The sequence below is a fragment of the Doryrhamphus excisus genome, chromosome 20 (assembly GCF_030265055.1).
Source record: "Doryrhamphus excisus isolate RoL2022-K1 chromosome 20, RoL_Dexc_1.0, whole genome shotgun sequence".
Classification (NCBI taxonomy): domain Eukaryota; kingdom Metazoa; phylum Chordata; class Actinopteri; order Syngnathiformes; family Syngnathidae; genus Doryrhamphus; species Doryrhamphus excisus.
In genome coordinates this window covers 4,067,537-4,195,000 of record NC_080485.1, presented here as the reverse complement: position 1 = coordinate 4,195,000, position 127,464 = coordinate 4,067,537, and the positions used below count along the sequence as shown (strand labels likewise).

General features: G+C 41.8%; 12 protein-coding genes across 28 annotated transcripts in view; 5 read left to right on the top strand and 7 right to left on the bottom strand.

Annotated features, from left to right (window-relative positions):
• Window positions 1-5,817: 5,817 nt before the first annotated feature.
• On the bottom strand, window positions 5,818-10,127 carry dact2 (dishevelled-binding antagonist of beta-catenin 2). Its single transcript, XM_058058513.1, has 4 exons — window positions 9,709-10,127; window positions 8,657-8,789; window positions 8,295-8,585; window positions 5,818-7,885 (listed from the first exon to the last, which is right to left on the bottom strand). The coding sequence occupies exons 1-4, from the start codon at window positions 9,979-9,981 to the stop codon at window positions 6,078-6,080; spliced, it is 2,505 nt and encodes an 834-aa protein (XP_057914496.1). The 5' UTR covers window positions 9,982-10,127; the 3' UTR covers window positions 5,818-6,077.
• Window positions 10,128-14,353: 4,226 nt separating this feature from the next.
• Window positions 14,354-28,914, top strand: adam8a (ADAM metallopeptidase domain 8a). 3 transcript variants are annotated; one of them, XM_058059041.1, is made up of 25 exons: window positions 14,354-14,466; window positions 14,548-14,648; window positions 14,751-14,824; window positions 14,904-14,982; window positions 16,150-16,226; window positions 20,146-20,377; window positions 21,243-21,320; window positions 21,433-21,501; window positions 21,949-22,118; window positions 22,198-22,279; window positions 22,917-23,059; window positions 23,138-23,315; window positions 23,417-23,506; window positions 23,622-23,817; window positions 23,895-23,976; window positions 24,067-24,244; window positions 24,321-24,407; window positions 24,502-24,586; window positions 25,490-25,598; window positions 25,679-25,802; window positions 27,278-27,316; window positions 27,413-27,469; window positions 27,705-27,755; window positions 27,844-27,924; window positions 28,144-28,914. In XM_058059041.1, the coding sequence occupies exons 1-25, from the start codon at window positions 14,421-14,423 to the stop codon at window positions 28,186-28,188; spliced, it is 2,553 nt and encodes an 850-aa protein (XP_057915024.1). In that variant the 5' UTR covers window positions 14,354-14,420; the 3' UTR covers window positions 28,189-28,914. The 3 variants fall into 3 exon arrangements, with proteins under 3 accessions (XP_057915024.1, XP_057915023.1, XP_057915022.1); XM_058059040.1 differs by having other exon boundaries at window positions 25,679-25,829; XM_058059039.1 differs by having other exon boundaries at window positions 25,679-25,877.
• A 925-nt stretch (window positions 28,915-29,839) lies between these two features.
• On the top strand, window positions 29,840-36,074 carry spef1 (sperm flagellar 1). Of its 3 annotated transcripts, none has more exons than XM_058059043.1 (7): window positions 29,840-30,035; window positions 30,241-30,352; window positions 31,640-31,787; window positions 31,858-31,903; window positions 34,140-34,215; window positions 34,294-34,396; window positions 34,691-36,074. In XM_058059043.1, exons 1-7 carry the CDS (start codon window positions 29,927-29,929, stop codon window positions 34,826-34,828), a joined length of 732 nt encoding a protein of 243 aa, XP_057915026.1. In that variant the 5' UTR covers window positions 29,840-29,926; the 3' UTR covers window positions 34,829-36,074. The 3 variants fall into 3 exon arrangements, with proteins under 3 accessions (XP_057915026.1, XP_057915025.1, XP_057915027.1); XM_058059042.1 differs by having other exon boundaries at window positions 34,291-34,396; XM_058059044.1 differs by having other exon boundaries at window positions 30,021-30,103; window positions 34,291-34,396.
• Window positions 36,075-39,822: 3,748 nt separating this feature from the next.
• erlin1 (ER lipid raft associated 1) lies at window positions 39,823-49,383 on the bottom strand. Of its 2 annotated transcripts, none has more exons than XM_058058652.1 (12): window positions 49,258-49,383; window positions 46,893-47,021; window positions 46,636-46,717; window positions 46,384-46,430; window positions 45,586-45,647; window positions 45,362-45,487; window positions 45,212-45,285; window positions 43,058-43,116; window positions 42,841-42,932; window positions 42,642-42,731; window positions 42,488-42,567; window positions 39,823-41,444 (listed from the first exon to the last, which is right to left on the bottom strand). In XM_058058652.1, exons 2-12 carry the CDS (start codon window positions 47,003-47,005, stop codon window positions 41,280-41,282), a joined length of 990 nt encoding a protein of 329 aa, XP_057914635.1. In that variant the 5' UTR covers window positions 47,006-47,021; window positions 49,258-49,383; the 3' UTR covers window positions 39,823-41,279. The 2 variants fall into 2 exon arrangements, with proteins under 2 accessions (XP_057914635.1, XP_057914636.1); XM_058058653.1 differs by lacking the exon at window positions 49,258-49,383 and adding an exon at window positions 48,725-48,889.
• Window positions 49,384-49,946: 563 nt separating this feature from the next.
• LOC131108018 (inhibitor of nuclear factor kappa-B kinase subunit alpha-like) lies at window positions 49,947-57,979 on the bottom strand. 3 transcript variants are annotated; one of them, XM_058058650.1, is made up of 22 exons: window positions 57,932-57,979; window positions 57,186-57,322; window positions 57,006-57,100; window positions 56,826-56,943; window positions 56,679-56,748; window positions 55,399-55,487; window positions 55,236-55,325; window positions 55,046-55,170; window positions 54,100-54,207; window positions 53,883-54,018; window positions 53,316-53,516; window positions 53,035-53,137; window positions 52,797-52,920; window positions 52,491-52,642; window positions 52,352-52,413; window positions 51,654-51,763; window positions 51,531-51,580; window positions 51,198-51,306; window positions 50,991-51,138; window positions 50,869-50,918; window positions 50,684-50,783; window positions 49,947-50,218 (listed from the first exon to the last, which is right to left on the bottom strand). In XM_058058650.1, exons 2-22 carry the CDS (start codon window positions 57,288-57,290, stop codon window positions 50,156-50,158), a joined length of 2,208 nt encoding a protein of 735 aa, XP_057914633.1. In that variant the 5' UTR covers window positions 57,291-57,322; window positions 57,932-57,979; the 3' UTR covers window positions 49,947-50,155. The 3 variants fall into 3 exon arrangements, with proteins under 3 accessions (XP_057914633.1, XP_057914632.1, XP_057914631.1); XM_058058649.1 differs by lacking the exon at window positions 57,932-57,979 and adding an exon at window positions 57,557-57,884 and having other exon boundaries at window positions 57,186-57,319; XM_058058648.1 differs by lacking the exon at window positions 57,932-57,979 and adding an exon at window positions 57,557-57,883.
• A 2,806-nt stretch (window positions 57,980-60,785) lies between these two features.
• LOC131108019 (tissue-type plasminogen activator-like) lies at window positions 60,786-65,501 on the top strand. Its single transcript, XM_058058651.1, has 11 exons — window positions 60,786-60,868; window positions 61,243-61,319; window positions 61,419-61,473; window positions 61,553-61,703; window positions 62,988-63,070; window positions 63,153-63,188; window positions 63,270-63,450; window positions 63,529-63,674; window positions 63,754-63,894; window positions 64,082-64,230; window positions 64,923-65,501. Exons 2-11 carry the CDS (start codon window positions 61,269-61,271, stop codon window positions 65,115-65,117), a joined length of 1,188 nt encoding a protein of 395 aa, XP_057914634.1. The 5' UTR covers window positions 60,786-60,868; window positions 61,243-61,268; the 3' UTR covers window positions 65,118-65,501.
• A 5,491-nt stretch (window positions 65,502-70,992) lies between these two features.
• LOC131108125 (vinculin-like) lies at window positions 70,993-100,485 on the top strand. 6 transcript variants are annotated; one of them, XM_058058926.1, is made up of 25 exons: window positions 70,993-71,181; window positions 71,259-71,448; window positions 75,376-75,446; window positions 77,470-77,620; window positions 78,059-78,167; window positions 81,049-81,171; window positions 83,951-84,111; window positions 86,563-86,653; window positions 86,728-86,875; window positions 86,959-87,112; window positions 87,180-87,355; window positions 87,424-87,522; window positions 89,138-89,328; window positions 89,524-89,550; window positions 90,616-90,815; window positions 91,037-91,165; window positions 91,240-91,389; window positions 91,498-91,606; window positions 92,892-93,194; window positions 93,254-93,378; window positions 94,332-94,517; window positions 95,410-95,565; window positions 96,517-96,720; window positions 96,941-97,045; window positions 98,262-100,485. In XM_058058926.1, exons 2-25 carry the CDS (start codon window positions 71,281-71,283, stop codon window positions 98,406-98,408), a joined length of 3,483 nt encoding a protein of 1,160 aa, XP_057914909.1. In that variant the 5' UTR covers window positions 70,993-71,181; window positions 71,259-71,280; the 3' UTR covers window positions 98,409-100,485. The 6 variants fall into 6 exon arrangements, with proteins under 6 accessions (XP_057914909.1, XP_057914908.1, XP_057914911.1 ...); XM_058058925.1 differs by having other exon boundaries at window positions 70,993-71,448; XM_058058928.1 differs by lacking the exon at window positions 87,424-87,522 and having other exon boundaries at window positions 70,994-71,448.
• A 637-nt stretch (window positions 100,486-101,122) lies between these two features.
• Window positions 101,123-107,721, bottom strand: ap3m1 (adaptor related protein complex 3 subunit mu 1). Of its 4 annotated transcripts, none has more exons than XM_058058531.1 (9): window positions 107,448-107,721; window positions 104,509-104,786; window positions 104,271-104,442; window positions 104,058-104,195; window positions 103,531-103,616; window positions 103,312-103,445; window positions 102,213-102,420; window positions 101,971-102,115; window positions 101,123-101,878 (listed from the first exon to the last, which is right to left on the bottom strand). In XM_058058531.1, exons 2-9 carry the CDS (start codon window positions 104,779-104,781, stop codon window positions 101,778-101,780), a joined length of 1,257 nt encoding a protein of 418 aa, XP_057914514.1. In that variant the 5' UTR covers window positions 104,782-104,786; window positions 107,448-107,721; the 3' UTR covers window positions 101,123-101,777. The 4 variants fall into 4 exon arrangements, with proteins under 4 accessions (XP_057914514.1, XP_057914515.1, XP_057914513.1 ...); XM_058058532.1 differs by lacking the exon at window positions 107,448-107,721 and adding an exon at window positions 106,491-106,639; XM_058058530.1 differs by lacking the exon at window positions 107,448-107,721 and adding an exon at window positions 105,121-105,485.
• On the top strand, window positions 105,951-114,535 carry LOC131107981 (adenosine kinase-like). Of its 2 annotated transcripts, none has more exons than XM_058058533.1 (11): window positions 105,951-106,134; window positions 107,493-107,567; window positions 108,087-108,140; window positions 110,661-110,739; window positions 110,834-111,006; window positions 111,080-111,188; window positions 112,271-112,441; window positions 112,997-113,032; window positions 113,107-113,221; window positions 113,300-113,386; window positions 113,470-114,535. In XM_058058533.1, exons 1-11 carry the CDS (start codon window positions 106,043-106,045, stop codon window positions 113,592-113,594), a joined length of 1,116 nt encoding a protein of 371 aa, XP_057914516.1. In that variant the 5' UTR covers window positions 105,951-106,042; the 3' UTR covers window positions 113,595-114,535. The 2 variants fall into 2 exon arrangements, with proteins under 2 accessions (XP_057914516.1, XP_057914517.1); XM_058058534.1 differs by lacking the exon at window positions 105,951-106,134 and adding an exon at window positions 106,635-106,850.
• Window positions 114,536-116,344: 1,809 nt separating this feature from the next.
• LOC131108295 (dual specificity phosphatase 29) lies at window positions 116,345-119,817 on the bottom strand. The gene is made up of 4 exons (XM_058059261.1): window positions 119,596-119,817; window positions 118,761-118,947; window positions 116,630-116,853; window positions 116,345-116,568 (listed from the first exon to the last, which is right to left on the bottom strand). Exons 2-4 carry the CDS (start codon window positions 118,937-118,939, stop codon window positions 116,345-116,347), a joined length of 627 nt encoding a protein of 208 aa, XP_057915244.1. The 5' UTR covers window positions 118,940-118,947; window positions 119,596-119,817.
• Window positions 119,818-122,547: 2,730 nt separating this feature from the next.
• On the bottom strand, window positions 122,548-125,698 carry LOC131108005 (dual specificity protein phosphatase 13-like). The gene is made up of 3 exons (XM_058058587.1): window positions 125,555-125,698; window positions 125,104-125,321; window positions 122,548-125,035 (listed from the first exon to the last, which is right to left on the bottom strand). The coding sequence occupies exons 1-3, from the start codon at window positions 125,680-125,682 to the stop codon at window positions 124,824-124,826; spliced, it is 558 nt and encodes a 185-aa protein (XP_057914570.1). The 5' UTR covers window positions 125,683-125,698; the 3' UTR covers window positions 122,548-124,823.
• A 642-nt stretch (window positions 125,699-126,340) lies between these two features.
• LOC131108042 (dual specificity protein phosphatase 13-like) overlaps window positions 126,341-127,464 on the bottom strand; it is a 1,279-nt gene continuing 155 nt past the window's right edge. Inside the window, exons 1-3 of the mRNA XM_058058728.1 lie at window positions 127,438-127,464; window positions 126,607-126,821; window positions 126,341-126,534 (exon numbers count right to left, since the gene is read on the bottom strand). The exon at window positions 127,438-127,464 is cut by the window's right edge and continues 155 nt beyond it. Of these exons, the coding sequence (XP_057914711.1) occupies window positions 126,341-126,534; window positions 126,607-126,821; window positions 127,438-127,464 (436 nt within the window). The remainder of the gene's footprint in view (window positions 126,535-126,606; window positions 126,822-127,437) is intronic.

Sequence of the window (127,464 nt, the reverse complement as noted above, 5' to 3'; positions counted from 1 at the left end):
GCGGATGACTAGGTCATGTCTTGTGGCACAAATTTTGATTTTTAGACGGAAGATCATGTTTTTATGGCACACCGAGCAACCACAGTAGCCTCATTAGCAGCAAGGCAAAGCATTACTTTTTTAATGCAATGACTGCATTTCCTTGGTAAACAATGTTGTCATACTTGCAACTTATTGAGGTTGCATGTTGTATTTTTATTATTTCTTTTAAATCCTAAAGAGTCATGCCCAAAAGAGTACCTCAGGTTGGGGACAAACTAAGGAGTCCCTTTGCATGCATGCAGAAGGATTTTCTCTGCTAGACAATTGCTTGGCAGGGGCGAATGCACTCACTTTGCCCTCTGTTGCTGTGAGTGCGTGCTCGCCATACACTGCGAACTTTTGAACCACCCCTTGACCACAGCTTGAAGGGAGTTGAAACAATGGTTAGCAAACACAGCAGAGTGAATGAAGGGATTAGCTATTAAATGACAGGATGTGCTTAAAGAGGAGCAGGTGGTGGCAAAGGAAGGGCCTGCTAAGCCTTGCAGGAGCTGGACAGCATGCATCTCTTTTGACTTGCTCACCATTTGCCTTCATCCTTCATTCCTACACACAGTCCTCAGTCCTCTTTTATAGTACACTCCTGATCCAAATTTTAAGACAGAGTTGAAAATTCAGAAGAATTTACATTGTGCACCGTTGGTTCTTCAGGAGGCTCGAAGTAGCACTTCAAAATGCGAAAAGAAGAAACAGGAGTAGACTAAAAGTTTAAGACCACAGCCTTTAACCGCAACTTTTTTATGGAACAAAAAAGCCAAGTGATAGACCCAAAAAATATGTCACTGGCCCCGAGCCGCAGCATCTTATTGGCTGTCCTTCAAGACACAGGACAATCCTCGGTCCAAATGAAGATTGTTACTGGTGCTGAATGCAGTCCAACAACCATCAGATGGCATCTGTGAGAGAAGGACTTTAAGAACAAAAAACGTCTTCAAAAGCCTTCAAAACCAAACATGGGACATTGAAAGGTGGAAGGAAGTTCACATGACTGGCATGACAAGGAGATCCCATCTGAGATGGTTTCCATACGGCACAGTCGAGGGGTCGCCAACTTGATTTGGGGTGCCTTTTCCTTCAATAGAACAATGGAGATTCAGGTTGTGCAGGGGTGTCAAACAGCATCTGGCTATGTGGAGATGTTCCATGGGGCAACCCTCATCATTGAAGGTCCTTGTCTGTGTCAAGGTAACGCTGTAGTTCACAATGGCCGCCAGAAAATGTCATGTCATCCAGAGGAATAACATGACCCTTTGGACCATCCTGCATGTTCCCCTTATCTAAATCCAATTGAGAACATTTGGGAATGGATGGCGAGGGACGTTTGCAAAAATGGACATCAGTTCCAGACAGTTGATGTCCTTCATGAAGCTATAATTCCCACTCGCCTCCTGGAAACACGGGCATCAAGCATGCCCTAACCAATATTTGAGGGGATTAACAAAACTGGTGCAGCTATACATGACTGAATCATTTTGGAAAATTGCATTTCTATTTTGGGGAGAGTTCTGGGGTCTTTCTGCGCTTTGCCATAAATTGCTTGCTCACATCTCTTCTTTTTACATTATACATTCTACTTAGAACCTCCTGAAGATGCAACAGTGCAAAATGTAAATTCAGGAGTGTTCAAATCTTGCTGCTCCTTTCCCTCACGTTCTATATATTCATATCTATTCATACACTCGATCTATTCATATCTTCCCTTTATTGTCCACTTCTCCACAAGCCTGCTCCTTAACACAGACTGGAGGCAATTGACATTCATGAGGTTGGACATTCCGGTCCAGCCCCATTCATATGTACAGTCAGCTAAGAGACAAAAGATACTATAGAGCCCAGCCCCCATATGGAGGGTTGGAAAGAGGCTTGTTCCATTTGGGTTCCACTATATTGTGTGTATATTTAGACCCTTTCAAGGATCACTACATTTAATTTCAGCACCCCTGGTGATAATACTACCTGAGTGGTTCGGCCACAAAGCTAAGAGACCCGAGTTCGATTCCACACTCGGGCATCTCTGTGTGGAGTTTGCATGTTCTCCCCGTGCATGCGTGGGTTTTCTCCGGGTACTCCGGTTTCCTCCCACATTCCAAAAACATGCTAGGTTAATTGGCCACTCCAAATTGTCCGTAGGTATGAATGTGAGTGTGAATGGTTGTTTGTCTATATGTACCCTGTGATTGGCTGGCCACCAGTCCAGGGTGTACCCCGCCTCTCGCCCAAAGACAGCTGGGATAGGCTCCAGCCCCCCTGCAACCCTCGTGAGGATAAACAGCAGAAAATAAATGAAATCATTTAAACTAGCCAGTTAATGTATGATACAACAACACACCACTTGTACTACAAGTCACATTGTAATAGCTGGATTTCCATCATGTGGATGTTTGCTAGTGATTCCTTTGACTGACTCAAGTTCTTATGTGTTACTCATTGAAGTGAATCGGGTCCTCAAGTCGTTTGAGTGTGTGTCAGTTTCCCAGCCTATATTTATTCATTCTGTTTGGCTAGAAAAATGCCCCGCTCTGGCATCTGTGGAGCATTGCATGTTCTACCGTGTGAGCCACAGGTCGCAGGTTGGGCACCCCTGACTTAATGCATTCAGCAGAAATAGTTCTAGAAGGTGATTCATAATTCAAAATTGAACTAAGGTAAATATGACTACTGGAATTACTGTGGGAGCACAGAGAGCTTGAGGGCTTCTTTTATGTGTCCCAGAGACAGTCTCGGAAGGGCTGGCACAAATTAAGATTTGTGATTACCTCATCGTCACGTGAGAGGAGAACCCCTCCCCCAACTGTGACCCAAGTCAAAGTTTAATTAGCACCTGTCTGCGGCACACCCTTTGTTGTTCTTAGTCCTCTCCCTGTGCTCTCTGGCGTTTGTTTGTAATGTTGTTCTTGTTTCACAGTTGTCACATTGTCACAGAATTGTCAAAGCAATACACAATGTGATATTTTAGGTGCAGTCGTTTTGTTCCACTGCTAATAGAAATATGCTTTGAATGCCTTGTTAACTACACAAGTCAGTGACCTTCAGCGTAACATGTAATAAGATCACAGTCCAAAGCTGCTCAGTGACATGCGCTCTAATGACCTCAGTGATCATCTGTTCCAGCTCTATAAGAGCACTTAGTTGTAACACATTTACCTATTTTTATCTCAATAGCTGGTGACTATAATGAGCCACTGCAGATCGGGTTAGAGAACATCTTCATTGGGAACTCTATTAACAAACTAAGCAGTTGCTGGCCGGGAGTTATAGCGTTGCTTTTAATCAACCCTGTAGAACCAGGACTGCATCTGATGACTCTCACATGCTCCGTTGTCTGCAAAAAGCATCTTGGCTTGCCTTCGCTTTGGCAAGCAGCTGTGATGTTTCCACCAGCCGTTGTGGTGTCAGCAAAAAACAGTATGAGCTTGATGAGAACTGACATCTGCCCATGTGTTCTCTTGCATTTGATGTCAAAGTCAGAGCGCATGAACGACAATCTGTGTAATGAGATCCCGCACGATCTGTAGACCTTCATTATGACTTGACAGGCAACCACAGGGGAGTATTTTAGAAAGAAGGTAACACGTTGTGCATGAAAGGCATCTACGCTAAACTTCATGTAAATATCAGTCATGTAGGTCAGGAGTCCCACAAGTACTTTCAGGGAAGCTTTCAGGTGCAAAAAATACATTTGTAAATAAATACATGGAATTTGACATAAATGCATATCCTTTTTGGAAATATGTTCCATCATTTAGTTTCAAAAATAATATACAGTTCCAAATACCATAGTTTTGGCATGTACATGTTGTTTGTTGTCCAACTTTCTTCAACAGTCCTTGAACATATCATTGCTGGTACTACAGTATGTGGGAATGCATAAAGGTAATGCTGGTACTGGTGGATGGTGGGTCTGTATTCATTTTGTGCATTTCATTTCATGTTGTTACTGTCTTTGTTTTACACAATACATAACACATAAGACACATTACATCGCGATAATGTCGTTCCATTTCCATTTTAGTAATTCAATTACTTTAAAGCAGTAGTGTTCAGTAGTGTTCAAAGTGTGGCATGGGGGGCTTACCCGCCTATCCTCCCCCCCATTACTATTACAATCTGTTACAATGACATTTATTTATTCCTCCTGTATTCCAGATATGATTTTTTTAATACATAAAAAATTGTAAGGTAAGGTAACCATATAATGATGTAATGTTGATTTTTATGACAACAATAAATAATGATCATAAATATTACCATATCATCAAATTGGTGATATATAATAACAAGACTCTTCTTCCTAGTATTTTGCCAACTGCTTGTATTGTTTCCTGAATTGGCTCATCCTTTTGCCTTGTTTAAGTTCCTTGCTCAATCTGTTCTGTAGTTTAAATCGACATACTCAAATGCTGTGGCTTTTTAAACGTTGTTTTTGTATATAAGTGTTTCAAGTTTAGTTTAAAAGTTGGTCTGTTTTAAAGCAATAGTACATCCATGCCATTGCAAAATAGACTTTTTTCTCATTAAAGCCAGAAAGCAATACTGCAGTAGATCTTTGGGCTTATCACAAACAAAAGTGAAACAGACATGTTGAACATAAAAAGACGCCAAGGGTATAAAAAGGCCCCCCTGACCTCCCTTTTGTAGCTACCCTCGGAGATGAGCCAGCGCTACAGCTGCAGAGGTCAGTCAGCACACAAGGTCAAGCCGAGACGGTCCTGCTTGCCTCAACATCAAAGTTAAGTCCAGCAGCGGTCGTGATCCCTGTGAGCCTGCCTGAACACAGCAGCACTAATCCCACCAAGGTCCCGCTGTCGCTCTTAAAGAGAGGGAAAAAAGTTGCTTGCAGCTAAGAGCTGAATTGAAAATGCTACCTTTGATGTGTGAATTGCGGCTATTAGACGTATATTTTGTGGGGGAGCCCTTCCTTGAGCACTCTTACTCAAAGAGAGATCCATTTTCTTCATGGAGCGCAGTGCTTTCTGAATGAGAATGAAATACTGGTGTGAGCGACAGGGAACACATCTTCAAAGTCAATTTTGATGAAATGCTGACTATGTTATCTTAATTGGCAACTTTAGGGTTAGAAGTGACTATGTGATGGTAGAAATGTTATTATGTATGACCACAGGAGACAAAGCTGCTCTCTACACAATTTACCCTCGCTAATGGATTTTTGGCTTTGAGAAAATCTTTAATGATTTTAAAAGAAGTGCCACGCCACTTCCCACTGTGTAATCTCCTTATGGCAGATCAGAAACAAAGAATCTCTTATCATTTCTGCCCCCCCTCCCCCTTCCTTAAATCCCCTGTGCTCTCTGACATGTATGCCGAACGTTTTAAAAGGCAACGCCTAAGCTCTGACACCTGAGCTGTAACTCACTCACTGAATGTCATCTCAGTGCCCGTTCATGTGTTTTAGTGCTCCGGTGTTTGCTTTCATTTGAATGTCTGAGTGCTGATAAGTTTCACCCCTGCTAATTAAGCATGACTGTCTGGGTCCAATGTTGAATCTGCAAGTTATTAAGCCAACAGCTGGTCCGAATCAGGAAACCAGATAAGGAGCTGCTGGAGATATCTGTGCTAAATTGGTTTTCCTCAGCAGGATGTCTGTCAGGATCAAGAGTTTTGGGTGATAGTCATCAGGGGGGGAAAAAAGGTGACATGTTTTTCATTGCAAAACCATAGCTCGTAGTCGCATTCAAATAAAACGTCCAATTAAAAGCCAATGGGATTCAATGTATTCGTCAATTGACAATTTATTATAATGACAAACATGGATTATTAGACAGAAAAAATAAAGAATGAACTATGAATTGAAATAACTAATGTAAAAAGTTGGGTTTTGTACACATGATTACGAATTTCTCTTGAATAGCATACATGCATTGAGAAATGACGTAGAATAAGATAAGTATTTACAAATAAGTGTAAGTATAATGGTGTCATACATATGCATGCTTTTGGTTACAACAATATTGTTCTTCCAAATAGGAAGGGTGCCACAATGAAATTCTGTCAACGTTTCGCCTGAGGTCACGCCGCTACACCAGGGTCATGACCTTCAGAGAGGCAGGCTGGAAGCGACGAATCTTTTTCTTTAGGGCTCGGGAAGCTTTGATGCGGCAGGCTGAGGGCTCCGGTCGTGGGAGTTGCTGAAGGGTACGTCCGGCTGCAGTAGGCCCAAGCGAAGCTTCAGCCCATACGAGGTCTCCCTCCTCCTCAAGGCTGTCCAACTGGTCCCCCTCGTCCAGGGACAGGCTGCTGTCCGAGTCTGAGAAAGATTGGAAACTCTGGCTGGACTCGCTATCCCCGAAGCGATTGGTGGTGTTATCGCTCATCTCCCCATCGCTGCTTGCAGCAATGGTGGAATGAAAGAGTGACATGCACTCAGCTGAGTATTCAGACTCACATCTCGGTGGGTAGTGGCTGGATATGCCATAAGGTGCTGGGGGGTACCTTGCATTGAGACTAGTATGGAAGGAGTTAGCTGATATAGAGGTCATGAAGGAGCGAGGAGGTCCCATCCACTGGCCTGACCTGGCGCTCATACTGCGGACCAAATGCATACCTCCTGGTGCATGTGAATGGAGATCTTTGGACCTCAGTCGCTGAGCACACAAGGCTTGGAGCTTCTCCCCGTGCCTCTTCTTCCTCTGCTCCGGAGGCTGATCATACTCTCCACATTGTGATCTGCGGCTTTTGCTGGATTTGGTGGCAGATGGAAGAGGGTGTGGCTTGGACTGGACCTTGTGGGTGTACATTAGTCCAGGGCCACACTGGCTTGAGTCTGACCCTGAACCCTGTTTGTGCTCTTCAGTTGGACAGCTGGCATATTTCTGGATCTTGCCCTTGGCTGATCTTCTTGCTTCCGCCTTGGATCCACTAGATTCTCGTGTTCTTTCGCCAGATGAGTAGCCATGCTGCTGCCTCAGCGCTCGATGCTTCTCACTGCTCTTTCTTCTGAGTTTTACGGCTTTGGTTTTACGATCAGCCTGTCTCACCTTGACCCTCTGAGTCCCAGCTGGGACAAATTTGGCATGGACAAACTCGGAGGAGCCTATGTGGCCATTGTGTATCTCAAAGCCTTGACTGTCCTCTGCACTTGAGCTGTGTGACATGACTGGTCTTTGCCTATGACCCTTCTTCTCTTCCAGCCTTGTTTCTAAGTGGCCTCTTGACACAACATGTGTTTTGTCCTTCTTCCTCAGTGATGACATAGTCACCTCATCAGAGCTGTACTCCCTCATGACAGCAGGATACGGTGGCCCATATGAAACCTCCTGAGGTCTTGCTGACTGTTGGTGGCCAGCGTTATCAGTTGTTCCTGGATTGGAATGTGTCATGCGGTGTCTCCTCTGTTCGTTATCTTGTGGTATGATGTTTATGGCTTGAGTCGGGGGAGGTTGAGGAGGAGATACCGGTTTCTGAGGAAACACAGTTACGACTTCACTTGGTTTACTCTGATAGTTGCTGTGTGTCTGCACAGCCTCTGGGAACTTTTCAATGTGGTTTTTGCTGGAGCTGCGCTGGAGGAGCTTGTCAATATAGCCCAGCGTCTTAGTATCAAAGCCCATCTCAGTACCCTGAAGCGTGTCAGACTCCGTCACTGGGGTTCCTTCTGCAAGTCCAGGTATGGCTGCTTCCCCGACATGGAAAAAGATTGGGCTTTGGAGGGCCACAGCATGCAGTGGGCTAGGGTAGTGGTACAATTCAATTCCATTGCGGGACACCAAATTGCTCTGAAATTTAGGGTCCATTGTAGGGATCTTCAGGTTTGGGCACCCTGGTTGTTTCCTAGCGTCCACAGATTTATAGTTTAGCCCTTGAGTCATCATCCGGTCTAGGTCACCTGAAAGACACAGCAGGTAATATAAAATACTAGAATTTTATATACAGCTCTTGTCTTACACTTTATGCTGTTGTGTTTAATTCTTTTTTTTTAATGCAGAACAATGCTATTTAAAAATGTATTAAATTAATGTATTCATACACAGTAAATTTGCATGAAGTGGATCATTTCCATCTCTAGTCCCAGCAGTCAGATTGAAGTTAGGTATTTTTGTAAGACATTAGAAGTGAAGAAGAAAAACAGTAAACAGAGATAAACAAAAGTCATACAATTCAGTGCACTTGACAAAATTGTGAATTTGCTGAGTGCTCCGAAGTGAGTGTTAATGTGCTTGACTGTGTGAGGTGCCGGTGTTATTACATGTTTTGGCATATTTACCACACACAATCAGGTCAGAGAAAGTGTTCACCTGTTGACACGGGTCTCGGCCGTCCGTGTTCAGCAACAGCAGAGCTCGCTCTGATCCTGCTGCTTCCCAGATGAGTGATGATGCCGCGGGTCGTGTTAGGCTGAGTCGCGCTTTCATCGGCCGAGCGGCGACGGTAAACATCCGCTTGTGATTGTTGGGAAACTTGAGCGTTAGCAGGGCTCGTGGCTGGGAGGAGAAGACTCGTCTGGGAGGACGACAGGCACTCGCTGTACACAGAGGTGCAGGAGTTGGACAAGGAGCAAGAGCCACCATCGCTGAGCTCGTAGAAACCTAGAAAGAGAATGAATGATCATTTAACTGTGACACAATATTTTTGTGAAACGTCACGTGAGCGTACACACCTGAACTTGGCCTGCTGTCGCTCTCCAGTTGCTCTGAGGAGGCCTTGCTCACATCCAGCTTCAGCTCACTTATTTGTTGGTCCAGCTGCTGTAGATGAGTCTTCAGTCCGACATCCTGTTTCCGAAGACGAGACTGCAGAAATCACATATACCATGTTAGGTGTGTATGAAAAGAAAAGAAACTGTAAGAAACATATACATACAGAGTACATCTACTGTACAGCCAACAGAACAAGAGGTGATCCTCAGCTGCGGCTGATGATTAACCCCAGCAGGGCGTGGGGGAGCACGGAAAAAACAGTGGTGGGTAACTCATTCTCCCCCACAGCCAGGGCTAGCCATTGTGTAAACTGCTTAGAGGACCAACGCTTGGGGGTTGGGGTAGGGGACTGTTTGCTTTGCAGCCAGGGTATGGTCTCTACTGTTACAGTTGTTTTGGAGCCTTCAATACACACTTTTTATTTTATAGTCTCGCATTTGCTTCACCAAAGTTGCTCCGGGAAAAAGTTATGCATGTCAACATTCTGTATTGTAAACTGATATGGTTGACGAAATATACATAAGATGGGATGAGCCTTCCGGTTTTAATTCACAAGTACCCCACAATAAATCATTGTAACTCAAGCATGCACGATAATCCCCGCTCTTCCTGCAAATGGCTCCCACGGCAGCACACATGGCAAAGCTTGTCACGCTACTCTTCACCGCGCCAGTTGTCAGCAACACTCACAGCCAACACATAAAACAACACCATCCTTTATTTTATTATTTCCTGGCATTAGTGGACTGACCCCCCCCCCCACCCCCCTGCGGTCTACACATCACACACACAATACTTCGTTACAGCATTGAACCTGATTTATGACTCCAATCCTACTTCCTACCCCCAGCTGAGGGCTTGAAATTGTGTCTCCTAATAATTGGGGACTTGGGCATCAGCTGACCGCTTATGATGCACAAGCAGGGTAAGAATACATTAAACATATTAACATATCACATAAATGTGAGTGCATGTCTCTCTTGACTTATATGTTATTTAAACTACATCCTACCAGCTGCTGCTTCAGTGCTGTAAGTGTCGCCTCCAACCGCTGCTCCTCGGTCCCCATCGTCCTGGTGTCCTCCGGGCCAGGGCGCACGCAAGTGAACGGCTCCTCCCGGTCCACTTTCAGAGCCCAGCTCACCATGTCACTCTGCCGGTCCCGAAGCAGATGCAGCTCTTGCAGCCCGGCCAGGGCAGCCTGCAGCCTCTCTCCGACCCTGCTGCGGTCCGTACCCGCTGCAGCGCTCATCATTCCCACGCAGGAGCCTTTGGTGGTCAGCATGTTGGAGGGCAGACACGGTGCATATCCACAAACGTCATGCAATGATGTGAAAAGTCCTCGTCCGACCTCTCTGCCAACGACAATGTCTTGCTGTTGCTTTTGTTGACCTGCTTGGGTTTTTAACTACCTGGTGAAACTACCCTAGAAGAGAGGCAATTTAAGCTCCTCCCACAGACCAAATGGCCTCGCTCCCCATTGGCTGGCCCCCGGGCCCCACTCAACATCTGTTTCTAATCTTTCCCATTCAAGCTGCCAGTACATGTACCATCATCTGCATATCGGGGATTAAAAAAACAAAAACAGTGTTGGACGTGCATCGATCTACTGTATCTAACAAGCTATGCGGCCAACATAGCTAAAGTGCGCCCTCTTGTGGCCATCATGTCTGTTACTCTAACCCAGGGGTGTCAAACTCATTTCGCATCGTGGGCTACATACCGCCTAGGGCAGAGGTAGGGAACCTATGGCTCGGGAGCCAGGTAGGGCTCTTTTGATGACTGTATCTGGCTCTCAAACATTTCTTACCCCAATAAAAATGTATTTTTGCTAACATTTTAAAGTAAACCATCACAGAAATGACTGTTAAAAATAATATTCAAAATCAACAACTTTCTTATGCATTTTAATTCGTCCATCTATATTCTGCTGCAATACATCCGACCATATCCATCTTTCCTGATGATATTTTCCAGGTCAAACACCAAAACTCGATTATTACTGGGTAATGCGGTAGTCTACCTCGGTCATTGAGATGTCAACATGTAAATGTAAACTTTTCTCCTTTAGTCAAATAGTCACCTAGCTAAAGCTGCAGAACCAAGCCTTCTGGCAAAGATGGCCAAAAGAATGAAATATACTGAGTACGGTGCAAAACTATGCAGCAGCAGAAGTTGCATTAATGGCAGCAAGTATTTGATTTATTATTAGACACTGCGCTGCTCACGAAAGTATGCTGGCCACACCCCATTGGCGTGGGGTAGTGTGCCTGGTCTACGTAATTAGAGCCCATTATATCTAAAACTGTTGGTCTTACATAAAAATGCACACATTTTATTGCATTCAAAATGTATATGGCTCTCACAGATACACATTTTAAAATATCTGGCCTTCATGGCTCTCTTAGCCAAAAAGGTTCCCGACCCCTGGCCTAGGGAGATGTCAAGTGGGCCGGACCATTAAAATTATACCATACTCTGCTATAAATAACCAAAATATCATGTCTTTCCTTTGTTTTGGTGTAAAGAAGCACAAGAACATTCGGAAAATATTGAAATTTAATGAACTATCCTTTTACAAAACATTTAATGAAACACCTCATATTTCCATAGACAAATGTGCAATTTACTCTTATCATTCACAAATATGCATTGCAACTGATCCCACTGATTGTACAAAGGCACAAACTTGAATTGGTACTGAAAAATATAGTAATGCACTTTCACATTAAATAAGACTTTTAAAGAAAGGGATTTTTAAACCACTTACACATACGCATATAAAATCTAAATGTAATCCCTGCGTACACCTTACAAACTAAGGAGAGTGATTTTAAATGTGTAATGAAGAAAGTGTTCGCCTGTCCTGTAAATCTGTAAACTTCATACATGAAACATACATACACATACAATATATACTGAAAATTTATGGAGTTGTATGAACAGTAGAATTCCATCACACAACTTTTGTTTTGAAGCTGCTGACTAACATTAAAGTGCACATTTTTTAAATCACCACAGTAAGGATTCATCTTCACAGAGCTGTATTCTTTCAATGCAAACAGTATCCAAGGCAGCATTTTAAAGGTGTTAGTCTAGTCTGGACTTGTATTTGTTCCTGAAACTTGGCATCTTTTGGCCTGTACAAGTGCATCAACACCAGGTGTCATGTCCTGACTAGCTGTCACTTTCAGAATGTCATTTAAGTGCTTGTTTGTGAGCCTTGAACGCATTTTTGTTTTATTGATATTCATCACTGAGAAAATTTGTTCACAAAGGTAGGTTGTCCCAAACATGCACAAAATTTTAGCAGCCAGGGCTGTTAATTTGGGGTACCCTGGTAGTTTTTCGCTGTGATGAGTCTCGTAGTGGCGTCGAATATTATATTTCTTCAATACCGAAACTTGTTGCAAACACACCAAGCACAGAGGTTTTCCGTGCATCTCTGTAAATAAATAGGACGTGGTCCATTTTTCTTTGAAAATTCTACACTCCTTATCTACTTTTCTCCGTTTGGATAACGACATTTTGGCTAATGAGGATGTAGCGCAGAGGTAGAGACCAAGGTATTAACAACGTCGTAACAAGCAGCAGATGGCGCATTGATACCGTCTGCTGTTTTCAGTCTGTCTCAGTGATGCGGCTTGTCCTCTACTCTGATGGAAAGAGTGCGCCCCTTAGCGGATAATCCATGAATTGCAGCGAATTAAAAATATTAATTCCATGTCTTTTATGCATTTTTTCCACTTTCAAATTATCCTGCGGGCCTGATCGAACCTCCTTGGGGGCCGGTTCCGGCCCGCGGGCCGTATGTTTGACACCCCTGCTCTAACCAGTATTCGAGTGTGGGGGTCGTGTATGATAAAAACAAATGTGCGTGTATAAATATACTGCATCTCACTTCCATAGTACTTTATTGAGGAGCACGGTGCGTCTGTTCTGCTGGTCTGAGGTGTCACTTGGATGCAAATGAGATGCGTGTTTGACAACAGTGTTTTCATTTCTGTTTATAAAATACCAACAATGGGCATCAGGGTCGTGCCATCAATAAAATCCACCCGTGTTCAACGTCCATGACATACGCCTGCCCATACCTTAACCCCACCACCACCATCACTGACATCAGCAAAGCGCTCATCCACTTGACGCCATACATGCCATCTGCCATCTGCCCTGTACAACGAAAACCGGGACTCATCTGTGAAGGGGACACCTCTCCGAGGCGCCAGACGCCATCGAATGTGAGCATTTGCCCACTCAAGCCAGTTACGATGACAAACAGGATTCGGTGCCAGGCCCCGAAGAGGACGAGCCTGCAGATGAGCAGTCGCAAACCAACTGTTGCAGCAGCTGGTCTCAAGATGATTTTGGAGGCGAAAATGTTCAAAGTAGAGGTGCTGGGCTGGTGTGGTTACACGTCCTCTGCGGTTTGATGTCGATTGAATGTAATGTCAAATTATATTATTAATTCTTTAACACCTGTTGTGACATTCAATTTATGGGCGACAGTTGTGGTGGATATCCCTGCAGTCAGTGTGCCCATAGCACAATCCCTCAACAATTGTGACATCTGTGGAATGCCTCAGAGGGCTGTATGATAAAATTGCACATTTTGCAGTGACCTTTTATTGTGGCCAGTCTAAAGCACCCATGCAGTGACATCAATGACAAGGACAGTGATTACCAATATACATTTTGACAGATTTGTGAACAATATGACAGAAATAGTTATTCTAGGGCCCAGGAATTGATCCCCACAGTTAACGGGGACATTGCTAAACATGCGTTTGTGTACAATTGTCACCAATAGTTGCTTTGTTGTCCTTTACCTGTAAAGCTCTTGAAGTTACATCTGTCTTTCTATGTCTTCATCCTGCTGACAGACCACATTTCTCCTTATTTTTCTTGAAAAAGTCCCCTTTCTTGAAATGCAAATGTTGGCACGCCGTCAAACAATTAATGGGCCGAGTGCTTAAGTTAAAGGGGGCTTTCCACATTTTGGTTTCCATCGTTCTGTTTTCCCCCTAAAACATCCAGTCGTCGTCTTACTATAGTTGTGCAGTTGCTTGTGTCGTGGAATGATGACATCACACAAGCGTCAGGTTGTTAAATTGGGACATTGGCGCCATCCGTCGATTAAAATCAAGCTAGAAGTAACATGGGCTCACTGGAATTGTTTTTTTACGTGAGGCTGCGACAGGATATTGTGAATTTGTACTATGTAGAGTGCGTCATCAGACAGATACGCAATAATCAAATGTGTGGCAACCTTTTCCCGGTTCGCGCTTCTGAAATTAGGCAAGGCGGCCAGCAGATGGCAGCAAAAGACAACATGCCACTTAAAACCTTGGGCAATTAATTGACTGCTATCATTTATCGCAATTGCTCATAACACATCTGTATTCACGTGTTATCTAATCTATTTCCATCTTCTGTAGACCATTTAGATCTATAAAACATCGACTTTGGATTTTGAAAATTTTTGTTTTATAGCAAACTAGATAAGTTTTTTTCCGAAAATAATTTGTACATCCGAATTTTGGCACACTTAGAGAAGTACAAAATACATGCCAAAATGGGTCGGGCTGTTTTTATGTACTTTTGTGATTTGTAGACGTCAGAAGGTCAGTTTCAGGAAATTACAAAACAGGGGGCGGGGAGATTCAAGTCTTGGGTATATTCTCAGATTGTCAAGCTCACAATGAGTGAGTCCACCCGAGCAACATGACCCAGTTTGGATATTTGATATGGATTTTCTTCTCTTTGTGGGGTATTTCTATGACTTTTTCTTTCTAGCTTTCTTTTTTCTTTCTTTCGTGTATTCTCATTGGAATACTGATGGTATTTGCAGGGAATGTGTGGACTCTACCTCATGTGATGATGTATAAAACAGTGACTCCTCAGAAGCTGAACAATTCATCTCACATCATCAGTGATGCTGCCACCCATCAGGTAACCTACTGTACATATGTACTGTACACACTCTACAGTGCAACCTCCGCTTTGCCTTGAAACACCTACTTAAGTACTTTGTGTGTGTGTGTGTTGTGTTAGATATACCCTGATGTATTGCAGTACTCTCTGAGGATTGCAGGACAAAATTGCACATTACACCTGGAGAGAAACAAGTAAGAAAGGTGTAGTCCACTTGAGAACCCATTTTTATGATTTGCTAATATGCCCATATCTTGTATTTAATCATTTCAGGGAACTTATTGGAAAAACCTTCTTGGTGACACATTATTCCGAGCAAGGCGTCCAGCTAACAACAAAACCTGCTCTTGAGGTATGTGTGTGTGGCTTTAAGACATTTGCATTGTTAGTGAGCTATCTTTGCTGGCAATTCACACTTCAGAAAGACCCTACATGACATTTACTAGTGACAGCTCCTGAGCCAGTACAGTAGCTCACTCAATGAGTACACCCCTTCCAACTCATCAATTCAGCATTTGGGCATGCATAAGAATAGTCAGTGTCCAGCTTGTGTAGCAGTGTCATACAACAATTATAACAACAAAATATGTAACATCAGAAATGGCAGACTCATGAAAAAAACACTATAACCATCACACAGCAACTTAACACAAAACAGGTAGCTAACACATATACAGGGCAACTATTACTATTAGGAGGATAACACATAACATAATAAAAAATAACAACAACAATGTTAGCTCTAAACATGTACTTTGAGCAACTATTTGCGAAAAGATGCTGCAAGACATGCTGGGACGCTTGAAGCACTCCCTCTATGGCACTTATTCAGAAAAAGTTGCCAAATTTATATGTTTAAATTTAACATAATTGTTGTTTATTATTTATTATAGTAGTGTAGTTGCCCTACATGTGTTTTCTTACTTAGCTCACTGTGAGTTCACTGTTGGCTATTGGGCTGTGAGTTTGAGACCCCCACTCCATAGAGGCCATCAAGTGCAAAATGGAGGACTATGAATAAGGAAAATAATAATAGCATCCACTCTTGTGGGATAATGTTCTACAAAAATGAGTTTGATCTGATGGACCTTTCTCAAACTGTTCCGTCAAAGTTGCAAGCATAGAAATGCATGTCTTGGTAAACTACAGCCCGATAGGGTCCAGCCTTTTCCCTAATTAACCTAGAGGTGTGTCCCAACACTTTTGACCATATGGTGTATTTCCAAGGTACAGGTAGGGTTTTCAACACAGGAGGTTGTTGCATGTTCTGTATTAATCAAGTACAGGATGTCCTGTGGCATCACTGGTTTCGTCACATCTGTTCACTGTGGTTTGCTCATGGGCTGTGCCCTTTGCATTATCAATGACCAATTTCCTTCCTCTAACAGTGACATCTCATACAGGAAGTTGATTACTAACACAATGTATGTTCTTGATGTATCATTCCATCTGACTGTGACTCATGAGCTTGACCTCAGATTAGACTGATTTTAAATCACTTTTTTCCTGACATGGCCAGAATCACTGCTACTACCATGGACACATTGTGGGAGTGGAAGACTCTTCTGCCAGCGTGGAACTGTGCTCAGGAATAAAGTGAGTATACAGCCCCCCCCGCTCCATTCTGTAAAAAGGATCCTACAATGGTTATTGTTTCCAAAGTACGGCACAGGCAAATTCACTTATACCCATGATGACTTGGGACTGACCAGTGTGACTCATGTCCAACATGCAAAAATAGTGACTCTGCTGCAGCGGTTTCCTCTATTAGGATTAATTAGATCACATGTCTGAGATCCAGACGTCCCTGTCTGAAGCTGGTCTCGCTATAACAACATTATACGTCGAGTCAAACTGTCGCCATCATGAAACAGCTGTAACTGTACAGGCAATGTTATAAGTAACATTAAACATGATACGCTGTCATACATGTATAAGGAGACGTTAACCCCTTTAAAGGCCTAATATAAAGTAAAACATATCATTCTTTGAAGATGATGGAACAGAGGCTTCACTAGCTGTCTCAGGCAATGCCTGTTATGACGGAGTATTAAAATAATCTGTGATTTCAGTCCAGTCCAAGGTGGACCCCACCTCTCACCCTAAGACTGATGGGATAGGCTCCAGCATGCCCCTGAGACTCTAATGAGGATAAGCGGCATAGAAAATGGAGGGATGGATGATGAATTCTAGAATTAAATTGTTAATTTATCACAATGAAGACACAAGAAACAACATCATATTACAATATGAAAGTCATACGAAATGATGTTACAGGCTTTATGTTCCGGCGTTAGGACTTTATTCTCCAAATCTCTGAGTTTTTGTCAATATTTTTTAATATGGCCTTAATACAACATTGTTGTCTGCGTCATAACCACTCATCCAACGTGCAGCCCTCTTCAAAAGTATATTGATCCTAAATTAAGTATTTCCAAGCATAAAAATGAACTTAACAACAAATACAAGGCGTTCAGAAGATGAATTTAAAGACGCTGGGATGATAGGTAGTATTCTCCACTGGTCACAGTAATGTTACTGCACTGTTCGGTGAGACACACAAGCACCAGACTCGATCACCGAAACAACAGGCTTTCATCGCAGCTTTGTCTTATCTCACAACAGACACAATAGTCCCTAAAACCTAAGCCAAGCTGAAACTGACGCTTGAACTGAACCCTGACCTCACTTTTTATTGTATTCTTATTTTTTCATATACTACTACATTGGTTAAATCAAGTGTAAAGGTGACAATAACTGTGTTATTTCATGCCACGAGGGCTCTAATAATGCTAAAAACAGATTTAGAAGGTCATAAACAGGTTGTCAGTGCTCTAACTATGAAAATATTCCATTTTTATACTGTATAGTCAGGCTGACTTTGTCGAATTCACTTATTACGGTCGGGTCTAAAACCAGTTAACGGCTATAAACAAGGTTTACTGTACATTCAGTGATAGCTAATGTTAATCAAGTCACTATTATGAGCTGACAACAAACGGAACTAATGCTTCTGTGTGTGTTATGTGGGCTTACGCATTTGGAGAAAGATATCATGCTTGAAACATATTTGAAAGTTAGAGGCCTCTCGGCAGCCGTTTAACGCTTCCAAACAGTCCCTTGAAGAGCCCATATTTATCATCAAACCTGTATGGAAAAAAAGAGCACTGCATTGTCACAAAGTCAGCCAAGTGTACACCATTTTTAAATAACATGATATGGAGTTACTTGGTGGGTAGAAGTATCAAAATATGCCATCTGTTTTAAGGGTGGTAAATTGTCTCACTATGTTGTGAATCAGATGCTGAAGCATGTCTTTTTTGACTGAGATGACTACAGAAATGTTGAAGGCTGTTTTGACCCATTATTTGGCATCAGTACACCCTGAGAAATATTCCATCCATCCATTTTCCTCCGCTTATCCGGGTCCGGTTCACGGGGCAGCAGTTCCACCTTCCCTCACTCGTGAACAAGACCCTGAGATACTTAAAATTGTAAAATATTCCAACTTTGCATTAACAGCGACACGGTCCAGAGAGCTGTTGATTGCAAGACGCAGATATGAGCAGTAATATGCCTTTCAGAGCAACATGTACCATAAAAGTGACTGATGTTCCACATCCATTAGTTCCAGCTGCAACAAGGATGTTGCAGTTGCTATTGTTTCTTACCACACTGGAAGCTAAATACTTAAGGAAAAAGACGAAAGAAAACAAACAAACAAAAAAAGAGAGGGCTTTTGGTGGAGAATCGCAAGTCAGGTGTCAGCCCCCGTCAAAGAGTTATAAATCAAGCAAGACGGAGTCAGAAGGGCGTGCATATAATTCAGGTTTAATGGACCTTTCACATGAGCAGCTGCTTGCAAGCCTCTTGTATGGTCGCCTTCAGAGAGTGGAGTGGAGCATGTCTGAATCAAGGAGGTTGTCACAGACCCTTATCTATGGGTGAATATCCAGTCTCGGTTTTCTGTGCAAGAAAGTTTCTGGGCCCCAGAACTTCCTCAAACAATGGATTGGATACCAACCCACTGAAGAGGCTCTGTCTACCTTACACTATGGAGTGAAGGGTCACTTGGTCATGATGATTTGTGATCATCATGACTATTGACATGACATGATTATTTATTTCAACTCATATTCTGGCCACTCTATATTGAATGTATCTGTTATTTTTTGTAAATACAAAAAGGAAGGAAAATAATCTTAATGGCGCCACTGTGATTATCACTGTATTTTCAGAGCAACGGTCAACATTAAGTGAATTTCCTCAAAGTAGCATATTTCATTTTAAAATTGAATATTTTCATTGTTATAGCACAGGAAACCCCCTTTACCATCTTCTATATACGGTTTCCCTCAATATGAAATAACACCACTTTCGTCACCTTTACACTGACATTGGGATTTGTAGTGAGAGTAGGGAACAGGCGGAAGAGATGCTAGAAGAGTGGAGGTTTGCCCTGGAAAGGAGAGGAATGAAGAGCAGCAAGACGGGGTATATGTGTATGAATGAGAGGGGCCCAAGTGGAAGAGTGAGGTTACAGGGAGAAGAGATACAGAAGGTGGAGAATTTGAAGTACTTGGGGTCAACAGTCCACAACAATGGAGATTGTGAAAAGGAGATGAAGAAGCGTGTGCAGGCAGGATGGAACGGATGGAGAAAAGTGTCAGGCGTGATGTGTGATAGAAGAGTTTCAGCTAAAATGAAAGGAAAGGTATACAAAACTGTGGTGAGACCAGCCATGTTGTTTGGTCTAGAGACAGTGCCACTGAGGAAGAGTTAGGAAGCAGAACTGGAGGTAACAGAGATGAGGATGCTGAGGTTCTCGTTGGGAGTGACCAGGATGGATAGGATCAGGAACAAGTACATCAGAGGGACATTACATGTTAGAGGCCTTGGAGATAAAGTCAGTTATCGGCCAGACTGAGATGGTTGGGACATGTCCAGAGGAGAGATAGTGAATATATTGGTAGAAGGATGCTGCGTTTAGAGCTGCCAGGTAGGAGGCGTAGAGGAAGACCGAAGAGGAGGTTTATGGATGTCGTGATTTGCTGTGGTGACCCCTGAAGGAGAAAGCCCAAAGAGAAAGAAGAAGAAGTCACCTTTACACTCACGACTCAAAAAAAAGAAAGCGACGTTGGGGATTCCGAGTTGAGTTTTAGCATGCTGTTGGTTACGGCTGCAACAGTAGCCTGTGTTTTTATTAGGGATTGTTGTGCCTGTTGTGAGATACTTTATTTAATTGTATTGGTCATATTGGACTGAGCAGTCAGACCCTTACCGAGGTCACAATAACTTCCATGGTTGGTTCTATGGTTATCATTACACCTTTCCTCTTTGACACAGTGGTACCCTTCTGTAGTGGCATTGCAATAAAGTTGAAGAGAAATCACCACATACTTCAGTATGCAGTAAAAATAGGGAATATTAGATAATCTAAACAAAGGATATAATTTGACATTAGGGCAATACATTTCCCTCCACCCTCTCTTTAAGTTCCTTTTTTTCCCTGTAGGGGGTTTGTACGCCTGCAGGACCAAACGTACCTGATAGAACCCCTCGCCAGCACAGCAAGTGAACAGCAGACTGACAGCGGGGCTGCTAAAGTTTACAGCGACAAGGGGCTTCATGCTGTGTACAACTACAAACACCTGAGAAGGAAGAGGAGCTCCTGTTCCCATGGAAACACAACCATGTACTATGATCACGGAGCCCGTCCGTCTGGACTGTTCCAGCTCAGCAATCTGGTAAAGACACACTGCGTAGACAGATACACATTCTATATGTAAGCAGTCAATACCCCGTCTTGAAGCAACCTCTTTTCTTGAGAAACTTCAGACAGTCCAGTCTCTTCTTCCGGATCGGATTCCGCATCCAACACATATGGCTGTATGTTAAAAGCCAACGTTTTAAAAAGCTACATCACCGTTTATTATCAATGCTTATGCCGTTTGTCATCTCCCATAAAGTTGGGTTTGGCAGCTAGCAGCACCACACCGGACCAACCACAGCAGAGTGGGCGTGCCTGGAGACGGGCCGTGGGTGGAATAAATTAAATGGGAAGCACGAAATCTATAGAAATGCAGCTGAATAGGTGCAGATTCTGGAAGATATGGAACGCTTCTGTGATAGTTTTGTGTGTAGCTGCTCTTTAACTCAGAACAAAGGGCCGAAAAATGTGCATGATAGGTCCCCTTTAAAGTTCTCCTACAATGCGTAACACTACACTCCTCCATGGTCTTCCACATCCACAAATACAACTTTCATAATTTGCTATGAGTTATTTCTTGAATTCAATAGTGTTTCTCACATTCTCTCTGAAAATGCTGGGACTTGCAACTTTCTTTGGCTCCATTTTTGGCTTATTTTACAGCCATAATCAAAAGAAAAGCAGAGACGTGAGGTGAGAAACACTACTGAATCACTCATGCTAAATCACAAAGGCAGTGTTTGTGTTGCTCTCGCTGCCAGATCGTGTCTTTGCAAAAAAAATCATGTCTAGAGTCCGTTTCGCTTAGGGTCAAACCTTCTGCTTCAGCTACAGATTAATGATGCTAACCAAGGTTCCGCTGTATACTTTTATCTATGTTCTAAATTGTCTGTGTCCTTCAGAGAAGCAGAGCCCAAACCAAAGACAAAGAAAGAAAACCAAGAACAGTGGAGCTTGCTGTCGTGGTCGACTACAAGGAGGTTTGATTCTCCTGTTTAATGTCTGCACTTGAGGCTGATCATAAATGTGCAATTTGCAATGTACATTCCCTTCAAAAACTGATACTGATATCTGTAAATGTTTTCTTTCCAGTACAAGAAGTTTGGCAGTAAAAAGATTGTGGAGGCCAGAGTGCTTGAAATAGCAAACCACGTTGACAGGGTATGTGTCATAGTCATTACTACTATAAAGGAGGTTCATTCTCAAATTTATATGACTGTAGGTTTAATTTGTGTGGTAACTTTGGGTCTGAATACCAGAAATTCAGGGAAAAAGTGTGCTGATACGATGTGTTCTTCACAAGTGCTTAAAAGGAGAAGTTCTCTCACTTTGACTGTGAATCTTAACACATTAGCGGGGGATTTTCACACATATCACACGTTCCTGTTTGCATATTCTCTAAGAAATGGGCCAACGACAATGTGTCATCAGACACTAGACTTAACAGTGGTGGTCTGTGGCAGTATTATAGCTGCAGTACTGTATACCCTTGTTTCAGTGGATTCTAGCGTCATGTCTGACTCCTTTTTGAACTGTTCTTCACATAAGTCATCCATGTTATTTCCTCTCCATTTCAATGTCAAATTGTATTCCGCTGTTGTGTTGCAGCTCTATCGACCTGTAGGCATCCGTGTGATGTTGGTGAGTCTGGATATCTGGTCATACAAAGATCAAATAGAGGTCAGCACCAACCCGGAGCAAACCCTCAGCCGCTTTCTTGAGTGGCGCCAGCGGAGCCTCCTGCCTAGAACTAAACATGACAATGCACAATTCATCACGTAAGACGCAGACGTGTTTTTTGGCTCTCACCAAGAGAGGTTAACTGCTGTGTTAACATTTGTCTTTTTCTTCATTCAGAGGAGTGGATTTTGAAGGCACTACTGTTGGGTTGGCCAACACAAATGCAATGTGCACCTCTACCTCGGGGGCGGTCAATGAGGTAGGTGCATTCTTTTGTTGCATACAATCCATTCATCTCGGCATCATCCCTCATCATCATCATAAAACCAATCATTATGTATGGGGAATGTTTTAGGTAACATTTGAACAACTATCATACAAGTGCACAAAGAATTTAACCACTGTAAAGAACCCTACCTTTGATAACTAGTGCATTAGTAATACTAAAACACTACTGAGTTTAAACAGTATTAACCTAAGTAACAAATGACAATGGCAAAATGGGGTGGGGATCCATGTCACAGTCCTGCATATTCTCACGAGGGTCGCGGGTATGCTGGAGCCTATCCCGGCTGTCTTCGGGCGAGAGGCGGGTTACACCCTGGCCTGGTGGCCAGCCAATCACAGGGCACATATAGACAAACAACCATTCACACTCACATTCATACCTATGGACAATTTGGATTCACCAATTATCCTAGCATGTTTTTGGAATGTGGGAGAAAACCGGAGTACCCGGAGAAACCCACGCACGCACGGGGAGAACATGCAAACTCCACACAGGCCAAACTAAAAAAGCTGCATCCCACAAATGATCCCGGGCCACAATTTGGACAGCCATATCTTCACTATATTTGGGATTTTCTGTAATCGGTGTCCCTCGTTTGCGCACACAGGATCACAACAACAATGCAGTAGGAGTGTCTTCCACCATTGCCCACGAGATGGGTCACAACCTGGGCTTATCTCATGATACTGAAAACTGCATCTGTGGTTCTTTGACGTCAAAAAAAGGCTGCATCATGGCTGAGAGTGTTGGGTAAGCTTGTGGTGTTCACTTTAGGTTTAACTACTGTATAGTCAAACTTAATGGAAACATTCCTAAATGTTCCCTTAGTGTTGTGTATCCAGAGTTGTTTAGCAGCTGCAGCCAGCAGCAGCTCAGCAGGTTCTTGGCGGAGGTCAACCCAGCTTGTTTGCTGGATACGCCCTCTACTGATCGTATTTATGGGGGGCCGGTGTGTGGCAATGCCTTCCTGGAGCCTGGAGAGGAGTGTGATTGTGGGACTGTGGAGGTACAGTATGCTGCGCTCACGTGAACATTTACTGTATATGAATAAAGGACCCCACCAAGGAAGGCTGGAATGTAATGTTGTGTCCCTGTCATATCTCCAAGGAATGCAAGAATCCCTGCTGCAACGCTACTAACTGCAAACTTAACGCTGGAGCCCAGTGTGCTGAGGGTGAATGCTGCCACGACTGTCAAGTACGTAATAATCACTCTTCACGTGACGCTCATTGTGCAACCGTGTCTCTTGACAATGTTCAGTCTCACGGGTTCTATGTGATTAAGTGCATTTCCGGTGCATCACCATTTGCAGCTGAAAGCATCAGGCAGCGTCTGCCGGCCAAGGACAGGAAACTGTGACTTGGCAGAATACTGCACTGGACTGTCCGCCTCCTGTCCTCCTGACGCCTACGCCCAGAATGGTCTGCCGTGCAACCGTGGGAAAGGATACTGCTACAGTGGAAAGTGTCCATCACGACAGCAACACTGCAAGAGGCTATGGGGGCCAGGTAGTAGAGAAATTGAATTATTACACACTACCTATGTTTTGGAACATCAGGACATCTCACTTGCTTCCTTTCTCTAGATGCTGAAGTGGCTGCAGATGCTTGTTTCTTCCAACATGGAGGCTGCAGAAAGACCTTTTTTAGCCAAAGATGTTTGGGAAAGTATGTATATTTACACTGCATTATGGTTTCAGAAATGATTACCACATTCTCGGACTTCAGGGTTTATAACTTTGTGTTGTTTGGTTGCAGAGATCAATCATGCGGGGCACTTTTCTGCTCTGGAGGATGGGAATTCCCAGTGACATCGAGGAAGTCGTTCTACAGAGTAGGAAATGAGGAATGCAATGAGGCAACACTGAATCCTGAAGACAACTACCCTGCAGATTTGGGCATGGTGCCAACCGGAACCAAGTGTGGCAACAACATGGTAAAAGCCAATGATCCTTTTGTCAAAGCTTACATAAATCCCGATCAAACTCAACGAAACTTCACATGTCTCTCAGGTATGCTACAATCAAAAGTGTCAGGACATCAGAACCATTAAAGCGTATGGAACCAATGACTGTTCGGCCAAATGCAACAACCACGGGGTGAGAAATCCCAGACACACACACGCAATATGAGGATTTCAAGCATTTTCAAACAAGGAAATTGACTGATTGAAATTGAACTTACCTCAAACAGGTTTGCAACCATGAGAGCAAGTGTCACTGTGATCCTGGCTGGGCTCCACCTTTCTGTGATGTGCTGGAATCCGACCTTCCAGGAGGTATTCTTTACATTTAAATGATATATTTTAGGGGTGCCGGGGAAAAACCCATAAAGCGCCCAAAAACTTTATTAGCCACCTGAAATGCCAACCCGCTAAACCTTGCTGGGCAACTTCAGGTGCCCCCCCCCCCCCCCCCCCCCCCCCCCCCCCCCCCCGCACTATACTCTGGTTTCCCTGACCTCCATAGCGCCACACCTGCTGCTTGGAGCACATGTCCAAATATAGTGCACTTTGCTGGGTCACAGCAAGTGGCTCCTTCCACTGTTTACTCTGGTTCTACAGATAGTAGTGATGTAGTATAACTTCATGATATTTGATGAGGACAAATCAACAGGTACAGTTGAGTCCTTCTTACATCCAGGTGTAATAGATTGGTACCATACCGGTATCGAGAAGCAGAAGGTTTTCGGTATCGGTTTGAAAAAAAAAAGATATTGTGTATCTGTAATGTATTTGCCTGCCTGTCTTATTATTATTAGCTTGTTAACCATTTTTGTTACATTTAAAAGATAAAAGAACTAAGATGTGAAGTGAGATATGAAGATGAAAGATAAATGTTGGAGCGGAAAACAAAGAATACAGGTCATAAACAGTATGGCTCCAGTCTTATAATCATGCATGAAGTTGAACTATCACACAAACATAAAGTGACAGCCCGTAAATGAGCTACAACCTTGGTGAGCTTGTGCTTTACATGTGATTGTGTCCTGTTTGCTTCTCCAGCACTTACTTGGGATAGTTTATAGACAACTGTGTTCTGTTCTTGCAATCTAACAGCAGTGCTTATATCAGTGATTTCATGGAATTCCCAGATTAGTCGGCGTAAATACAGTAATGACATTTTCTGTCACATCCCCCCAAGCAGTGATTTAATCCTGATAATGTGATATGTGTTTACAGGAGGTGGACTGGTGCTTATTGTCTCGCTGGCTGTAGGCTTGCTCATTCTCTTAGTCCTGCTCATTGGAGGCTTCATGTGCTGCAGTCGGACCAGACAACCTGCAAAGAGGTGTGATATGAAGTTGCCTCAGCCTCAATGAATGAATGAATCCTTGTGTCCTTAAGTTTCGGAGTATGTTTCTGTCACAGATGCCTCCAGTCTACCTCAGGACAGACAAATCCATTGTTTCGCTCAGGTGTTGCACGGGGCAGCCCTCATCTTCGCACCACAGCTATCAGCCAGCCGACGTTCGTGGAATCTTCGGCAAACCGAGTCTGTACACCGCTGTCATGCACCACGGTTAGACCATCCTGTGTGGCGTTCAAGCCTTGTAGAACAGCCCCCGAGGTGTGTTGTTTGACTCATGCAGATTTTCTGCAATGGTAGTGTTGTGGTACATGATCATGGCTTTTGTGCATTTCATGCATGATCAATTCCTAGCCGTGCCTCACGTTGTCATTGGCTGGAGAGCCTCTAAACTAAAACTAAAAAATAGCATAATTAACAAATGCTCACTTTCTGATGTAATCTCAACCCTTTCTGTTATGACCACAGACGGGGGCTCAATAGCGCCCCCACAGTGTCTGACGCTCTTTTATAACTTTATTCTGACCTGAACACATCAACAGCAGTAAAATTCCGACACCATTATCCAACTCACAAAACACATCTCTAGTCCGCCCTGGAATGAAACTTCCTCATTGTCGCTCAAGGACAGCAGGGTGCATTCAGGGACACACTAAACTTCACAACAATGTGTTTATTATGAGTGTTTGTAAATAAAAACAAAGAAAAACAGTAAGTGGATAATACTATCACTCACTAGCGTCACTCTTACAAAAGGGGTACATATTGCTGCCTTTTAATGTATACAGTAATAAAGGGCATATTTCACACATAGTTGAAAATTGGTCATCATTTGAAAACTATGATTCATTTGATTTTAAAAAATCGACCAGTCCAGGACGTACTCCAGCAAACACACCAGTCCAGGCTGTGTATGTATGCTAGGTAGGCTCCAGCATATAAGCGACCCTAGTGAGGATAAGCGGCATAGAAAATGGATGGATGGATAAATGATTTTAAAATGTCATCATTTGACAGCACTAAGTAAAACATAACAAAAACATGAACCCACAAATTATGAAAATAGCCCTTTTTAGTTTTTAGCATTTTTAGCTTCATAAAAATTGCTGAATTTGCACATTTTCTGACCCTGAAGCTACCGCGAGCATGCCTGCCTACTGTCTCGCTAAGAGCTGGACCGTGGCAGCTGCCAGTTTGTTTGCTATTACACACTGTGACTTTCCCCAGCCCTTGTCATGTCTTTATTGGCAGTATGACATCATTATTCTTGCTAATCGCACAATAAAATACCGTACATAGAAATGTCATATAGGAGGCACTTACAGTGCCACTGAATCTTGAAGAGGTCATAAAGAGGTGCTTGTCACTGCCTACTGGCAGAAAATATATAATCATTCAATATAAACACTTAAGATGTTCTAACTTCTTCATCTGTTGCTATACCAGCCTGTATAGTCAGCCACGAGTCAGTTGCCATATGGCATGAGCATCCTGGTGGATAGTCTCATATTTGAGCCTCCAAACTGTTTTTCTTGCGTCCCCCAGACGGCCACCTTGACCCCATTACTTTCCAGGCACTAAGCCTAGTAGTCCTTTGAGTAGATCTCAAAATGTCAGCCAGAAAGAAAGAGTCATCATTCTCCTGTCTTTATCTCCTACAGCCCCCCAGAACTGTACCTCAGCCATCCAAGATCCAACCGGTAACACTAACCAGCCCCAACACGCTCCAAAGAGTCATTCTTATCACCCTCAATGTTTATGTTTCTACTTAAGTCACAAAATGTTGTTTTTTTTAGGACTTAAAGCCACTCTTGCAACCACCAGCTGTGCCAACCAAGCCAGTCTACTCTGAGGTAATAATGCAAACATGCTCTAATTATACTAAAAGTATATTTACACAACCCTCACAGAGGCATTCATTGGAAGAAGGCAATCGTTGGAAATATATTGTTTAGTGTATGACAACTTTTCAATGTGCAGCCAACCTTTTAAAGTGCATGTATAGTGGGAGATAAAAACCGATGAATACATCGGGGGGATGAAGGGGTTGAAAGACTAATAAGTGATTAGGAGTTGTGTTTCTTCCAGGCTCGGCCACTACCTCCATCCAGACCTCTACCGCCTCTTGCGTCAAAAACAGTAGGTCAACAGCTAGAGTAATCACGCTGATGTTCCTGACTTTGTTGTTTTTGTTGTTGTCCTAATGTAATCATTTACTTTCTCATAGGTCACAAAGACTAAACCTCAGACGCCTCCAGTGAAGCCAAAGCCCACGGTTGTCCCTGCCCCGCTTCCTCATACCCAGCTGGTACGTACGTATTTAAGGGAGACCACAGCTTTGCTAAATCCTCCACTTCTTATTGGTATTTGAGGAATGCACATTCATGATTGTGTTGCTTGTTGCTCGGTGTTAGTGTGGCATCCAAATCACATGAATGAACAGAGAGAGATGGCACGTACAGTAAATCGTTAATTTGTGGAGGAACCTGAAAAAAGCTCATTGTCTTTGGTGACTTTGTTTGTGTAGCTTGCAGGGAGAGCTGCCCTCATTCCACACAACAGGCCCAGATGACCGAGGGGAAAAACTCACAGTTCCTCCGACATTGATGATCTTATCTCACCTACAAGGACTTAAAACAGCTCTCAGGAGACCTCAGGTCTGGGGTTCACGTGGGTACGAGATGCAGTGGAGGATCAACAAGAAAGATACACAAACAGGACTTTTTTTCTCTGCACCATGAGGATTACCGCCGTCTGCCTTGCTTCTTTTTTTAAATGAAAACCTGAAAACTGTGATTGACACGTTCAACTCTTGTGTGCTACACGACAAATGGCTATGCCGCCATGATGATGATGTATTTGAAGGGAAACGTCTTTTCCTCGATCCTGAGATATGTGAACGCTTGATGACAAAAAAATGCACTGCTGATGCCATAACTCTTTTGATTTATTATCACAGCCACACATTGTTTTGGTACTGCCTTTCCAATAAGTTGTTTAGGGATTTTCAAATGTGGCACCAACGTGGGCACTTTAAAGACTTGATTATGAAAGGACAAGAACACAGAACATATCTGTTAAGGAACTGTATGGATTTGTGTATGATGGTTATTTTTTCTCATATTAATACACATGTCAAGGGATTTTTATATTGTGCAATCTATGCAGCAGTCATCATCACGCTGTCCCTTGTTTGACAATTCAAATATCCATCTGATAATCATTAATATTTATAATGACTTTGAGGATAATAAACTCTAGTGGACATGAATACATTCCCTTAATTATATTTTATTATATGTCATTTGGCTTCCTGCCACCTTGGCATCCTTTTTCATGGTCAAACGTTGTGTGGGTTTTTCACTTTTTATTTCCATCAGTATTGAAACATTTGTCTCACAAAGTTTGCTGATTGTCCGACGAGGTGAATGGTGTCTTCTAGAAATGTGAACAAGTGTACTGTGTCTCCTCGTGTGTTCCAGCAAAAGCCTTCAACCCAACCAGCGGGCATAATATAAAAATATATAAAACAAACAACAGAAATTCACAGAGCACGGGGAATGCACTGTAGTGAATGGGAACTTTCGGGTGGGGCTCCGCCTTCTTTCTTATTGAAATGGTAAATATGTAAATATTAGAGCAGTATCAAGATTAACATGTGTTCTGGTATCGTGAGCACTTCAAAATTTAGACATAATGGGTTTCAGTGTGTGGTAATGTCACAGCATGTACTGTACAGCCCCCTCGGCAGCGAGGCAAAGGGTCAGGGGGCCACAAGGGAGGAGGCCTTTGGTCTCAACTCTACCTCAGCAGATAACAGGTTCTTCATAAATATAGCAGCTGAGTTCCATTTTGGAGACTTTGAAACTCTTTAAAACTGAATATATAGAAATAAAGCATGTCAATCACGACCTACATAAGGTAGAAACAATTCTCCCTGTGATAGTCAACATAATTAACTAATTTACATTGGAAATCTGTTTAACAATAAACACCTCCAAATATGGTACATTTAATTCCAACACAGCCAAACTGATCAGAAAATCCGAATGGGCTAAAAACATGGATCATTTAATTCTAGAACAGTTAAATCCCGCAGTGCTTCATCCAGGAGAGAAACCCATCGAGCACACATCTGCTTACGTATCATTTCCATTCACAAGTGCTCCTATTTGCGCTCTTTCTGTAAAAAGACCCTTTACGCTGCGTTGCCTCGCAACCACCTTCAAACAGCGCAGAGAGTTGTCAGGCACCTGAACGGCAAACTGATATACTTTCTTTTAAGTAGCCAAAACCCCAGTTTGCGGCGAATGGAGCGAGAGTTAGACGAGGAAGAGCTGCAGGATTTGTACGCTTGGATAGACAAAATCCCTCTTTCAAGGCCCAAAAGAAACATCGCCAATGACTTCAGCGACGGAGGTACTTCAGCTAAAGCTAATGCTAAAGCTAAAGTTTAAGCTAGGAGATCAAACAAGCCGCATCACTAGGTACACCTTGGCTAATTAGATCCAATACAAAAACTGAACCAGAAATTCATCCTTTACATGATAATAATTACAATTTTTTTTATTAACGATCAGATATCGGTATATTTATATTGATTTATGATGTCTATTTTTTCCAGTAATGGCGGCAGAGGTTGTTAAACATTTCTTCCCAAGGCTTATTGACTTGCACAACTACACTCCTGCCAGCTCAACACAGCAGAAGCTCAGCAACTGGAACCTTCTCAACAGGCAAGAAAACAACACTGTAACTATTACTATAGACTTCTATCCATCTATCCATCCATCCATCCATCCATCCATGCATTATATTTTAATATCCATCATGCTGAAGGATGTTCCTAATATTTTGACTCTGTCATGTAGCTTTTTAGCAGTGGCCAGAAAAGCATTATTTTGCTATTTACATATTGGTGTGTGTGTGTGAGTTTTGACATGGTTTGCTGTCATTATTTACAAGAGGTGTGAAATAATTAGAAACAACTGTCAGTATGATGCAGTGCACACTACAACCACAAGGATGATATAACTACCACTACTGCATTGATTTACTATGCAGTGAAAACGAGCCAACACACACTGCTGTTGTTGTCTAAAAAGCTGGCTACACAAGTACATCTTTGTGTCTTGCCGACAGTTGAGCATGGTGTGACAGCGTGGTCTGGTCTAGGGCTACATGAGTGCTGCCGGTAAAAAATCATCCAACGTGTTTCTAAGCAGACACTGGGCCACATGACAACATGATAACAAGCCCAAACACACCTCTTGCTAAGGAAGCTGACCGTGTCGTATTGTATGTCCTCCACACCTGAACACAGTTGAACACCTGTGGGGCATCCTCAGGCCGAGGTCCGCTGATGTCTGATGTGATGGAAGATGGTTTCAGTAACAACCTGTGCAGTTCTGGTGAGCTGCATGTCCAAGAGGATTAAGGCAATAACAATGACGCTCACGCGAAATATTGACACGTTTGTTGTGAGGTTACTTAGACAATAGTAGCTGTCTAAGTAGTAGCATTTTCAGTGAATAGTCAATTTGTCCAAGCTTAATTTTTACAGTATTGTCGCTTGATATTAAAATGATTGCTGAAATGCAAGGCATGTACTCATTTTTGTGAGTACTGTAATATATCCCAATTCCATGTGACTCATATCTTGTCTCTTTGTTGGTTCATTTTTTCTTTTTACACTGATTCAGAATGCATTTTTAGAACCTATAAATGGCCAAAATGTGACTTAAGTATGTCTAGCGCTCTCCGACTCACCACTCCCAGTGGACCCAGCAACATATTCAGCAGCCTGAACTTAGCTCAACTCTCTTCATCTGGCCATGAGAACCAGTCCAAACACTGTCTTGGACCGTTTATATGGCAAACAGCCAACTATGAGGCTTCACTTGGGATCCCTGTGGTGTTTATCATCAAAATGCAACGTCAATTCATAATGTTTTCGCTCTGCTGCTCCTAATTGGAACCAGCTGTGTGTGTGTGTGTGTGTGTGTGTGTGTTTGCGTACACAGGAAGGTGTTTTCCAAGCTGAACTTCCATGTGCCCGAGAAGTCAGTGAAAAAGATTGTACTGAGGACAGCGGGAGTGATTGAAAGCGTGCTCAGCGCCCTCCGGGAGAAGATAGACAAGAAGCTAGAGCACAACACACACAACATACTAGTATGTAACCTATGCTAATGACAGAACATTCAAACACAAGCAGTCTTACATGGTGTTCTTTCAAATTCAGGATTTGGAATACTATGACACCAGAAACCCAGACAACACGGCCACAGGTAACAACATTCATTTTAAATTCAACAATTGAAAAAAAACTCTCAGAGGTCCCACAATGGTGAATTTGAAGTGTACTGGCCGAAAGCAAAACTTGTGTGTGTTTTTGTGTGTTTGTCCATACATGTCTTTGACAGCGTGGGTGGCTCTTTTACATATACACTATAACCAGTGTCGGGGATCAAAGCAATAAAAGCAATAAATGGGGCCCCAACCCCATCCGTGCACACTGAAAAAATTGTTTTTTTTGTACACAATTTCTGGGATAACTCCTCTTTATCATGTCTCTCACAAGTGGGGAACTCGGTGGCCTATAAACAAACAAACCTTGCAGGCACGTGCTGATTGATGCAGACAGCACTGAAGGCATACTGAGCCGTGCGGGGACCCTCAAGGGGGTTTGCGATGTCGTTGTTTCATGATTGCATGGTAAATGCCCATTGTTGTCGTTTCTGTGCAGTACATGGATTAGCACTGAGGGCACCTGGTCTCTCAAGCCTCGCTAGCAGGGGCGTGGGGGGGTCAAAAGCCGGGGCCCCAGGCAAATGCCTGGTTTGTCTGTTGGCACGCCTCTGACTATAACTAGGGATGCACCGAGCCACATTTTCCCACATTCCATCCAATTCTAATACCTGAATTTGGATACGATACCATTCTGAAACATTCTGAAACATTACATTAACAAATAGCGGAGGATAGTTGGTACAGGTTTGGGCTATTTTAAGATGTGTAGTGAAGCCTGTTTTTTTTGTTTGTTTTACAACGTTGTCCTCTGAAAAGGTGGGCATGTATTCGGGGTGAGTCAGAAGCTGTAGTGAGGTAAAGTGAAAATATGAGCTGGAAACCTAATATTACAAATATACAACATAAGGTGGCCAGAAATATTTCAGTATTGAACAAAGCAAAACTTGTTCTCAATCAGAAATCACTCCACACTCTTTATTGCTCTCTGGTTCTACCATATCTTACTTATGGGAAATATGGGCTAATAACTATAAAAGCAATCTTCACTCGCTAAATGTACTGCAAAAAACGTCAGTAAGGATAATTCATAATGCCGCCTACTAACTCCTTATTTCTAAAATCACAAATACTTAAACCTGCTGATATAGTTCAAACAGCTAAAATAATGCATAAGGCTAAAAACAACCAATTACCTAAAAATGTCATCCAATACTTTGCTACAAGAGAGGAGAAATATGATCTCAGGGAAGAACTACATTTGAAACACTTCTATGCTAGGACTACTTTAAAAAGCCATAGCATTTCAGCATGTGGAATCAAAACTATGGAATGGATTGAGTAAGGAAATCAAACAATGCACAACGATGAGCCAATTCAAGAAACAATACAAGCAGTTGATGTTGGATGAACATAAGCAAGGATGAAGAGTTGAACCAGTCATGTTGTGCTATATATATCACTATATTGACCGATTATACCGATTATGTCATTGTATGGTCATATCAACTTGTACTTCGGTACAAGGTACATTATTACAAAAAAAAACTTAAACTGTATTATGGAAAGCAGGAAGTGAACAAATGTAACAGTTACTGATTGAAAAAGTACCAGATGGAGGGGTAGGATTTAATAAGCTTTGCTTCTTCCTACTCCTTTTGGACATGTGGAACTGTGTACTGATTATGGGATGCACTCAATTGTAATCTGATGCATGTTCAAATGAAATTAAACCATTACCATTACCAAAGTGAGATAATTACATTATCTCATTACACAGTCAGTTGTCAGTTGTGTATAAAGGGATCTTTCAGTAGTTTTGAGACTTATGATCCTGTTCTTCCTGTCCTTTTATTACATGTGTTGCTATCATGACAACAGTGGCCACACACATACCTGATTAGCAAATGTCACAACCGTTCGCTGACCCCCTCCTCGTCCAATTCTCACACCTCATCTGTCCTCAAAAAAAAACTTGTGACTTATGACCTCAGACCAGCTCCTCTTCCCTATTTTCCTCCCCCACCCTACACGCTATCACACACACAGCACAGAATACAGGTCCTCCCATCAGCAGATGGCCTTATCACTGACCTAGGATCAGCATGGCAGAACATCAAGGCCTTTCCCTCCCTTGTTCTGCTTCTACTCACCCCCTCTTGTTGTGGTTTTAAGATTTACTGTCTCATCTTCTAAGAGTGTCCTCCAACAGCAAACTTCTAATCTCACACAGTCGAGGGGAAATGTCATTCTTTCTCGTTATTGTCTTTTCTTCAGATCATTGTCAGTCCGACGTGACTCAGACGACACGTGAAGGGCCGAAAAAGGATGAGAAGTTTAAATTGGAGAATAGGTAAGACCAAAACAGGTCATCATAATCAGCCTGCAGTGTGCGGTAAATAAAGAGTACATGTCTCTAATTGTGCAGCAGAATGCAAAACGCACCCCAGTTTTACTCCAACTTGGACCCAGCTCTCCGGCAGATTCTGAAGGAAAAAGAGCATGCGGCCATGGCTTTGCAGGAGACGGTGGAGGTATGCACACACTTCAATCTGGGAAACGCATCGCTTGGCTTGTTTTCCTATTTTCATTCTCTGCTGGGAAAAAAGCAGGTCAAATAGACATTTTGCAGGTGTGTGTGTGTGTGTCTGTGTGGGCACATAAATGGCACAAGCTGTGTCAGCACTGGTCAGTGAGTCAGTTTCACCCCAGCGGATGTAACGCTCAATGTGTGACAACATCTGCATGTGAGACCAGAGGCTACACAAGGACACACATGTGCAATACTTCCCTTCTTTTTCAACGTGTGTGTGTGTGTGTGTGTGCAGATCCTGCAGATGAAGGTGAGCAAGTTAGAGCGTCTGGTACAACTGAAGGACATGCGGATAGATGATCTGAGGCAGAATCTGGAGACGTGTAACTGTCGAAAAGGAAAACACAACGATTCAAACACCAGCGGCACATAACACTTCGAAAAACTAGAATAAATGTAATGCACACTTTTTAATGATTTACTTAGCTTCAAATAATCCTTAACAAAAAGATGTACAAAGAAGCAATGTGCAAGTGTGTTTCCACAAGTACATTGAAGGTAATCCATTCAGGGACATTCATTCCGGATTTTAAACCCTTGCCCCCGTAGGATATAATAGAATTTATATTAATCTGTTCCAATGTCAAACTATATGACACAAGTGTAAAAATAGCATGAATAATGTAACCTATGATAACACATGATGACGTGGGTTGGAGTCAAAGCCAAAAAAGGTGCAAGTGAATCATTCGATACTGGCTAAACAGAGCTGTCGTACGGTATGGTGACTTTTTTTGCAATGTATACGTGTGACGTCAGCCATAGTGATGGTTTATATGCCGCTGTATTCATTTAGTGTAGCAAGACACATACAAGCCCTGTGATTGGCTGGCGACCAGTCCAGGGTGTACCCCGCCGGGATAGGTTACAGCACCCCCTGCGACCATTGTGAGGATAAGTGGTAGAAAATGAATGAATACGCATACAAATAACAAACAAAGAAACAAATACAAAACGCATACAAAATATTGGAAGTGTACTTTTCAAACCCGTTTAATTTAGTAGGATTTTGTACAAAAAGTAATGCAGGAAAGGAAACTATTATAAATGATGTGAAAATGTTATGACTTCATATGAAATTCTCATGTGAACACCATGTCGAGTTGACAAATGCTCATGCTGCTTTTAACTGTTTAAAGGCAGTAAACCTGTTGTTTACACATTTATTCGTGGTATACTTCATTCCTGGGGTCATTTTGGTTGGCCGGCCATTTCCTGATAACTGGCCCAAGCTTTAGAAATGGCTTTCTAACCTTAGATCTCCGTAGATCTCCATGAAGTTATGTTTTAACAGACTCTACCATCCTCTCAGCCTTTTCCCATGCAGGCTGGCATAAGTCCAAAGAATATGTGTAATGTGTATCTTTATTTGTAAGACTTCTTTCAAATACACCAGCAGCTTCATGTGATTATGCATTTGTCAAGTGTGTCTGTGTTTTGTTCAAGACAGAGAATTAGTGTGTTTTGTCACTGCCTGGTACTGTATATTCAGGTCGTACCATAACACAAACGCCTCTGTTCTTTCTTAAAAGTTAGCATTTAAATATTTGTGTGCCTTTGTACAGCTGAAGCCGTCTGACCGCCATGTGCTCAATAAATAGACTACTATTGTGTTCCAGTATGACCTCTTCAATAACAGCTAGAACTGTTTTTTTTTTGGAAAAGTTGGTGCTAACACAATGAAATGCTGTGTTCGCTTTGCTCACAAGCACTGTCAGTTCCTTCCACATTTTATATTGCAACAGCTTATTTTGAAAGCAACTCCTGTTCCTTTCTGTTCAAGTGCGAATATTGCTTAAAGATAGACGCAAGCGGCGGCAGTGTGGAGTACAGTTCCACCCACATTTGAAGGTAAAAGAAGACGAGGCTGGCTGGAGGATGTAATCTTTGCTTATGTTTTTTTTCAAGTCGGTTGACAAAGCATTAGGTCATGTTCGTCACAGAAAGGGCTGACAGCATTGGGCTTATTTTAGAACATGAGCGCTTGTAACGTATACATCAGTGATGGCTGCACCTTCAGCGGGCTTAATAATATATTAATATAATAACAATGCATGGCGCCACCGAATTAGATATAATTAAAGACAAAAAACAGTTAATGTTTATCTACATCCATCATGAAAAGTCTGCCTTGAAAGTGGATTTTTCTTCGTTTTGCTCTGTTGATTTGTTGATTTCTATACGCCTGCTAGCTGGCCCTGTGAGGCAAGTCTGAAATCGGATTGCTCAGAGAAAAAGCCCCTTTGCTAATCGTTGAAGTGGTGCAGGGCCAGCACTCAACAATTAGCCTTGGGCAGATGACATTGATATGGCAACTCAAAGAAGCTGAAATCAAACATACACGCAACTGGAAGCGGTGCGGCCAAGAAACACGATGATAGACTGTTTGGATTAATATCAATTAATATCATCTAATGGACTCCGAATTGTCCACAGGTATGAATGTGAGTGTGAATGGTCGTTTGTCTACATGTGCCCTGTGATTGGCTGGCCACCAGTCCAGGGTGTACCCTGCCTCTCGACCGAAGACAGCTGGGATAGGCTCCATCATACCCCTGACCCAGGTGAAGATAAGCAGCATAGAAAATGGATGGCTGGAACAAATATAGTTGTAATAGGAATACGATTATATTTGTCAAGCGCCAACTGTGGGATTGGGTGCGTCAATAGGTTAGGTTCTCAAACGAGTAGAAGGGTGAAAGCACGTTCAGGGTCTATTGTTTAAAGACAAGGAGCTGAACAAGGAGGCAAAAGAGCGTGAAAGTGCAGTAAAAGGCGAAGGTAATGCTTTTAGTATGAGTGTGACGCTCCAGCACACGGGATTGGAATGTAAGACCAAAAGAGTCAAGCACTGACTGATGGTGAATCACGCTCGCTCTTCTGCTGCCATTTCGTATTTGGATTTGCACTCCTCAAAATGGAGCAGCCACACCCTGTCGCTGAGCTACGAGGGAGGATGGAGGGGCCGCCATAATGATGGTGAAGGAAGGAAACAGCAGACACGGACTTGACCTTACTTCCCCAAGGAGACAAAACTGCTGACATTGCCAGTCCACCCACTGAAATCAGCACTGACTACATGTTCCTATTCAAACAATATTACATTTATTTATACTCATTCTGATCAAATGAGGTCATACTCAAACAAAACACCCTTTCTATTTTTCTTCCAAATAGATGTATTTCATAAAGTGATCTTTTGGATATAAAATATGTTAACAGTATGACTTTAAGGAAGCCATCCTTCTTCTGCTGCATGACTTACACATGTTGAGTGCTTTCTGCAGGCTCATGTAAACAGCTAACCGGCCTCGCCAAGGCCAAGTACTCTCTGTAGATGAGCATTTCACAAGGATCTTAGTTTACGATATGTTTACTCATCAGTGCTTGACTCATGGGCTTTATTCATTTTGTCATCCATATTAGAACACAAATACAAATATAAACTCATATCAAATCAATTCTAGATTTTGAAGAATTTGCTTCAATTTGTTTGGAGGCCAAATTATTTCCGTATTTGCAGCCTTAGGGCTCCTCATGTTGGAAGCTATGGGAACTACATCACTGCCGCTCTGTTGTGAAGGTCTTCATACTTTTGGGTTACATTTTCCAAGCTCAGTGAACGACTTGGGAATTTTTCCTTTGGTGATGAAATAATGAATGAATAGAATGAATGAAACCCAGATATTACGCAAACAACACATTAAGAAATACCGAGGACAACACGAAAACGTAGTAAAATACGTCGTAAACGTACTCAAACAAAGTCAAATAGTGTAAAATATTGTTTTTGGATGAAAGAAGACAACAAGGACGTTTGAGTCTTGCCAAATGATGAAAGGCACCCGGTATTGTGTCAGACAGTTTTGTTGTCTATTAAGCAATATGGCGGACGACGATGTACATTGGGAAATAGCCAGAGACGCCGACAGTACCAGTGTTTACCACAAGGAGGTCGGTAAAGCCCACCAAAAAAAGCATTTATCAGAACACCTGGCAAGGCATTTGAACCAGAATCAGCTTTATTGCCCAAGTATGCTTACACAACAAGGGATTTGACTTCGGTTAAAAGATCTAAACTCTCGGTTAACAGGAGGTTTTGGTTCGCATACAAAAAACAAGACTGATTGTTGAAAAATGAATAGACGGGCAACGCCTCCAAGATGATGACACGCTCCAAGATCTGGATTTATCTGCTGTTGATGTACCAGCAGGAAGTAAAACGGGTTCATGTGATCTAAAAAGCACTGTTTTTATAGCTACCATATTCATTCTTGTAAAATCGGGACTTTCTTCTCTCAATATTTTGACTTTATTCCTGGAAAATTACAGCTGTTTTTTAAAAAACCCATTTCCATGTTATTAAATTTTCCAACTATGCCAAATGTCTTCTTGGAATTATGACTTTATTCTTGTTATAATTTCTTCCAAAACCAAATTTTTGTCATATTAATAATACTTCAGGGCGGCACGGCGGTCTCGTGGTTAGAGCGCAGACCTCACAGCTAGGAGACCAGGGTTCAATTCCACCCTCGGGCATCTCTGTGTGGAGTTTGCATGTTCTCCCCATGCATGCATGGGTTTTCTCTGGGTACTCCGGTTTCCTCCCACATTCCAAAAACATGCTAGGTTAATTGGTGACTCCAAATTGTCCATAGGAATGAATGTGAGTGTGAATGGTTGTTTGTCTATATGTGCCCTGTGGTTGGCTGGCGACCAGTCCAGGGTGTACCCCGCCTCTCGCCCGAAGACAGCTGGGATAGGCTCCAGCACCCCCCACGACCCTCGTGAGGAAAAAGCGGTAGAAAATGAATGAATGAATGAATAATACTACTTCAAAAGACTATTATGAACTATTCCCATAACATTATAACTTTTTTCCTTTAAATAGCTTGACAATATTCTTGTAAAATTACGAATGCTTTTTCCATTCCCCCCAAGTTTTGTTGTTAAATTCTATTTTGACAATGTGCCGAGGCCTGCACTAAAGCTTTAAGAATGCTACACTGATTGGACGAGCCGCATCTGAAACTTCAACTATAGACTGAAGAGTACAAGTTAAAGTTAACAAAAATCCATACTGGCATGGCAGAAATGCCCGCCACCCTCTTTAGAATAAGCCGTACAGAAAATGGATGGATGGATGAGAGCCAAGACAACATTTACTATGAAATGACTCTCCAGATGACTATATCATTATTGTCCATCATTGAAGACTGAGGATGTCAGGTGCATCTCTCATGTAAGTCAATCATTTACTCTAAAGCCAAAGATGTTTGGGTACTTGACCTAGCCTCTTTGACTTGACTTTGTGCAACACCCTGAATCACAGAGGACAGAATACAAAGACTAAATGTAGTCAATCAATATTTGGAGAAGACGGGTACCAAAATAGGTTTTATTTAAGAACATTGTCAAAACATTTTGCATATAAACCTTTTAAAACAAGGAGACAATTTCAGAGATTTTTTGTACAAAACAAAAAGAACTCATGTTCTTGAGTGATTTCAACCCCTCATTTGCATCGTTAATTGAACCTGCAGCCGGCAAGCAGCAGAGGAAGAGAGCAGCCATTCAGGGGTCACATTAACATCAGGACCTGTCTCTTTAGCACAAGTAGCATCTTCTCTCTCAGCTCCAGTCTACGGTTAAGGCAGGACACCGTGACACACCTGGCTTCCGCATTTTTCCAACTCAATCATATCCGTTTTCCATTTCACCAAAGCTGAGAGGGAAAGAAGTAGAAGTAGTAGCCCTCGCTTGCAAGTTATGTTTATATACAACTGCATCTTACCACAAAAGTAAAACAAATGATGATAATACAAGCTTTCATTTGTTTGGCTGAGAAACTTAGCAGGCCTCTGTGTGCAGTTTATCCACAAGTGTGTAACCATGTACTTTCCCCACAGACTGCCGTAAACCTGGCCACAATTCTTGGATGTCCAGGGTAACTTAAAAAGCAAAAGCTGTCCTTGTGATGGCATTATGATCCAGTATAAACAGCAGGAAGAACATGAAGCAAACTTTCAAAGTCCTTACAGACTTTTTTTTTTTTTTTTAAAGACAAGCACTCTTCAGATAAGTTCCTGAGAATGAATAGTTAACCACCGTGTGTGAATGAGCTCTAAAAGTTGGCAGACAATGGCAGGCACTACTTTTATCAGCTGAATCAGGCCACAGTAAACGTTCACATGCACGGCCCCGAAAACCCAATCCGGCAGACCAATAAGTCACAACCCCTTCCAGTGGATAGTTGTAAGTTTACAAGTTAACTTAAAATGAGCATTTCGAGGAGGAAGTCTGCTTTCTTTTAGCAGCACAAGATATTCATTTCTTTGGAGGAGAACGCCACAGTGCAATGTACCGTGTTTGACCCACTAGCAAACATGTGTGGAGCCACTGGTCACAAACATAGCTGGACAACATCCAGCAGCAGCGTGTGCTGATGTGTTGGGAGTCAAACACCAACTAATCCCTCCTCCCACGGTTGTAATTAGCGTCACTCGCTGCATTCCAGTCCAGATACGCCTCCCATGTCAACAATCATCATCATCATCTTAGCGCAAATCCAAAAGCAACGTGTAAATTAGGGTGACTCCTTGCCGTCACCTTGCAGGCAAAAGCTTTTCATTTTCAACGACTGACTATTTCTTTTGAAAATAAACTCTGTTCCCTGCCTCGATGACTGGATATTTATGAAAAAAAAAAAACATTCCCTTTCATTGTCTTCCAAAACATCACTTGAGTTTATGATCATGGAAAAAATGTAAGACTCGAGTAATCAATCCCACCAATCATCTCCAGTTGAACGCCGACGCCTCCACTTAAGCTTTCAAAAAGTCCGCCTCCAGTGGCTTGTTTTCAGCTTTGGGTGGACTGAGGCTTCCCTCCACGAACATATTGGGGATGTCCTGGCCGAAGTAGATCTTGCTGTTAGCTGCTATGGCTTGATACTTCATCAGCTCCAGATACTCGGGGGTTAACTTGAGCTGCAGAGAAGCACATGTGATGGTTAAGCTGTGTTTCTACCCGTTTCCTGCCCCGTATAGTTCAGTAGTTTGGAAAGGTTAGCGAGTAGTAGCTGCGTCATCTGCATGTGGAATCAGAGCTGTGTCGTCTGGAGCAGCCAATAAATGAAGAGAGAGATAACAACAGAGGGATGTCCCCATCGGATGGAAGTGTACAATTATTCTTATTATGATACAATTCTGTCATAATATTTATTTATTGTCTGTTTTAAGCAAGATTTAACATCCTTTACACAAGTAAAAATAATTGGATAGTAATGGTAGTATCTGCAGTGTCTTAAAAAAATAAAAAAACTTCAGGCCTCAAAATGTCTGAAATTTCCCCAAAAATCGATTTTGAAAGGGCTTTAAAATGTGTTAGTAACTTTAATTTAAAACAACATCATAAACCTCAGTCTTGGTTTTACGCGTTTGGATTTTTGTGGACAATGTATAATAATGACAAAATGTATCCAGCACAACCAGCTTGTGTGCTGTGTGAAATGGGTCCTAAAAAAGTTGAAGCCTGCTGACTCCCTGAACAAACATTTGTGGTTGTATGGTTATCAGGCTTTTCCTCTTTGTCATCACGAGCGTCATTCTGTGGTAGCGTGACAGCATCACAAAAAAGCCAAAGAATAAAGCAAACCTTGTCGAGCTAAAACCTTTGGATGATCACTCAGCTAAATTCTCACAAGACATCTCGTGAGACGTTGCGCATGATGGTGGTTTGACTTTTGAAGCATATTTATCTGGAAATATTTGCTTGACAAATAATATTTTTTGCTGCAAGGGTGTGTGTCCACATCCTTAACCTTACACTTCTAGTATTTCACACATGAAAGGGTTTAGAAGTTTGGTTTACTTGTGCTTAGTTTACTATCCAGCGTGCAACTTTTAGTTTGCATTGAAATTATTTTAGATCAACAGACTGCAACGTGTCCACCTCCACCCTAATGACGTTTGTAAAACAATAATATCGTGTGTATAAATTGTGTCAAATAAATGGGTGCCACATTTTGTACCCGATTTGCTTCAGCATATTTGGCAGCAGTGTAATACTCTGCATCCGCCCTGGCCTTTTCCCTCGCCAGGAAAGCAGCGTCTGAATGAGATAAGGAGACAACGTAAACATCTCTCAGATGAAGACGAGACACACGTTGAAGCAGTCAGACTGACCCTCTATTTCGGAGATCTTCTTCTCTGTCTCTTTCTCCATCACTTTCTGCTGGAACTGGATCTCGGCAACTTGAGCCACCTTCTGAGCCTCTGCACAAATATACAGATGAGGTTCAACAGGAAGGGGGAAGGACGGGAGATGAGAAGACTAGAGGAAATGAAATGCCAGCAAGCTGAGTTACAGTAAAAATACACTTACCAATGATAGCTTTCTTCCTCTCCGTCTCTGCCTCCTTTTCGACCACCTTCTGAGTCTGAGCGGTAATTAACAGACGGGTCTTCTCTGCTTCCCTACACGACACACACAGGCAGAGTTCTCACACACATTAGTCTTCCCGCTGACTTGGACTGCCTTGACCAGAGTAGGTCATTGGCAAGAAATTAAATGACACACAGCGACGTCAAGCCAAACTCACATGAGTTCAAAGTTCCGCCTGATAGCCTCGGGGATCTTTGGCTTGGTAACACGGACAGCCTGGATAAGGGTTGGATTAAAACAAAACATTTTACTCCAATTTCACCGATAGCTAATGAAAAGTGGTTGTATATAGTCTGAGGTAACATGTACACAAACGACAACAATGGTTAGAACAAGTGGAAATGGTATACAGGTGCAGGCTAGTAGTCTCTGGACTCTTTACCCTGCCTTTAAACATTGCAGGCAGGTACCGACGCAGGTTGGTGAAGATGGGACACCACCTATAAAAAGGTATCCCACAATGCTGCGACAGTTGCCAAATTTGCCATCGACCACTGACTCACTGTTGAAAGCACTTGTCACTGACAACTACTGTACCGCATGTGTACTACTGTACCGCATGTGTACTACTGTATCGCATGTGTACTACTGTACCGCATGTGTACTACTGTATCGCATGTGTACTACTGTACCGCATGTGTACTACTGTACCGCATGTGTACATTACTATAGACAGTGGAACAAACATCAGCATGAATTTAATTTTGTCACTGTCTGAAAGTGGACATAGCGTACCTCTGCTGGGTTGTATCAAAGGCAGCAACTCTTTAGAAAGGATTTAGTGAGCCGCAACAAAATGTCATGGTTAGGGATCGACCGATATGTTTTTTTTCCGGCCGATGCCGATACCGTTTTTTTTCTATCACCCTAAGCCGATGGCCGATTTGCTTGGGCCGATACTGCTTTTGCTCCCTCAATTTATATGATAAAATGACAATGATAACAAATATTCCAGGTCTCAAGTTTAAACAAATATTTATTGAAATGTAAACACTGAACACAGTAGGATTCAGCTTTCTTAAACAATCATTTAAACAGCATTATCAACTTTAAAAGGAATAAATATTCAACCATGTGCAAAACATTTCTAGTTTATTCTAGTTTTAACATTTCTACTAGTTCTAGTAGTCGTAGTTTACTTTTATCTAGCATGATGTGAGGACTGCTCCTCCGCAGTGTGACGCGCACCCCGCCCCCACCCCCCACCCGCCTCCACACACAAACACATCACACTGACACAATTTACTAAGATATATGAAACATTTATCTCATAATTAAAGTTTGTGTTGTGCACGCTAAAGACCTCTCATAAGCAGACATTTGCTTCAATTCCTTCTGTGTGTGTGTGTGTGTGTGTGTCTGTGTGTGCGTGCGTGCGTGCTCGGAGAGAGCGTGCATATAACACGACACGCATTTATCCACAGCCCGGCGTTGGCTGAATGAAAGTCCTACAAACACCATGGGACTGCATGGCCAAGGTTGCCATTAAAGCGGTGTTGGTAACAGCTGTACATATTAGCCTCCAACTACATCAACAGCTCTCTAATTCCAACGGTAGGCACTTTTAAAGATGAAGCATTCAGCAGCATTCCTGGTTTTCAGACCACAAACTAAACTATATTGTAGCGTCACTGGGAGCACTTCCTGGTTCCCAGCGTGCTTTGTGGCACCGTCGATGTAAATAGTTCGTCAGTTTGTAGTTAAAGTTGCATAGTTGTTCATTCTTGGTCTGCTCAACTAGTGAGAGTGATTTTATTCGTCTGTTGCGTTGGTATGTGATGTTTTTGGGAGTTCTTGTTGTCACGCCATGACTTAAACTGTTATGCCTAGCAATCACGCAGTGAAATGTGCAGGGCTATATATGTTGTAAAAAGCAAATTTATTCTTTCACTTGGCATTCATGTTCGATTTCAAAGCAGGTGGCAATATTTCAACCAAGCCTAACTGTTAGAGGCTAATTAAAAGTTGAAAACGTACCAGCGGGGTGCCGCGACTGCTGTGTTGCAGGGTCCTCCGGCAACAAAAAGCTGCCCAGCTGATGCCTGTCTGTAAATCATGCCCGGAAAAATATATCGGCGAACCCGCACGCGTATCGGCCGATACTGATTCAAGTCAAGAAAGCAAATATCGGCCCGATATATCGGCCGGCCGATGTATCGGTCGATCCTTAGTCATGGTCACCGTGTTCCATTTGTGTAATCCTACTAACACACAAAGCAATATAGCCTCCTCTGTCTGGATTTTAAAGTGCTAATTGTGACTGGCTGACTAAACAACCCATATCAAGTGATAGTTGTACTAAAAAAGGTACCTGTATTGTAAGTCCAGGGGCCATGGCATTAAGATCTTTCTGCAGTGCAGTCTTCAAATTTTCATCAATTATGTCTGCACAACAAATAAAAACACCATATTTTATTTCTTCAACTTCACATGACCCTCCCCCACTGCCCCACTGACGAACCAAACAGCTCTATGTAGACCTCCTGGAGAGTGTGCACACTGCAGAACTGGTTAAGTTCGTGGTGGATCTTGTTGAAAATGAGAGTTTTGTCATAGTCGGCTGTATAGTTCCTCACTATATCCACCACTACAAAGACATCAACAAGAGAAGTGTTAGGCTATTATGACGACAGGCGGGTGGCACAACAATTTAGGAAATATTGCAAATCATTTAACATTTTGTACCTGCTGAGGGGACGAGCATGTTGACAACCTCTATTCTGTCAAAATAGATCATCACCCCACCACTATGTAGGAGACAAAAATGTTGACACAAGCTGTTTTAGTTTTGCTGATAAATTTGTTTAAAAAAATCCACACTGCTTGGCAAAAAATATATCTGAAAAATGCTGAAATATGAGCTTTCTAAAGGTGGCTTAAGTACAGCCACCTCCAGTGTGTGTGTATATATATATATATATCCTCTCAGTAATTGTTCTCATTCTACAACTTTGTTTATGTAAATCCACGTCTTTGTTCTTGTGATATTACAAATGTATCCTTCAACATTTGATTGATTTTTTTTTCCTCATGAAATTACAGCTTGATTTCTGTAAACCCGTACTTCTGGCCCTTTTGATGCAATATTTTCCTTGTACCATGACAATGCTATTCTCACAAAATGACATTGTCCTATCGTCACAAGTTCAGTCTTACTAGAACTAAATTGTAATTTTACAATTCTATTACTTTATTATTATAAACTTACACATTTGTTCTTATGGTATTACGGCATTGCTTCTGAACAAATTGAAACTTTGATAATTTACAACTTCAAAGTTTACAACTATTTTGTGAAATTATGCATCTTTTCATTATATTTTATTTTGACTATTTTAATACTTAATAATCCCTCTAGGAAAAGTCAACAGTTATTCATATTTATTACTTTACTTTTTGCAGGGTTTTTTTCACCCGCCATGTGACCCTAATACTGTTTTGTATAGTAAATATTGAACATCACACAAAACAATATTTTGGTACCTAGTTCCACAAGGTACATTCTTGATCTCATCGGTCTGGAGTGTCGTCTGAAACAACAAAATGAAAGCATTACAAACCAAATGACCATGACGAGTCTCACAACATGTACACTAAAGCTGATATTGCCATATATGGAGAACTGTCATTTAGCTGAGGTTCCTGTTTTGTCTTGTGTGTACATGGGCATGTGTTGAAACACTTCCTCATGCTTGTGTCAAAAGGCCTAGTGGGCAGACTGCCAGAGGAGATTACCTGCACTGATCTGTAGGTGGTAATGAAAGGCAGCATAATATGATATCCCGGACCATTAGGGCCTGTCAGCAAAGCCCCACCCCTGAAAAGAGATTTGAAAACAACTTCAGGGACCATTTCCTAACATCTGACAATCTGCTGATTACACAGGAGGGTGTGGAAAGTAAAATTGCCTGGAACACACAAAGTAAACTAGCAACTTTGGATGTAGTATGTGGTAGATGATACAAAGCTAAACATGCCAAGGTGTGCATTACCTGTAGTAAACAGCAAGGTGTCCTTCCTCTATTTTGTGAATGGAGGAGTGCAACAGGATGGCCATCACTCCTGCTATGGCTGCAAACACAGCCCCTACATGCGGTATAGTCATCCTCACTGGCTCTCCCCTGCAGGCAAACACAACATTCATTCATTCATTCATTCATTCATTTTCGACAGCTTATCCTCAAGAGGGTCGTGGGGGTGCTGGAGCCTATCCCAGCTGTCTTCCGGCGAGAGGCGGGGTACACCCTGGACTGGTCGCCAACCAATCACAGGGCACATATAGACAAACAACCTCTGGATAATTTGGAGTCGCCAATTAACGAGCATGTTTTTGGAATCTGGGAGGAAGCCAGAGAAAACCCACACATGAGCGGAGAGAACATGCAAACTCCACAAGAGATGGCTGAGGGTGGAACTGAACTCGAGTCACCTAGCTGTGAGGCCTGCGTGCTAACCACTCGACACAGTGGTGCCACAAAAACAACACAATAATCCAAAATAAATAAAATTTAATACATTTTGCATGGGAACAAGATTTTAACATTCATACTGTACACTGTTACCTAAACATTTTGTTGTCTCGTTAACTCATTCATTACCAAAGATGTAGTTATTCCTTTTTATAAACCTGAGCGCCTAATCCCAACAATATATTTATGCGTCATTTATGTTGCGTTTCACTTCAGAGCAATTTTAAGTAATAAAAACGGCCAAAAGTGCATTTGACAGACGGATGGTAAAAAGGCACATGACAGGAAGGAAGGTGTGCATGACTGTGGAGGAGTGTAACGTGCAGAACATTCATTATTGTAGGTAAATTTTAACGCATGCAAGCGTGTGTACACAGATAGTTCAGTTCCAAATGTGAAAATTGTAAATGGTTCATGGTGTTATATACAGTACGTGTGAAACTCTGACACCTCCATTTTTCATATCCATCAGGTCTAGAGGGCCTATCTATTCAAAAACTATCTATTCAGATTTTGCAATAAATTCCCAGATTTTCCCCATTGAAAGTTCATGGGCCATTTTAAAAGCTCCAACATTCGTACATTTCTCAACCGATTCAAACCATTCCACCATTAAAACATTCCACACATCCATGTCTTCAATCAGTTTTCCACATTTAAAGAAATGTCAGTGGAATACCTGATTACTAAAATATTAGATATCTGCAGCCCTAGTTTCCACACAGTCTTTGCACGGCATTGTCTGTTCTGCTTCAATTCTCACAACGTTCATGCTTATTTATTTTTTTCCCCTTCGTCCGTTCATTCAGTTCACACAGTCTCATGGAATTTCACCAGGAATTGTAGATCCTAAAGTTGTAAATAAATTCTGATTATGTAAAAAGAACACTTTTTATGTTGTTTATGTTGGTATAGTTGTTTAGATGTTTGAGCTGGCACATTTTAGTCAAACTGAAAGTTAAGCTTGAACTCATCTTTTCACAAAAAGCTGGTGTTCTCCCTTTTCTAGTTAGGAACTGATATTTTCCTGAAACTTACCTATGTTCTACTGCTGATTGCAAAAAAACGCAAAAAGGTAGAAACAAACCTTTTTGTCTGATGAAAGACAAGAGTCCAATCTTTCTTTTCGTGGGTTCCATGTTTATATAGCCATAGAACGCAACATTCTACTTGACTTGAAAGATCAGACTAAATAAAATGGCCGGAACTCAAGGGGTTGTCTTTTGACAAATGGCTGGGATTGAATGAGTTAAGGTGAAAGGTGGCTAACATAATCAGGACAGATTTCTTAATAATTAAAACATCGCTGAGCAAAACTAATGCATTTTCATCAATAGTATTGTGAAGTGATTTACCTACTTGGTGTCGTCACAGGGCAAGCTAGCCAGTGTAAACAGCATATAGAATAAGATATATGACCAAAAATCTCACTTTAAGTATGTTATCATGACAGTAATAATTAACATCGACACAGCTGCACAACCGTCACGAAGCTTGTATAGTTAGGACTGACATGCACGTAATTTACCGCGACAGGTGACCATGAGTCTGCGGCTAACAAGGGTAGCACACCAACTGTCATCAAGTCCTCCGCAAATACATGCTACTAAGCAACAACTGAATAATAATGTTATCACAAAATCAATCATTCGTTCACCCCGATTAAACGCTTGAAACATAAAAGGTGTAACGCTAACAAACCAACGGCGTTAGTTAGCCACAGTTAGCCGACTAGCTAACGTTATCTACCGAGGGTGGCTTCAGCGAAATGCTAATTCAACGGTCAGTTATCGCCAAGCAAACGGCCCAAGTAGGCTTCCCTTGTGTACTGATATATGGAAAAAACTAATTAATGAATGTCGGGTTGAATGGTTATCATAAAAAATACCTCTGTCTCCAACAGTCGGCTGCTCCTTGTGTTCGTTCAACGGCCCATCCCCCGTACCGAGTACCACCGCCCACAATTTCACAATATTTTACTACTTACAGTGTGGTGCGTTCGGGGGCTGTCGAAATTATTTTATATTCCAAAGACATATTACTAACGAGCTAACGAGAATCGGTCGAGATTTTTTGGTAAGGCATGTTTATTTATAAAACACAACTCATACACAAGGTAATTAAAAAAATACAAAGTTCATATTACACGATTGCACTGTAATGTTAAAGTGTTTATTAAATATACAAACCTTTGGCTTACCCGTCACATCTATATAGGAATATAAAACTAAACTCTTTCTATGAACACTTTAACAGTGGACGTTACACACAAAATAATTTAAACAGACTAAATTAGAAAGGATTCTGATAAAATTCAGTTTGAACGGCACTACTCGCCACCAGTCAATAGATGCAGACATTCACACTCACATTCACACTTCTGGTCAATTTAGTGTTTTCATAGGCTCCAGCATCCCCGCAAGCCTCGTGAGGATAAGCGGAAGAAAATGAATGAATGAATTAATTTAAGATGCATGTTTTGGGAATGTTCCAATGGAGATTGTAACCCGGATCTCCAGCCTGTTATCTAACTAGTATGCCCACCCTATAAACAAAGTCCACAAATTGATTCAATAATAATAAGCAAGAACAAACACATTTTTATTGTTCTTGGCAATCCTCTTCAGAACTTCACCAGTAAAATAAATAAGTGACAGCTGGAAAACCCTTCAAAATGTACTATGAATGTTACAACCTAAAGGCTTACATTATTGTGGATCACACATTGTATTGTACATGTTTCCATTACATAATCTTACATAAGATGATCAAAGATATATATTTTTTTACTGTGTCTTTGACACTTTTGAGACTTTTTGGTTGTGTCGAGTCCAACTCCAGTCTTGTTCCTGGAGAGAGAACAAAGACATCCAAATATATAATCACAAGACAGAACATTAGTTACAGAAAACACGCTCTAAAATATTACAATATTGAGGAGGTTGTTGTTTTTAAATGATTGATGCTGAAAATCCCTTCAATAGCTATTTATTGACACATAGCTGAAGGGTTACTGATTGCTTAAACTCAGTGCCCAAATGAAATAAAAAGACTTGGTGAAAGGAATGTCAGTGAGAAAAATATGCCACCTGCTGGCGGAAATGTACAAACTTCATGAAACATGCATTTCCATGATTGCTCCACTATTTTGTGCCGTTTCAACACATTTTACTCCAGAAAAGAGTTTGTGGTCTGATCTGAATACTCCTCATATATACATAAACATAGGATAACAAATGCTGATGATTGTAACCCTATAATATGGCAAGCATTGATAAGAAATGGCTGAGTGTACATATACAAATATACATTACCATAATACTATGCTCCCTCTCATCACTGGCATCCTGCAGCAGAGACGTAAGCTGACTTAAATAACGGTGATTGTCGTCCAGTAGTTGATGAACAGTTTCACTGCACAAGAAAAGGGGCCTTTTACTGCTACAAAGGTAACAACACTCGACATGTTCGTAGAGTTTCTTTTGTATAACACAATCACCTGTCACTGTTGGGATGCATAAAACTTGGTGATGAAGAGTTACCCTGGGACTTAAGACACAAGGACACATGGTATTGTATGGATTATAAACACATTATCTACAGCATTTGCTTAATACTCACACAAGCAATCTTAAGAAGGTACCAGAACTCCTTCTGCCGCTTGGTTTGCATCTGCATTACGGCCGACTCTGCCATCTTTATGTTCTCTACTGCCCTCTCCAACTTTGGAAAGAGGTCAACGATGCGTCGCTTGCACACCAGAATTGTACTGGAGAGTGAGATGTGAATCAGTCTTGGATCACTTTGCATTATTATTGGACAAATTACCTAAGGTGAGTGTACAAATCTTTCAGGACTCTGTCTTGGTTCTGAAACATTTGGAGTATGGCTTTCACCATGCCTGAGCTGTCACTGTAACCATGTGGCGGGTCAGGGCCTGCACAGAGGAAAAAATGCAAATTTAACTGTGTGAATGGTTGTTTGTCTTTTGTTATGTGCGCTGTGATTGGCTGGCCACCAGTCCAGGGTGTACCCCGTCTCTTGCCCGGAGACAGCTGGGATAGGCTCCATCATGCCCACGACCCTCGTGAGGATAAGCGGTAAAGAAAATGGATGGATGTCTCGCTGTTAATATCAATACAAGCGGAGATTGGCACTAACTTTTGCACTTGGCTTTTAGTTGCTTGTAGAGTTCGATTGCTTTTCCCTCACTGTGGAGACACATTAAGAAATGTACTGAATATATTATTGAATTTATTGTTACATTGTTACAAAAATACCAACAGTTGTTCCATTAAGTCCCCTTGTCGTCTCAAAAATGGACTCCGCTGCAATTCCACAATTTCAGAATGTAGAGAAATGATTTCTTCATCCAGATATCCCACATCAGCAACCTGCATAGGAGAAAACACACCTTATATGAAGTTTGAAATAATATGTATGGTACTATATTTCAGCAACCTTCCTTCCTTAAAGATGGTGGGATGCTCTGGATTGGTGTATACGGTATTTGAGGCAAATGGTGGTCACAGCAGATACTGACTGGTTTTCAGACTCCTCTCGACCACCCCCAAAACAGTTAAACTGCACATTTTGGAGTGCCTAACGGCACACCTGTACAATAATATCATGCTGTCTCATCAGCATGCCACACCAGGGAGGTGGCTACATTATGTGTGTCCACTAATGCAGATTTAGACAATATTTGAGAAAGATAGGCCCTTTGTGTACATAGAAAAAGTTTTTGATCTTTTCAGTTCAGCTCATGAAAAGTGGGAGCACAAACAAACATATTTTTGTTTACTGTATTATGCTACTTACTTGTGTTGCCAACTGTTTGGACAATAATCTGTTGAGTCATTTTCAGTGGACAGTAAATCTATAGTGCTAGTATAATTTCAATAGTATCGGGAAGAAATATGTGAGGGGTGTAATCACTTTTGTTCTATATTGTTTGTCTGCAATTCTGCTTTCTGTCCTACCTTTGTAAACCCCTCAGCTTTTGCTTCATTTTCATGCCAGGTCCTCAGCATCTTTTCTGAAGCTTCACAACAACAGATTGTCCTTCAGTCCATTTGCATGCATGCATGTAATGCAATAGGATGATAAGAACCAACTCACAGATGCCTGTGTCTTTCTGCTTGTTGTACTGCTCCAGGTCGTGCTGGATGCTGGTTTTGAAGAAAGCCAGTTTGGCTTGCAGCTGCTGTGACTGGGAGAAGAGCAGGTTCTTGTAGCGCGTTAAGTTGGTGTTGTAACGCAGCAGACTGAGGCTACCCAGACACAAAGACAGGGAAATAATATTAAGTAGGACTGGGTAGAGTTCACTCTTTTTAGGAGGTGAAACAAAGTAGCATACAATTCCTTATGTTTTTCAAAAAAGCTCATCTGGAGCACCTAAAGCAAAACAACTAGTGTTTCACTTACATAGCAGCCCTCTGTCCCTGGTACAGGCGTGTGTAGTCCTCTTTGAGTCCACAAATGTAGCTGACTGCTTCCCCCCATACTTTTCTCAATGCAGCCAGTGGCAGCTGTGTCTTGGTCTCCCTGACTATGAAAACAAATTGCCATCATTTTTAAATAACTCATTGTAAACCAACTCATGTGAATGAAAGAGTAAGGCAATAACATGATTTGCATCCCATTATGATGTAAAATATCTCACCTATGAAGTTGACACTGTCTGGCAGTGGTCTGGCGGTCAGGGGTCCTGTGTACTTGGACAAGCTCTTATCAAACAGAAAGACTATGAAGGTGTCCCAGCCCCTCTGAGCGAAAGGAACATCAAAAGATATACAGTAGTTTATAAAAAAATATATCATATCATAATACGGTCACATACTGAGATTTCTACCAATTAGATGACGATAACGGTGACGGACAACAATGCTCAAACATTCATGTGTTATATCGTATTTGATGCCAATTTCCTCATGCGTCACATACCAATCCATCCGGCAGACAGTGTGCAGGAGGTCTGCGTGGGTCGAGGGAGATTCCAGTCTCCAACAGCAGTTCCTGATTAAGTGGGGAGATGTGCGTCTGTGTATGCGTCTCCAGACGAAGCTGCAATGAGTGTAAGCTCTCATCTGCGTCCAGAACCAAAGAGTGCAGCTCGGCTGACGTCATGTCCAACACATGGATCACCTTGGAAAACACAGATTTGTTTTTCACTTAATGCCTGTTTTATGTAGTCACTCAGCAGACATTTCATTAATTCATTAGTACTGCAAAATCTTTCGAGCAATATCAGCAAAAATCTAGCCTAATAACAAATTATTAGAAAGCGCTGTCAGTGTGATGTAGGGCTGTTCTACTTTACAACACTGTCAGTGACAACCAAAACAATAAACATAAATAAGACCTATCTGACATTGTCAACAAAAAAATAGCATTATTATAATTCATTCATTCCCAAAGACAGCTGGGATCGGCGCCAGCACCCCCGCGACCCTCGTGAGGATAAGCGGTAGAAAATGAATGAATGAATGAATGAATAGTGTTACTACTGACCTTCATATTTATAATATTCTGGAGAGTGCTGTAGCAGCGTGCCTTATTCGTCACAGAATCCAACCCTCCACCGCGTGCGACAGGGTCCCACAGTAACAACATCTGCAGCAAGTTCTCAACTGGCTCGAGCAACGGCCTTAACTCAAACATATACAAACGTGCAAAATGAGATACATAAATATATGGCATACATAAATCTATTTTTGTCTATAACTACCTGCTGAGATTGTTGGGATAAGGAAGATGTGTTGAGAATGTAACTTCTCCATTCATGTCCTCCACTGCCATGATGTCCTTGGCACCTTTATTCTTCACTTTGCTTGTCCTGCAAAAAATGCAAACTTGAAATATTGGAAATATTCACATTCAAGTTTATTGCATTTGCAACCAGGCTTCATGTACCACTAACAGAGCCAAATTAATGCACTTTTGTTGAAGCTTTTCAAAGGATCTTGAAACTACAATATATAAAATACCTTTACGATTATTATTATTATTTATAATTCCATGCTCATTCAAAGGTACAGGTTTTATGAAAACTTTGTTACGCCTGAAATTATTAATCACTTAAGCTCCAGATTCGGCCAGGGTATGAATACTTTTGGGCTAAACTGTACAACTCCAAATTCGACTAAACAATAGAAGCGCAGTTGCTTGAATTTTGTACAGATAGGCTGCTTGACCCCTGCCAGCTGCACCTTGCATCACTTAGAGGACACACACTGACACGAGCTGGAAATAGAAGTTGACACAACACCACACCACTCATACATGTAGGGGCGTGTTCCCACCCCTGCAAGTGTGGAACAAAAAGAATATAGAGCAGTTACGTCCTTAGTTCGGGGCTTCTTCTTCTCATTTCTTAAAATGTTGGGACAGGTGACCGAGCGCTGAGCTTTGTTATATCTTTACCTAGAAGACTGAAAACGAAAACATTGCAGTCCGTTTTGTCCCTCTCTCTCTACACACAGGAACAAGAGCATGGTCGTTCCATCTGCAGTGAGTGGGCGCTCTGCATTGCAGGCATGCCCATTATAAAGAATAAACCACATCAATATTAAGATGGGTAGCCACTCACTACGCACTGCCCATAATAGGTTGTTTCAATGCAATTAAATATGTTTTCTTAACTGTAATGCACATACTATAAGGCATGGACTCACCACTGTACAGGCTGCATGTGGTGTAAAAAGGGGCGGAAGCCACTTGTGCATTCAAAGATGACTATTCCAAAACTCCAATAGTCCACAGTTACAGTGTATGGTTTACTCTCAAACAGCTCTGGAGCCTGAAACACAAAGCAAAACACTTAGGTCGGGGAAACAGACAAGACATTGGCATTCACACACTTACAAGGTACTGGAGCGTTCCAACAAACGACGTACAGACACTGCCTTGGTCGAGGTCTTTGGCATAACCGAGATCTATGATTTTATGAACAATCTGAAGGAGAATATTAAATACGATTGAATGTGCACTAGAAAAAGTAGCATCGGATACTGTGCAGGCGGTTCACCTTGCCATTGATCTCCTGTAGCACTATATTCTCTGGCTTTAGGTCTCTGTGGATGATCTTATTTTCATGAAGATACTGGATTCCACAACCTGTTAAGAATTACATAGATCAGTAGGACTTTTCAAAAAATGTAAAACAGGAGAGGAAAAACAGGGACGTGCAGTCAGGGGAGGCAGGTGATGCCCTGTTCATTGAAGTGTATTAATTTACTAAAAAATTAATTTACTTTAAAATTAATTCATTCATTTTCTACCGCTTATCCTCACAAGGGTCGCAGGGCTGCTGGAGGCAAGAGGCAGGGTACATATAGACAAACAACCATTCACACTCACATTCATACCTATGGACAATTTGGAGTAGCCAATTAAATGTGGGAGGAAACCGGAGTACCCGGAGAAAACCCACACATGCACGGGGAGAACATGCAAACTCCACACAGAGATGGCCGAGGGTGGAATCGAACACTGGTCTCCTAGCTGCAAGGCCTGCACGGTAACCACACAAAAGAGTCCTTTGAAAACGAATCAATTAGTTTTCAAAGGAACCTCCATCCAGTCTAGCGACACGTGAAATTTGGGCATGTTAAATTGTCATCATGTACACGCTTGGCTTGCAATGCCATTCCAGAAAGTTGATAAATGTCCAATTTTTGATCGCTGTCGCCCAGACAAGGACCAATCAGTGGGAGTTTCACTGAACATCTAATGAGCTATGCAGTCCTCTCTCACAGGTAAACAAGTAAGAAAAGATAATACGTACTATGACCTTTTTGCAGAGCTTTATGCAGTATAGAGAGCGGTATAAGCAAAAGAGCAGCAGCATGAGAACTTGTTGCCGCCAGAGTAAACATATCAGGTAAGTTTACATTAATTGACACAGACATTTATGCAAGTTCATCTTGGACACTAGCAAGATTTCGTACTAGCAAAACGAATCAAACACAAACACTGGCCGCTTTTTCTCCTGTGAATTATTTTGATAGCCCAAAATTCCCTCCAAATCTGACAGCCAATCAAATTTGCTCTGAACATGAGCGCATCACTCACTGGCGTTATTGCTATCGTCAATGCAATCGTCGCTTCCTGTGTGTGGAGCGTATTATACAGAATGTCCAGGCTCACCAGATGGTGTGCAGACTTTTACAACAAAGTATCAGTACATTTCCTGGAGAAGGAATGTACTTCACATACAGCTAAAAGGTAAGACCACAAGTGTTTTTCAGTTAATACAAACAAATAAATGCCATGAACCTCACTGCACGTCCCTAAGGAAAACCATACCAATGTCACTGAGAAGAGCGAGGACTTCACTTTCCTTCAGCCCACAGCAATTTTCTGGTTTACTCAGAACCTAAGGAGATTGTATGGAGATGTATGTAATGACAACTCAATATATAAATCCTAATACAACACAGAACCGTTCAATACTTTGCGTAGGTCTCCTCTGGAACAGTACTCCATGGCCAGCATAGGAAGGTCATTCAAAGCAATTGAACTCAATTCTACTGGAACTTCGCTGGCCTGGACAACGTTGACATGGTTTAACCTGAAACATATATAAATATGCCACCATTAAAATCAACACACACAGCACACATCCCCACTCACTTCCTCATGATCTGGATCTCTCTGCTCCAGCGTTCCTTATTCTTGGAACTCAGATCGAGGCGGCAGATTTTAACTGCTAACTTCTCTCCAGACTCCTACTCCAAAGACACATGTGAATAATAATAAAGTTATGACACAGTAATTGCAAGGTCCTCATGTGCATACAATGTGAGCGCATACAAGATGCTGATAGAGGTAGACGTGGCCAAAGCCTCCCATCCCAAGCCTCTCCTTCATCTCCCATGGTCCACACTGCTGGTTTTGTTTGAAGGACGCCCGTTCCATGATCACTCATGTGGACACTTCTGGACAACCTGCTGGAGAAAAATATGTCTTTATTTGACAGCTACTGTCATTTACAGTTAGACGTTCAGATCTTTTTTTTAGTAAGTACGGTGGGTTTGTGTGTTAGCACACTTATTTCTTAAATGAGAATGTTTTACGTTTAGCCTTGTAGAATTATTCTACATGTCTTGGTACAGATGCAGCCCATGTTGACTTTATGGGCTAAGTATAACTGCACTGCATCTAAAATTTGTTGTCAATCTTACCTGTTATCGACAGTGTCAGTGTCGGGGTGTCATGGCCCAATATTGTAAGTCAGCGCATTTTAGCCATCCAAGTTAGCAAAGTGTGTTGTTGTCGGTCCTTTTTCTCAATATTGGAGCTCAACATTAAACCCATGTAACTGTGAGCCTTCAATGTCTGCCGCGTGTCTCATAAGTGAGGTTGTAGCTCTGTCTTTATTGCTGTTTTGCTTGAATAGATCCAAAAGAGACTTGAGAAAACTACGTGAAAGTAATAGCGAACCTTGCGAGTATCTACGCATGCGCGAAAGGTCAACGTTTAAAGGAAACGCGGAAGAAAGTTATAGTATGTGTCCTCACTGTAATAGTAGAATTGTCAAAGGAATGAAAAATATTTACCGACTTAATTTGATTAATCTTAATCCCAGCCTGCCTTATGAATCTTCTTAGTGGCCATGGTATGGTCATACATGGTCTGTAGAGGGCACCATATACCCGGCTTCAAAGAGATTGCCTGATTGGAGTCATTTGCATCAATCATCATTCACCAAAATGTGTCGCTTGTGCGTCATAACACATATTGCTTCTGAAATAGTAGACTGTTTTCGAAATAACGTAAAAGTGATCCCATAGGATCGAAGGCAATGCCGAAACAATTATTTGGCATTTGGAATCACTGCGAACGCGCCCTATGACGTAAGCGCAATGACGTTTTTTAGCCGGTAGGGGACGTTTTTTCATTTCTGGGGATTGGTATCCATACACAAGAAACATAAATATCACACTAGAGTACATTGTAGCTGCACAAAATGTACCATTGATTCGTACAGATATATCTGTTACTTCTCCACTATTTTTTTATTCCATGTTTGCACAAGGGAGCTGCTCTCAATGTCATCTGTGTAGTGACAATAAAGGCATTCTATTCTATTCTATTCTATTCTATTCTATTCTATTCTATAATAATAATAATAATAATAATAATAATAATTTATAATAATAATAATAATAATAACAATTATTATTATTATTATTATTATTATTATTATTATTATAAATTATTATTATTATTATTATTATTATTATTATTATATAATATAATAATAATAATAATAATGATAATTATTATTATTATTATTACTATATTATTATAATAATTTATTATAATTATTTATTTATTAATTATTATTATTATTATTATTATTATTATTATTGTTATTATTATTATTGTTGTTATTATTATTACATTATCATATTATTATTTATATTCTATTCATTCCAATAGTACCTCTCTATCAGCAGCACTGCTTGCCACCAACCTGTGCCCCCGAGGACTAACCAACTTTGAACATAGTCTACAGCAATGGCGTCTTGCAACCCAGTCAATTTTTGCCTAGGGCCTCAACAGACACTAGGACGTCTGCATGTTATATTTGCAGTTTGCATTATAGTGCAGTCAGAGATACTTCTGTTATGTTTCATAAGCACTATCTGGAACATTCAATATTTTTTCAAAGCTATGTATATTTACACTGTTATGTAAAGAAAATGATATAACGTGTTACTGAAATGTTATACTATGTAATGAAAAGAGTACATTTTATATATTTTCATTAAATCAAGTTTTTTATTAATAAATCAAAGTTTTTTTTATTAATGTCAAACAATTGAGGTTATTGTACTTCATTTTGTTACATTGTTACATTTTGTTCATTTGGTTGCTACTATTTGCAGGGCATTCAGTCAATATGACCTCTCTCATGTTATATTCAGTATTACTTTTGTCATATTATATTTTGTCTGTTATGCAATACAGTGAATGAATATTATTTTATGTCATGAAAACACCATATTTTGTTATGAAAATGTATGGTTTGTCACAAAAAACCTGACATTTCATCACACAGCACTACATTTTGTCATCAAAATGCTATATTATTTTAAAGCAACTGGGGTTACGTCCGTCATAATCATTATTTAAAATGAATAATAATGTTAAAATAACCCCAAAATGCTACTACTTGCAGGACATTCCCTTTTCATTCATTCATTCCCTTTTCTCCTACCAAATCTTTCTTGTCAGTTGTAGTGTATTGTATCAAGCACTTAAAATAATATGACTAATTGGAGTGAAACAACTGAAGATATTAATATTACTTCAACTTAGTCAATTAGAGGATGTGTTAGTTCATGTTTGTTTTGAGTTGTTTCCTTCCTCTTAACTGCATTTATGTCATTCCTCTTAGTCCTCGAGACACAACATGTGTGGCTATTGTGATCAGGAAAGAGGAAACGTGACTAACCAAGGCATCATGGACAAGTATGAGGTAGTGGTATTGGAGGGGGATTTCATACTCAAAACCCCCCTTATTTGGCACAGGCATACGAAGTAATGTTGTTTTGTTTTGAGAAGAAGCCGCTTGCATCAATACATACAGTGTAGAAGTCATAGTCAATGCATAGCTTCTCTACATAGTGTCTCCACCCATTCTTTTTCTATGCCGCTTAGCCTCATAAGGGTCGCGGGGGTATGCTGGAGCCTATCCCAGCTGACTCTGTGGCCAACATGCTAATCACTGGACAAATTCTACAATAAAAAATACAGCATACAGCGTGCGTTTAAATCAGCACCCTGCATTTCTTACATTTGTTTCATTGGCTATGAGGAAGCGTCATGCTAACTCAACAGCGCCTCTGCTGGTTGCAGCCAAGTAGTGCAGTCAACATGCGATTCGACAATCGATAAATCAGTTAATTGATTATTATGCCATCTGTACTTTACTAAAGCAAGGTTTTAGAAGGTTTTTGCATATTATTAACACATTAGTCAACATTTTTTTCATTTTGACCCCGTTCTCAGGCTCTGTGGATGTTTTCTTGCCATAATAAACCTCTGAATAAAATATTGTCTGTGTAAATTGCTTAACTCACCAGTATAACATTTGAATGTTGTGGAATGTATACGTTATGAAATCATGTAGATCTTGACTTGACTTGAATCCTTGTGTTGTGACAAAAGTGAAATGACATGAATGTGTTCATCTTCGCATACATCATGCTTGTCTGTTTTCATACCAATTTTGGATATACTTCTTCTACTCTGACTTTGAGAGGAGGCGATGATGTCACAGGACATGACTATTTTTCATGTAAAGCAGAATATAAAGCTTCAGCAGTTTTGCGTGTGAAACTCCTCCTCCCAGCTTCTGCATGTTTAAATGGGAGGCGAAGCAGAAAGAGGTCAGAAACACAAGAAGACACGTGGAGGAAAAGCACCACCTCAGTTGGAAAACTAACCTCCATCTGGATTTCTGGACACTTTATCGCAGCAGAAAGGTATGCCTGTTTCACAAAAATAACAAGTGTTTATTAGAGTGTTTATTATATTTTCATGAAAGAAAGAGAGCGAAAGTACAGTGCTGTCAATGCACTCATTGTTATCACATTGATACTGTGTTCTGTTATATTTTGAAACAATATTGAAAAAAATAAACAATTCCTCACTGATACTGCACAGTCAGCTTAGATATAGATTTTATGGTTCCTCTGCAAATACGCACATGCATTTTATCACCTTGTCTTTATCACCTTTTTCTAATACTGGTGTGTGTCTGTCCTGTTATGTCCCTGCAGATAATCTCACTCTAAGGGCATGTGGTCATTCAGTGTTGATGTGTTGATATGTTTCTATTCTCTATTCCTGTCTGTAGACAAAATCCCAAAAGCAGAAGTTAAAATGAACTTGTTAGTCATCTTCTGCATCTTTGCAGCAATCAGTATTGAAGTTGTAAGTAAACTACAGAAGCAACATTTCATGTCAATCTTGGCAATTAGTACACATTTAAAAAAATAACACTGTACATATGTGGCACATACTTTTTTTCAGGCTTTTTCAAAGAATCAGTCTAAAAAGACACTGCGCCATATGCATTCTAATCAAGGTGAGCTCATTTCTCATTTTTGTATCTATTTGTTGTAAGTGTACATTATTTGTTATTGTTTTCCTCTTTTGGATTAAAGATAACCCCTCAGAGGAGTGTCAGTCTGGGGATGGCAGCCATTACAGGGGAATTATTTCCAGAACAAAGACTGGAGCCCACTGTCTTAATTGGAAGAGGTTCAAAAACCCCTGGGGGACATCCGTTGGACTCGGAAATCATAGATACTGCAGGTACGCTTCAATTCAGCTTGTACAAAACTTATATACTATATATTAGGCCTGACACATAGTTCGGTGCTGCTCTACTTCTAATTTGTTTGTTTAAAGGGGACCTATTATGCTCTTTCCACTTTTCAGACATATAAATGTAGTTAGAATGTTGTATTCTCGTGTTAAACGATGCCAAATTTCCAGATAATGAGGGTTGCACATTTGGAAGTGAGCCCTGAAAGAAGTTTGGGATGGCTCATAGCGCTCGGTTCCAGAGGGCATTGCAAAACTGTTCCTTTGTGATGTCACGGAGGAGCGGGCTTCCTTATGGACGTGGCTGTAGGCCAGATACACTCTCCGCCCTCCCTCAAGCTCTGCTTCTCTGTTTGCATTGCTAGCAATGTTTCGTAAGGGAAAGCCACATTTCTTTCCAATTCCTAAAGACACGAGTGGTTGGAGTTCCTGATTCCCTACCAGCGAAAGAAATCCATATTAATCTGTCAACACTGGACTGCTTTCTGAACATTTGCTGGTATGCAGCTGGACTAGCCAACAAACTCAACTGAAGCCTGACGCCTTTCCAACGGGAAACACATATGGCTTCATGTTAAAAGCGGACATTTTAAATTGATAAATCACCCTTCATTATAAACTTTTATACGGTTTATCAACTCCTCTAACTCCTATAAAGTCCTATAAAGTTTGTGGGAAGCATGAAATCCAAAGAAATACAACTGAATAGGTGCAGATTCTGGAAGAACTAGAAAGCTTTCTGTTCTGGTTACAGTGTGTAGCTGCTCTGAAAGAGTCCACAACTCAATACAAAGGACCAAAAAATTTGCATAACAGGTCGGCTTTAACACCCATGATTTTGAGGTTAGGGTTTGGTCGATGGGTGTCCGAAAAAGTCGAAGAAAAAGCTCTACCTTTGTACTGCTCTCTCATGAGGTACACCGAGTTGTTGCATGGCATGCCTTTCCTGTCATGTGACATAGTCTATTACTGGCATTTGTTGAAAACAACAGAAAGTAAAATACAGGCCCAGCATGAATCCTCGGAGGCTTGCTGTGGTCTTGCCGGATGTCATGTGTAAACCTCACTCTACCTGACACCTTCAAGGTCAGAGGTCAGGTTTTTAGCTCATTGCCTAGCACGGCTCCACTTAACTCTCAATCAGTGGGGATTTGTGGATGCAGGTTTAAGCCTGGCCAAAGTGTGTTACACATGCATGGTGACAGTTTCAACAGCAACATTTGACTTACAAGCACAATGTGACTGTGTCCTGTGAATTCACTTCCATTCTAGGAACCCTGACCACAGCTTGATGCCTTGGTGTCGTGTCAGAAGAGGGAAGAGAGTCGTGAGAGAATTCTGTGACATTCCTAAATGTAAGACCTGAGATTTACCAACCCAAAGTATTATTCCTTTTTTTAAAAGGGCTTTTCTAATGATTTCATTCTGCCATCCAAGGTTCCCCACCAGTGAAACCAGCTGCTGTGGATACAGGTAGTCAAGTTGTCCACATCTTTGTCTTTGTCACCATACCATCTTCTGATGACTCTGAGTCTCTTCTCCCTGTTCTTGCAGAACTGACGTGTGGAGAGATGCCTCAGCAGATGATGTATAGAATTGTGGGTGGTTCTTTTGTAACCATACAGTCGCAGCCGTGGGTCGCAGCCATTTTTCATCGGCGCTCCAAATTTATTTGTGGCGGCTCGCTGATTGCGCCATGCTGGGTGCTGACAGCTGCACACTGCTTCCCCAATGGGTGCGTCCTAAGACACAGCAACACTCTATTTAATCATTTCCTCTTCTGCACTGGGTATTTATGTGTGTTTTGGTTCAGTCCAGGGACCAACATTCAACGTCTGTCAGTGTTCCTGGGGAAGAGTGCCATCAATGAAACAGATGACGTCAACGAGCAGAAGTTCACCGTGGAAAAAATTATTCTCCATCAAGCGTACAATACCACCACCTATGACAATGACATAGGTGTGCACAGATCTACTATTACAACTGACCCCCCCTTTTGCCACATGTCTGTGTGAAAGCATTTTTTGTTTATTTCCAGCTCTGTTGAAAATTAAAAGCAGTGATGGTGGATGTGCCATACAAACAAAATCTACACGGACGGTTTGTCTTCCTCCACCTAATACTCAACTTCCCGTTGGCTTTCAATGCATCACCGCTGGCTTTGGGAAGGAAAGATCCGGTACGTCCAATGTAATGGCCAATCTGTACTATATGGACCAAGCAATTGGGAATAGGAATGGAATATTTTCCCTATGCTTGAACAAAACTTGTTGAAGGCTCGGTGCTAAATATTCCATCCCTAACACCATATCGTGTGCACATATGCTGTCTGCCATTTGTTGTATTTTAATACGTGTTGTGTGCAGGAGGCTGGGAGTATTCAGCGTATTTGAAACAGGCCAGTGTGAACCTTCTCTCCCAGTCTGACTGTAAAAAAGATCCCGTGTACGACAGTCTGATCACTGACAACATGTTATGTGCCGCGGGACCCAACTGGAGCACCGATGCCTGCGAGGTGAGCAGATATGTCTTTTTCCAAGATGCAATGATGGTATCGCTAGAGTCTTACTACGACCATACCGTAAAGGATTGCTCCAGTGAAGTGGTTTCGTAATTGTTTTCCATCAAGCCCCTCCGGGGAACAGATTTTTTTTTTACAGAGAAAAAAAATGCAAATGATTCACACGGACGTGCATATTTATAGACTTTTCAAAACGTGTTAAAAGTGTAGACATTGGTCACTCTCGTCAGATGATGATGGTGATTATTATTTATATGCATTTATCTTCAGTTTGTCTTTGCGGTACAGCCTTGTCTTTCATTGAGCCCTTAAAAATGTTTACCTGAAAGTATTTTGTGCTTATTTACTTATATACTATGCGGTACATTCAGCTGTCTAATTAGTTGTTGTATGTTGGATGGAGGCGTTTTTTTACATTAGCACTACTTGAGAATCATCGATTGTGTAGTCACTGAAGAGATACTGGAAGGGGATGTAGCTCAGTGGTAGAGTGCATGCTTTGCATGTATGAGGCCCCGGGTTCAATCCATGGCATCTTATCTCATTTCTGAGATAATGAATGTTTTCAAAGTGACATGCAAGAAAATCGTCTTGAGTTAGTCTTTGGATTATAAATATCTACTGTATATGAATATTACTTTGTGTGCTAAACCCTGACAGACATGCTTGTCAATTCATCCTCACAGGGGGACTCTGGTGGTCCACTAGTATGTGAAGCATCTGGTCGGATGTTTCTTTTTGGTGTGGTGAGCTGGGGCATTGGCTGCGCTCAGCAGAACAAGCCAGGGGTTTACACTGCGCTCACCAAATACAACAAATGGATTGCTGAGGGAACGGATCTTCCAAAATATACAGAAGGTGTCATGTACCCCCAAAAATGAAAAATGTCAATTGTTATAATATCATTGTTGTTTTATGTTGTAATATATTTTGAAAAGGAATATTTGGCAACAGAGGTGAAAACTCTGCTTGCGTTCAAAGCGTGTATACATATGTCGCCATGTTGGTTTCAGTGTGCGCAGAGTGGCAGCTGATGGGCATTACTGGATATGGACAGAGAATATTTACTGTCATATTTCTTTAGGAATATTTTTGGTTACGTTTATTTATTATGTTAGATGTAAAATAGCTTGATATGCTGTTGAAGTAGATTCCTTTTGTAAGATATTTAATTTTTTATGTAATTTAATGGAAGCATTTTGTATTTTGCATAGAAGCTTTGTCTCTAATATTTTTGTAATAAATTCAAGTGCTGAAATTTCCAAGGAGTTTGTATAAGTGTGTAAGAAGTGCATGCAAAAACAGTGGAATGAGTTAACGAGAGAGGAAATAATTACACTCGACTGTACACAGTACAGTGAAGTAAAATTCACACTGGAGGGCAGTATTGTGTGTAATACAAACTATGATCGCTTGTAGAAATATCCAAACCAAAACATTAATACTCAACTCACTTACATCATACAGTATGTATCTTTTGCGTATTTATCAATGAATGAAAAGGAGCAAATGATAACAATGTTAAGTGTTTGCATTCCATACATTTTCTTGCTATATGCAGCGGAATCCTCAAGGCTGATCACAATTTGTGACATATACTTAAACATCTTAATCTTCTCTTTTAATAATTTTTCCTATTATACACTTATTTGAAGTCCGTCCATCCATCTTCTATGCTGCTTATCCTCATTACACCCTGGACTGCTCGCTAACCAATAGCAGGGCACATAGAGACAAACAACCATTCACACTCTCATTCATACACATGCAAACTCCTCACGGACATGCCCAAACAGAGATTCCAACGTTGGTCTTCCTGATGTCCTGACTGTGTGGCCAACATGCTAACCACATGAAAACAACATAGCCAAGTCACAGTGAGAGTGCAGTCTTGAATGGATGACTTTTGAATCAAGTTGGGGAGTGAGTCAATATTTCTGATGTCGATATAATGCGTTCCAGAGTTGGGGAGCAAAGCGGCTGAAAGCTCTGCTGATGAGGTGAACAGAGGAGGAGGATTTGAGGGAGCGAACTGGGGTGGCAATGTGGAGGAGGCCAGTCAGGTACGGAGGGCTGAGGTTGTGTAGGGTCCTCAAGGTATGTAAAAGGAGTATTCTCTGCTGAACCGGCAGCCAATGAAGTTGCTTTAGGATGGGGGTGATGTGATGACATGAAGAAGTTCTGGTTAAAATGCGAGCAACAGAGTCCTGGACCAGTTGGAGTTTATGGAGTGACTTCTGCGGGAGACCAAAAAGGAGTGAATTGCAATAGTGCAATGATGTGCATGATGTGACCAGGCAATGGACCAGAATGGAGGCAGCATGAATAGTCAGGGAAGGGCGAAGACTATTGATATTGCAGAGGTGAAAGTAAGCAGAACACCTGAGGGGAAGGGGAGGCGGAGGAACTGTCAATGGTAAGGTTGAAACTGTTGACTTTGAGTATTGGTCATCCGTATTAAAAGAAATTCAGTTTTGTCACTGTTAAGTTTGAGGAAGTTTGTGGTGAACCAGGATTTGATTTCAGACAGACAAGGGACGAGGGAGTATGGTGTTTGGTTTAGTGGAGATAGAGCTGGGTGTCATAGGCAAAGCAGTGAAACTGGATATTGAACCTTCTGAAGTTATTGCCAGGGGGAGGAGGTAAATAATGAAAAGGGCCCCCAGGACAGAGCCCTGAGGCACACCTGTAGTGACTGGCAAGAGATTGGACTTGAAGCACTTGAGCTGAGTGATTGAAGTAAACAAATTGAATTTGAATTTATGTCACACTTTTTCTCTCACTGGTACTCTTCTGTAGTAATTATGAAAAGCGCTGGAAAATGCACGAAATGCTGGAGCCTATCCTAGAGAGGCTCGGTGAGAAGATGAGTCCCCAGAGAAAACCCTCGCATGCACGGGGAGAACATGCAAACTCCACACAGAGATGGCTAAGGGTGGAATAGAACTACGGTCTCCTAGCTGTGAGGCCTGCGTGCTAACCACTCGTCCGCCGTGCAGCCTCACACAAAACCCAAAGAAAAAGAAAAAAACACTTTTAATGTTAACACTTAAGACAATTAGCTAGCCGCAAGATTTTTTTAACTTCAATTTTTATTGGGAATGTTAGTTAAACCAGGGTTCAATTCCACCCTCGGCCATCTCTGTGTGGAATTAGCATTTTCTCCCCGTACATTGCAGGGTTTCCTCCCAAAACATGCTAGGTTAATTGGCGACTCCAAATTGTCCATAGGTATGAATGTGAGTGTGAATGGTTGTTTGTCTATATGTGCCCTTTGATTGGCTGGCCACCAGTCCAGGGTGTACCCCGCCTCTTGCCCGACGACAGCTGGGATAGGCTCCAGCACCCCCCGCGACCCTCGTGAGGAAAAGCGGTAGAAAATGAATGAATGAATGAATGTAAGTTAAACCAAAGTTTACAATGTCTGAGGCTGTTTTGCAGCAGTTCCACCATTGATAAGTATACCCAACATGGCTCTGCTACCCTAAACTGACTCACACGTGCTTGGTTCTTTAATGATCACAAATAATGAATCCATGTACAGTTTATATATTTAAAATAACACGAGGATACGCGTTGATATTATCATGGTCCTCAAGGCATTTTGTGATGAAGTCTTTATTTACAGTGTGTGTGTATCTGAGCCAAGATAGTTTACAGCAGAAGGACAGCGGCCAATCGCAGTCCAGCATCCCCCCCCCATTACACACACCTCAATTACTCACACACTCAATCCATTTCTCTTTATCACTGTGCCTCAAACCATATATGGCGTTGAGATGCTAGAAGTATGAGTCTCACTCCCCTGAAAGGACATTTTGCAAGGAGGAAATGTTAGAAGAGAGAGAGATCAGCATCACAAATCAACTGCCCTCACAGCTGGAAGGTTTCAGGTTCGTTCCCCTGCTTTTCTATCCAAGTTATCCCTTATTCTGCATCAGCAGTGTCTGAATGAGACATCCCTTACATGGCAACGTAGGCCAGGATCACAGGTTTTCTTATGTAAAACATGCACCATTAATATTGTCAAAACATTAAAATAAAATAATGTCACTAATCTGTACAATTTAAATGAAAAGAGACATGTCACATATGTAAGATATGCCTTTATTCGACAGACGTAAGACAAATGAGACAGATGTATACAATATATAACACAATGGCTAGGTAAATATGCCCAAACTAATCCATTGTTGATGCAACATTTGCCTTATTTTTTATTTAGATTTAATATTTGGCAATATTTTGTTGTTTTCATGTTTTACAGTAAGTAAAAGTTGTAAAGATAATTGACTGATCCACAGCTATACATTGAATTTAAAGGGGACCTATTATTCTTTTCCCACTTTTCTGACCTATAAATGTAGTTAGAATGTTATATTCTTGTGTTAAACCATGCCAACGTTTCAGATAATGAGGTTGGCGCATTTGGAAGTGAGACCTTAAAGAAGTTTGGGATGGCTCAAAACGCTCGGTTTCAAAAGCTCGTTTTTCAAACTGCCCCTTTGTGACATCACAGAGGGGTGGACTTCCTTATATGTAAACTCTCTGCCCTCCCCCAAGCGCTGCTCCGCTAGCAATGCCTTGAAAAGGAAAGCCACATTTGTTTACAGTTCCTAAAGACGGCACCATCGGGTACAAGTGGTTGGAGTTCCTGATTCCCTACCAGCAACACGTGTTAAATCATTCATTATCATTACTGTTAAGATTGACTTATTACATCTCAATATTAAAGGGATCTATTATGCTAATTTTTTTGTATTGAGTCGCGGACGCAGGCTCCAGCATACCCGTGACCTTAGTGAGGATACGCGGCATATAAAAAATGGATGGATGGACACCTACAGAGCAGCTTCGCACGATAACCCGCACAGAAAGCTTTGTAGATCTTCCAGAATCTGCGCCTATTCCAGCTGTATTTGCTTGGATTTCCAAAAGGGTCTATTTTCATTGATTCCACCCACTGCCCCCCTCCGTGCACGCCCACTCCACTGTGATTGGTCCAACTCATCTTGTACAGCTAACAGCTCCCGTGAAGTAACAGTGAGTGGGTGTTAGAAAAATACGAAACCGAGCGTTTTGAGCCATCCCAAATGTATTTCAGGGCTCACTTCCAAATACTTAAACCTCATTATCTTAATCTTTGGCATCATTTAACACGAGAATACAACATTCTAACTACATTTATAGGTCACAAAAGTGGAAAAAGCATAATAGGTCCCCAACAGTGGCTAGCTTATTTTTACACTTGCTTGTGAGTTAAGAACGTTAAGAACATTAAACTTCACCCGAGCACCTTTTGTGCACAATCCTCCATAGATTTTCAGTTAGATTTAATTCTGCTTAATATTCACTTATCAACAAACCAATGGTCATGTTTCTTAGTTTTGTGATGCGCAATCTAAGCTGGGATAGGCTCCAGCTCACCTGTGACCCTGAACAGGGTCAGCTGGAGAGAATGAATTAATGAGTGAATACGTTTATTATAGTAGTTGTTTTGTATGTTCGTTACCTTATGTAGTTAGATGAGAGGGTCTTTACACTTGGACCAAATCTCAGTGTGATGCATTGCATTGTTATCTTTTACAAAAACATAATGAGAATGGGCGGTTAGGGGTTAGCGCGCAGACCTCACAGCTAGGAGACCAGGGTTCAATCCCACCCTCGGGCATCTCTGTGTGGAGTTTGCATGTTCTCCCTGTGCATGCGTGGGTTTTCTCCGGGTACTCCGGTTTCCTCCCACATTCCAAAAACATGCTAGGTTAATTGGCGACTCCAAATTGTCCATAGGTATGAATGTGAGTGTGAATGGTTGTTTGTCTATATGTGCCCAGTGATTGGCTGGCGACCAGTCTAGAGTGTACCCCGCCTTACGCCCGAAGACAGCTGGGATAGGCTCCAGCACCCCCGCGACCCTCGTGAGGAAAAAGCGGTAGAAAATGAATGAATGAATGATGAGAATGACAATGAGTACCTAATGTAGTGTGCTTGGTGGTGCATGTATAAAAGAAGCCCAGTTAGGAGCCAGGTAGACCAGAGTGTCTCGTCCCTCCAGTTTGGTTGATAATGGCATCTTCCTATCCACCCCCCCCCACACACACACACAAACACACAGAGCTATAAGCACTGTGGTGGTGAATGTCTCCAGGATATAAATAATGCCAGTTTTGCCTGAGATGTCTCTCGTTTCCTCAACACACATTGAGGAGCAGCACCCACAGGAAGCCGTTCCTAATACCCCCAACTGAGTCTTATGCACCATCACGCTCTTTTGTAATGCATATATTCATGCATTGTCATGAATTTGGACATGTAAAAAGGCATGTGTCAGATATTTAGGCACCCTTCTTTGGGCCACAGCAAGATGAATCCATAGTCTTAATTTAGACCTGAACGTTGAGGCTTGGGGACATGAACTCTTGACCCACCATTTAATGAATGTGGATCATGTGTCATATGCGAGTGTGAAGCGTCATAAAATAAAAATGTAGATTGCTGTTTCCTTCTTCACCTGCACATTATCCCCAGTGTCCTCTACAGTTTCACCGAGCTGACCTTTTTAAAACACTTGCGTTGCCACAATCTTCCTGTTGGCGGCGCTGCACCAAGCGTCTTCATACAAGTGAGGAATCCCCACCTCGTCGCTATGGTCGTTCCTTTTTGGGATGGGGCGAGGTGGGGGGCACACTGCCATGCATGTATGCAAGGAATGACGTAACTTGGGAAGAGCTGTCACTTGCACTGTGGCGTGCGCGTCCATGTGCGTGCGGCGTGAGCGCGCACCTCCTCACCAGCACCAGCAGCAGCAAAGAAGCAAGCAGCGTCTTCGCCGCGATTGGGAGGAGGGAGGTGATTTCTTCTGGCACGATTCCGGCAGATCCCACCGGAGGAGCCCTGGAGAAGCTTGAGTGGACGGTGCACACGCTTGAGTAGATCCTCCTGAAAGTGAGGAGAGCAAAAACAGAAGGAAAGGAGGGCTTCTGTGCAAGAAGCCACCGACCACCTTTTTTCTGTGTTGGAAGGCTGCGGTAAAAGTGGTTGACCATGCCGGTGTTCCACACCAAGACCATCGAGAGTATCCTGGAGCCGGTGGCCCAGCAGATCTCTCACCTGGTCATCATGCACGAAGAGGGCGAGGTGGACGGGAAAGCCATCCCGGATCTGACCGTACCGGTGCAGGCGGTGCAGGCTGCAGTCAGCAACCTCGTACGGGTGAGTCTATGTGACTTTATTGTCATTTTTAATTCAACATCTAATGAAGACAGCATTGGCTCATCTGGCACAATCAAAAGCCCCAAAAAGAAATGTGAGGCGATCTTATGAGTCATTTTTATTGCGTTTGATCTTTGCACGCGTCATTAAAAGGCAACATGTTCAACTTTGGTCTTACGGCTAATCAGAGGGACACTCCACTCCACTCCACTCAATGGAGTTTGTGGGGCGGAAGATCGAACTGACACACAGGTCATCTTTCATTTAACATACCGTATGTCCGTGTGCACTTCCTGGCTGAATCCATATGGGCCAAGTCAACAGACATTTATCACGACCCTACATGGCTCGCTATGGCATCCATATATTGGATACTCATGTACGTGTATTGCAACTTGGGACTTGAATTTAACATGCAGTGACCAGACGTTCCTCAATCACTTGCATCCTTACCCAGATCAAAATACTTGGCAACGTTAACAAAACCTCTTTTTCTTTCAGCGCTCACACTTTTTTATTTAGCATCAAATTAGCATCATTTTCTTATTAGTAGAGCAGACAGGGCATAGCTTTTTGTTTTGTTTTAAACATTCAAAGGTTGGAACAGTGTTGCTTTTACATTCTAATTCACTAATGAATATATATATATATACACACACACACACACACACACACACACACACATATATATATATATATGTATGTATCTCAATGAACAGATAGCTAGATAGAGCATCATATAACCCACAGGCATGCATTTATCAGGCCCACCACAAAAAAAAAACCCAGAGGAAGTGTTAAGTCCTACTGGATGTATGGGATAGATGTGCCAAAGTATGTTGGTAAACTTCACTCCCAGCTTGGGCTTTTAGCTCAGTGGCTACCCAGTTTGAAGCAGGAACAGACCACTTGAGTTATCAGCCACTGTATGTGTGAATGTTGTCATTGTAGTTTCCCTGCATGCTTACTCAGATAAAGTACAACATACAGTTGTTAACCAAACGTAACGTTAACCAAACATCACATTTACACATGCTTCTGCATTACTGTTATTATTCTTTATGTATATATTCCCACGAGACCTCATGTACCTACTATGTTGTCAGTATAGTACATTTGTTTTCATTTTTCAGTTGCTTCAGCAGTCAAATTCTCTAATTAACATTTCATTAGCTGTCAAAAAAAGAGCACCAAATCATTTAGCTCACAAATGCTTGTAATGTACAATAATACACATTTATATTTACTATTTATAAAACCAGAAATGGTACCTGATAACCCTTTAAAGGATTAAATGAAAAAGCTAAAAAAAATTGTCAGATTATAGCCTCTCTCTTTTTGTGCTTGCCCTCGTCGCCTCAATCCGATCATCCATCCAGACAGCAAGCAGAGGGCGGCTAATAGCAGCCTCAGGCAATGCTATGACATGTTGTGATGCGAAGGTCAGTGCGATTGCTTGAAGGATGAAGTTAATTACGTACGTATATAAGATTTGGGTGTTTCATCTCATAATGTCACATGCTCATTTGGTTATTATGGACAAGATAGAGGGAAATGTTAAAAGAACGCTTGCTGGTTGCCGGGTAGACAAGCTTAATTGGACATGATGGACACCTTCTGGTTTTGTAGACTTTATTTTAGCAAGCAGAGTCAGTTCCACCCGTGCGCCGTTGCTGCAAAGGTGTAAAAAAGTACACCATAAGCCCGCCACTGCACACTGATACAGTTACACACTTAACCCCCCACCGGGAAAAGCTGTGCATATAAAAAGTAGGTCACGGAGATTGTTGAAGACGCAAACAAGATAGCATCAAAGTGTCAATGAGACGTGCGGGCTGAGAGTGATTCAACTGAACATCTAAAAGATATTACTGGTGGAAAACGTACAAGCTTGCTGTCAAAGACTCTTGGATGTTTGAGCTCCCAAAGCAGGCGAGGTAGATCTCATTCCTGAGTATGTCTGGGGGAGGGAGGAGAAATAAATAGATTTACTGTTGAGAAGCGAGCAGCACAACTCAGAAAGGAGTCACCTGCTTCTGTTATTATTCACCGGATGACCCGGGCTGGCCTTTACAGTGGCCTTCGCTCATACCGTCTGCATCCTACTCTTAAGATACTTGATAATTACATATATGTGTTGGACAACTGCAAAGTTGACATATGCATAAGCTGACAATGCATATTTGTCATACTGTATTTACTGTAGGTACTGGATGTTAGATAGCTCCTGCTTAAAAACAAATACCGGTACTAAATTTTCGAGATGCTGCTAGCTGTTAGTACAATTTGGTAAGCTTTCTCACCTTTTTTTTTTTTTAAATCAAATTGCTGGCACTCTCCACTTTCTTTGGCCCCATGGTGGGTTATGTAAGTGTGTTTGTTAACTGCAACATTGTATCAAAAGTGAGACAGTGTATGGAAATTGATGCCGAGGTACAGCATGATTGAAAATGAGGGATTTTCAGAATGCGACACAGTGAGCCTCCCCTCAGAGAACAGACTGTATATATCTGCTCCGGACCAAAAACTGATTTTCAGCTCAATCGAGACTCCATTTTATTCTCTCAATTCAAGAACTAAAAAGCAATGCATTCTGTCCTTGACATAATTGAAGGTAGCTTGGCTGTTTTTTAAATGTTTTTCTTTATTTTTTTCAAGCTGCTGTACCTTCACTGAAGTGTTCTGGTTCCTACCCTGCTTCCTTGGTCACTACTTGACCAAACGCACACACACCATCACTGTGTACACCACGATGGGCCACTTAGTAGTACATTAATAATGCATTCAGTCATCAATGATTACCTATTGAAAAATCAATGATAAGTGTTACTACTTCCAGGAAACGCTGTCAGGATGGTTTCATCCGGACTCGCTTTACTTGCAGAGCTTCATTCCTCCCAACCTTGAAGGAATCTTTTAAACATTTGATTAGCCAAAACAACCAAACTGAAAGTAACGTATAAATCACCAACCACCGTTAATCAAAATGTCTTGCAGTGTTTATCAACGAACGTCAGCTTTAGAATAGCTAATATATAAGATCCTACCTGGCTATGGGAATATAATTAGCTTTCATTTTGTCTACCATAAAGAGACAGATCGCTTGCTTGGATGCCAGTGCTTGCTCTTGTTTTGTCTTCCTTCCTGTGCCTCTCTGAGGCCACCAAAGTCTATTAACTGAAGTTCAGCACCAGTGAGAGACTGATGTCATCATCACGCTGTAATTGCATCTGGAGTGTATGTGTGCGTGGACACACCTGGTATCTCTTGTGATTGTGTGTGAGAAGTGTGTGTGTGTGTGTGTGTCGGGGGGCGGGGGTCTTCTACTAACCAGCTGCATCACTTATGATGTGAACATCTGCAAAAGAAATTGTCAGTATCACTCTTTTTTTTGTCATGCTATTCTATTATTGTATGTATTCAGAATTACACAGAATATATTGAAATCATTTCCACAAAACTCTGTAGATGGGTGTGGCATGGACAAAAGACAAAACTGTTCAAGTTTGGTACAGAACAGGGTAAAAGTGCATTCATCCTCCAATTTTTGCAAACTTTTGGCAAAAATCCATATTTTATATTTGTTTGTGTCCAGGATGACCCATGAAACTTTGTATATGGGTGTGGGCACTTTTCAGTTGTGATGCAGATCTGACCCCCGCCACGGGCAAACTATGTTTTGTTCATGCACGTTTATTGAGATCTGCACCAAAATGTTTATTTACAGTTTATTTTCCCTACCTTTCCACCAAACTTTGAGATCATCTGAGTAGTTTTTGCAAAAAATCTGCACTCAATTAGTCCAATATGTCCTAATAATTCACCTCTACACCGTCTGTACAAGATGACCTGATTACTCCTGTTCACAATTTCTTATAACCGTGCACTTTTAAATTCATGACGCATGTTTCAATTCATGTGTTGCAGGTTGGGAAGGAAACGGTTCAAACCACAGAGGACCAGGTGCTGAAGCGGGACATGCCCCCTGCATTCATCAAGTATGTTTGTTTGTGGATGACTATGCATGCCCATATGATACAAATAACCCATTTAATCTCAGAGCAGAAAGAGAACTTGTTTGAAAAAAGTGGATTCCAAGGAGTTTAAAGTCAGGATTAATGGCAATGTTCCCATCTGCAACAAAGATCCACTTCAGAGCTGAGTGTCCCGTCTGAGGCAGCCCACGGGCATCATTCATGCAGCTGAGAGGCCGTTTGTTGTGTTCCAGCATGTGTCTAAACGTCTGATAGGATGACCTCTGCGTTGTGTGGCTGACTCAGCAATGCTGCACGACAGACGTCAGGCTACATTGACTTGACTCTTATGCGGTGACAGAATGATCGAGTTCACTGACTTAACTAGGAGAGCAAATGCAGCAACATGGCGTGGCGCAACATTCCTATATTTTTGTCCTAAAGCAATAGTTGTAATAGTAATTATTCATTTATTCATTCATTTTCTACCGCTTTTTCCTCACGAGGGTCGCGGGGGGTGCTGGAGCCTATCCCAGCTGTTTTTGGGCGTAAGGCGGGGTACACCCTGGACTGGTCGCCAGCCAATCCCAGGGCACATATAGACAAACAACCATTCACACTCACATTCATACCTATGGACAATTTGGAGTGGCCAATTAACCTAACATGTTTTTGGAATGTGGGAGGAAACCGGAGTACCCGGAGAAAACCCACGCACGAGAACATGCAAACTCCACACAGAGATGCCCGAGGGTGGAATTGAACCCTGGTCTCCTAGCTGTGAGGTCTGTGCGCTAACCCCTAGACCACCGTGCCGCCGTAATAGTAATTATTTGACATGAAATTGGATGAATGTAGTCCATCAACGGACACTTACTCCCCACTTGGTCCCCTAAGTTCATTTCTGGTCGGACGTAATTCCAGGTAGTCGCTTGGGTTACACAAGTAAGGAGTTTGGCTTCTCAAAATAATGTGTGTTTAAAAGAATAAGTAAGACATTTGCATCACAAAAAAACTTATCAAAATAAATCAGACCTCACAAATCCTGTGATGAAGACGCTTGCATTTTTTCCCGCGATGTAGCGCCACAGCCATCTCGTTTACATGTGTGTTCCACAGTGGAAGAAGATGTGACCGACTTCAAAAAAACATTTTTAGCCGGAATTTAAAGGTCTCAAGCCAAAAACGAGTATGCGGATTAAAAAGATCCGCTGTGGCGACTTCGTAATCAGGAAAAATAATGTGCTGTTATAGGCTGCAGATGGCCCCCGAGACGTACTTTGGACACCAGTGGCTTGGTTTTTATATAGGATGGCCTTCCTGTCGCCACCCTCCCATTTATCCGGGCTGGGATGGCTTGGTGTTGGGGGGCCTGGTGTCCAAGAATGGAAGCCACACAAAAGATAGCAGTGTGTACCATAATTGTCAATCAATAAATAATACACTGGAATATCATACAGTCATGCAAAGATAGTTGTCCAATGTACTGTATGCATATATTTTCATTATTGTCTTTAAGGCTTTACAATATAGCATTTGTCTATTGATCTAATTTCAGTTCAGTTCGGATCTTAAACAGATGCAGATCTGACCAGCCCAGTCCACCCCACCCCACCCCACCCCACCCCACCCCACACACACATACATAAACACACATACATACTCACACCTACAAGGGGCACCACACCGTAAATCTCACCCACAGGGCTTAGAAGGGAGCATGTGAAATGTGAACCCACCTAAATATAGAGAACCAGCAGCCATCGATACCCCGACCAGCGGGGGTCAGAAGGAGGAGGGTCTTGGTTCCTTTCAAGCACTTCTTTAAGCCTGTGAAGATCTGTTACGTATGTCTAAGCATGGTGGCGCTCATGCTGGAACCACAACTTCAGGGCCTGGAATTGTAGTCACATCCATCCATGATAAGCATTTGATTAAAATATCACAATATCCATTTGCTTTGTTGTCCCTTTTTTGTCAATGTTTACTCTTCACACCGTATTTCTTTGCTAAATAAATGTGGTTTCATGTTCCTGTCTGTTTGTAGGGTGGAGAACTCGTCATCTAAACTGGTCCAAGCAGCTCATATGCTGAAGACCGACCCATACTCAGTCCCTGCTCGAGACTACCTGATTGACGGCTCCAGAGGGATTTTGTCTGGCACATCTGACCTTCTGCTTACATTCGATGAGGCAGAGGTATGTCTGTTTTCGCTGTCTCTGTATGTGTGTGTTGCTTCAGCGCTGGGGTAATTTTCTGGGAAATGAAGCTTTATATAGCCGCACATACACGGTAGAAGGAGCTGAGCTGAGCGCTTCAAGTGGTCTCGTAATGGAGTTAGATTTTATCACCGAGCTCCAATGACCTCCCCTCTGTCATAACATCGGATCTTTATGTGTGTGAGTGCACAAGAGTGTGTGTTAGATATTAGCGGGCAACTCCTTAAGTGGAGTCACACTGAGCACGTGATCATGGTCACCATGCTTCTTCATGAAACTTCTTCTGGTCACAAGACTGACATCACGATTGTTACACAGACACGTGAAATCACTTGAGGAGCAATAGTAAAAAACCTGGTCTGCTCTTTGGCGGCGTGCTACGCCTTGCATTGTTTCATCTCTTGTGTTGCGTTTCAGGTACGTAAGATCATCCGTGTGTGCAAAGGTATCCTGGAGTACCTGACAGTAGCTGAAGTGGTGGAGACTATGGAGGACCTCGTCACTTACACTAAAAATCTGGGGCCAGGTCAGCAGCAAATGTTTCTACACGCTTTCTTTGGCCTCATGGTGGCTTCTGTAGGCGTCACACTCAGTAAAAACGCTCATACAAGTGAAGACCATTCATTCATTCATTTTCTACCGCTTTTTCCTCACGAGGGTCGCGGGGGGTGCTGGAGCCTATCCCAGCTGTCTTCGGGCGAGAGGCGGGGTACACCCTGGACTGGTCGCCAGCCAATCACAGGGCACATATAGACAAACAACCATTCACACTCACATTCATACCTATGGACAATTTGGAGTGGCCAATTAACCTAGCATGTTTTTGGAATGTGGGAGGAAACCGGAGTACCCGCAGAAAACCCACGCATGCATGGGGAGAACATGCAAACTCCACACAGAGATGGCCGAGGGCGGGGACCGAACCCTGGCAAGTGAAGACCATTTAATCTATAAAGCCTCTTTGACACAGATACCTGGCGCATAAAATCCAAAACAGCAGATTTGGCGTTTATCAGCCTGTACCTGTTACACAGAATATAGCAAAGCAGCATATAGCAGCAATGCATATGTACTTTCTCACTGCGTACAGCACAATACAATATAATTTAAATCATTATGGAACCGCTGTATTACTTTCTGCACTATCTAGCAAGATGCTAGCATGCTAACTGTTTGCATTTCATTCATTCATTCATTCATTGAATATAAAATTGTAAATATTCCCATGGCATGGTGCAAAAATAATATAAAACTTTCTGTAATTAGTGTCATCTTGTTGGGTGCTAACATGCTAACAGTTAGCGTACTTTTAGCTGTTATCCTCATAATTTTTTACATTTTTATCATCCACAATCTTTATGTGAGACATAACACACGTCTTTCATGAGCAAACATTTTTTGTGGAGTTTTTTATTAATTCAGTCAATCTAAGCCATTTTCAACCCTGCTGAAAAACAGCATAGACCAGCTACCAGCATGACCAGCATGACCAGCATGACCAGCATGACCAGCATGACCAGCATGACCAGCATGACCAGCATAGCCCAGCATAGACCAGCATAGACCAGCATAGCCCAGCATAGCCCAGCATAGCCCAGCATAGCCCAGCATAGCCCAGCATATGTTGTGTTTTCATGCTGGTATGCTGGCCATGCTGGTAACTGGTCTCCAGACCAGCATACCAGCACAAAAACACAACTTATACTGGTCTTGCTGGGGTACCAGTATACCAGCACGAAAAACACAACATATGCACAAAACATATGCTGGTTGATGCTGTTTTTTTCCAGCAGGGAAGCCCTTCACTACAGGCCATTTTAGACCATTTGGACTGACTGTGTTCTTCTGTTAACATGGAAGCTATTATAAAAGGAAGATTAGACTCCCATCTTTTTGATAAAAGACAGGTGTCTTCCCGTTTCTGTTTTTTAGTCATCAGCAGTAGAACATAGGTCGGTTTCAGGAAATTATCAGTTCCTGGCTAGAAAAGGGAGAAAACCAACTTGTTGTGAAAAGAAGCATTTCAAGCATAACTTTCACTTTGACAGAAATTGATTTTTTTTCTTTTGTGACAGCTCAAATATCTAAACAACTATACCAACATCAATAACACAAAAATGAGTGCTTTTACATCAAAATAACCATTTATTTACAGATATAACTTGAGCATTGGAACCAAACTATGTGTGTGTGTGCATATATGCACGTGTGTGCGTGTGCATGTGTTAAAGTTTCCCTTTCAATGTCTAACCTTGTGCACGCTTCACTTCTCCACGCTGTCTCACTTCCTCCTGCCTCCTTTCCTGAGCTCTCATCAAATGTACTCCTTTTTTATGGCTTAAAAGTGCTCTGAAGGGATATGCATTAGTGGAGTGTTGCATCATCACCTCTTTTTGCATCTTGCACAAAAAAAAACATAAAAGGGATTGGACGTTCGGGATTATAAGAAACCATCCATCCATTTTCTATGCGGCTTGCCCTCACTAGGGTAAAGGCGGTATGCTGGAGCCTATCCCAGCTGACTTCAGTTGAGAGGCGGGGCACACTCTGGACTGGTTGCAAATCACAGGGCACATATAGACAAACCACCATTCCCACTCACATTCATACCTATGGACAATTTGGAGTGGCCAATTAACCTAACATGTTTTTGGAATGTGGGAGGAAACCGGAGTACCCGGAGAAAACCCACGCATGCACGTGGAGAACATGCAAACTCCACACAGAGATGACCGAGGGTGGAATTGAACTCGGGTCTCCTAGCTGTGAGGCCTGCGCGCCAACCACTCGCCGTGAAGCCCTGGGATGGAAAAAGTAAAACAAAATTATAAATTGTAAAAAATAGTCAATATTTCAATGTTTAAACACAGGAAATGTGACTTTTGATGTTATTTTTCACGACAGCTATAACATATGCTTTGGTGTCATGAACGCTTCAAGAACACATTTGGACTCACACAGTCTATTCATGCAAACAATATCATACCCTAACTGGGAAATCTACGTAAACTGAAGCTAAATTTTGCTTTCCACATTAACCTAAAAACAGGCTAACTGGGGCATAATCCAGTTACTCCAAAAGAAAAACCCCAAAAGCCAGCCAGAGGTTAGCAATACGTAGCAGTCATTTTTCTAGTTAGGTCTATTCTCTAGGTTAAAGATCTTGTTTAGCAAAGCAGTTATCGCTCTTCTAAATCCTCTACAATGATGTGATCCTCCTCACTAGGAAAATGCTACTTGTCATTAGAGCTTAAAAGGTCAAATATGCTGAGCTGCGCGCATTAGTTGGATGAAATATGATAGCAAGGTTATTCATTCACACTTGACTGCTGCTGACTGACTTTGTATGAGATGATTCAAAGCATGCCAACTACTCCGTTGTTAAATCTGTGTTGTCTTTGCTGCAGGGATGACCAAGATGTCAAAGATGATTGAAGAGAGACAACAGGAGCTGACGCATCAGGAACACAGACAGATGCTCGTCAGTTCCATGAACACCGTCAAAGAGCTGCTGCCTGTCCTCATATCAGGTGTGTATACGTATGAATGTTCATGTGTGAGTGCACCACAAAAAGCCAAAGAGAGCAGGTCACTGAGCATGCCGCCGTTGTTATAGCAACACTGATTGCAGTCATTAGTTAGTATTGTAAGACCGACGACAAGCACACACGCAAGCTGTTGTCTGAAATTCTGCATCAGCTCACAGGCGAGGGCGGCTTTTGCCCCATGCATGTCCTATATGAGTCAAAACGGCCCACAAAGTTGGACCCCTACAAAAGATAAAGTATTATGATTAAGGGCTCAAACCAAAACACTGTTGTTAATTAAGAGGGGTGTGTCAATATTTTATTCATATAATATTACTTGCAAGTGGCTAAAGCAGCCTTAAATACACCACATGCCTACCATGTAAAAGTGACTATTGATTCTTTGTACTCACGTACATAAACTTGGCTCTGCCTGCCTACTTATCAAGTGTGAAAGTACACATTAAGTACACAACCAAGCCATGTTTTTGTGAGCTGCCTATGTCACAAACTGTGTCTTTCTGCAAGCTGGTCAAATTTAACAGAGGCAGTTTTTCGTTCTGATTTCCCCCTATGCAAAGAGCTGCCATCGTCTTTTCTGCTGATCGACGATGTGAAGCCACTATCGTGTTTCAGCCAAAAGCGAAGCATAGCTGCGGTGTTGTTGGATGTACAACCTGAATTCTGCTGTGTTGTCCCCCGCCACATGCGGTTGAAATTTTAAAAAATCTAAAAATATGTTTTTTCAAACATATTGATCATGCTGATCATGATTCATGCTGTTTCATGGTTGAACGTAACCTATTAGTAAAAAATGCATATTGAAGTCAATTTTAAGTATTTTTTTGTCTGAAGTAAGCATTTACAAGCTTGAAAATGTATAAATGAAGTAACTAAAAACTAAAATACAAATACATTGCAGAAGACACATTGTAATTGTGAATGTAGTATTCCACATTGGTCACCGGGTGTCAGTAATTGTTTGATGAGACAAGTACCAGACATCGTAGTTTATTTCAGGTTTAAATGATCTCACAACAATAACGATAACATTCATTCATTCTTTCATTCATTTTCTACCATTTCCTCACAAGGGTCGCGGCCATGTTGGAGCCTATCCCAGCTGTCTTCGGGCGAGAGTCGGGGTTTACCCTGGACAAGTGGCCAGCCAATCACAGGGCACATATAGACAAACAACCATTCCCACTCACATTCATACCTATGGACAATTTGGAGTGGCCAATTAACCTAGCATGTTTTTGGAATGTGGGAGGAAACCGGAGTACCCGGAGAAAACCCACGCATGCACGGGGAGAACATGCAAACTCCACACAGAGATGGCCGAGTGTGGAATCGATAAAACATAGTAATCATAATAACTACTGTAACCCACGACAAGCTACAACTCAACTTTGAACCCCCGATGCCACTTCCTGTTCTTCACATACTGTATCTGTCGGCCTGCTACAGGTCCCCTGGGAAACACATTTACTGCGTACATCTTGTATTACATGGCTTAATTTCTCAGATTTTGTCTACTATTGGTGACGACAGTCTAGAACAGGGGTGCTCACACTTTTTCAGCATGCAAGCTACTTTTAAAATGACCGAGTCAAAATGATCTACCCACTACAAAAATGCAAAACATCTATTTATTTTCAAATGTATTGAGGATTATTTGTACGTACAATGTATGTTGATGTACCTTACATAACCAAATGAGCCAATATTGCAAAACACACATAATTAACAATTAACATTTTTTGTAATTACCTCCACATTACTCCACATTTCCCTTCTTTGGTACTGCGATGGTAGAATGGCATATGAGGCAAACGCAGTTCGAAAAAGACATTGTGAAAAAAAAGTCCACCTCCCATTCCGTATGGAAGTGATATGTTTTTGCCTTTTTACTTGGTCCAGCTCCTTCACTCATTTTAGTGACCATAAACTTTAGCGAGGGCTTAAAATCTGACGCAATTCGCCGACTAGCTTAGCACTTTGCATCGTTGTTTACGCATGAGCGGTGACCTAAAGGTCAAAATTCAGTTGTCATCTGACTGGTTGTCCTGTATGTCAATCAAGTAACGGGGATGGATGATAGGCTGACATCGTAAGTTCTGCTGCACTTAGAGACGTTGTTTGATTTGATTGGTCGCCCGAAGGGCAACATTCAGTTGTCATCTGAATGGCTGCCCTGTATATCAATCAAGTGACGGCATTGATGCTAGGATAATATTTTTTTAATGTCACGCCGCGATCGACCAGCGATCGACCAGTACCACCTCCGCGATCGACCGGTAGATCGCGATCGACTTAATGAGCACCCCTGGTTTAGAGGGCTCTAATAATGGGAAAAACATATTTAGAAGAATTGAATGTCATTACTGCAAAACGATTCAATTTCTAAAGAAGGCATCCTGCTTCTCAGAAATGTACTTATCGTGGTCGGGTCTGGAACCAATTTACCGCGATAAACGAGTCATCACAGTCAGGAGATCTAACATCTGGAGCTTTGATGTTCTCCCCGTGTGTGCGTGTTTTCTCCCTGGGTACTCCAGCGTCCACCCACATTCTAAAATGATGCGTGCTCTGTTAATTGGAGACTCTAAATTGTCCAATGTGAGTGTGAATGCTCGTTTGTCTATTTGTGATTGGCTGGCAACCAGTCCAGGGTGTACCTCGCCTCTCACCCAAAGACAGCTGGGATAGGCTCCATCCTACCTGCAACCCGAGTGAGGATAAGTGATACAGACAATTGATCGATACTTTTTGTTCTCAGCAATAAAGATTTTTGTGGCAACCAAGAGTGGTCGAGGCGCTGGTGTGGAGGAGGCTGAGAGGAACCGACGTTTTACCTTTGAGAAGATGAGCGGCGAGATGAACGAGATCATCAGAGTCTTACAGCTCACGACGTGGGATGAAGACGCCTGGGCTAACAAGGTACGACGCTCGTCTCGGGTTTCATTTGATCTCATTTTGGACCCGGGGCCTCCCAATTGAATCCCCACGCACTTATTAGATTGCATCCTTTGGTGGGGAATGCCTTCGCACTCGCACACACATGCAGTCTGATAGCCACACAGCCCTCTTTGCTGCAGAGAGCATCTCCAAAAGCCACTCTTTACTTTCTGTGATTCACCTTTTCTTTTGGCTTGCTAGGGTAACCCCTTTTTCTTTTTCTTTCTTTACCTTCCTTCTCCATTATTTTCCTCCTTGTAGAAGGTAAGCCTGTTTCTCTCCCCATCTGCAGCCTCCAGCATGCGTGTGTGTGTGTGTGTGTGTAGATTTTTAAATTCAAGTGCAATTTAACACATTTATAGGAATGTTTATAAATGTATATGTAGTGTAATGTTCATACTTAAGAGCCTGTGTGTCATGTGTTTCAGTCAGCTGATGTACTGTATACAGTCAAACCTCAGTTTTCATATGATTCACTTTATTTTGGCCAAAATTTTGCCACTGGTTTTCGTGCGTTGTCTTGGTTATCATATAATATATGCACTGTACTAGGGTGACCATATTTTCATCACTAAAAACCAGCACACTCAGCCTGGCATATTTACACAAAGTTTATTCACAGAAAGTAAAGTAAAAATAAAAAGATGCTATCTATACCCAAAGACACAAATTCCAAAGGAAGTTTAAAAAATAGGCACCAAAATGATTCCAAAAACACGACAACATGTAAATCAATAAAAACCAGCACGTTTTCATCATTTAAAAAAAAACAACCCTGTATGGCCGGGACAGGACAACCCTATACCGTATCATTCCACGGAATCAAGTGTCTGGACAAAGCACTGTGACTGCTAAATAAGAAAGTTGTGATTCCCTGCAATGGAATAAAGAAGGTGAGAAAGAATAAGGAAAGGTAAGAAAGGTATAAAAAAAGGCAAAATAAAGGTGAAATGGATGTTAAATGTTCATTTGTCCACTTTATTTGCCATGTATAATTATTTTGCTGTGTTTTAAAACTATAATTATTCTTTATCAAAAGGGTATATATTTTTGGGGAGGAGGTGATTGGACGGATTTATTGTATTTACTATTTACTACTATTTTCTATAGGAAAATTGCATTGTTTATTGTACGTATCAGTGTTTGGCGGACGTTTTGGAACAAATGAATAATGAAAACCGAGGTACCACTGTACTGTATATGTAAAGCGTCACTATATTGTCATCTGTGTATCTGTTTGTCTATTGTGAGACAAATTGCTTGATAAAGATGACATGACCTCCTACTGTATATCCAGTGCACTACTATATACTTTTATATTGAATCGCCAGCTCACGTCATATATGACATGCTAATGTTGTTTTCAACTAAAATAACCTCACTCTCAAATGTTGCTGAAGCTTTTTGAGAGGATGATAAAAATCTATTTCACTCATCTAACCTGTAACGCTGCATGTTTTGGTGCATGCAACATGCACACACAATGTTTCGCCTTTGTGTCGCTGCGTGGAGGGAAGTGTGGCCCTCATCCCCGGGTCATAAATTATAAAAAATAAGCTGGCCCACACACATCCATAATACACGAGCTGTTGAATGGCTCCATTCAAGCGTTTTATCGTCCTCTGAGCTGGAAATAAATGTTTTTCTCTGTTATATGACGGAAGGGGGGGGGGGGGGGCACTCATTTTTCAGTGATTCTTCAAGTAAACAAAGGTTTGTGATAACATAATGGCATGCTGTGTATTGTACAATAATCTTTTATTACATACAACAGTTTTCTCTCGTTCTATTGACGAGAGATGGGCGTAATAATCCACTAGTCCATTCACTGACATTTAATACCAGCTACACTGCCACAATTCTTAACAACATCTTTGCCATATAAAATGTACCCTATATAGAAATACCATTTAGAAAATGACACTTAAGTGGAGTCTTGTTCATTTTCCTCAATCAAGGAAATCCTTATTTTCAAACTCAATTTGTTAAAATGAGATTTCTATATACTACTATAATCTATAATCCTACTATATAGGATTGAGAATGATTTGTTGCAAAATCCTTATATCGCATGGTCCTCTGCAGCTGTTGTGTCATTCTGTTGATGACATCACTTTATTTTTAGCCACAAACATGACTTGTGCACCAAAATTGCCAACGCCAGTCACAAAAAAATGATTAATCAACAACTGAAAATAGTCCCCTGGCCGTTTCCTCATTGCTTCTTGTGTAAGACTTGCTAAAAATAAAGAGTAAATCTTCAAACAGGACCTTATTGGCAGAGTTTACATCAAATATCAATTATACATATTCCTATAATTTAATGACTGCTATATACGCATATGTATATCAATATTATTCTTAATGGCTTTAATGTAATTTTTTCTCTTGTTATTATCATTTTTAATTATTTTGCGGCCATTTTTATACCAGGATATGGAGGCACTGAAGAGATCTCTGGCTTTGATTGAATCTAAGATGAACCAAGCTAAAAGTTGGCTGAAAGACCCCTATGCCCAACCAGGTATGTATCTGAGGTGTCTTCTGTGTTGCTCAAATGTTGCTATAGAACAATTTTGTGGTGTGCATCCCCCTCAGGAGATCCCGGTGAGGTCGCCATACGTGTGATTTTGGACGAGGCCGGAAAGGTGGGAGAGCTGTGTGCCGGGAAGGAGAGGAAGGACATACTGGCAACACATAAAGCTTTGAGTCAAATGACCGATCAGATTGCAGATCTCAGAGTCAGGTATACCATTAGTGCACGTTTGTTAGAAGGTATACCATTCATTTGTGTGCATGTGTTCATGCTTTTGTGTGTATTTGCAACAGAGGCCAAGGCCCAAGCCAGGCTTGTGTGCAGCGTGCAGGCCAGTGCTCTCAGGGCTTTGACTTGTTATTTGGCAAAGTTGACAATGCTGCTCGCAGACTGGAGGCCCTTATCAATGCCAAGCAAGCCATCGCCAGGAGGCTGGATGCTGCACAGGTGTGATAAAACAACACAACAGTCCGTGGGGTCTCTATCTCTGGTTATGTTTTTGTATTTTGTTCAGGCCTGGCTGGCTGACCCTAACGGTGGTCCAGAGGGCGAGGAGAACATCAGGGCATTGCTAGCAGAGGCTAAACGCATCGCCGACCTGTGTGAGGACCCCAAAGACAGGGAGGACATCCTGCGCTCCATCAGTGAGATCGCAGGCCTTACCACCAGGCTTGTGGAGCTATGCAAACTGTGCGTTTGGTTCTCATTTGACACAGCTAACGAATATTTTCAAGTCATTCTCAGACTCTTTATTCCAGGAGGAGAGTACAGCCACATATCACCAGTACCTGGCACGTTTTACCTGCCTGGAGGTTATGTTGTTGTATGTCAGCGTTGGGTGTCGGTCCCACAATAAGGTTGATAAACTACTCAAAAAGGGTTTCAAATATGAAATGACTTAAAGGGAAATACCACATGGCCACCATGGCCACTAAACTTCCTTATGGAAAGACTTTGCTCGGTTCCTTAAATCCAGTGAGTCACGGTGACGTGAGTCATTGTTTGTCTAGATTCTAAATGAAATGACCATAAAAGGAAATCCACATAAACAAAGCAAGTAAGTCTCTTGTTCCATTATCAGGACCATTCAGGACCAGGATGTCCTGTACTTGTATTGATTTGAGTCTACATTTTTTAGTCACATTTAATAATTGCATGTTGTTTAATTGTCAATTAGTGGTTAGCATGTTGGCCCCACAGTCAGGAAATCTGTGTTTGAATCTCCACTCTGTGCATCTCCGTGCGGAGTTTGCATGTTGTGCTTGGGTTTTTTTCCGGGTAATGCCGTTTCTTCCCACATTCCAAAAACATGCATGTTAGGTTAATTGGCTCTAAATTGTATGAATGGTTGTTGTTGTCTATATGTGCCGTGCGATTGGCTGGCGACTGATCCAGGATGTACCCGGCTGCGTAGGGAACAATACAAAAATGCAAAGGGTCATTTTGATTCGGTCGAGCTGCCAGCCAAAAATGGCATCCAGGCTACAATTTGGAACCAAATCTGGCTGATACATGACTGGCTCGTACTGTATGTTCAGTTCAAAAACGTGTTTGCAGCAAAACTCCTAAAAACAGCAGTATTTTTCTAAAAACATGTCATATAGATGATCTCTGATATTAATTTTTGTAGCAGGTCCTATAAAATGTATAGCATATAGCCTATATAGTCATATAGCTCAGTGATTCTCAACTGGTGGTTCCATGGGTTGCAGGTTGTAACAAATGGAATGACCTGATGTCTGTGAATGCACCTGGCATTCTCGTCTTTACTTGCTATGCCATTTACTTGCTACGCCATTTACTTGCTACACTTGCTAAGTGTAAAGATTGAGCGAAAGGACATTGAGTGGGGTCTTAACGCGCCGTCCATGTGACACACAGCTGCAGGTATCTCCTGGGGAAGAGCATGCCATAAAGAGAGACAGCATCGCACTGCTGCAGCTCATGCTGTGTTACATACAGAATTTAAAGAAAGCAATAAAGTCAAACATTTACGCAATTTGGATTGCCACTTTTCATTGATGATTGTGACTCCGATGCCCCCCAATATGCCTATCCCAGCTGGCTTCAGGCATGAGGCCGGATCTGTACAACTTTATAGATATTCTGAATTCAAGCCAGTGGTATTTCCCTTTTAAGGCTGGTGATCTAACAAAGGGTTAGTTATATTTTGGACTAACAAAGTGATCACTATGTAAAATCATTCATTCATTCATTTTCTACCGCTTTTTCCTCACGAGGGTTGCGGGGGTGCTGGAGCCTATCCCAGCTGTCCTTGGTTGAGAGGCGGGGTACACCCTGGACTGGTCGCCAGTCAATCACAGGGCACATATAACTAAAATCAGATTTTTCCTTTTAAGGGTGATGATCGAACAGGAGAGTTGGACTACTAAATACACTATTTTCCCTCTCATTTCATGCTTGTTTGTGCATTTCCTTAAACTTCCTGTCTTTTTTTTCTTGTTGTCTCAGAGGTAAAGGTGACAGTCCGGAGGCCCGTGCTCTGGCCAAGCAAATCGGGGCAGCCCTGCTGACCTTGCAAGCCAAGACCAACCGGGCTGTGGCCAACATGAGGCCCGCCAAGCCTGCAGTCACTCTGGAGGGAAAAATGGAGCAAGCTCTACGCTGGGTCGCTAACCCTGGAGTGGATGATAGAGGTGTAGGTGAGGGAGTGTTTGCATACTTATAGCATACTATATTAGCTGCCAAATAAGAGATTCTGATCAGTGAATGATATTGGGTTTGGTACATCCTCATCTACGACACCATCAGAAGGAAAAATGACATTTTAAATCCTGTTTTGTGTGTATGTTGTTTAATTGTCACCTATTCCCTCCCATGCTGCCTCATGGGAGCAGAGTGTGAGAGATTAGAGTGGAACACAGGTACTCCTATCTTTTCCCTTCCGATGATGATGCTTCGATATTTATGACTTCAGATTGTACTGTAAATGCTCCAATTAACGCCTCTGTTCAGTCGACCGCCGCGTCTCCTGGAGGTGTTAGTGTGTGTGGTCTGCAAAAGCAAAAAATGAGAAGCTGTGGTATTCATGCTGGCTTAGCAGTTTGCGTCTTACTGCTATTCCAACATTGGTTCTGTTGCTGTCGTGATGCAAAATAAACTAATGTCCATCCATCCAGCCGTCTTCTATGCCACTCATCCGTAGTTGGGTCGCAGGTATGCTGGAGCCTATCCCAGCTTACTTTTTTAGAGTCATCATGCATGTTTTTGGTATGTGGGAGGAAGCCAGAGTTAGTTAATATAATTACAGTATTTTCTGGACTATAAGTCGCTCCGGAGTATAAGTCGTGCAAGGCCAAAAATGCATAATTAGGTAGAAAAAAAACATACAATAGTCGCACTGGAGTATAAGTCGCATTTTTTGCGGGTAATTTATCTTGACCAAAACAGACATTATGTTCTCTTGGAAGGCAAGTTCTAACAATAAAATAATAGAGAAGAAGCTGAATAGGTGTAAGATATGCTAACACAATGCTTATTCAGCTACACAAAAAATACACATGAACAGAAAAGGTATTATTGTAGCATAAACATTTTTTTCATTTATAAGTCGCTCTGGAGTATAAGTCGCAGGAACAGCCAACCTATGAAAAAAAAGTGTGACTTATAGTCCGGAAAATATAGTAACTGATCATGTGGTCAAAGAGTTCTACATTTGCTTTTCACTTTATCATGCAAGCCAAATCATTCTTAAAGCAGAACCAAAACCCTAATTATTAACGTCATCTTTTCAGATGAGAAAAATAAATACATCACCTATAATTACATTTATGGTATATGCCATATAGTCAAAAGGGACAATGATAATTAAGTCCGTCTCAATACTTGTGGCCACTACTTCCAAGATCTCCATAGATTTATTTTTCATGATAGAGTAGGTGTCTAAATGCGATATGGAGGATGACCTCTGACCTTTATCCTTGCCACAGGTCAGGCAGCGATCAGGGGGATGATTGGAGAAGGACGGAGGCTGGCAGGGGGCCTGTTGGGACCTTACCGCCAGGACATGATGGGACGCTGCGACCGAGTAGAGGGTCTGATGACATCCTTGGCAGACATGGCAGGCAGGGGGGAGGCCGAGGCCCCCCACGCAAGGGCGACGGCCGCACAACTCCATGATGGCCTTAAGGTAGTTGTGCAACCAACATTGTTCAAATTCCTTGTACTATTTGGGATTTCTCCATTTTTTTACGTATCTCAAAGTTGCAGTAAACAGATAAAACACATTTGTGGTGCAGACTATACACTATTTCAGTCTTAAATATTAGGCATGATTGGGAATTGATTAAAAGAACTGGTGCACAGCGCCATCCGGTGGACTGACAATGGAACGTAAAATGGTTGTATCAGGACCTGAGGCAGAATATGCAGGAGGTGATGACCCAGGAAGTATCAGATGTCTTCAGTGACACCACCACGCCTATTAAATTGCTGGCCGTGGCTGCCACTGCTCCCGCCGATGCCCCCAACAGAGGGGAGGTCAGTCACGCCGTGTTCACAAATTCTGTAGCATCCAAGCGGCTGAAAGTAAAAGCCCTGTGTCTCTGTTGAAGGTTTTTGATGAGCGTGCGGGTAACTTTGAGACCCACGCAGGCCGTCTGAGTGCGACTGCAGAGAAGGCGGCTGCTGTGGGAACAGCCAATAAGAGCACAGTGGAAGGGATTCACGCTGCGGTCAAACATGCCCGTGAGCTGACACCACAGGTGCTTGTTTTTTGTCAGTTTTGACCCACTTGATTTGCATAATTCCACACAACAACCTGTACGGAGACAAAACACAAGTGTGTGAGCATGACGTGTTTGTTATGATAGGTGACTTCTGCTGCTCGAATCTTGTTGAAGAATCCCGGCAACAAGGCAGCGTACGAGCACTTTGACACCATGAAGAACCAATGGATTGACAATGTGGAGAGACTCACAGGTGACAGCTTTTTCAAATAACTTCAGCTGAATTTAAATGCTGTTTCAATCAAATTTACATTTTTGGCAGCATAGTGAGTCAGAAGATAAACGTAGTAATGCAAATAATATATATGGTATTGTTGAATTTTATTAGTGTCAGTGTCTCGCTGAGTCATGTTGGTCCTGAAATGTGGAGATCTGTGGGTAGATTCCAATTTCAGAAGGAAACTGGAAACTGTCATCTGGTCAAGAAAAAAAGTATATGAATCTGGATATTTCATGAAGTATACCCACATCATATTGATTAACTCATAAATGCAATAAGAAGCAGTCACTCACAGGTGACAGCTTTTTCAAATAACTTCAGCTGAATTTAAATGCTGTTACTTTTCTCAATCAAATTTATGTACATTTTTGGCAGCATAGTGAGTCAGAAGATAAACGTAGTAATGCAAATAATATATATATTACAATGGAAGTGGCTGGGCGCTGGACGACACTTCCTCATTGTCACGAGATGCACTCATGGACACTCCGAAAACCAAAATAAAGTCTTAAGTATGCGCGCGCGTACGTCTGGTCTACATAAACAGAAAGACAAAGAAAAACAATAGCTGGATATTTTTATCACTTACTAACCGAACTCTAACTGCGGACAATTTGTAGCATCAAAGTATGCTTGGAAATCCCAGGAATCTACACTCAAAACATGAATTCAGCTTCAAGTATCTGGTGTCTTTGAACGCAACTCTTCATGGCTCATATAATACAGTTAAAAGGGACCCATTAGTCCTATTTTTCGACCCTTTGTGTTAACTTATGGTCTCCTATAGAGCAGCTACACATGATAACCAGCACAGAAAACGTTTTAGGTTTTCCAGACCTTGACCCCGCCTCCGGGTCGTGTGATTGGTCACACGCCCAAAGTGCTTCCTAACTATGAACATGGGTTTTAATCTCTGTTGTTTATGTTTAATTGTTATTTGAGATTGCTACCACTGATCTCCCCGTGAGTGTGTGGGTTTTCTCCATGTACTCTGGTTTCCTCCAAAACGTGCATGCTAGGTTGACTGGCCACTCCAAATTGTCCATAGGTATGAATGTGAATGGTTGTTTGTCTATATGTGCCCTGTGATTGGCTGGCCACCAGTCCAGGGTGTCCCGCCTATCGCCCAAAGTCAGCTGGGATAGGCTCCAGCATAGAAAATGAGTATATTGTATTATATTATATTAGCAAAGTTCTGTAATATCAGCGTACATCATTTTGAAAGTCATTTAACACATTTAAATGTGTGTGTGTCCAGGTCTGGTGGATGAGGCCATAGACACCAAGTCTCTGCTCGACGCCTCAGAGGAAGCCATCAAAAAAGACATTGACAAGTGCCGAGTTGCCATGGCGAATATTCAGCCCCAAATGCTCGTTGCCGGGGCGACAAGCATCGCTCGACGAGCCAATCGGGTTCTGCTGGTAGCAAAGAGGGAAGTGGAGAACTCCGAAGACCCGCGCTTCAGAGACACAGTGAAACATGCATCAGACATTTTGTCGCACACCATCTCACCCATGGTCATGGACGCCAAGGCGGTGGCCGGCAACATACAAGATAAAGGTACATTCAGTCCAAGATTTAAAGAATATTTTTACCTGATGACCTCTGACCCTTCACAGGGCTGCAGAAGGCCTATTTGGACTCCTGTCTGAGGATTTTGGCTGCAGTGGGAAAAGTCAGAGAGGCCTTCCAACCGCAGGAGCTGGACTTTCCACCGCCACCGCCTGACCTAGATCAGCTCCACGTAAGTCCTGCAGTTACTAACACATTTACTCTTATACTGTCATTAAACGCTTCATTGAAATGGTCGTCATTTTGAGGCAATTCAGTGCCCTCAATTTCTATTTTCTATTGAGGACTATTTCAGGTCTAAGAGTGGTACTTTTTAGACTTTTATAAGTACCATATATTTGGTAGCTCTTTTTTTTGTGATTTTTATATTTTCTGTTCATTTAATTATAGCTTTTTTTTTTAACCACAATCTTTCTGTGTGGGGCTAACAGAAATCCAAAATGTTTTATATTATCAGGAAAATAATAATAATAGTAATAATAAATAGAAGATATAATTAATCCTAATAAATAACATTCATTCATTCATTTTCTACCGCTTTTTCCTCACGAGGGTCATGGGGGGTGCTGGAGCCTATCCCAGCTGTCTTCGGGCGTAAGGCGGGGTACACCCTAGACTGGTCGCCAGCCAATCACAGGGTACATATAGACAAACAACCATTCACACTCACATTCATACCTATGGACAATTTGGAGTCGCCAATTAACCTAGCATGTTTTTGGAATGTGGGAGGAAACCGGAGTACCCGGAGAAAACCCACGCATGCACGGGGAGAACATGCAAACTCCACACAGAGATGCCCGAGGAACCCTGATCGAACCCTGGTCTCCTAGCTGTGAGGTCTGCGCGCTAACCCCTAGACCACCGTGCCGCCTAATAAATAACAATACAACTAAAAATATGTTTTTATTCATTAGCTTATTCTAATTGTTTCTTTGACAATTGTTTTTGATGACAATTTTTTTTTAATTACATGGCAAAGAGGTCCCAATTAAAAGTTCTGATTTAATTAGATAAGAATCTTCAAATATAGTATTCAAAATGTTTTCAATTTTAATTTATAATAAATACAAGAAATATAATATATTAGTTAAAAAAAATATATATTTTTTTTTTAACATGCAGGTAAGCGATGAGCAGGCTCCACCTAAGCCCCCCTTGCCAGAGGGTGAGGTGCCACCCCCTCGACCTCCCCCTCCAGAAGAAAAAGACGAAGAGTTCCCGGAGCAGAAAGCTGGGGAGGTGCTGAGCGAGCCCATGATGGTGGCGGCCCGACAGCTGCACGACGAAGCCCGCAAGTGGTCCAGCAAGGTCAGTGGACACACACACACAATACGCACAATACGCACAATACACACCCACGTGTGTCACAAGACATTGTTGAATTTTATTAGCGTCAGTGTCTCGCTGAGTCATGTTGATCCTGAAATGTGGAGATCTGTGGGTAGATTCCGATTTCAGAAGGAAACTGGAAACTGTCATCTGGTCAAGAAAAAAAGAATATGAATCTGAATATTTCATGAAGTATACCCACATCATATTGATTAGCTCATAAATGCAATAAGAAGCAGTTTTAGAGCTTTCAAGTCAACCATGGTTTGCTATTTTCGTTGTATTATGCAGTTCAAGGTGGCCAAAATATTAGAAACAGAAGCAGTTGTTCACTTCTGCAAACTGCCACCGCAATAATAAACCTATTCTTCCATCCATTCTTCTCTGACTGTCAATCAAAGCTGCACATTCATGAATTGATTTATTTATGATAGCGCTCCATGTCCATCTTGTCAAACCAAACCTTTTGTATGTTTTATATAAGTGTGTGTTTTTGTGTGGAGGTAACATGAAATCTATGATCTACGTGAGGGTCACACCAGAAATATCTCACTTCCGTGAAGTCACATTCGGCTTTCCTGCTTTATTTCTAAATATTCGAAATAGCTCTAGTCCGTTTCCCCTGCGCTGTGCAGTTGTGCCTCCCCTTCCTGCTTCTCCATGATGCCTGTATGCCTTTCTCCCGATGGGTTTCCCTGTCCTCTGTTATTCCACCTGCTGCTTCTCATCGTGTACTAAATGCTTCCTTCCCTTCCACCTATCCTGGCTGTCTCTCTTTCCCCTACACGTTTTTTTCCTCTCCAATCAATCCTTCAACCGCCAATACCCCTCCCCACCCGCTGCTCTGCTCTGCCCTGCCCTGCCGTGCCAGGAGGCGGTAGAGGTAGACGATGAGGATGAGTTTACTGACGGTGAGGATGACTATGAGCCAGAGCTGCTGATGATGCCCTCCAACCAGCCTGTCAATCAACCCATGCTCGCAGCTGCCCAGTCTCTCCACCAGGAGGCGCGCAAGTGGTCCAGCAAGGTCTGCTCACATACATGTCACATGCGCGTACGCGGGTCTGAGGATGGGTTGAAACACACGCATGCAAAGAAAAATGACATCCAACACCAGCATAAACAGTGAGCTGTGCATCTTGCGTTACCATGGAAACCTCCTACTTACCAGCTGTGGCTGCTGCATCACACTCAGACTATGCTAAACATGTACTAAAGGGTGGAGATTGATGGAATGGCTTTTTTATGATGCACCACTACAATGTGCTAGCTTCACAACATCCCTTCACCTCGTTGGTGATTAGGGAAAGGGGGGTGTCTCTGTTGTCAATCACCAGTCGTCTGACCAACCCGTGATGCCAAGGATGACAGTTTCCCAAAGACTTCTGGGTGATGTAGTTTTGCCCATGACATTGTCTGTACCTGTTTCTGCACCCTCATGTCAGACTGTGTGTTGTGTGTGTATGGCAGTCCGCTGTCCACTCATGGTTACTAACCCTAAAACTGAGGCAGACACTCCGACATTGGTCATCATGCATGGAAATGTCACTACAGTATGTGCATGAACGTCCTAAAATGATGCTTTGGTTCAGGTTTCAGCTGCCATTTTCATGCCCTTAACCTCGCATTAAAGGTCCCGTATTATACAATTTCTCTTAGAGGGCCCGCTATAGTGTATTGTTAGTGTAGTGGCCAAAATCTACCCCTGATGCGGGAATTTAGACAGTTTAAGAGTATTTTTAGTGATCCCTGGGAACGAAAGCCTGGATTTTCAAATCAGCGACCAATGACCTTCGACCTATGAGCACCTCTCCCGCTCAAAAGTGGAGGAAACAAGTTAGGGAGATTGTCATGTTTGGTGCACCTAATCAGGCACTATGGGGCGCTTATGATTGAAAATCATTGCATAATAGGGGACCTTTAATAATAACAGAACGGTGTGTCACATAGACAATGTAGATCCAAATATCTTCTCCAGGGTAATGACATCATCGCCGCCGCTAAGCGAATGGCTCTACTGATGGCAGAGATGTCCCGCCTGGTGCGTGGCGGCAGTGGCAACAAGCGGGCACTTATCCAGTGCGCCAAGGACATCGCCAAGGCTTCAGATGAGGTGACGAGGCTGGCTAAAGAAGTGGCCAAACAGTGCACGGACAGACGCATCAGAACTAACCTGCTGCAGGTGAATGCATTGTTTTCTTGCTGTCACCTCATGCTGTCACTTTTTACAGCCACTTGTCGCTTGGACGGGGAGAGTCAGACATATACACTTCAGAGAGGACTCTAAAAACTCTACTCCCACAAGTAGTGCCATCTGCAGGATCCGATGGGGCACTGCTCCATTTGCCCCTGATTCCCATGATGAAAACTTAATCGACTGTCCTCTTTCTCTCCTGCTTAAGGTGTGTGAGCGGATCCCCACAATCAGCACTCAGCTGAAGATTCTCTCCACTGTGAAAGCCACCATGTTGGGTAGAACAAACATTAGCGAGGAGGAGTCCGAGCAGGTAAAGCCACCATGTAGTATGATGTTGTCATCTCTTCCTGCATTGGACATATTATAGGGTAGATAATGCTTATTCTTAAATATTGACTTCCACTCAATGTATTGGATGTGTTGAATATTTATCGTCCATCCAATCATTTTCTATGCCACTTATTCTCATTAGGGTCACACGGGAATTCATTAACTCATTTGCTCAACTCAACTGCTCACTACCAAAGATGTATTCATACATCGTTTTTTTGTGTGAGAGGCACACAGAGGTGATGATGCAACTCCACAATAGAACAGATCATGTTTGGTGCGGTTTTAAGCCGAAATACGACCACCAGGTAGCATAAATGCATTTTATAAGAACTCGGCCTGCATCTCATCAGGGAGTGAAACGACCTCTCACCATTTGGCGTGAGATTGCGTGAAATTTTAACGCATGCACGCGCGCAAACGTGTGCACACACACACACAGTTCAGTCGTGTTTTATTTGTTCATGGTATTATTATATTTGTAAAATATATGTATATGTATTTTGCTGAAACTTACCAATGTTCTACCGCTGATTACTCAAGAAAGGAAAAAGGCAGAAACAAACTTTTTTTTCCTGATGAAAGATGGGAATCTAATCTTTCTTTTGTCTATATAGATCCTACGACACAATATTCTGTGTGCCTTGAACAATCAGCAAAAAATGCTCAAAAATGCGGTAGCGAAAAAATGGCTGGGATTGAATAAGTTAATGAGTTCCTGCCGTTTAGTGCTTGACTGTGGCATCACTTTCTCTCCACACTTTATTGAAACTTTTATTAAAACACACATAGATCTCTATGCTCTATGACTATGAAAATATTTGATTTATAAATAAGGAATGATGGAAATTCATTTGTCGTGGTCGTGTCTGGAACCAATTAACCGTCATAAACAAGGGAATAAATCAAATCGAATGTACAAGATACGATCCTACCGGCATACCAAGCCAAGACATTGAGGTTGATAAAGAAAATATTTATTAAAAACAAAACATCTGGTTTTCTGTGCCTTATTACTAACAGGAATATATGACTAGAAAGTACATGTACAAATCTCAATATCGTCCTTCAAATAAACATACACTGCTCTGTGCAGTTGAATATATATATAGTAAAAACACAGCTACATAAACTTTGATAACATTTGTCACTTTGTTGTAATTTCACACATCCATATGTCCCCCATGTTTTACCAGGCCACTGAAATGCTGGTCCATAACGCCCAGAACCTGATGCAGTCTGTGAAGGAGACTGTAAGGGAAGCTGAGGCTGCCTCCATCAAGATCCGCACGGACGCAGGATTCACCCTCCGCTGGGTGCGCAAGACCCCCTGGTACCAATAAACAAAAAGTAGTGATTTTATGGCAACATTTGAACAGCAGCACACTCTTGGGATAAAAGTAGCAACGTAGATCTAGATGATTATCTATCATCCGTGGTTGATCTGCTTCATTTGAAGATATCCTTTTCCTCCTTAATGGAGAAACGGGCTTTAGAATCTCTATTTTTGGTATGTTGTGTTAAAAATTAATGCAAATTGCAGGTAGTTATACATAAATATATATATATATATACATATATATATATTTTTTTTTTTGCATGAGAATGTTTTCTATTTTCTAAATGCTTTGTTTCTTAATAGTTTTATGTGTTTTGTGTATCACGAGCTGTGAGCTTTATTCACTGATTTGAAACACTTAAGGGCGGAGCCTGGCGTGGGTGGAGCAGATCTCCGCCTCCTCCTCATATGTTTACTTTTACAATGAACCGCTGCTCTGCAGGTTGATTTTAATAGTGTGACATCATCAGAGCCATATGATGATGCGTATACTTGAACTGTTAAATCTTCTGGCTTAGACGTATTATGACTCTTGGGCAATGGATTGTATAATATAATCACAAATAGTGTTTGCCAGTTGATTGCTGCAAGGCTGTAAGGCAGTCAAGTGTTTATGTGTGACACTATGGTGCAACTCATCATTTGTTAGCTGAAGGGATGGGCCTTTTCATGTGGTTGATGAATTGAAGCAAAATAGAGTACACTTGGCTGCCATCAGCAGAGGCTCCGTTGCTTGAAAGAAGGGCGACACGTCAACTGTGGGAGCTACATCCACTCTTATGGCAAGTCTGAGCAGCGTCATTGCTGGAGTTTAGAGTATTCAGTTGGCATGAACCATCAATCGAACCAGAAAGTGTAGTCCTCGTCTCGTCAAGCCCATCCCCGATTTTTTATTTTAAAAGACTAATTAATAGGGGTGTCATGAGACATTCCATTCACAAGGCGAGATGAGATTTCAAGAAAAGTACATCCATCTATTTTCTATACCGTTTATCCTCACAAGGGTAGCGGGTATGCTGGAGCCTATCCCAGCTGTCTTCTGGGGGAGAGGTCAGGTACACCCTGGACTGGTGGCCAGCCAATCCCAGGGCACATATAGACAAACAACCATTCACACCCACATTCATACCTATGGACAATTTGGAGTCGCCAATTAGCCTAGCATGTTTTTGAAATGGGGGAGGAACCTGGGTGTCCTCGCTGTGTGGCCTGCGGGCTCACCACTCGGTCCACCGTGCAGCCTAAGAAAAGTACAATGAAAGAAATAAAATAAATACTTTAATTATGTATGACTGACAAAAGGGCTCACTTTGTTCGTGCCGTTGTTCTATGGAACAAATGTGCCCAGGTACTGAAACCAATGCACAGACTGAACTCTCTTCCTGCCTGTTTGGAGGCGAGAGACGAGGAAAACACATATCCAGTTTGTTTTCATGAATTGTGTCATTAATGAGTTAATTTATTATTGTTCCAGGCCCAGTGCCCTTTTTAACAAGAAATCTGAACCTCACGAGATATTGTGACACGAGATCTTACGATAACCCCTACTAATTAATCAATTGAATTAATGACAGTGATTAAAACCAAAGGATTTGTTTTGTGCTACCACATGTTTGAGTTTAATATTTAATATATCTCTTATGTAATGGTCTTTTATCTCTGTATGCGGCATCATAAATGTGACACCCATTCAACATCATCTAGGACTGATTTTAAAGAAAAAAACCCTGGTGGTTTGATGTGATATGCCCAACATTGCAGGTTTTTAGAGCTTTTACAGGACATGTTGGAGTAGTCAGTTCCTTACATAATCCATACATTTTCTTAAACTGTCACTTTTATCATAATTTATACAGTATTTTGTATGATTGCTGGGCAAATGTAATCTGTGTGTGAATATAGAAATGGGCACTCCATGAAAGGGATAGAATGTAGTGAGCATGTAGCAGACGCTTGCAGAGAGCGACACAGAGTGTAGTTGAGTGTGAGTGTGTGTGTCCCACGCAACCTGAATGTATCATGAGAGCTTGTGGCCCCCGCCAACACGTGCTGTGCCTTGGAACAATAAAAGACGATATGATGAATGGTATCGCTGATGATGCGTCTTCATTCACTTCACATATACACTAAAAAGAAAAGATTATGAGACTTCACTCAGTGAGCACCTAAAGGATGCAGGCTGTGTATAGGGACCCACCATCCGTAGCCGGCCCCATTTTGGACAAGGGGGCGTATTCTCTAAAAATGTGCAAGGGATGTGCTTTGCTACTGGGAGGCATAGAGCAGTCAATCAGCCTGAAACAGGAGTGTGCGTGTGTGTGTGTGGGGGGGGGGGGGGGTAAAGGGGGCCGCAGTTTGGCCAGGGTCAGCCCTGAGGAAAGGTAAGATGACAACCACAGAGTCACAAGTGGAACTTGAATGAAACTGAACAGGGCCTATTAATAATCCAAAATTGAGTTTTTGAAAAGCGCTCTATAAATAAAATGTATTATTGTAGTATTCCACACTGGTCACTAGGTGTCAGTAATGGTACTCTAATGCAGTGGTTTTCAAACTGGGCCACTCCTGACCACACTTCTTCAACAGAATATTCTATTCTATATTCTTTCTTTTCTTTCGACTTATATTAACTGTTCCCGATAAAGGGAAATAGAAAAGGGTGACATGCTAATTAACCTCAAGAACATACTTGTGCACATTAACTTCAAAGAACCACAAAAAACAAGTTTATTTAAAGTTTTTAGAAGACATCTTGCGTACTTAAAGTGAGATTCATACAAGCGCAGATGCAGTATTTTTTCCATGGGGAGAAATGATTGTGCAAATACAGGGCGTTGCGTTTAAGAACACATTCAAGGTTGTGCATTGTATAAGTGGGTACCAATCATGTAGGCTGTTTTGGCTGGATTTGACCCACAGCCAATCACAGCCTGACATCTTAGCGTGCAGACAACTCATCTTACATAGATTGCTATAAAGCCCTGAAGGAAGCACCTTGAGGTGCCATACAAGGCCACGTTACAGAGTAAATGTCCATGTGCAACAATACCTGCACTAAGGACGGTGTATTTTTCATATTTCAACATACAAGTAGGAAAATGATAAGCAAAAAGGCTCCAAGGCGACATACAAGTAGTATTGACAACATGATTGTGTGATCTCAGTCTCCCTTCATCAGACAGACAGTGGTAAGAAAGAAAATGACATTGATTTGTTATTAAGGCTTCCCTTCACAGGCCACAAAAGCAGCTTGGTGTATGTACAGAACATGTAATGCCATGACACTTCATAATAAATAACTGTTACAATGCATACAATGCAAAGTCATTCATTATCAGTAATGAGGTTTGGATCTGGATTGTTGACCTTTTATTCAGGTCCGCACTTGGAATTTCCCAGCTTTTGTCACATACTTGACTCCTTTAAAGGGTTTATACTTTTCGCCGTACATGTCCAGACGATTCACCTTCAGGCCTGCGTCACAGTGGAGAAAACAGTCATGAATTGTTGATTTAAAAAAAACAAACTAACGACAAATTCGTTTGGATTATATATTTGGATGCTACCGGATATAGCAAGCTGCTGTATCTTCATTTCAATGTTGAGCGAAGGGTTCTCCTCAGGTTTTGGAGCTCCTGCCTGGACGCTCAGGCTACCTCGCAGGTTAGGAAGCTTCTGGGGGTTCAGCTTCCCGATGTCCCAAACCAACACCTAGGAAGACACATCCGGGATACACTGTCAGGACCTGAATCACTAAAGCCAGCAAACCCTCCTTTGCGTGAGAGATGCTTCTCGATCCGACAAGCACCTTGGTGGCAAGGTCGTACGTGTAGCTTCCCTGCGTGGCTGTGAGGTTGGCACTGAGCACAGCTTTAGGCATGTGGATGGTGACCATCAAACCTTCCACCATCTTCCCCATGGTCTGCTTGGGTCCTATTGTGATGTCCAAACGACCGCAGGAACCCGTCTCCAAGAAACTGATGTTTTGTTTCACGTACACTGGAATGGCCACCAGACTGACGGTAAGGAATCAAAACATGATTATTACAGAAAACGGCTGATTTTATCAATCGACGTGCTATTGTTCATTATACAATGCTGTGAAATAGTCTTTCCATGCATTTACACCCCTTTGCCTCCCTAAATGTAAGGGGAGATTACAGTAAAAACATCCCCAATGTATCCTTGAATAATTCTCAGTTTGGAGTGTTTGGTGCTAATGCCGGTGCACATGCCTGTGGTTTCAACGCATCAATGCCCAATTCCTAATGCGAGGAATAACACAGGTTGCGACAAAGTATTTCCACATGATGGCTGCATTGGATCTCCACTTTCATATCGCAAAAACGATATGACTGACAAATTTAGTGTTTAGTTTTTCCATAACATGGTATACATTGTATACCCCATATACTGAATATAATATACCGAATATTATAATACAGACACCTAGTGACCGGTGTAGAATAGTATATATCATCATATTTGAATGTGTCATCATTATACTTGTACTTTAGTTCATTTAGCCATTTTTGTGCTTGAAAATGCTTAATTTTGGCAAAACATCTGCTTAAATATGCATATTTTTCCGGACTAGCGGGCCACATTCAACCACAAAACAGCACGTTTGATAACTCCATGATAAGACTGAGGCTGCAAAATTCGAATCTCTGAAGGATTGCTGAAGGATTACTTTATAAAGTATGAACAATCTACCGATGCATGAAACTAAACCAGCACCCAGAAGTCAATAACTTCTTGTTCCATTCAACCCGTCCAAACATAAAAACACAGAATCAGAGTTTCTGAATGCCACATATAGTTTGTAGCCTTTGACGAAACACTGAATCAATTATTTCCCCCTATTTAAAACACACATGAAGACATCCCGTATCAGCCGTGCTTACTTCTGAGAGCTGACATGATAAGTCATGAGGGTGAAGTTGCCATCGGGCGGGATGAAAGAGAGGACGCGCTCCGATTCCCAGCGCTTGAAACGCACGCACGGGTGAAAGCTGACGTCGTCAAGAAGACGAGGATTCTTGAATACACAAAACAACAACATCAGGGATGAGTTTCACAATTGGACACACACACTCACACAATATGAGAGGAATTGAACTCACCATGAAAGACAGAGTGAGGTCAGGCATCCCTGTGAGTCTCACACAGGCTTCTATTACACCCTGGATCTCTGCAAATACTGTGGAACCTATACAACAAGGACAGTTAACACATTACCATATTACCAGTACCTAATTGGTTGCCACTTAATAATACATGATCACGTGGTCAAAGAGGGCTATGTTTTCCGTTCTTCTTTCTCATGCACTCCAGATCATTGTTAAAGTTAAAAAAATGAAGTTGTTATACTGTATGCATAAAGAGTTTCCATTTCGATAATACCACCCCCTGTCCAATTACCACCATCCCCTTTCTGCGGGCTATAATTTCATGGTAATATGTCCTGAATGATGAATGTGAGTGTGAATGGTTGTTTGTCTATATGTGCCCCGTGATTGGCTGGCCACCAGTCCAGGGTGTACCCCGCCTCTCGCCCGAAGACAGCTGGGATAGGCTCCAGCACCCCCGCGACCCTTGTGAGGATAAGCGGTAGACAATGAATGAATGAAGGTCCTAAACGGATAATCACCTGATTTGTCCAAAATGGCATCTATTTCCTCAATGACATCAAAGTATGCTTCATTGTTGGTATATTTAACACCAGCCCGCCTCCAGGGAATATTCGACAATTGACCAGTTGGTAACATGTCTCCAACATTGCTTCCCCCTGGAAAAAAAGACAACATAACAGAAACATTATTGACTTTGAAATGACCATAAGGAAGGGCGGCCATCTGTTTACCTGTCAGAGTATTAACAACTGATCTCAGGATGGTGGGGGGCCTAATCATCTCCTTAAGGACATTGGACTCTGTCGCCAAAGGAAAGCCGTTGTCAAGCATCTCTTCCAAAATCTCATAAACAGTCACCAGGTTGTCTTTGATGACCCCTTCGGAGCATTCTCCAAAGTAATCCTGTTGACAACAAAACACTTGATAACTACATTTGCCTTTTTTTCCACATATGAAAAAGTTTCATACCTGAAGCGTGTCTGCGATTCTGTGCAGGAATTCAATGACAAACAGCGGTGGAACTTCAGTCTGGGTGACAGAGAGAAAGAAGAGCTTTCCTCTGTAGATACTAATGAGATAGTGATGTGGGGTCTGCAATATAGGAGGCACATTTTCGGGCTCCAACGCTTTCTCTTTGGCTTCGAAGAAGTAGTCGCACACACTCCTGTTGATGACACTCTTCCAATGTTTCTCCAGGAAGATGTCTCCCGTGTGATTAATCAGGAACAGACTGTGGATCATCTCAGCTGAAACAATGAGACGATTGTTGTTGTTGTCAATAGACTTGTGCAGCACTCATGTCAGCACTTTTACAGAATACATAATATATCAGTGTATTTCTCGTGTTTTTTTTTCTTTCTTCAAACTGACTGTACGGAAGTGCCACGTTATGTCAACTGACCGACTGCCATTCCAAGTTAACTCCAATTACCTGAACTTGCAGTTTCCGAATTCGGAACTTGATCTAACATGCATTACCGTCAACACGACAAAGCACGATTTAACATGTACAACTCTGTAAAGCTAAGTTATACATGTGCTTTAAACAGAAAAGGTAATGAATAACATTTTAACTTTTACCTCCGGACTGTTTGGTCTACCAGCGATGGTGATGTTGCCAATATGGCAGGAGTGACTAACGTGATGCCTGCACAAGAGTTAGGCATACTCACTTGAGTCACAATTTTATTAAGTTAATGTTAGCCAGTATATTTAAATATTTTATTTAGCTTCTTATGTTTGTGTGTTTTGACTGTGTATGGTAATAATGCCGTGCATTTGTTTTTGGAGAACAAATAATATTTTTTATCAGGCATATTTACAGACAACTAATTCTGCTTTGATGTGTGTTTGCTACCCTTATTTGTGTCTGTCAGGATGTTTTTCCCCTTACAGCACCGTAAGATAAACGTTTGCACTATCGAGCTTCATAAGTGTATTATATCAAGACTGGTGTCACGTAGAGCAACATTCTTGTGAAAATGTTCATTATCCCGGCATATGTTTTGCGATGAATTCCTAACATGAACTCCTATAACTTTCTACGGAAGTGTCAAAATATTTCTTCACAGAAGAAAGCGTATCACGTGTTTTTACTTTTGCACAATTTCCCCTTTTATTTCGTAACATGTGTAGTCATTCCCATTATTTTATACACTGCGACTCCATATAATACCTCACTGGTTGATTGAAATAACCAACAAAACGAATTATTTATAATGATGTAACTTAATAATAACAACACAACAGAAAATAATCAATAATTAATTTAATCAGTTAATTAATAATAATAAAAATAATAATAACAAGTCTATACTGTATTGCAAATACAATTTGTGATTGGTGGAAGTCCCTGTCGTCACGCCTCAGCCTGCCAAACCTCGATCGGGGTGAATAATGAGCAATTTAAAACCAACTGGCCACCATACTAGTCACGCTGGGTAAAGAAAACCAGGTAAACGAGGTAAAGGTGATCGAAACGTGCCCTGTTTGACCAACAATAATGGCCTCCGAGGAACCCAAAGCAAAGAAAGCTAAACTTTCGGAAGGAGAAAAGACGGACTCGGTGGCCAAAACATCTCCCGTAAAACTAAGGTGACCACACGCTACAGAAATAACCAATAACAGTTCATTTAGTTGTTGCAATGTGTGACAATAACCCGGTTCTTACACAGAATTCGGTTGTATTGTAACGTTTATTTTTCACAACATAATGTTTATGACTAGAAAGTCGGTCAAAGTTTAACAGAAGGGTGCAAAGTCCTTTGAGTAACCAGGCAACTAGCATTGTTCTTTAGCTCCCTTCAGCTCAGTAGCGGTCTTAAAAGTATGGCTGTGTGTCATTGCCAGTGAGCACAAGGTGACCCACTGTGTGTAGAACCTGAGCAGAAATAAATAGTCGGGGAATAGTTGTTCCGTTGCCAGACCTAATGTGAGGCACCTGAACGCACCGTCGTCCGAATGGCACAGCTGTCACGTGACCTCTAATGGGCGCTTGAACGAAAACCTAAATCCAGTTCTGTCTTAATCAGCTACCATCAGCACGCTTCTCACGATGTTGCTCGTATCTTTGCAACAAGAGTCTACTGAGGCGATCCAAGCCAATAGCCAGACAGAGAGCGACTGCCCTGGCCCTTCCTCCTTTCAGATGCCACCATTCACCCATGCAAGAGGAGGGGCTGGAATTTTGCAGGGGAAGCATCGACTTGCCATAGTGCTGAAATTGAGGAGTTCTTAAAAGCCTTGTTCTTTCTGAGATAGTGTTAGCTGCTCAACAGGTCTCCAGCACAGGGGAAGATGTCTGCACTGAGGTAAGATTAAATAGGTAAAGAGGCTTAATCTATAGGGGGCTTGTGTAATATGCTCTTCCTTTATGCAAGGAAGATGTGTCTCTTGGAGAAGATAATTAGGGTGCGGTGCCTGTTTTTAAATATGTAGTATTCATGTTATATTCTTGTTTGTTTTGTCAATATTTACCAAAGGAGGCAATCAAATTATGGGCGCTGACTTGCATTCGTGGCTGTTTGCTTACAGAAAACCATGTAGAAGATCCACTTGCTGATGTTATTCGTTGATACAAATCCAGAGTGCTGGCTAGTAATAGCAATGTGCTGTGTAGAAGCTTAATAGAATCACATGACTTACTTTTATAATGAAATATTCAAGTGCAGTGTCATCCCAAGAAACAAAACACAGCTTGTTCTTAATGCAATCACACAGTTGAATGGACCAGATTCTCTTCTTCCACATGCATTCATGCAATGTTAGAAGTGTATCTGTCTCAGGCATGCACCATTTGTCATTTTCCCCACGTGCTTACTTATAAACACTTAAGGGAAAGCATACATCTACCATCCGTAAGACGCTCCTTGTTGAGTTAATGTCAAGAGATTATTCAGTATGCTTACGTGAATGCAAAATCCTCTTTTTAACGTGTAGTTTCTGTTTTTCAGTCCTAATTCACTCTTTGGGATGGGGAATCCCTTGCTGGACATCTGTGCTGTGGTGGACAAAGATTTCCTGGACAAGTAAGATGATTAATTCAAATAAATATACAGTCAAAAAAATCTTTTGTGTCAAACCGCCATAATAACCAGATACTTGATAAAGATGATGACCACTCGTCCGATTGCATTGTAGTAGAGCACCAATTTGACATTTAATTGTTTGACTTCCTTAATTTGACTGTCTGTCCTCTGCTATAGTGTGAGCCTTCATTAGTCATCAGCGTTTTTTTTCTGTGTCCAAACTGAAGTGACCAGGGCAAAGGGCTCTGTGTGGCTTCCAGTTAGGTTAGAGTCCACCCTTCAAGGCCTTGCGTAAAACCCCAGGATTAGATAGATCTAAGCCAGCCAAGCACACGTCTAATTCAGCCTCAACCAGAATAAAGCAAAAAACCCTCTCCTGCATTAAAAACGTACATAGACAGCAGCACTACTATTGTGAGTAAGCCATGTAAACACAAACAATGAATGTTGTGTATTTATCCCCAGCAAAATAATCTACCATGCAATCTAATTCCTCTTTCCTACTTGTCCTTTTTGCAGATACACACTGAAGCCCAATGATCAAATCCTGGCAGAGGACAAGCATAAAATGATGTTGGTATCTCTTACAACCCCTCTTGTAGAATATTGACTATATTTTATGTGTCCTGTCTCTTACTGTTGCTATTATATTGACACTCCTTACTGTGCTGGAGCAGGCCAGTCAAAGCAGGCCACAAATCTCCTGCGTTGACCTCCGTTCTGTTATAGAACAGCAATAGTAAAGCTGTGGATTCAGCACAGGGAGAGTGTGTGTCAGCCAATAGCAGAGCAAGACTTTTCACCTCCCAGTGCCTCTGAGAAAAGAGCCACAAAACAAACAGCCGAAGATAAGAATGTGGTGTGTGTGTGTGTGTGAGATAGAGACAGAGCGAGAGAGAGAGAGACCAACCGACCAACTGTGGTTATAGTGTACATCAAGGAGTTGTACATTCACAGGAAATGCACTTGAAGTCATCCATTACTCAGGCTTCACTGGAACTGGAGGTTCTTTTTTTTTTTTTATTCCCCTTAATAGGGAGTTTTCATTTGTTTTTTCATCCCCTTTCACACAGATCCTGTGGAGTTGCAAGAAACTGCCTTTGTTTTTTTACACATAACCCAGCAAAGGTGGAATATTTAGTCACCACACCGCAACATGGCATCATGAATCAGACAATGAGACTAATGGCATGAGCCCAATGTTGGCCCCGTTCACACACGGTGAAAGACGTCTCTGTCTGGCTTTTTCCCCCTTGTGCTGTATAAAAGACACGTTGACAAAGTCAAACCGGCATTTTTCAGCCTCTGAAAGTGGTATCCAAAGCTGTAACAGAGTTGGGAAGCTGCCTGTGTGAAAGGGAATGGCAGAAAGGCGCGACACGGTGTGACGTACTTAGACTAATTTAGTAATGTTGACTGTAATTGTCGCTGTCCCACAGGCGTTTTATATGTCACAGCAGGCACATGTGCTGATGTCATTACTTGAGGTCTTGTGTCGCAAGATCTAGCAGGGTTAAAATGTGACTTTCGTTTGGGGGAAAAAACAGTCTCACAAGAACAGGGCAGTCAGAAGCTAATCACATTGTGAACTATGGCATTGTTAAGATAATACATATGCTATGAAAGGGTAGTGCGTAAAGAAGCTTGGTAGCTGGCTATTGTTAAAACTGCAGCCGTTTTTGCGCATAAGCGGTGTGTGGTGTAAACGAAGCTACCACTATTATTATTTTTTTGTCCAAGATGCGGCCTGGGGGCCATCTGCAACCTGTGGCTGTTATTTCTTTTTATTAGACAACATTTTGCAGGTGCCAGCACAACAGTAAAGTAGTAAAGCAACCTCTGGAGTTGCACCGTTTGCATGGATCGAGATACATTTGGCTGCAAGGGGGCACTAAACACAGCCAAAAAGGCCCAGGGGAGATATCAGATCTATATGCTATGCAAAGTTTATTAAAGGGGACCTATTATGCTCATTTTCGGCCCTATGTACTGAATAGTGGATTCCTATAGAGCAGCTGCACACGATAACCCGCACAGAAAGTTTTCCAGAGCGTCCAGAATCTGCCCCAATTCCAGCATATTTTCCTGGGATTTCCAAAATGTTTTAATTTATGCCTCTTACATCCTGCTTGCGTCCCAAATGCGCAAACCATATTATCTGAAATGACCCTTTAAAGATTTCTGACCAAAATATGGCATATTTGAGACAGAACCAAAATATGTGTGAATGGTTAGCGTAGACCTGAGGCCATTTTAAATTGGTCTAATGAATTGTGTGCGCCACTTTACACAGCAGCAAGTCATGTTTTATACAAATTCAGGAGTGAATCAACCACAATACTGGTTGCCAGTAATCATCCGGGAATGTGGTTCCTAGTTCCTGCTCCAAGGACTCCTTGGGGGCGGATGGCTGATTAAGCAATCTAAGAAAGGACTGGGATAGATTAAGCTAGCAGTATCGTTGCAGTGTATGTCTATGTATGGCAGATGAATTTTTACACATATTACACTTTACACAAATATTGCATTATTCTGATATAGTAGTATTTTTATTATATACTATCATAACGGTGGTTTATTTGGTGTCAAAAGTGTAGGACAATAAACACTTCAAAATGCACCTGCATTGCACAAAGCTCAGTCCATTATACTTTTCTGAAGATTAATGTTAAAATCGCATCTCATTCTCGTGGACCCAAGAGAATGTGTGAATCACCCCCACCCCCCACTGCAACATCTGGCTCTGTCTCAAGACTTGGGCCTGTTATCACTGTCCAATTAAGGTCACGCTGCACATGTGTAGAACGATGGCTAATTTGGTGATTTGTTGCTCTGAAATGAAATGATAAACTCTGTAATAGGCATACATACATCAAGTAGTAAGGAATAGGCTATGCTGGCCATCATGTGCGTCTTGTTTCTTTTACTGCACCGCATTCAGTCTGTTGTAGTGAATATCTTCTGCCTGAAGAGGTCAATGTCTATTGTGAATCAAGCTTCTGACTCGAGTAAGAGTCAGGCATTTGGTTGACTTCTTGGAATGGTATACAGTGTTCAAGTGTCATTGTCGTGGATTATTTTATCTCTGTGCAGGTTTGATGAGCTGGTGAATAAGTTCAAAGCAGAGTACCACGCTGGGGGAGCGACACAAAACTCCATAAAGGTCGCTCAGGTCAGTGACATACAGAACGTCACCGTAGTAATGCTGTAATTTAATGACGCTCTCGTCATTTGTTCTGATGCGTCTCCCCTCTCGCTGTGTCTAGTGGATGATCCAGGAGCCTCATAATGTTGGCACCTTCTTCGGCTGCATCGGCAAAGACAAGTTTGGAGAGATTCTGAAGAAGAAAGCGGAGGAGGCTCACATTGATGCCCACTACTACGTGCAAGACGTGGAGCCCACAGGGACATGCGCCGCGTGCATCACTGGAGCGAACCGGTAATGTCCACACACTCATTCATATACTCAGTCAATCCTTTTTTCATCATCTTTCTTTCTTCTCATCTTTCAGGTCACTGGTGGCTAACCTGGCTGCTGCTAACTGTTATAAAAAGGAGAAACATTTGGATCTGGAGGAGAATTGGAAGTTGGTGGAAAGCGCTAAAGTGTACTACATTGCTGTGAGTCATAGTTCCGGGCTCCCGTGGGTGATTGCTTTTAAGTGTTTGGAATTAGTACTGCGGTCTCTGAAGTGAGTACACCCCTTTCACCCCAGTAAACATTTTATTACAGTATGTAGCTCTCTGCACGACAACAGGCACAGGTCGGTTCTTTGAAACATTTTTAATACATGAGCTCATACATCTCATACATCCTTGCCTTCACACTGTGAGAACTGCATTCAACCAGATACAAACGCTACATGTCACAAAATTATCCCGTCATATTAAACATATGCAAATTAAACTTAATATCGTGAAAGACTAATTAACAACTTGGAAAATATACCTCGTTGGCTGCTGGTCGTGAAAAGAGGTCCTTAAAGTCTTGGAAATCCACATGACTGTTAGCTTCCCACTTAGACAGTACGTGCAAATGACGTGCTGAGCATTTACAACTTCCTCCTTTGTCCTTCAATTAATGCTGCCACTTAGCAGCACAAACAAGAATCTTTATTCCGCCATGGGAACAACAAAAACATACACAATAAATTCATTAACTTATTTGTCAGCTCATTATAATAATGTACACCCTTTTTACCTGTTTTTAAGCTTCAATTAAATAAATACTTTCTTAACTAAATTCATGAAATGATTTAAGGATTATGCTTAGTGTATTTCTATAAGAGCACTTACACAGTATATCTTCTCAAGCGACATTACTTCAAAGTAGTCTGTGTACAGCTTGCATAGCGGTATGGATTTACTGTTTTCACAAAGTGACTCAACATACAGTCGATGAGTAGCAAGATGATTGTGTCCTACCTACCCATACCCAGTTGACAGCAAATATGTACTGCTATACAATCTGTGCACTGACTACTCTACTTGTCATCCATGTTTCATTTCTATTGTATTGTCTCTTGACAAGATGTCATAAAATGGTGGCTGAAATATGAGGATATGCGATCGGAGCATCTAAGAGCATCTAAACACAGGATGTTCGTAGATGAAATATGAATCATCAATTTACTCTTGTGTGATCTTTATCATCTGTACATGATTTGTACTGTCAATAAGCTCTTCTTGACTGTTCCTCACAGGGTTTCTTCCTCACTGTGTCTTTGGAGTCCATGCTGAAAGTGGCCAAGCATGCGTCGGAAAACAACAAACTGTTCTGCCTCAACCTGTCTGCACCTTTCATCTGCCAGTTCTTCAAGGACCACCTCAAGCAGGTCCTGCCCTACGTGGACGTGCTCTTCGCCAATGAGACGGTACGGTGTATAGCGTGTATATCGCTGCGGTGTATATCAGTGTCTCTCGCTCAATGTTTCCCAACCTTTATTGAGCCATGGCACATACATATTTTATAGGGGGCAACAATACGTGTATCTGTATCGAAGCGTTCAATAAAAGGGTCACGATTCGGTATGCATGTGTATCGAACAATATGTAACACAGCGGCACACTTCCAGTTGCCACCTTGGCACGGGCGGGCGGGTCATCATGTCGTTCCTCTCTGGCTGGAGCTACAGTAGCTGCTGCTCATCACCGTGACTGGCATGCGCGACAGGACTTGTATAACCCCACTGTATCAAACCGAACATTACCTTGAATTTTGTGTATCGTTGCAAGCCTACTATTTTACATGATAAAAATCTCATAAAGCATGCTATGATTTATGCTGTTGTATGAATGGCAAGGATACACAGGTTAATTGTATACCTTCTGCTCTCTAGTGGAAGAACATGGAATTGTTCTGCCTGTCACTGACTTATTTTTTGACTGCATCAGGATCACTAAACTGATTGTGTGTTGATGTTCTGCAGGAGGCATCTGCGTTTGCCAAAGAGCAAGACTTTGAGGTGATTTTATGTCTTTTTTTTTTCTTTTTTGCAATTCCATTCATTTTGTATAACGTGTATCATGGTCTTTGTAGACCAAAGACATCAAGGAGATTGCCAAGAAAGTGCAGGCTCTGCCCAAAGTCAACACAAAGAGACACAGGATTGTTGTCTTCACTCAGGGGAAGGATGAAACTGTGATGGCGCTCAGTAAGATTTTTAACTCAGTTTTACTCCTCCAATAAATATTTGTTTGAGGTGTAATTCCTTTCTCTTCTGTTTGCACAGGTGACAAAATTGAGACCTTCCCAGTGTTGGCGATTGATCCCAAAGATATCGCAGACACAAATGGTGCCGGTGATGCCTTTGTTGGAGGTACCGTCTTCTTATATTTACCATGCATACCGATGTTGTTTGTATTTCCCCCAGTGTTAACAATATTGCCCTCCGTCATGCAGGTTTCCTGTCTGGATTGGTCCGAGACAAACCACTGACCCAATGCGTGAGGGCGGCACACTACTCTGCCAATGTCATCATTAGAAGATCAGGTTGCACTTTCCCAGAAAAGCCTGATTTTGTCTAAGGATGCTCTTTTTACCAGTATAATTTTACACAAAGTGTTTTCAGCCCTGTTGTACCCCATCGGTTAATTTGTCTGATTTCTTATGAGTGGTCTGCTCCCTGCCTCCTATGTGGGCATGACTTGGTTTTTCCACATGGTGGCACTGCAGGTATGTGGCCTCCAGTGAGTGATTACACACACACACACACACACACAAAATGTACCCCGGTACTTGAGCATCTGTGGATGTGCTCAACAAAACACTTAAAGTGTCCACATGACATATTGAAGTACCCTTGTGGTCCAACATGTGTCCATTTCAGTCTACAAATCCAGCGTGTGAACACGACAAGATTGTCCAGGGCCACTTGTCTTGATGACTCTAAAGTAAATTGTTTATATAAAACAGTCAACCATCCACACTCTTTCAATTTCTTTTAATACTTTCTAATTCTCTTTTTACAAATGTGTGATTAATAAGGCCAGTCAATTTAAATAATACATTTTAAAAAAACATTATTATCAAATGTCATGTCAGCCTCCATCATGAGTGCCTTTCTGTGTCATTAATACAAAGTTTCCAGAGACTTCAAACTGTTTTGTCACCAGGATGTAAAAGGATTGGTGCATGTACACTGGTACTGTTGAAAAGTTAAGACATTTAAACACTTTTTGTGGGCATACTGGTGGTGGAGTACCTCGTACCTCAACACTCGGCTTTAACTTTAACTGACAGTGAATACTTGTGATGTAATGCAAGCTTCTCTTTTCACGTTTCTGTGTTTAATTTGGTTGAAGTCAATCTATACTTGAATACAGTTCACCTTGACAATTTATTTTTGCACTATCTTGAATTTACAATCCATCAAACGATATTCCTCTTTTTCACAAATGACAAAAGTCTTCAAGTGACTGTGTGATGCCTAACGCGGATAAATAAAACTAAAGGCTCATTTACTGAATTTATGTTGCATATTTTGTCTTTGTTTATTGTATTGATACTTTTTAAAAGTACACATGTTGAATTTACCAAATACTACATGTACTGGAAATGTGGCCATTATCTCATTTAACATTTAAAGGCTTAGCCCAGGGCTTGCAGGGAACTGTGTGTGGGGGGGCGTGAGAGGCAGGGAGGTCTTTCAGTATTAGTGCACACCTGCTAACATGTATGAATGGCATACTCGCCATGCAATTTCACTCTTGAATACACTTCTATGCTTCACTGCCCTCCATTTTGTTGCAGTTCGCTGCTTTCAGTTTTGACTTCAGTGCAAAGAAATAGAAATAGATATGATCAGCTGGTCAATAGTATTTCAAATCAGATGTGGGGTTATGACAAAATGGAGAATCACTGAATTCGACCAGCCGAATGTACATTGAGTTAAATGTAATTAATCACTGTGAACCAGTTCTGTGTTTTTGTCTTATCTTATTGTTGCATATATTTTGATAAAATGGGGGGAAAAGTGGCGAGTCACGTTTTTTCTCAAGCTACTGCTTTTTATAATAATAATACATTTTATTTGTATAGCGCTTTTAAAAATACTCAGACACTTTACAGAAAAATGGAGTTGAATAAAAGCAAGTAAAAGATACATTAAAATACAACATTGATTGGTTTATACACAGTTAAAACATGAGTAAAAGCAGGGCGGGGCACAGCAGTCAGGTATAAAAAGTTAGACATTAAAAACAGATTTAAAGAGGTGGGTGTTTAGTTGTTTTTTGAAGGTGGGAAGGTCAGGGCAAGCACGGAGTGAATGGGGCAAAGAGTTCCAGAGGGTGGGGGCAGTGATGGAGGAGGCTCTGTCACCCCAGGTACGGAGCGTGGTCTTACAGGGGAGTGCCAGGAGGTTGGAGTCTGAGGAGCGAAGGGGACGCGGGGGATTGTGTGGACGGAGGAGGTCTGTGAGATTTCTTATAGTCTTTTAAAATGTGTTTAATTGTGCAAGTGAATGCTGAGGTTTTTTAACAGCCCCACACTGTGCTCCTCTATAAGGAGTTTAGTTTGGAGTTTGTATTTTTCCCTCCCCTTTCCCTGTTTTTTCCCTTCCTCCCCCTACTCCAGGGGTGGGCAAACTTTTTGACTCGCGGGCCGCATTGATATGACAAAATTTACGGGGGGGGGGCAGACTATATATTTTACACGTAACAGTCCACCTGGTATTATTGTATCTGTAAAATTGTCATGCAATCTGCTATTATTATTTATTATTTTATATTTATATTTAAATATTTAAAAAATATTATAATTACAATAAAATTCAAACAATAATTATTATATTATTATGTAAAATATGCAAATATAACAATATTATATATAATTAATATAATAATTAGCATTAATATAATTATAATAATCATAATAGTTCTAATAATAATTATAATAATCTAATAATAATAATAATTATTATTATTATTATGTGCTTGTGTCCCTTTTTTCAGGAGCACTTTGTAAACAACAGACCATGTCAAAAAAACAAAATTGATAAAACCATCAAAAGGTTGTCTCAGGCCATGATGCCAGGTTGTATGTTGAGTTTAAATGAAATACTTTGGAAAGATTGGGCGGGCCGTATTCAAACACTTGGCGGGCCGGATGTGGCCCCCGGGCCGTAGTTTGCCCACCCCTGCCCTACTCCATCTCCCAATCATCGTGTACTGTAATCACCCTTGTCTCACTGTACTAATAAAAACACATCTATCTCTCTCATATTACAGTCTCAACAGTCCCTGTTTTGTTTTTTGAATATCTCGCTGCCAATAGATTATATGTCTTGCATCTGTCTTTTTATTCTGAGCTTCTCCTCTTGTAGTGTAATGTCCAGAGCTCTGAGCTGCTTTAGGAAGCCATGGTTGGGCAGGATGCAGCGGCGCTGTCGCACATGCTCAATGGCATCTACCACAGTCAAGCTGTGCTCCATCATCAGGTAGGCCAAGAGCAGAGTGGCTGACCTGCTGCGACCCATCACACAATGCACCAACACTTTGTCTAGAAGAAGTCATAATACTTTTACAACCTAGTCAAATCAATCCAAATACTATTGACTTACTCTGTGGTTGTTTTAGGGCGTCGCTGATGAATTGTGTCGCCGGGCAGAAGAATTGGGAGATGTTGAAGGTGGGTTTATCATCAGCCTCCACACCAAAATACTGGATGTCCATGTCAGTGTAGTAATCTGCACCAGTCAGCACATTGTTCCACTTCCCCTCTGCAGCATTCAGCACATGCGTGATGCCCAGTTCCTTAAGACCAGGACGCTCCAGAGCTGTCTTCCTGTTTGCAGACAGTAGACAGTAGTCCTTCAATATAAGTTCATTCCAATTCATTTAATTTATGCTTTTTTTTCCAATCCAATCCAATCCACTTTATTTATATAGCACATTTTATAAACAGAGTTTCCAAAGTGCTGCACAGACGAGTAAAAATAAAAAGTAATAATCCAAAACTAAAAGAGCATTTAAGAAATAAAATAATAAAATAGATATTAAAATATTAAAAACAAGAAACAAAGCAATAAAAGTATAAAAAATAGAACCAATTACAATAAAAACAAAGAACTAAAAGACACAGGACCATACGACTCACTCTGAGTTAAAAGCCAGAGAATAAAAGTGGTTTTTAAGACGAGACTTAAAGCTTTCGATATTGGGGGCCTTTTTTACTTGGGAGGGGAGAGAGTTCCATAGTTTGGGGCCGACCACAGAAAAGGCTCGGTCCCCCCTGGTCTTAAGTCTCGTCTTGGGCACCACAAGTTGGAGCTGGCCCTCGGACCTCAGTGACCGAGCTGGAGAGTAAACTTGGATGAGGTCCGAGATGTATTTGGGGGCCAGCCCATTCAACGCCTTAAAAACAAACAATAAAATCTTAAAATCAATCCTAAAACGAACAGGCAACCAATGAAGGGAGGCCAGAATTGGGGTGATGTGCTCCCTCTTTTTGGTTCCTGTTAAAAGCCGTGCCGCAGAGTTCTGGACTAACTGTAAGCGGGAGAGAGACTTTTGGCTAATTCCAGAGTAAAGTGCATTACAGTAGTCCAGACGTGATGAAATAAAAGCGTGCATGACTTGCTCAAAGTGTTGCAAAGATAAAAAAGATTTAATTTTAGATAAAAGCCGAAGATGATAAAAACAGGATTTTATAACTGCATTAACTTGTTTGTTGAGTTTAAAATCACCGTCTATTATGACGCCAAGGCTGGTGGCTGAGGGACGAATGTTGTTTTGGAGGGGACCGAAGTCTATAGGGGGGCCTTTATAGTTGAGGAGGATAGCTTCGGTCTTCTCCTCGTTAAGCATTAAAAAGTTGTGAGCCAACCAGGCCTTGACATCCCTTAAGCACTCAAGAAGGGGTGTCAGGGGGGCATGATTATTTTTTGCGAGTGGCAAGTACAGCTGGCAGTCGTCCGCATACAAGTGATAGGAGATGCCATGCTTTTTAAGTACTGCGCCAAGTGGGACCAGGTAGAGGGCAAATAAAATGGGCCCAAGAATTGATCCTTGCGGAACTCCACAGTCAAGCGGAGCAGTGGAGGAGTAAGATCCCCCAAGTCCCACGGCAAGGCATCTCCCTGACAGGTACGACCTAAACCACTCAAGAGCAGACCCCCTGACACCCACACAGTTCTCCAGGCGAGATAAAAGAATGGTATGGTCCACTGTGTCAAAAGCAGCAGTCAGGTCTAAAAGCACTAAAATGGCTGAACCACCAGAGTCAGTTATTAAAAATAGGTCGTTAAAAACCTTTAAAAGTGCAGACTCAGTGCTATGAAAAGCCCTGTAACCTGACTGAAAAGTGTCTAAAATCCCATTCTCATCTAAAAAAGGTTGCATCTGTGCAAGAACACTTCTTTCTAAAATCTTTGAGATAAAAGGCAGTTTAGAGATTGGCCGATAATTTGATAAAATTAAAGGATCCAGACTAGTTTTTTTCAACAAAGGTTCAACAGTAGCCTTTTTACAGAAAGATGGCACGGTTTCTCATCTTTTTCCCCCCATGTTATTGCACTACTCTTCTGCAGCATTTATGTGTAATGCCAATTTTCCAAGCAATGCTTGCTTTAATGTAATTAATGATTTCACTTTTCTGCAGCCGCATGGGTGACTCCCAATTCCTTCCGACTTCCATATTTAAAATGTTTGGATGCATGTCAAATTTTTCTTTCTCTGATTATATTTACTTACTCATCCCCTATGAAGACGTTGGGCCAAACTTGGTTGACGTGTGCGTACTCAGCACTGGGACCGGTCCAGAAGAGCTGCTCCAGGTCAAGTGTACCTGGTGTTATATAATCACTATCTGGGTCCACCTGGACAGCTGCATAGGGGTTCTTTCCTTTGGATTTTATCACACAGGAGGACATAGTCACCTCTAAGGAGCAGGGGAAAATAAACAATTGAAAATAGGAAATATACATTACACTTATGTAATAGTTCAATTTGCCATCAATGAACATTCATTCATTCATTCATTTTCTACCGCTTTTTCCTCACAAGGGTCGCGGGGGGTGCTGGAGCCTATCCCAGCTGTCTTCGGGCGAGAGGGGGGGTACACCCTGGACTGGTCGCCAGCCAATCACAGGGCACATATAGACAAACAACCATTTACACTCGCATTCATACCTATGGACAATTTGGAGTGGCCAATTAACCTAGCATGTTTTTGGAATGTGGGAGGAAACCGGAGTACCCGGAGAAAACCCACGCATGCACGGGGAGAACATGCAAACTCCACACAGAGATGGCCGAGGGCGGGGACCGAACCCTGGTCTCCTAGCTGTGAGGTCTGCGCACTAACCACCAGACCGCCATGCCGCCCATGAATGAACATGTTTGCTATTAAATTGGTTTTGTATACAGGAGGCCTACTTATAGACACTTTTATGTACATATCATGGCAATTCATTAAATCATCAATGCACATCAGCTATAGACTGTTCCGTCTTCATGTCACAGACTTCGGGACTTTAAATGGCCTTTTATAGCTCAATTCCTATAAAGCACAAGAAACGTCACTTACCCGTCCTGTCTCCTAGTCACGCAGGACTACAGATTGAAGATCTGGTGTGTGCATGTGTGCTTTCTTCCACAGTCTACAGGAGGGTACACATAGGGCAATTCTAACTGCTCTCTCTGTGTTTAACATGATATTTTTAGGTCGCTGCAACACCTGACATGAGCGTGACACACTGGCTTGCTTTTTTAGTAGCTTGAGACACCTCATGTACAGTATGACAGCGGTGACTCCTGCTATTTTATGTGCTAAGGTCCCTGTGGTCCCTGTGCTAAGGTCCCTGTGGTCCCTGTGCTAAGGTCCCTGTGCAAGTAAAACAAATGTTTAAGGCAATAGTGGATGTGAAGAGTATTACTGTAATTGGGACACGTGTGAGAGACTTCGCATGACACAGCAGACTGATTCTTGTTTCTGGAAATAACGCACATGTTTAGAAAAGATGCCTTGAAAAGCCTGTGGACAAACTTTTTTTTTTTTTTTTTACAAATGAAATAAGAAACATAACTCAAAGGAAAAAATCAGCATCAATCAAGGAAGCTAATGTTGTGAAAAAGGTAAAGAAAGACGGATCCCAATCAATCACTGATCACAATTGACAAGTTGTTGTTGGAGTGGCAGCTTATCAATAACTCAAGACGCTAACCAGGCAAAATTTTAATTCCTACCAACCCCAATTTTCAAACCTGGTTGCCAGCTTAAAACTGTGTTCTCGATTTGAATGACTAAGAAAACATGGATCACAATGACTTGTCTGTCTTGTAGTCCATCTGTCAGTTTCTGTAAGTATATTTATATATTTTTTACTAGATGTTTTCTATGAATGTTAGAAAAATAGTATAATAGTATAGGGTTTCATGCCAGGGCTAAATAAGCAGCGATCGCTGCTCACTGGTCTTTTTTTTGTGTGTTACATCATCGTCATGACAACAGTGAATGTTATAATTATGTTACTGTTGTGAATATGTCAATTTAATGTATTTGCTGTGAGGTCATGGCTGTGTTTGAATCTGATTCCCAGAACATGTTCTTGTGATGTCCGAAACAAGATGGCGACGGTTCAAAATGACACTCAAAATGTCAAAATTATGTCAAAATCACCACTTCATGTCACTTTTTTCTTGTCACTTGGTTGTTCTTGACAAAACTGTTTTATTAGGTAAGTACTTTTTTTGTTATTGTTTTTTTCAAGGACTGCACACTAACCACTCGAACACCGTGCAGCCCTCACAGCTAGGAGACCAGGGTTCAATTCCACCCTCGGCCATCTCTGTGTGGAGTTTGCATGTTCTCCCCGTGCATGCGTGGGTTTTCTCCGGGTACTCCGGTTTCCTCCCACATTCCAAAAACATGCTAGGTTAATTGGCCACTCCAAATTGTCCATAGGTATGAATGTGAGTGTGAATGGTTGTTTGTCTATATGTGCCCTGTGATTGGCTGGCCACCGGTCCAGGGTAAACCCCGCCTCTCGCCCGAAGACAGCTGGGATAGGCTCCAGCACCCCCGTGACCCTTGTGAGGATAAGCGGTAGAAAATTAATGAATGTTTTTTTTTTATGTCATTAGCAATTTAACTCTTGCTATCCACACCAATCAATTGTTAGCTGTGGATGGTCATGTTGTTTTTCAGTCAACTCACTGGTCAGTGTTCTGAAGGAAAAAATGTGTGTTTGTGTGTGTGTGTGTGTTTGTGCATGTGCATGGTCTCACACATACTGGTTGCCAATGTAAAGGTTGGGCCAGACTTGATTGACATGCCCAGTGGGTTGTCTGTCTTTTAGTAGGAGCTCCTGTAGCTCTGACACACAGGGAGGTTGGTGTGATGGATCCCTGTGAGACATCCTAGTATACGCACGCAACACAAATACCAAATCCACATAAATATGTCACTTTCCTGGCATTTTCTGGAGAGATATATAGAGAGAAAGAAGTTAGCTCACTCTGAGGCAGTGCAAACCTTTAGTGTGTGCTCGCAGCTCTTCATTGGGCTTCCCTTTTAAATGTGCTTTAAATGTGTTTCCTTTTATAGCTCTGCAATCCTATGTGTCATTGCAAACAAACACCATCCTGCAACCTGTCCGACTGTGTCAATACGCTGCAGGTGGTTTCTGCTGGGAAAAACAATGTGGCATTACCCAATGAACTTTAGCATTTGAGTGCAGACGGTGGTTATATAACATGTGTATCTCTGCGGAGTCCACTGCTGGTCTCCATGGAGAAATTCGACTGAGGCCATAGCAGACATACCTGGATAGATTTTAAGGATAGATTTTTCACCTGTTGAGAAACATAGTAAATAATTGTTAAGTATATATAAAGTATATATATACGTATATAAACATTCTACTCTAATATTAATGACAACAATGAATAATAATAATATTTATTCATTCATCAATACTGTACTGCATTTTCTACCCATGACCCATCTACCCACTGGGTAGATGAGCCAGGGTCCTCCAACACAGGAAAAAAACCCACACCTGCACCACATTGGGACAATCAGCCACAACTACACAAAATCAGAATACAACACAGTAAGACAGCGTGCCTGTTGTTATTAAGTCCTGTACTGTATATGACACAATCTTTAACCATATCTCTATGATGGTGATACCACCTCTTCATGCTCTGATATGGACTCGCAAATACAAATTTTGTTACTTTCAATACTTCAGTCATTTGAGTTTTGTCTAATACATTTGTCTGTCACATTTTATATCATGACACCAAAACACATTAACCTTGTTATTAGCGCAGAAAAAAATAACATTGAAAGGCATATATCCTGTGTGCTCTAAATATATTTATATATTTTTGTATTATATTTAATATGTATATATATTTTAGAATTTCTGTCACTTCTTCCGGGTGTGGAGGAGGCGGAGAAAGTTACGTCTACACCGGACAGTTCTACTCAGAAATTCTGCTTTACTGCAATGCATGGGTGTTTTTGTGAGTGTAAGGTTTTATTTCCTGTGTAAGCAAACTAGAGACGTCCTTGTTTCAGATACATATATGGCGTTGGAATTGCACTGCTGTTGATGTGTTCAAGTCAAAATACAATTATAAGAGAGCACAATACTCTGTGTGACTCTGGGGGCGGGGGGTATACTATAGCAATGGTGATGGTTTTATTTCATTTGAACATGCATCAGATTACAATTGAGTGCATCCCATAATCAGTTCTCAGTTCCACATGTCCAAAAGGAGTAGGAAGAAGCAAAGCTTATTAAATCCTACCCCTCCATCTGGTACTTTTACAATCAGTAACTGTTACATTTGTTCACTTCCTGCTTTCCATACTTTCCATACTATGCCTCAGTCTGTCATCATCCAGAGAGGCATGGCTTGCCATCATGCATATCCATGAATTATTCTAAGGAATTTAACATAATTAACTAAATAAATTTGTTACCACTGTTAACACACTATTTTTGATAGCCCTGCTTCTTACTGCCCAAAATAATACGCAATTCACTTCTCTGAAAAAAATGACAACAACAACAAAGACAATGGTAACCCAAAACCTTTGCACAGACCTGCTATAGAAAATAATACATACTACAATGTATTTGAAATGTGTACAACATGAGCATAGTGGTCGAAGCTGACAGGATTTTTGGCTGCGTTGAATTGAAATCTTCCTCAGATCTGCTAAGGTAAACACCCAGATGTGCTGTTAGGGAGAACTCATTTGATCAACACAGCTGGGTTTATGATTGGCTCCTGTCATTAAAGAGCTGCCTGGTCAATCATAGGACACATACAGTGGTGTGAAAAAGTCTTTGTCACACTTAGTAAATGTTTCAGATCATCAAACAACAGCTTTGGGACTCCAGCAAACCACAGTGAGAGCCATTATCCATAAATGGTGAAAACATGGAATAGTTGTGAACCTTCCCAGTAGTACTAATCAAAATTAAGACTGCAGCGACGCCCCATCAAAGATGTCACAAAAGACCCCACAAGAATTTCTAAGGAACTGCCTCAGTTAAGGTCAGCGTTTATGACTCCATAAGAAAGGGCTGCATGTCAGAGTTCCAAGACAAAAACACATTGCTAAACAAAAACATTATAAATCTGGTCTCAATTTTACCAGAAAATGTCTTCATGATCCCCCAGACATTTGGGGAGATACCGTGTGGTCTGATGAGTAAAGTGTGTCCCATTACATCTGACGTAAAAGTAACGCCGCATTTCAAAAAAAGAACATCATACTAACAGTACAAATATGGCGGTGGTAGTGTGATGCTCTGTGACTGTTTTGCTGCTTCAGGACCTGGAAGATTGGCTGTGACAAAAGGAACCATGAATTCTGCTGTCTAGCAAACAATCCTGAAGGAAAATGTCCAGCCATCTGTTGGTGACCTCATGCTGAAACTGACCTGGGTTCTACAGCAGGACAATGATCCAAAACAAACCACTGAATAGCTGAAGAACAACAAAATGGAGATTTTTGGAGTGGCTTAGTCAAAGTCCTGACCTGAATCCTATTGAGATGCTGTGGCATGACTTTAAAAAGGTGCTTCATGCTGGAAAAGCCTCCAATGTGGCTGAACGTCAACAATTCTGCAAAGATGAGTGTGCCATCCTCCAGTGCAAGTTATCACAAACACTTGATTGCAGTTGTTGCTGCTAAGGGTGTCTTAAGGCTTTAGGGGGCACACAGTGCCATGTACGTAGGTTTGGATTTTTTTTCTCCCTTAATAATAAAAAAATGTAATTTAGAAATGTAGGGCGGCACGGCGGTCGAGTGGTTAGCGCGCAGACCTCACAGCTAGGAGACCAGGGTTCAATTCAATTCAATCTCTGTGTGGAGTTTGCATGTTCTCCCCGTGCATGCGTGGGTTTTCTCCGGGTACTCCGGTTTCCTCCCACATTCCAAAAACATGCTAGGTTAATTGGTGACTCCAAATTGTCCATATGAATGTTTTTTTGTCTATATGTGCCCTGTGATTGGCTGGCGACCAGTCCAGGGTGTACCCCGCCTCTCGCCCGAAGACAGCTGGGATAGGCTCCAGCACCCCCCGCGACCCTCGTGAGGAAAAATCGGTAGAAAATGAATGAATGAATGAATGAATGAATTAAAAAATGTAATTGCCCTGATCATCAATTTTAAATACAAGGTAATTCATATTTTAAGGTATATTATTACCTTATTTGAAGGTCATAAGCATCATCATACACTCTGCGATGCTTATAATGTTCTTTTGAGCGAGCGACCTTGAGGAGGTGTCACAGTAAGGGACACAGCTTCCTTTTGAATGCCAGCTGTTCACCCAACTTGTGAAGGAGCATCAGAAAGTTTCTATTAGGGTAAATGGCTCTCTTTTGGACGACATGCTTCAGAGCATCCTGAAGAGACAGCCGCTGCCGTATCATCAGATAGGCCAGCACCAAAGTGGCAGAACGGCTCATACCCATAATGCAATGCACCAGCACTTTTCCTGAAAAGGATGAAAATGACAGACATGGTCGTTAAACACCTTCTGTGGTGGAGGTGACTCATACTTACCGTGATCACACTTCAGTCCTTCATGGATAAAGTCAGCTGCAGGTTTGAAGTACTGGCTCAGATCAAAGTGGTCCGAGTCTTCTCCTGGTATCCCACAGTAAACGCAAGCGTTGCCGTAAAATCTTTCATCACCGATGCTACCTTGCTTGGAGTGAGCGGCGTTCAAGACGTGAGTGATGCCCAGCTTAGATAAAGCCTTTTTGTTTTGTGCTATAGCTCTGGGACAAACATACACAAATATATGTACTGTGGGATAGCTCAATGTTATTCTTTCAGTAAAAAGATGATGCCTAAAAGGTGTACAACTTAGAGTTCAACACAAAGTACATTTAAAAAATGCCTCAAAATGTGAACAAAACCTGGAGTTCAAACCATCATTAGACTTCAGCTCAGTCAGCATGTAAATAAAGCAGCTAAACTATCAGACAGGCCATATTGAGGCATGACTCACATGTTTCCGATGTACAGGCTGGGCCAGACTTCATCCACTGCAGTCAGCTCCAGTGTGCAGGAATCTAAAATGAGCTCCAGTTCTGTAATGAGCACCAGGTCGTGTTGCTGCTCTTTGCGCCCTGACATTCTGTCCTCATAGGCAGAGAACCGTAACACGGTTTGAATCGAATGCCGGTCACTGCCAAGGCTGCTCGTTGCACAGTGAAGGACATCAGCAGGTGCTCCTTTGAATGCCAAAATTAGCTCAGCGGCATCTGTTTTGACGTTGTGTGATGGAAAAAGGTCCAAGACCGGGACACTGAGGTCACCCCAGCAGTACTGGATTGGATGCATGCATGGTGCAAAGGAGTTTGGTTTTTGGGCGGTTTTCCTCGTAACTTATACCTGTCTGCAGCTTTACAAAAATGACACTAGACCAGGTGTGGGCAAACTACAGCCCAGGGGCCACATGCGGCCCGCCAAGTGATTGAATACGGCCCGCCCGTTCTTTCCAAAGTATTTCATTAAACCTAACATACAACGTGGCGTGCTCCTGAAAAGGGACACAGGGATGTATAGACTGCATGACACTTTTACAGATACAATAATTCCAGGTGGGCTGTTACGTGTAAAATATATTGTCTGGCCCCCCGTCAAGTTTGTTCAATCAATGCGGCCCACCAGTCAAAAAGTTTGCCCACCCCTGCACTAGACTTTTGGAAAGTTATATTTCCCAGGATGTAAATAATTACAGAAAAATGTAACTATACACAATTTTATGAATAGTGCACGTTATCTAGCATGGTCAGTCTTTGCTCCGGAGGGTTCTTTCCAGCGTCATCAGCTGCAGTAGGAAGCCCCTGTTTGGAAAGATCCAGCGTTTGTGCTGCACACATTGTACAGCGGACGTAAGGCTGAGGTGGTGGTGGATCATCAGGTAGGCCAGGACCAAAGTGGCTGAGCGACTCACACCGACAGCGCAGTGCACAAGCACCCTTCCTGGAAATGATGGAGTTTTATTGTAGATAGTTCAAATACTGGGGGGGAATGTTACGTCACATGGTACTGTACCTCCTGATGTCAGAGCTTGGCTAATAAAGTCCGCGGCAGGGTAGAAGAAAGGTGAAATGTCAAAGGTGGGCAGGTCATTGCTTGGCACACCGTAGTATTTCACTGTGGTTCCGTAGAAGTCATCCCTGCCTTTGCAGCACAGTTTACCGTGTGATGCATTGAGCACGTGGGTGATGCCCAGCATCCATAGTCCATATTTGTCATGGGACATAAACCTACAAAACAAATATGGTTGGACTTCATTATGACTTTCATTCTGTTCAGGACAACTTTTTTTTGTGCAATAAATTTTTTTTTAATTACAAAAAATTATAAGGTGCATTGCTATTTTGTTGTAAAACATTACATTACATTACATTTACATCACAATTGAAAATACATTTTAGATACATTAAAAACCAGTTTGGTTAAAGAGGTACAATAAGAAATTCATTCATTCATTTTCTACCGCTTTTCCTCACGAGGGTCGCGGGGGTGCTGGAGCCTATCCCAGCTGACTTTGGGCGAGAGGCGGGGTACACCCTGGACTGGTCACCAGCCAATCACAGGGCACATACAGACAAACAACCATTCACACTCACATTCATACCTATGGACAATTTGGAGTTGCCAATTAACCTAGCATGTTTTTGGAATGTGGGAGGAAACCGGAGTACCTGGAGAAAACCCACGCACACATCCACAGAGATGCCCGCACGGGGAATCGATTCCCGGTCTGTTTGTTTGTTTCATTCGGTCTCCTAGCCTAAGCCTTTTATTTCTAGAATATGTTGCGGCCGCAAATAGCCCAAGGGCCACACTTTGAATAGCCCTAGTGTATAGCAAACTCACATGTCTCCCAGGTACAGGTTAGGCCAC

Coding starts and splice junctions, on each gene's coding strand:
- dact2 (XM_058058513.1), bottom strand. CDS start 9,981: ATGCTGACCACCAAAGGCTCCTGCGTGGGAATGATGAGCGCTGCAGCG. Junction 8,586..8,656: donor CGACAGCAGGCCAAGTTCAG/GTGTGTACGCTC, acceptor TTCTCTTTCTAG/GTTTCTACGAGCTCAGCGAT. Junction 7,886..8,294: donor GCCGAGACCCGTGTCAACAG/GTGAACACTTTC, acceptor TGTGTCTTTCAG/GTGACCTAGACCGGATGATG.
- adam8a (XM_058059039.1), top strand. CDS start 14,421: ATGACCCAGTTTGGATATTTGATATGGATTTTCTTCTCTTTGTGGG. Junction 24,408..24,501: donor CCAAATGCAACAACCACGGG/GTGAGAAATCCC, acceptor TACCTCAAACAG/GTTTGCAACCATGAGAGCAA. Junction 27,317..27,412: donor AGCCATCCAAGATCCAACCG/GTAACACTAACC, acceptor TGTTTTTTTTAG/GACTTAAAGCCACTCTTGCA.
- spef1 (XM_058059042.1), top strand. CDS start 29,927: ATGGAGCGAGAGTTAGACGAGGAAGAGCTGCAGGATTTGTACGCTTGG. Junction 31,904..34,139: donor CCCAGACAACACGGCCACAG/GTAACAACATTC, acceptor TCTTTTCTTCAG/ATCATTGTCAGTCCGACGTG. Junction 34,397..34,690: donor CTTTGCAGGAGACGGTGGAG/GTATGCACACAC, acceptor GTGTGTGTGCAG/ATCCTGCAGATGAAGGTGAG.
- erlin1 (XM_058058652.1), bottom strand. CDS start 47,005: ATGACTATACCGCATGTAGGGGCTGTGTTTGCAGCCATAGCAGGAGTG. Junction 46,431..46,635: donor CCACCTACAGATCAGTGCAG/GTAATCTCCTCT, acceptor TTGTTGTTTCAG/ACGACACTCCAGACCGATGA. Junction 45,286..45,361: donor GGTCTACATAGAGCTGTTTG/GTTCGTCAGTGG, acceptor TTTGTTGTGCAG/ACATAATTGATGAAAATTTG.
- LOC131108018 (XM_058058650.1), bottom strand. CDS start 57,290: ATGGAACGGGCGTCCTTCAAACAAAACCAGCAGTGTGGACCATGGGAG. Junction 55,488..56,678: donor CGCTCTTCTCAGTGACATTG/GTATGGTTTTCC, acceptor AATTCTTAACAG/GTTGTGGAATCCAGTATCTT. Junction 54,208..55,045: donor CACATGCAGCCTGTACAGTG/GTGAGTCCATGC, acceptor CATTTTTTGCAG/GACAAGCAAAGTGAAGAATA.
- LOC131108019 (XM_058058651.1), top strand. CDS start 61,269: ATGAACTTGTTAGTCATCTTCTGCATCTTTGCAGCAATCAGTATTGAA. Junction 61,320..61,418: donor CAGCAATCAGTATTGAAGTT/GTAAGTAAACTA, acceptor ACTTTTTTTCAG/GCTTTTTCAAAGAATCAGTC. Junction 61,474..61,552: donor CCATATGCATTCTAATCAAG/GTGAGCTCATTT, acceptor TTTGGATTAAAG/ATAACCCCTCAGAGGAGTGT.
- LOC131108125 (XM_058058926.1), top strand. CDS start 71,281: ATGCCGGTGTTCCACACCAAGACCATCGAGAGTATCCTGGAGCCGGTG. Junction 71,449..75,375: donor CAGTCAGCAACCTCGTACGG/GTGAGTCTATGT, acceptor CATGTGTTGCAG/GTTGGGAAGGAAACGGTTCA. Junction 97,046..98,261: donor GCGAGGAGGAGTCCGAGCAG/GTAAAGCCACCA, acceptor ATGTTTTACCAG/GCCACTGAAATGCTGGTCCA.
- ap3m1 (XM_058058529.1), bottom strand. CDS start 105,011: ATGTTAGATCAAGTTCCGAATTCGGAAACTGCAAGTTCAG. Junction 104,443..104,508: donor GAATCGCAGACACGCTTCAG/GTATGAAACTTT, acceptor TGTTGTCAACAG/GATTACTTTGGAGAATGCTC. Junction 102,116..102,212: donor CGTACGACCTTGCCACCAAG/GTGCTTGTCGGA, acceptor GTGTCTTCCTAG/GTGTTGGTTTGGGACATCGG.
- LOC131107981 (XM_058058533.1), top strand. CDS start 106,043: ATGGCCTCCGAGGAACCCAAAGCAAAGAAAGCTAAACTTTCGGAAGGA. Junction 111,007..111,079: donor TGCATCACTGGAGCGAACCG/GTAATGTCCACA, acceptor CTCATCTTTCAG/GTCACTGGTGGCTAACCTGG. Junction 112,442..112,996: donor TGCTCTTCGCCAATGAGACG/GTACGGTGTATA, acceptor GATGTTCTGCAG/GAGGCATCTGCGTTTGCCAA.
- LOC131108295 (XM_058059261.1), bottom strand. CDS start 118,939: ATGTCCTCCTGTGTGATAAAATCCAAAGGAAAGAACCCCTATGCAGCT. Junction 116,854..118,760: donor AACGTCTTCATAGGGGATGA/GTAAGTAAATAT, acceptor GTCTGCAAACAG/GAAGACAGCTCTGGAGCGTC. Junction 116,569..116,629: donor CGCCCTAAAACAACCACAGA/GTAAGTCAATAG, acceptor GACTTCTTCTAG/ACAAAGTGTTGGTGCATTGT.
- LOC131108005 (XM_058058587.1), bottom strand. CDS start 125,682: ATGTCAGGGCGCAAAGAGCAGCAACACGACCTGGTGCTCATTACAGAA. Junction 125,322..125,554: donor AGCCTGTACATCGGAAACAT/GTGAGTCATGCC, acceptor TGTTTGTCCCAG/AGCTATAGCACAAAACAAAA. Junction 125,036..125,103: donor AGGACTGAAGTGTGATCACG/GTAAGTATGAGT, acceptor CATCCTTTTCAG/GAAAAGTGCTGGTGCATTGC.